The 121,896-nt window shown below is 54.2% G+C and overlaps 1 protein-coding gene across 1 annotated transcript; it reads right to left on the reverse strand.

The window, feature by feature from the left end:
• Positions 1-25,444: 25,444 nt before the first annotated feature.
• Positions 25,445-121,617, reverse strand: CACNA1E (calcium voltage-gated channel subunit alpha1 E). Its single transcript, XM_053950042.1, has 49 exons — positions 120,204-121,617; positions 119,406-119,672; positions 110,914-111,019; positions 110,353-110,492; positions 99,557-99,660; positions 98,207-98,359; positions 97,919-98,100; positions 84,764-84,867; positions 73,782-73,897; positions 72,765-72,818; positions 72,302-72,427; positions 71,854-72,063; positions 70,494-70,606; positions 70,138-70,250; positions 69,886-70,017; positions 69,505-69,577; positions 69,011-69,128; positions 68,663-68,730; positions 66,937-67,034; positions 63,866-63,922; positions 62,421-63,005; positions 62,037-62,311; positions 61,254-61,413; positions 60,594-60,723; positions 60,021-60,080; positions 59,655-59,761; positions 55,707-55,718; positions 54,253-54,349; positions 53,003-53,163; positions 52,471-52,608; positions 51,753-51,954; positions 51,392-51,556; positions 50,792-50,902; positions 49,239-49,322; positions 49,032-49,157; positions 48,789-48,854; positions 46,996-47,087; positions 46,681-46,846; positions 46,349-46,476; positions 39,357-39,453; positions 37,548-37,653; positions 36,056-36,163; positions 35,460-35,560; positions 35,084-35,190; positions 34,424-34,532; positions 32,878-33,006; positions 31,295-31,475; positions 31,019-31,209; positions 25,445-29,842 (listed from the first exon to the last, which is right to left on the reverse strand). The coding sequence occupies exons 2-49, from the start codon at positions 119,669-119,671 to the stop codon at positions 29,303-29,305; spliced, it is 6,867 nt and encodes a 2,288-aa protein (XP_053806017.1). The 5' UTR covers position 119,672; positions 120,204-121,617; the 3' UTR covers positions 25,445-29,302.
• Positions 121,618-121,896: the final 279 nt, after the last annotated feature.

Below are 121,896 nucleotides of genomic sequence, written 5' to 3' on the forward strand. Positions count from 1 at the left end.
CTCTGTGTGCATGAGGAGAGGATTCAGGCAGCATCCAGACTGAGGGGTTACCAAAGGCCTCCTGTGGCTCCAGCCTTACCTAAGGAAGAGCTTCTTCCTCCAGCTCTTCTTGCCACTTCATCATTAACAAAGCACTTAGCTGTTTAATCTCTGAACAGGGAGATTTCTTGTGCACATATAAATCAGCCTCTCTCTAGCTGGAAAGCTCAGTTTTCTGCTGGCCAACCCTGTCTGGAAGCAAAGGCTCTACCACAAGAAGGAAAAATACCTTCCCCTACTCATTCTCAGACATGGTACACGACAGTCTTTTCCCTTGCTGAAATGTTATTTCATCCCATGTTCACCAATTATGAAAATAATTTTGCTTAGACAAGAGACGAGGAAAATACAGCGTCACTCGTTCTTGTTTTTGCCACCAGAGAAGGTTCGATTTGGCCTCTTTGAAAGGTGGCTAAGGACTCATTTGTCCTGATTATTCCACTTTGGAGCTTGTGCTGCTCTCCTCCACGTCGGGAACCAGATGAACCCAGTGGTGAACATGTCAAGCTTTGAAAAGTGTCACAGGAGGAGAAGTCTTATTAGTTCATCGTGCTGACAAAGGTGCCACGCTGGATTTCCAGCCTCTCCCTTGCTGCTGTGTCTATGGTTTCTGAAGCCAAGAGGCAAAGGCTCATTAATTGACAAAAGAAGCTGGGAGATAATCTTGCGATTAAGTTATTGGAGTGGGACCTGGGTTGATTTCTCAGTCCTGGGCTGGTTGCTATGTGATATTATTCAAATCCCTGCCTGGAGACGAGCGCGGCAGGCGGTGGTGGCAGCTCCCCATAGGCTGCTGGTGCTGTGGGCAGGGGCTGCTGCTCAGCACATCCCTCATTATTCCAGCTGGAGTCACCTCTGCCGGCAGACAATGGGAGAGAACCCCCCAACTCCAAATGCACTGCACGTTCTGCAACTGGCCTTTGCTCAAAAGCTCGCTGTTTTTCCAGACTCTCCTGTGATTGACTAAATCACTCCTCTTAGTGGGTTTTTTCTCCCCCTTTTCTTCTGTTTCCTAGTGAATGTCTTTACCTTCTGTCTGTTGCAAATGTGAACAGTTTTAATTAGGTGCTGTTGAAATGTCTTTTGCAGTTTGGCATCCTGTTTGGTTTTGCTCCTCTCGTTCTCTTTGCAGTTCTGTTCCTTCCCACATTGCTTATGTTTTCTTGTTTGTGGAAGCTTTTCTCTAGATGCATAATTTAATCATGCTGCACTTCAATTTCATCTCTAATAAGCATAAATAGGGAAGAGGGCAGCTGAAGCCCATCTCCAGATGCCCCTTAAATAATCTTCTTTTCCTCCAGAGTGTCCCTCAAATGTTTCCATCTGAACCCAAGGACAAAGCTCTCAGCTCAATAGATTTGTTTTCAAATTGTATTCTTAAATGACTTGATTTTTTTCCACAACTTCAGAGACCAGACTGAGCCTACACCTTCAACTGAGGTCCAGAACAGCAGAGAAGTGTTCAAGAAACTCAACAAAGAACCAAAGCCCCAGAGGAGGTGACATTAATCCAGTTCCTCATCCCCTCTTTTTCCTGCTCTGGGGTTGAACTAGTGGATTTTGCTTTTATTCAAATTATCCTTACTGAGACAGCAGCAAATCTACAGAGTCTTCTACCAGGTAGATTTGGTTTTGGTGTCTCCCTACTCCATCCTCAGTGCCCTTATCTATGTGCATTGGGTGTCCCAAAGTAATTTTTTATATATTAACCAGATCACTGTTGATCCAGTTACATCCAGCTTATCTGGAGAAGTCAGTAATTTCAATTAAGCTGCATTATGCATTTACTTCTAGTTATGTAAGAGAAGACAGACTTTCCCTTTTATTCCTCCTGATCTGCAGCAGCAGTCCCACGAAAATCATGACAAATAGGGCTGAAGTGAAGGGCAGAGATGGGACAGCTCACCTCTAACACCAGGGCATGGTCACCTACACCTAAATCCACCTCAGAGAGGGAACTTTGACAGCCCCACACAGAACCTTTTTCAGCTGCAGCCTCTGCAATCTCTCCCACGAGCTGCTCCAGCATTTACCTTACACCCATCAGGACCAGGTTTCCTCTCACTCCTCTGTCGTGTTCAAACTGCATGCTCCTTCTCCCACCACGGGTGGTGAGCAGGATTTGTGCAAATCCTGTGTGTCCTGTTATCACACCTCCAGGAGAAGCTGTGAATACCCCGTCCCTGGAAATGTTCAAGGCCAGGCTGGATGGGACTTTGAGGGCGGGCAATGCACCCTCTGAGCAGCTCCACCCCACCAAAAAAGGATTTTTGTGAGGCAGGGATGAGCAAGATTCCATTTCTGAGGAGCTGATAAATTCCCAGCGACGTTTCTTTAACATTTCTTTTGCTGAGGTTTGACATGAGCCATCCCCTGCCATCACAATATCAGGGACAACTGCCTCGCTGCAGGGAAATCACTGAGCCAGGCGTGGGAGAAGAGAGGATTAGGTAGGAGAAGGCTTGGGGTGTGATGAATGGGATTTGCAGGCAAACCCTCACTCTGCCTCCATCCATGGGAGATAGATCTGAGCTCTTCTCTGCAGCACTTTGTCCTCCTGCTGGTTCCAGTCAAAAAGTGCAGGACCTTGCCAGCCTCTCCTCTGTGCTTTGGGGTAGGGACAAAGCCCTTTGAAGGTGCTCCGGGGTGGGATCCTGCCTTGGGAAGCACAAAGGCTTGTCCCTTCTTCCACACACGGTGGGAGCACACCAGCAGAGCTGTCCTCAGCTGACTCGGTGCTGCAGCTCCATCTCTGCATGCAGTTCAACCAGGAATTCTGGTTTAAGATATGGTTTTTTGGTTTTGTGTCATCAAATAAGGACACCCAGAAAAACAAACAAACAAACAAAAAAAAACCAAAAAAGCCCCAACACCATTCTGTAGTGTTTTCCAAAGTAAATAGCACTTCATGACCAGCTGCTCCTAGCTCAGTCCTAGGGGACACTGGTTGAATTTGATTCCCTCCCTCCCTTCCTGGAAAAACTGTAGCCCTGCACGCCAAGCTCACAGGTCTGTTCTGGGCCCATTGGTAAAAATCCAAACTGTTAACAAGTGACCTTTGCACTGCACCAGATGAAATCAGCACCCCAAAAATCAATTCCTTCTGTGCCATTTTCAGGCTCCGCCGGGCCAATTTGGAGGATTCAAAGCTTTGATCTGACTCATGGCTTGATTAATCCTTTTTAATTCCATCTCCACCCTGAGACAAGAAGGGCCAAAACACCAGCAAATGTTCTGGGCATGGGATGGCTCAGCCAGAAAAGAAAGACTTTTGAAGAAACCCTTCTCAGGACAGCTTCCTGCTCAAGTTTTCCACCCTGCATTGAAGAGACCTCCAAAATTATCCAGCATGTTGCTTACCTAGGGCAGCTCTGACACATCACAGGTTTGTTCCTTCTTAATTGAAGCAGGGGAAGTCCTGAGTAACCTGGCTCTGACAGGTACTGCTGACATTTTCTTTCTGAGAGGGGAAACCTCAAAGACACTCCTGCTGGATAAGGTCTGACTGTTTCCACATTTCCACATTTACAAAAGAAACAGGTAAAAATATCTACAGCTTTTTAAGAAGGGGGAAAAAAAGCCCTTTTTTGCCATGCAGAGTGGAAATCCTAGCTTCAGAATTAAGGCAGCTCCAATCACTAGTGACTTTTTTGAAACGCTGGCCAAACAGCTGCTGTTTGACATTTGTGTGTGCAAAGTTACTGTACAGAAAAAGGAAAGAGGGGAGACGTGTTTGGAAGCACAGTGGGAGCTGCATGCAGGGGAAAACACATGGCTCCTTCCAGCCTGGACTGCGTGTGATTTAATGCTTGCCTGGATCACAGAGATGGAGGTGTCACATCCAACATGCTTGATGGTTATTGGGAAAAACCCACTCGGGGTAAAGCAGTGGTGTGAACGCTGCCAGGGGGATCAGCCTGCTTGGGTCATCTCATGGTGGAACCCAGGGCACAGGGAATATTGCTCTGCCTGTCCTGAGAAGTCCTGACCCCCAGGAGAACGCTGCTTTTAACCTTCGTCCATGGGGAAAGCTTCCAAGATTTTGGGATGAATTGGAGCCTACGAGTGTGTGAAAGAGATAGTATTATTATCACAGGGTGAAAAACTTAGAGTTTTGGGTTTTTAGTATGGAAGTGGGAAGGAGACAAGATGGAGGATTTTAGGCATTGTCTGATCTCCTTCTTGTTCTTCATCTGCTCCATTTCCTGCAGTGTTGGTGGCACAGGGTGACTGGCTAGAAAGAACCACAATGCAGATGTTGTGTGGACAGAAAAATAATTAGTTATTGGTAGAAAGGTAGAAATAAAGTACATTCTAAGAGTTTATTGGACAAAATAGCTTTAACAGACCTTGAACCTGTGTCTTGTGACTTTTGGTGCCTTCTTTTGTATGCTAAGACGGAGATGTAGACGGCATGCAGAGAAAAAACCCCAACAAATAAACAAATAAATAAATAAACAACAAATAAACAACCTGAAGACCAAAAAAAAAAACAGGAGTCCCATCCGTCTCTCATTCCTGGCGCAGAAATTTTAGGGGTCTCGCCATCATTGAGACCCACGAGGGAGGTTCCCACAAGCTCATACTCCTCCCATCAATGCAGAAAATTCCAGGGAGAATGCTGCTTAATGTGGATGTGTTTTTGTGCTCCTCGGTGGAAGCCAGGCCTCCTCCAGCCTTTGCAAGGGGTCTGTTGAGCATCGGCATCTCTGCAGGACCGCGCTCGCTCGTGGTGGAGGAGATGCTCCAGGTCTGCCGAGGGCCGTAAGAGAGCCAGGAGCCAGAGCAGGGTGCCAGCAGCATTAAAGTAACGTCCAGGGAAGCCTGACAGCTGGAGAAGACACGGTCAGATGGATTCAGGGTGGGAGTGCAGATGAAGTGTGTGCCTCTGAGCTGCCAGGAGGGCCATGCTGCAGTGTCAGCACCCAGCTCACTCCTGCTGCCCAGGAGAATGGGAATGCTGGGCCAGCAGTACCAGCCAGCCAGAAATGCTCTGGGGAATTGTGACAGATGACTCCAGGAGGCCCTTAAAATAACACTGGAGAGGGGTGGATGAAGCTGTCAAAGCTGACCTGATGGCCCCAGCCCCTTCTCCAACACAGCCCCCGTGGCCAGCGAGATGTGCAGCTACAACACAAGGCTGAGAGGTGCTTAATTAGAATGAAGGATGGGGGGAAATCAATTGAATCTGAAACCCTTTAAATGAATGGATGGCAAAGCACAGCCTGTAGAACTGCACTGCAGAGAGAAAACAGGCACTGCTGAGCCAGCAGTGGGAGACAAGCAGGCAGGAAAGAGGGATGGGAAAGAGGGAATTCCAGGCTCTCTATCAGTCCCTGGAGTCAGGCTGCTCCAGGGATAACAGCTCTGCCCTCTGGGAGCAGGATGGCCATCCTGGCCATGGCAGCAGGGGGGTGATGTCCAGCTCTCCCCTCCTTTCACAGTTAACCCTGGCTGCCAGCAAGAAACCAGACACCACAAACTCCTCAGCTTATTCGCCTTCATCAATATTTTAATAGATCCTGTTTTTTTACTGTAAGAGACATCACTTCTTGTTAATTTGAGTGCTGGAATGGCACTGGCAGGCAGAATACCTTGGCTCCAAATGAACCCTGAGGGGCAAAGGGAAATATATTCCTAAGAGCACCAATTGGAAAGAATCTAATTCAATAATAGATTTTGTTTGGTATCACTCTGGCACCAGCAGTCATCTTCCTGTTATTTTTAGGTTCTGATGACGCCAACAGGTTTTGTTGTTGGGTTTTTTGGGATTTTTTGGTTTGGTTTTTTTTTTTTCCTTTATGCAAAAAAAATCCCCAGGAGAAAATTTCCATAGTTTAATCACACAGAATGAAATTGCAATTATTTCTAGAATTTAAGACGTGGTGCTTCTAGATCCTCAGCAAAATATGCAGAGTTTTGCTAGAGTCTAGAGAGAAGGATAAGGACTCCTTGTCTGGGTTTTGGGGAAGGAGAGAAGGATGGGATGAGGACAGACAACACATATTTACGCACCCAGAGAATAACAGGGTTTTAGATGAAGGATGTTACACAGCTCAAGAGACAGAATTTGAGTTTAGAAATACAAAACAAACATCAAAATCATCCTGTTTCATGTGACAGCCTCCTTCTTTGTGTTTTTTCTTTCCAAGGGATTAGTCATGGAAGTATTTATTTGAGATATTAGCTGCAGTAGCTACACAAACCAGCCACCAAATATTATGAATTTCTGTCCCAGTATTGTTTGTGCTTTCCAACAAGTCATGAAATTCTTGATCTGTAAAAAAAGTCGTGTTGAAGTGCTTTCCCCCATTATTTCCTTGTCTTTGTGCATCACGAAGGCCTTTTTATTCTCTTTTTTTTTTTTTTTTATGCACTAAGTGGCTTTGATAGCAGGCTGAGGATGGAAATCCAACCCCAAAGTAACCACCAGCTGCGCCCCCAGGGTGCTGCAATGGGGAAAAGGTGTCTGCTGCACCCCAAACCCCCTTCCTTTATCCCCTCTGGTAGGAGCAGCAAGCAGGGAGAGGTTCTGTGGAACATCCCCATCTCTTCCCAGGACCATGTGGCCAAAGGAAAAGCAAAGACCATCAGCTGCTCCTCTTGAAATCCCCACAGCCAGCGGTGACAAATTCCTAACCAAAGAGAAGATGATGTTCCAGGGCTGGCCAAAATGAGAGTTAACCAAACCCTTAGAAATGAGGGAATTTGGACTCAGGGACAGCAGCATCTGTATCCCTTCCCCACATTTACTGCCAGGCTTGAGGCATTTTCTGTTCTTTCTGGAGCACTTGAGATAAAGAGACATTGGTTATAAAACTGCTTGGCTATGAGGAATAGCTATAAATCCCTGTTTTCAGTGTTTTTTTCCAAGCTTAGACGTCACTTCTGAACTCCGAGTCATGTAAGAATCGCACATTTTCTAAGGTTTAATAACTGGTGAATTCTTGCTGGTTTGGGTTTTTTTTTTTTTCTTTTAATTATAATGTTATTTTTACAATTACAAAAGGTATTTGCAAAACATTTGGTTTTTTGGTTTTTTTTTTCCCCAGATAGCTTCTGGCTGCTTTCAAGCTGAAATTTGGCAGTTGGCGCACATCTCTTATTCAACAACAGACACAGATTCTGCACTTTAAAACTTGTGGTGGGTACAGACCCAAGAGATTTTTTTTCCCCCTCTTTTCTTTCAAATCTACATTAAAATCATGCATGATTTTTTTTTTTTTTGGTTGTTTTGTTTTTAAAGCAAAAGCTACCACAGAAAACCCAGGGCCTTGTGTTAACAACAGCCCATTAGCTACAGGTGGCTCTTACAGAGAGGGTTTTTATCAATCATAAAGCCACGGAAGCTGATGAATTTTACCGTGGGATGATATAATATCGGGGGACCAAATATTTTGCCTCGGATGCAAAACAGAAGTGAGGATGTGTGGCTTGCTGGATCCCCGTGGCACTTGTCCCCAGCCAGAGCCAGCTCACATCGGCTTTTCCTGGTCGCCCCTGGTTGGGGCAGGAAGGATTTGGGATTTGGACCTTCATTAGCATTGCTGGAGGGAATCCCTTGGCTGATCCTGCTCCCCCTGGCCTTTTGCATCCATCACCTATTTCCCTGGAGGGAGGCACATCAGACGAGAGGGAAAGGCACACATCTCGTTTTAACTTTGAAGTGGGGGAAATGGTGGCGGGATTTTTCCTGGAGCTTCTTCTTATTCTCCCTGCTCCCTCCTCGCCCCAAATATCTTCACAGACTTTTTAAAACCTGGTTGGTTTGAATATGCACAGGCTTTCCAAGCGTTTGCTCTGACCAGTGCCTTCGGGTAACTTTTTGAAAAACATGAGGAATTAACATTTGAAAAGGTATTCCCACACACTCTTTGAGCAGGAAATGTGGCTTCCTTCTCCACCCACTGTATCGCTAAGCAGCTTGGAGATAAATAACAGACTTTCATGGCCATTGTGGTTAAAAAACGGTCGCCCAGGCTGGGATAATCCTTCGAGCCTGTCTTTGCTGAGCAGGGAAATTGGATGGCGAGCTGCACCTAGATATCTGTGTGTTGTCACAGTCATTGCCACCCACATATCTGTGCACCCCCAGATCTCTGCTTAAAAGAGAGTGAAATGCAAGACCATAAAACAGTTTAGGCTGGAAGGGGACCTTGACTCATTCCAACCCCCTGCCATGGGGTCAGGTCACTCCTGCCCTTTCCACTAAGTCGGGTTGCTCCAAGCTCCATCCAGCTTGGCCTTGAGCACCTCCAGGGATGGGCAGCCACAGCTTCTCTGGTGCCAGTGCCTCACCACCCTCACAGTAATGTGGGTTGTTTTTTTTTTTCCTAAAATCCAATCTAAACATCCTCTCTTTCAATTTGAACCCATCCCCCTTGTCCTGTCACTAAACACTGCCCCACCTTTCCTGTAAGTTCTCCTCAGGTACTGCAGGGCTGCAATTAGCTCACCCCGAGTCCTTCTCCTTTCCAGGCTGAGCAATCCCAATTCCCTCAACCTTCATGGAGTAGGATGGAGTCCGCCACGTCCAGAAACACCTTCAAAGCACTGCTGGCCCTGCCACATCTCTATTGCTGGCACTCAGCGAGGCTGGAGGAGATGCTCTGGTTCCTTGGTGCCCGTCCTTGAGTCCAGACACACAACCATGTAAAAGCAGCTTTAAAGCAACCTCCTGGCATCCCTGGGCAGAGCAGCTTCTTTAAATCTCTGTCCCATGAAGAAGCCAGACTTGGTCCAGGACCCGAGTTTGTGCTGGTATTGACCCCCTTGCTTTGGGGTGGTGTGGGGAAGGAAACAAAGGCCTTGCAGGAGAGACATGTCCTGAGAAGCAAAGTCCAGGACAGGGTCATGAAAAAGCATCATGGTTAAAAAGCTGGCAAATATTTCAGGTGGCTTGCTGCACCAAATGGAGATAAAATTTGGAGTGCAATATCAGGAAGGCAAAGATCTCCTGAAGGGAACATTTCTATGCAGCTGCAACCAGGACACTGCAAGCAGCACCTTCACAAAAAAAAAAAAAAAAAAAAAACCAAAAAAACCAAACCAAACAAAAAAAAAAAAACCCAACCCCCCCCCCAAAAAAAAAACAACCAAAAAAAAAAAAAAAAAAAAAAAAAAAGGAGAAAACCAGTCCCAATTTGCCATCCAGGCCTCAGTGTTTCCTTGCCCATTTTTCCATGTGCACCAATCTGCCAAGCCAGATGTCCAAATGAGCTGTGTGGGCAAACAGGCACTCATATGAGCAAACATTGCCTTGACGTGTGCGCTCTGGCGGGCACGGAATCAGGCACGGCACTTGGGGAGGAGCAGGAGTGGGGCTGGGGGGAGGCTGACCGCTCTCCTGGGGCACAGAAGACCTTCCCTGACACCAACAGGCCATGACAGCCGGGCCCAGCAAGGCTCAGGAAGGTTGGCACTGCTGCAGGAGCTCCTCCCAACCAGTGTCCCCCACGGGCTGGACCATCCCACCTTGCTGGTGTGGCCGTGGGGTTTGTCAGGCTCCCCATCCGAGAGGATGTGATGACAATCACAATGACATCAAGGTTCCTACCTCATCTCACCTGTGAATTCCTGCCTTCCCCAGGCTAAGGAAGGACCCCCAGGGAAGTGCTGTACCACTCTAATGTGACACAGAACATTGGTTATCTTCTACTATCTGCGAATAAGCCATTAAAAGCAGAAGCAATGCATTTGCCACACTTTCACAAGCTATTCAGGAGCATTAGGACAAATGAGCAGGTAATTAACCAGCGTCTCAACCCCAGTAATCACATATTGTAATTCCAGCAGAATCACAAAGACCCTGTAACATTGACTCCTCTTGGAAGGAAGCAAAATTAACATTATAGTCTGGATCCCTGCTCTTAAAGCAAATTCTCATAGAAACAGCAGTGGGAAGGGAATGTTTTCCAGCTCAGTGCCCTTGGAGCACCCTGACAATCCTATAGCATCATTCCTGGCAGCTCCAGCTGAGCAGCCCCCTTGGGCAGAGCAGGTCTGGGAAGGGGTGAGAAGGATTTCCCCTGGAAGGGGTGAGAAGGATTTCCCCTCAGCTGCAGGGTGGCCACATGTGCCTGGCTTGGGATGAACACAAAGTACCTCTTGTAGGAAAGCAGGGGTGGGAGAAGGACCTCTCAAAGCACACCCTTCCATCTCTGTGGGCTGGGGAGCCCCGGGCCTGTGTCATGGTGGATTTGGCAGTGCTGCATTAGCAGTGGGACTCAGCGACCTTAGAGGTCTTTTCCAACCTAAAAGGACGAGCTCGCAGTGGGAAGAGGACACCAGTTCTCAGTCAGGGTGGAAGATCTTCATTCTGAACTCCGAGAGCCAGGTGCCACCATGGATTCCTCTTTGTGCCAGAGGCCAATTACCTCTGCCTCAGTCTGACTTGGTGGAAAGCAGAAAAAGCCTGGAACACCCTAAAACACACCCCAGGACCTGAGTATGACTGTGCTGTAGGTTTCTCTGGATTCAGTTGCCCCCACAGCCCCTGGAAAGGCCCAGGATGGCTGAATACCAAGGGTGACTCTGAGCAGACAGAGCTGACACATGCAGGTCCCTCCTGCAGCTCCCAGCACACTTCAGTGCACGGCTCTGTCTGATGCAGAGGATGCCAATCTGGCATTGAATTCCTCCTTTAAAATATTCCTCTCTCAGCTCTTGAAACAGCCCCCTACCTCCCCAGAATAAACAAACAAGTTAGGAAGCTCACGAGCCTAGGAATGGGCTGCGGGCAGGAAGCGCTGCGAGGTGACGGAGCTCCAGCGTCCCACAGCGGGCGGGGGCTCCTGCATCCCTCTGCCTCCTCCTGGTGTGACGCCTCAGGTTTTAGCTTTTATATTTTTCACATTCTGGGCTGTTTTAGTGTGTGGCTCTGGGCTTCATATGAGGGGATGGTGAGCTCTCTGCACAGAGCAGGGAGACAAAACAATTCCTTCTCCAGCTGGGGACCAAGGACAAACGATCCAAATCTCAGGCCCGAGAGCACAAACAGTGGTAGACCAAAGAGAGAAACAAAAAAGATGAGACTTCATGGGCTAAAGGTATAATTGGACAATGAACTGCAGCATGCAAATGGACCAGAACTTATAAAAGTGTGAGACCTGTGACCAGTGGTCCATTTTGTGGCCATGTTGGGTTGTGCTGCCCAAGGTGGATCCATTGAGGCCTCTTAATAAACCCCTACTTTATTCTTTAGCTCAGTTTAGTCTCTATTCTAGGGCAGCCTTCACAAGGCATTGGGTGCTTTCTGGCCCCTCCTGCTCCCCCCACAGCTCAGCTCCCTGGGGGTGGCTCTCGTGCACCCTGGGGCAATGCCACAGTGGGTCCTGTCAGGACACCGAGACACGGCTGGCACTGGGTGGCCTTCAGGAGAGCCAGGGTGAGGCTCTGGGGCTGGTGGCTCGCTGGGGACATGTCAGATGTGTGTTGTCAGCTCTGGCCAGTAATGATTTACCTCCATTCCACACCACACCCGGCTGGGACAGGAATCCTGGGAAGGTTTGGGTTAGAAAGGACTTTAAAGATCAGCGAGGCCCCACCAAAATCGAGGGAGCCAGGAAAGGGTCTGGATGATTTCAGCCTCTGTTGTAGATGTAGCCTCCACCTCCCATCAGCGAGGACAGGATGAAGGGATGCTAAGGCTGCTCCCATCTGTGCCAAGGGCTGAGGCAGCTGAATCATCTCTCCTCTCCCTGCCTAAACCTCATCTGCCCTTTATAGGTCTCTGCCCCCTCCTTCCTCGACAGCAACAAAGCAAAGTGAAAAACAGAGGCTTTATTACAAACAGTACCTGTTTCCATAGAGACTTGCTAAGAAAATTACACGAGACAAAGATGGAAATGAGCGAGGAAAACACAAGGGCTCGTCCTTGTGCATCGAAGTGATGCCTCACCTACCTGCAGAACCAGCAGCCCCCGCCCTCCTGGAGGGGGATGAGCGTGGGTGAGGGTGACAACACCCCAGCCCATCCTCACTGGCCACAGGAGCTGGTGTCCCCTGCTTCAGCAGATCTCCTGCACCCCTATGGAGATGTTCCCAGCCAGCCCCCTCCAGAGCTCAGCGGTAAACAAGAGCCTGACTGTAAAATGGCAATGAAAAAGGCAGGAACAACATCTCCTTAAGGGAGAGGATGGAAGGACAAGCTGGAAAACTGTGAGGGGTGCAGGCAGTGCAGGGCCTGCCTGTCTGGCAGGCTCAGAGTCCTACCCCACCACTGCAGTTGCTGGAAGGAACAATCCTGCTGCTCCCAACCATTTGGTAAAGCACACCAGGGGATGCAAACAGGGAATTAAATGGATAAGACACTTTTAGACCGTGATGTTTTCTTCAGGAAAGGCAAACTCCAAGAGAGCAATGCCAGGCAGAGGGGTTGGGCCTGGGGATGCTGGCACTCGGCTGGAGAGCCACTGCAAATTCCTGTGCCACAGGAGAGGTGTGTCCCTGCCAGGATGGATAAGGACCTGCACCCCTCTCCTCGAAGCAAAGATTCTGCCTCTGCACAGGCACCGTGGCAGGGTCACTTCCCACTATCCCAGGTTGCTCCAAACTCTGTCCAGCCTGCCCTTGAACACCTCCAGGGATGGGGCATCCACAGCTTCTCTGGGAAACCTGTGCCAGGGCCTCAGCACCCTCACAGGAAAGAATTTCTTCCTAATATCCAATTTAACCCTGCCCTCTCCCAGTGCAAAGCCCTTTCCTCAGTGTCCTGTCACTCCATGCCCTCATCAAAATTCCCTCTCCAGCTCTATTGGAGCCCCTTTAGGCACAGGAAGGGGCTCTAAGCTTTCCCCAGGACCTTCTCTTCTCTAGGCTGAACAACTCCAACTGTCTCAGCCTGTCTTCATAGGAGAGGTGATCCAGCCCTCTGAGCACCTTTGTGGCCCCCCAAAGATGGACTTTATTGCTATTTTTGGCTGCATGGAATCTCTCACACGTGTACAGGGCTGATCCATGGACGTAGGTCCAACTGCTTCCCAACAGTCCATCAGAGACAAGCGCCCATTTGTACAGAGCAGTGATATAAGAATGGCAAACACCTCTCTCAGCTAAAGAAGCCCATGGATTCACCAGAAGGAAATTACCACAGACTCATGAGGGACGCAGGCTTCGCCACACAGGGGCAAACAAACCTTCTCCTTGAGGAACAGCCATGACTCAGCCCCACCAGCTGGGAAAGACAACCAGATGGAGCCGGGCATTTTCCTAGCATGGGAAAACCTCACTGGGGAGAGGGCAGGAGACTGCCCCTGTTCATCCCCACCCCACGTGAGGAAAATAAGCCAAGTGTCCTGCTGCGCCCTCCTGAAGGAGCATCGGTGCTCTCCTGGCCACCCCAGAGCCCTTGGTGTCACTTTGATGCCACCTCTCTGGGCAGACAGGGTAAGCCCAGCTGCTGGTGCTACCCTCCATGCTCACTGCCCACAGAAAGAGAGGACAGTGGTGTGCCAGCCTTTACCAACAGGGCTGGGAAGTTAAAATGCCAGCAAGCTCATTTGGTGCTATCTTAGCTGGGCACGTGGGGAAATCCTGCAGCTTTTGCATTCCTGCAGAACAGGAGATGCTCTCCACCAGCAGGGCCTCCCCACTGCCTCTGCTGAGGAAAGGAGAAACTCCTCCACCCTTGGCTGTCCACAAAGCAACAGAGTGCTGGAGCATCACTACAGAGCAAGGACAGGCCACGCCACATGTGATACCTCAGGGTGACAAGGCCCACACAGGTCAGTGGTGGCATCACAGGAAGAGACCAGCAGCTCAGGCTGCTCCTTCCTGCAGGCAGCAGCTGCTGCTCCCAGGTGTGAAAAACATGTTCACACTCCTGTGAAAATTTAAAAACTCTAATAAAGGACAATAGGAGACAAGGACCAAAGGTTATTTTGGCCCGGTGCATCTTGGCACCCAGCCAAGAGCACCCTGCTATTTTGGAAACCCCCTTTATGTACCATTTCTATTGCATCAGCCTGTTACATATTCACAGACCTTATGCATAGTAAACTTTCCCCCAAACTAGTTTGCATGTTCCAAGTACTGTTTAGCATGGCTGCTCCTTGGATCTGCCTTTTTAGAGCATGCACATTTCTTGGCTGTAGTTTTGGTCCATTCTTATCACCTCCAAATTTTGGGCCTTGGTCCTCACTGCCTTCAGACGGTGAGTGCTGATGGTTTGTCGCTGTTGAGCAGGACAGGAACAGAGAACTCTAGGTGAGAAGGTAAAGAGAATGAACTGATTTATTTCAAATGTACTGCTCTATATATAGAGAACATCGTGAAGACTAATTCTATTGGTCTTAGAGTAGAAACATCTCACACCATTGGTGTGCAGTGAATGATGCACAGTGGCAGAACGTATCTATAAACAATGTGAAAAACAAGATAGATTAGAGAATTATTTACATTCTTTCCCAACTGTTTCCCAGGCTCTCGCCTGGTTAGAAAACCTTTCTCTTTCTCTCTGACTGAGCTGACAATATCCACAATGGCTGGCAGATTTGTACAGGTGTGCTCATCCTGTGTCCATTGGATGTTATCCCATCCCAGCAGGCATTTTAACACAAGCACACTGTATCAGCTATTTCACTAAGCTTAATTAGCACCAGAAATAAAAACTATATCTTTATAACAAACTTACTTTAACATCACACATATAGAACCCATTTTAATATTTGCAAAAAGCCAATACTATAATATGTATAATATGTATAATATGTATAATATGTATAATATGTATAATATGTATAATATGTAAAACACAGGGGATGAGAGCTGGGAGTCTGGGCCATTCTCTCTGTGACAGTCCTGGGCCACCTCTCCGTGACAGTCCTGGCACACAGCAGACACACAGGGACAGCTGGAAGCACAGCAGAGCGAGGGGAGGAGGAGCAGGTTTCACTGGAGAAACACAGACGTTGTGTTCGCTTGGATGCTTCAGCTGAAGTGCCCAAAGGCCAGCAGGACTCACAGCTGGATGAGCAGGCTGTCAGCAGCCACTCTGACTCACCCCACAGAGCTCCTCTTCCTGACACAGCCCTGAGAGATTCATCAGGGGCCTCCTGGGAGAGGCTCTTAGGAGACACTTCTGTGTTTGTGGCTGCTGCTGGAGAGCTTCTGAAATTCCAGAATACCTTTGCACAGGGGATCCTTGCCCTGCTGCTCTGGGAAGCTCATACAGCTGCTGGAGCCTTGTGGAGCACACCAAAGCACCTTTTCCAGCCTCAGAGCCATTGCTATGCAGCCTCTTTCACTGACAAACCTCCACACTTCCCTTCCTCTTCCAACACCCAGAGCACTGTGACACCCCAGATGTGACCAAGACACAGAGCACAGGCTGATTGCTGGGTGCACCTCCATTGTCTGTGGAGAGATTTTTAGATTCCATGACAATCCCTGCAGCCATGGGAAGTGTCTTCCTGGCCAACATGAGGCCCCAGCAGCCAGGCAGGTGTGCAAAGTGATGCCTTGTGAAGGCTGAGCTAGAACAGAGGCTGGACAGAGCTAAAGAATAAAGTAGGGATTTATTAAAGGGCCTCAATGGATCCACCTTGGGCAGCACAAGAGCCCAGCCAGGGCTACACCCAAGATAGACCCAAAATGGTCACAAAATGCACGACCGTTCACGGGGTCTGACACTTTTGTAAGTTTTGTTGGTCCATTTGTGCATTAGGGTTAATTGTCCAATTCCAGCTTTAGCCCATGCAGTCCCATCCTTCTTGTTTTTCTCTCTTCAGTCCACGTTGTTTGTGCTCTTGGGCCTGAGATTTGGATCATTTGTCCTTGGTGCCCAGCTGGAGAAGGAATTGTTTTGTCTCCCTGCTCTGTGCAGAGAGCTCACCATCCCCTAACATGAAGCCCAGACCCACACACTAAAGCAGCACAGAATGTGAAAAATATAAAAGCTCAAACCTGAGGCATCAAAAAAGCCCTGTGCCAGCAGAGCTCAATCTGCACTGGGCAGGCAAGGCAGGAGCCACTGAGAGAGCTGCCTGCAAGCATCCAAAAGCATGTTCTGCTCCCTGCACTGCTGAGAGCTCACATGATCAGGGAACTCGTGCTCGCAGCCAGGGCTGGGTTGCTCAGGACTTGGTATCCCCTCCAGGACAGTCTCCTTCTCCCATCGACAGAGCTGCTTGTGCCTCCATAAAACAGGATTTGCTTCTTCCACCCTGAGCTGACACATTTTGGGGAGCAAAGGCTGTCTCCTCCTGTGCATCCAGATGGCCTCGCCCCCAGGATCCCTGTCCCCACTGAGAGGCAGGCTGTCACTGCAGCACAAAGCACCAGCCAGCCCCAGCCTTCCGACAGCCTCAGAGCAGCACCGGGGGAGCTTTTGGTGCAAAAGTGACAGCACCTTGCAGGTGCCTTGCATCCCATCCCTGCAAGTGCTCCAGGCCACGTTGGACGGGGCTCTGAGCAACATGGTCTAGTGGAGCGTGCCCCTGCCCCTGGCAGGAGGCTTGGAACAGCATGAGCATTAAGGTCCCTTCCAACCCAAAGCAGTCTGTGATCTGTCACCGTGGCCACACGAGCAGCACAGCTCTATTAATGAAAAGCTGTTAGCTTGCAGCTCCCTCCTTTCATCCTCGTGCTCCCAGGGGCTGGTTTTGCTTAGGATGGGTCTTCATGGGTCACTGCCAGCCCTGCTGCTCTCTCCCCTCCCTTTTGATTATGCCCTCCCTCCCTTCTTACACCCATCACCCATTTGGTGGCACAGTGACATTTAATCCTGTGTCGTAGCCAGTTCCACCAGACAAGCCAAGATGAGGTTTGCACTCGCAGCCCAAAACCCACTGAAAAAATCCCCCCCCCAGCTGGTTCACCCCCCAATTCCCAAGCCACCATCACTGCTGGGATAACACCAGGAGAGTTATCGAGTCTGGCAGCTGCCCAAATTGCCCCCATAAAACAGAGATACAGCAGCTCATGGCCATTTAGTGCCTCCACTGCTGAGTGCACCACAGGACCCAGCATTCTGCCAGAGCCCTGGAAATGCAAATTAAAACATGGCTGTTCAAGGGAGGTTTTGCTCTTGCCATGCCCTAGCAGAGACGAATTTTGCAGAGCCACATTTCACGTCTGTCCTCGCACGCCACGGCGTCAGGCACAGAGGAACAGACAGGAGACAAAATTCCAGCTGCATCTCCACATAAATCCAAGTGCAGTTTTACTGCTCACCTCTCAGCTGTCCCCTCCTCCTGCCTGCCTCATTTCTCCCTCTGCCAAGGGGGGTGATGGACACAGCCGGGCTGTGACCCTGCTCAGAGGAAAACCTTTCTCTGGGGCTACAGGAGAAAAAGGTGGGGACCAAGGAGCAGGAGGGGGATGCCCAGGAGGGTCCCCCCTTGGTGACACTGGCAAAAAGGAGCTCTCTCTCCTCTCTGCAGCACATCTTGGCATTGACACCAGGCTGGGGGTGTTGGTGGCTTGGCCCACCAGCATTATTACACGGCTTCTTGGCTTTATGGCATCAGGACCGGGCAACTCCAGGTCCATTCAGTCCAGGTCCTTCACGGGAACACCTCTGCCATCCTCTGCGTGACGTGGATGCCAACACCCCGTGCCTGGGCTCAGCTTCCTGCCCTGCAGGACCCAGCCTGGGGCTCTGCATTCCTGCAAAGGAGCTTCGCTCCGGCCTTACGGAGATCCCAGCAACCTACAGGGAAACAGGAATTGCAAACACTAAAGAAGCTCCCACTGCCTAAGCCCCTGCTTTATATTCAAGCTGTCCTGACAGGCGTTTGTCAGGAACAGAGGATACAATGTTCTCTGTCTGCAGCGTGTCTCCGTATGGCAGCGCTGGCAAAATCAACCACTTCTACTCAGGGCTGTGAAATTCAGCCTGGGAGGTCTGTCTAACCCTCCTGACCTCCAATTTCCCAGTTAAAATAAGTTTTTGTTGTTGGGAGAAGAGCCAGACTCCCTCCTGGCGTTGCTGGAGCCTCTCCCCCAGGCTATGGGACAGCATTCTCCCATCTCCCCGATGCCTGCAGTGCTGCAGAGCCATCCCCCTCCATTGTGAGCCCAGAAATGGGGAAGAACATGGGGGGGGAAAAGTTTATTTCTTGGCCTGATTTCATCCAGGAGATGATTGTAGAACAGCACTTACCCACTTTTCCTTCCCGACCTGAAACCTGACCTATCCTCACAGCCTGTAATAACATCTCTGAGTTAATTCACTGGAGCTGTAGTCACTTGTGTGCCGAAACAGGGTTGAAACTGTCCCTTGGTGCAGAGCCTGGTCCGAGGGACAGGTGAGAGCCCTGGGGAAAATGGGGCAGCAGTTCAGCCCCACCAAGAGCAGCCCTGTGACTGCTCCAGCCCTCCTAAACTCCCACCAGCATGGCAAAAAAAAAAATTCTGCAGGGGGAAACTCTATGAAACACAATTAAAACATTTAGGCAGCAAATCCACAAAATCTCCTTCTCCAGCAGTTTCCTGCAGCCCTCTTGCTTGGCTGACCGAGGATGGTTCTGAGAGAGCTGGGGGTGCTCAGCCTGGGGAAAAGGAGACTCAGGGGTGACCTCAGCACTCTCTGCAGCTCCTGAAAGGTGGCTGTGGCCAGCTGGGGTTGGGCTCTTTCCCCAGGCAGCACTGACAGAACCAGAGGACACAGCCTCAAGCTGCACCAAGGGAAATACAGGTTGGATATTAGGAAGAAGTTTTTCGCAGAAAGGGTGACAAAGTTCTGGAATGGCTGCCTGGGGAGGTGTGGAGTCACCATCCCTGGGTGTGTTTAACAAAGCCTGGATGTGGCACTGGGTGCCAGGGTTTAGTTGAGTTGAAGGTCTCTTCCAACCTGGTCATGCTGTGAATTCTGTGAATTCTGTGAATTCTGTGAATTCTGTGATTCTGTGAATTCTGTGAAGGGGGAGACAGAGACAGATCTTCTGAGGGCAGCAGCTTTACAGCCAGGGGTGACAAGTCAAAAAGGCTTTTCCCCTGGGAGCTGCTGGGCTCTGCAGCACGGGAGAGGCTTTCCTGGGCACACTGCAGAGGAAAGGCAGCGCTGCTCAGAGCCCTCCCGCCGGCTGTGTTTGATCACCCACCGGGCTCTCCCAGACAGCGCCGAATGTGTCAAACACCAAATCGCTGTCGTTAGCACAGGCTGGAGGAGTCAGTGCAGGGAAGAAAAGAGGCCAAGACAAGGAGAGGGTGTTGGCACGTGTGACTGCCAATCCCATCTGCCGTAGGGCTTCCTGCCCTCCGGCGTTGGAAAAGCGGCTGGAAAGACGTCCCTCTTCCCCAACCAGCACTGGGCAAAGCAGGGATTTGCCAACATTCACCCCAAAAACGCCCTCAAGCCACAAAGAAGAGCCTGCGAGCTTTTCGGAGCATCTTCCACTGCTGAGTGATGCTGGGGACGGGGATGTCTGTCCGGGCAGAGGGGTGATCCGTGCACCACGGAGACACGTGGGGACCTCAGAGCCCCTCTTGCCAGGGCTGTGGGTGGCACAGTGGCCGTGCCCCGTGTCCTGGGGGCGATGCAGGTGTGAAAAGTGCATATGATATGGCTCTATGCAGATAGTTACTATATGTATTATGTCGTATTGATTAGTTGTGCTGTATTAACATTTTAATAGTATGGTAAATGTAGTTTTGTAGTTAAAATGAAGCTCTAGTAGTTGAAATAGAAACTATGTATGTGGGGTTTTTTTTAAGGAATGAGCTACTCGCTTCGAGGTAGCCATCACAGAACACCTAAATCTTCCAGAGACGAGGAATTGATGGTTTCCTTATCGGAAGAAGCTAATTTCTTCAGGCCTTGCTCAGACTCGAAGACGCTGTGGGGATGAAAGGAAACGACATATAACAGACAAAGTTTCTTGTTTTAAATAGAATGTATGTATAAGCATGAAGTATGTATGAATATGCAACAGTGTATTGTTTTAAGGGTGATTCCGTTGTTCACAAGGCATGCTTGTCGTGGCTTAAGTGCCCGAGAGCATCCGGACGTCCGTAATTCTTTGCTTTTTATTGTCTTGTAATTGTCCTAACTCTAAATTTTTATTACTCCAATTGTATTACTATTTTTATAACTATTTTATTAGTATTAAACTTTTAAAATTTTAAGTGATTGGCGTTTTTCACACAGGGATCCTTGCTTGTCTCCCCCGTGCCACTCTGGCTCCTGCTGCAGGAGGCAGCTGCAGCTATTCCTGCTGGGAGGTGGAAGAGGAGCCCATGCCAAGGGGCAGGGGAGGCTCGGCTCTCTCACAGCTCGCGCTGGTTCCTAACACGCTCCTGGTTGTTGGGGAGGTGAGACTTGCTGATCGAGCACAATATCACATGCTGCGGGAAGAGGGGCTCAAGCTGGGACAAGTCCTGGGGAAAACCACGGCCGTGTAAATGGGGGCCACCCTTTGATCAGTGAGAAAAAACAAAAAAAAAAACAAACAAAAACAAACAAACAAACAAACAAAACCCCACCACAAACAAACAAAAAAATGTAAAAAAAAAACCAACCCCCCCCCCCAAAAAAAGCTTGATTGCACTTCCCCACCCCGAAGTAAATTATTATAAAGGATATTTGCAGGCCCCTGTCAACACTTCAGAGGCCAAGGGAAGGGGCAGCTGGGACCCGTGGTTCTGGCTGATGGTCCTGCACACTGCATCCCTCACCCAGAGGCCCCAGAGATGCACAAGCTCCCCTTTATTTGCCCCAGTACCATAGGATTAAGCTTTGCTGGGAAATATAACCTTGGATTTATTTTCTTCTCTGCTCTTCCTCTTTTGGAAAGGAAAAAAAAAAAAAAAAAAACAAAAAAACCTGAACAACTCCTCACACCATTCATGATGGCCGTGATTCTGTAGATCTGTGAAAATCAATCCGAAGATCACATCATCTATGGCAGAGTGCTCCAGAAATTCACCGATTCGCTGGGGAACGTGTGTGGGAGGCAGAGAGAATCTGGTCTAGGCCTGGCTTTAAAAAATAACCCGTCCTTATCCCTGATCCCTCTCCCTTGCACCCCAGGCATCACTGGCACCTCTGTTGAGGTCTGGAGCTGCCCACCGGGTGTGCCACACCCATACCAGGGTCCCTGTGGCATCTCACCCGTGCACTGGGACACTGCAGGGACACCCAACTCAGCCCTGCCACGCCTCTGAGCTGAGCACAGAGCGTGGTTTGATTTTGGCCACAAATCTCCCCTGCTGGCTTTCCACCCACTCACCCAGCCCTGGCAGCATCCCACTGCCCAGTGCCAGGGACACCTGGAGAGCCCTGCTGTGGGGACAGGGAGGTACCAGCTGGGGAAGGAGAGCAATTTGCGCTTTTGGCATTCATTTAGAAGCCAGAATTGTGTTGGTCTGGGGTTATTTGTAATTATCTACACAGAAACAGCAAAGTCAAATGAACAGTGGGCTCTTTCCTGCTCAGTGGAGCTCCAGCAGGGGATGGGATTGTGAGACCAGACAAGCTCAGCCCTGCCTATTCCCGTGCTCCCTGGTGCCAAAGGATGACACAAAAGAGCTCCCAAAAACCTCCTGGGGGTCAGCCACACCAGCTGGCTCTTCTGTGCTCGGGGAGGGAATTTCCAGGGGATTCCACGGGATTTCACCTGCTCACCAGAGCCCTGCTCCCCGTGGTGTCTGGCAAACACAGCCAGTGCAGATGTGCAGCTCTACACCACTGAGCAAGGCAGATCAATGCCAGGAGATTTATTTTATTTTTAAATAATAAACTTTGGAATTGTTTATTTTTGTTTTTAAATAATAATTTTAAGTGTTTTTCATGTAAATAAATTTTTAATAGAAATAATTAAAATAATAAAAATTAAAAATTTTTATTTTTAAATAATAAATTTTTTAAATTTTTATTTTTAAATAATAATTTTAATTTAAGTATTTTTAATATAAAATTTTTTTTGAAAATAGAAATAATTAAAATAATAAAAATGATAAGTTTATATTTTTAAATAATAAACTTTTAATTTTTTAATTTTTATTTTTAAATAATAGTTTTAATTTAAATATTTTTAATATAAATAATTTTTAAAAATAGAAATAATTAAAATAATAAAAATGATAATTTTTTACTTTTAAATAATAAACTTTTATTTTTTAATTTTAAAATAATAATTTTAATATAAATATTTTTATATCATTTTTAAATATAAATGATTAAAATAATAAACATAATACATTTTTATTTTTAAATAATAAAAAAAAAATATTTCTGCCAGGAGACAAAAATAAATGAGAAGAACAAAAAATAGAGGTGCTGAACCAGGCCAGGCTGCTCCAGCCCTTGGGGGAGGACAATCCCTGTGGGGAACACAGGGCAAAGGAGTGGGGCTGTATGGGGTTTTTGTCAGCAGGGTGCTCCCCTGGGGAGGGATGCTCATCCGTGGGGGGATGCTCACCTGTGGGAGTGGGAGGAATGAGGGATTTGTCTTTACAAACTGTGGGTCTGCTGATAAATAAAGTTAGATACAGAGAGATGAAAGAAACAATGGGAAGAAGCATAAATTCCATAGGAATTCCACAGATAGACAGAAGGAAAAGGAAAAAGCAGGGGTGTGCATCAGAAGGGGGTCTTAGGTAGCAGGCAATTTCGGGAAGTCTGTACCTCTCAAATAGCTCAGCCAATGGGGAATGAGAGAGGGAAATTAGGATAAAGGAGGTGTGTCCTCTGAAAATTTGAGAGACCCCACTGGAAATGCCCATGACCTCTCCCTTTATTCGAACGAAGTTCCAGGACTCCTCTGTCTCCTTTTTGGACATGAACCTCTGGTGTTTGTGGCTGAATGCTCCTGGCAGGGGGATGCTCACCTGCGCGGGGATGCTCCTCCATGGGGGAATGCTGTCCCAAGGAACTGCCGGTGCTGGCAGCCCACGAGCCGGCAGCTCCGCGTGTGAGTAAGCACCAGCCCCTCTTCAGAGCCCACGCACATCCTTGGTGTGCTCCTAAGTGCCACCAGAGGAAGGAAAGGGAAGGAGGCGGACGGGAGCCATCCCGGCGGCTCCGATCTGAGCCATCATCAGCTGTGCCCCCAGCGGGAGCAAACCCTGCCCCCTCATCTTTGAACCGATGGATTTCAAGCACCTCGCTCGGATGGGGAAAAGGAAGAGAAAAGGTTTCATTCTTTCAAGTTCCTGCCCTCTCCTCTTGTCCTTTGCACCCCCAAGGGGCTCGGGTTTGGCTCCAGCAGCCTCATAGCCAAGTTTCCCTCGTTTTGCTGGAGGAGTGAGCAGAGTCACCACCAGATGTTTGACCAAAAGGACCAGAGCCAGGCTTCCCTTGCAGGGATGCACAATTGCAGACATCCTGCCTATAAAATAATCCAGGAATCCTTTAGAGAAGTGTCCGTGCCTGCAGAGCTACAGACACACACGGTGCCATGGGCTTTCACTTGGCTTTGCAGGAGGGAAAGCGGGGCAGAGACAGAGAGAAAAAAAATCCAGCATGATGAGGAATTCATCCTTCTTTTCCCAGGAGGGAGACCCAGGTTACGGGGTGGTGATCTGCAGCTGTCCCAGGACAGGACTGTTCATGTCCCCCGGGCCGTGCACAGCGCAGGGCTACCGGGGCTGGGGTGGCTCCCACATCCCGGGAGCCTGGGCAGCTCGGAAGGGTCCTGGAGCACGCAGGGCAAGCTGAAAGGAGCACACACAGACCAGGTTTTTGGGCTCTGGTGGCCCTGCCCCCAGTGGCTCCTCAAGGAGGAGCAGCCCCAGCACTTCTGGCAGCAGCATCTGTTTCTGGGGTACTTTTGTTCCCAATTTATCCCCAGTCTCCTGGAGCTATTATAAGCAGGTACAATCTGCATCGCCATTGTTATTCAGATGATGAACAGATAATTTTAACCTTTCTCTTCCATTTGTCAAGGGGCTTTTTTTAGCCTCTGCGCCTGCCAGGCAGAGCTCTGGCTCTCCGACAGCAAAGGCTCCCCGTTTTGCAGCACCAGTTTCCCTTGTGAGGGTGAAGCTCTGCCTCTGCATCTGCACTGCCCTGGGTGTCTTCTCTATGGCCCCAGATATTTTAGGGGATTTGGGGAAATGTGCTAGAGGTGGTCATGCACTCAAGCAGCTGCATCCACCACTCATCCTCGAATGAGCATCCGAGGAGGGGTTCCATGGAATGTCCATCAGAGACCTGCACACTCCAAAGGCTTTCAGAGCTTTTGGAGCAGCTCATACTTAAAACAGTCACTTCGAGGAATGTTAATGCAGCACTTCTGGCCCACACGGAAGGACATCCTCTCCTCAAACTGCTTCCAATAGCACTATGAAGTCCTCAGCACTGGAGGTGGCATCACCACCCTGCAGAGCTTTCCCCACAGTCAGGACTGCAGATCACTTTTTTGGCTATAAAATGGGAACTCACTTCCCAGCCTGGAAAAATGCTGGGCTGTCATTGCATTCATCGCCTCGGGAAGTGCTCTCAAAGCTGGGCCATCTCCTGGAACTCTACACTTCCCACTGAAAACTTCTTATCACTTCATGAGCCAGAGAAATGAAAAGCAGATCTGTCAGCATTTGAGAAATAAAGGGAAACTCGCACAAAGTGAAGGGCAAGATAAAACCAGTACCTACTACAGGTCATTTGGGCTTAGTCCTTGGTGGCACCACGCTTGTGAAACACACAGGGTAAAGCTCAGCTCAGGGAGGTCCAGAGAAGGCGACTGCCTTCATGCTTCCCTGAGCTTTTCTTGGCACAGGACTGGGAAAGAAGGAGAGTGTTCTTGAAAAGCCATAAACCATCCCTGTCACCCCAGCTCAGCCTGGAGGCTGCCATAGGCTGCTGCCTCACCTCTGGCTGCTGGAACTTTTCATGCTTTAAACACTCCCACAAAAAAAAAAAAAAAAAGAAGTATAAGACGTGACTTCAGCATCTTTGCTTGACAAGTCACCCACAAGCTTTGGACCAGGCAACAGCATCTGCATCCACCTGACATCTCTGAGTGCAGGCATGGATGGGTGGCCAAGCTGTTTGGATGCCCCAAGGGCATGGATCCCAGCGAGGTTTCCAAGCTCAATGTGCAGGCTGTTGCTCCCTTGCATTCCTGCTGTGACACGATGTCACCGATGTCACCGTGATACTCATGGTTTCCCCTGGCCAGTTTGCTGCAGTGCCACCATTAACAGCTCCTCAGGCTCCTGGCCCTGGCTCTCCCAGCTCCCCCAGACCCCGGCACCCCTCAGCCCCCGTGTCTGGAAGCAGCCAGGTCCGAGCCACAGCTAGCCCAGGGTATCTCAAATACCCTCCCTGCCCCTCTCCTCCACAGCCCCCTGCCCTGTCTGGGGTTGCAGAACACCCCATCCCATGTGATGGCAGTGCCAGCACAGGCTGTGTGCCTCCTCCTCCTCCCTGCCACAGGGACCTTTTCAGGGGTTCATGACATTACCCAGAGTCCCCCCAGCCCCCCCAGCACGGGGGGTGCCAATGAAACCAAGTCTGCAGTGGTTCTTTACAACAAGGTTTTATTTTTCTTTCCTTTTGACAAAAAACATTGAGGAGTTGTATATTGTTAGTGGTCAGCTCGGTTCCCCGTTTGGGTCCAAACGAGCAGGTTATGTTACAACATCCCACCCCAGAGCCTGGGGGATGAAGGCAGAGCATCTTCCACCCTCCCTCCCACGGCCCCAGGAGACACCAGCCCCACGCCTGGGGGGCTCTACCATCCGAGGCCTCCTGGGGGGGCAGGAGGATGGTGCTGGGACAGCCAGCCTGGAGGGGACAGCGGGGCTCCGTGTGCCAGGGCTGCCACACCTCCTCCCACACCCACCACAGCCCCCCCAGGAGATTTGCAGGGCTTCGAATCCAGTCCCGGCACCGAACTGGGAACCAGTTGCATGCCACCGGTGAACTCCTGTCCGCCCAGGGCATGTCCTATGCGGGCAGAGGTTGAAATACATCCCCCCCCCGTCCCCATCCTGCCTCCCGTGGCCCAGCACGGCCAGCAGCCACCGAGTGGCACAGTCCTGGTGTCCGGGAGGCTGCGGAAATGTCCAAAAATACACAGAGGAGAGATCGTACAGCAGCAGTAAAGCCGAGTCCAGCGCCTTGAAAAGCGAGGCACAGGCTGAAGTGGTGCCCTGGGGCTGGTTTGCCTCCCCCCTCGGCACAGTCCTTCCCGTGGTTCTCCTGGGGGTTGTTTTTGGTTTCAGAGACGCGCTGTGGAGGTGCCACCGTGTCCCCGCAGGTGCCTGCCTGTCCCCCCACCGCGGGAGCAGCGCTGTGGCTGCTTCAGGAGAGGCAGAAGCGGGGCGTTTTCGGACCCTTTCCGGGTAAAAAGGGGCTGTGTTTTGTTCCACACAGTTTCTGTACGTTAGTTAAACACAGGGCTGACATGCCAAAAAGCTCAGGTTCGGGCTCTGCAGCCCGGTGTGGCAGCGCGGGCACGCCCCGGGGGCTGTGCCCCATCCTGTGCCACCGCTGCGGAGCACCACCAACACCGCTCGCCGGCCCTATGCCGGGGCTGAGGAAAGAAAAGCGCCCAAAAAGCTCGAAATCCGCATGAAACGTGCCCCCGCTTGGAGAGCATCGCTGCCTCCCTCCCACCCGCCAGGCACAGACACAAAAAGCCGCCTCCTCCCCCCCTCCGCGGGCTCTTACTCAGAGCTCGGCGCATTGTCAGACACCTTTCCGCATTTAGAAGGAGGCGATACCGACACCTATATTTAGAGCAGGTAAGGCATCGCCTTCCCCGGCCCCCAGCAGCACCGCGTCCCTGGCCCCCGGTCTCAGCGATCCCACGCTGCCCGCCAGACCCGGCTCTCCCAAATTCCGCCACTGGGAGCAACGTTCCGGAAGCTTCAGGGTAAAGCCACGAACTGCTCACGGATGGCTGGAAGGGAGCAGGTGATGCCCGTGTCCCCAGCCACCGCCAGGGACCTTCCCCACGGCTGCGTGGGACATGGATTGTCCCCAAGAGCCCAGAGGGGGGGTATGCAGGATCTGAGCCAAAGGCATGGAGAGGTCTGCCTGTGGAGTTTTTGGGTGCCTGGGCAGGTGGAAGTGTCTGGTTGGGACGGCAGAGGTGCCACCCGCCATCAGGGACCGCTGGAGGCAGGAGCAGCTTTGGGCCCTGTGAGGGGCGTACAGAGGGCACTTTGGCCATGACAAGGAGGGGGGTTGGTCCATGCACGAGCCCTGGAGCAGGAAGCCTCACAGCCACTGGGATTTGCTTCTCACAAAGCAGAGCTCCCTCGGGGGAGCTCACGAAGAGATCGGGTCATGATCTGCACATGCAGGAGGAGCAGGGCACTTTGTGCATCTTTCCGTCAGGAGAAGCCACGAGCTATCCAGGACCAAAGCAAAGCCTGGCCAGGGCTGCTGCTCAGCTGGACAACAGCCCCAAAGCCCCAGGCCACAACAACCTGCAGCAAAGCAAAGCTGGGGGCAGGAGGAAGGGCAGGGTGAGTGCTGTACTGCCCTCACCTGCCCATCTCCATGTCCCATCTCCACTCACGGCCACCATGGCCGGTCCAAATGCACCGAGCATCCCCCAGCCCACAGAACAAGCCCTTCCCTGAGGCTCCAAAGGCACAGGGAGGCACAGGAGGCTGGAGCACCCTCCAGCTCCCTGGGACCAAGCTCTGGCTGGCGACAGACACAACTCATAGCAGAAACACAGCACAAGTCACCAGGGCGAGCCACCCATTGGCACGGGCCACCAGCAGCACCTCCCCAGGCTGGCAGGCACAGCACTGTACCCACAGCATGGATCGTTGAGAGCCGACAGCATATAATTAGCAGATTAATTAATGACTGGCGCTGGAAGGTGGCCCTGTGCTGCATTTTCAGGGTTTGCAGGAGGGCTGAGCCACCCTGCTCAGGACAAAGCTCCTTCCCCAGCTCTTGGACACACACCTGCTCCCACACCGGGGCCATGGGGTTTGCACAGCCAGCCCCCCATGGCAGTCCTTTCTCCAAAGGGGTGCCAGGCCCCTGGAGAGGGCACAGGCCATGGCTGCAGGGGAAACTGAGGCAGGGCTGGTGCTAAAGGCGGATGCCTCTGCCCGGAGGACAGAGTTTAAGGTACATCATGCACTCACATCTTCACTCCCCTGCAGACACGGATATCTTCTTTTCCTGGGCAAACAAGCAAAGAGGCCTCTGAGAGAGAGGTCTGCCACCACCCCCTTGGCACTGCTGGTGCCAAGTGAGCTGCGCTCCTGGGGACAGCTCTGTCCTCATGCCTTGGGCATCCCACTCCTGCAGGCACCGAGCTGCCCAAGGAGCCCTTGCCACAGCCATTTCTAACAGAGAAAATGCAATTCCCACCGCTGGAAACACCTGGCAGAGGGAGCAAGGTGACATTCCCAGTGCTCTGTACAGCAGCTCCCCAGGGGAGGCTCAGTCCTGCCCCCACCAAAGCAGGGTGCAGGCAAGCAGGAGCCCCAGGGGGCTCCCCAGCATTGTCAGGTGATTAAAACAAATCTATGTATGTGTATATCTTTATATATACAGCATATAAATATATATACACACACACCCCCCGTATATACACACACAGGCACACCTAGAGTTCTCCGTATATAAATAAATATATGTCGGCGGGACACAGGGTACATTCGGCAGCACTGAGACCCCCACCCCCAGTACAAACCAGTTTTGCCCCCTCTGGCAGCCAGAGCTGCTCAGGTCGGTCTGGGTGCATCCCAACCCCTCATCCCCTGCACCCCACGTCGCATCCTGCCCCTTTTCCAGGCAGGATGAGACCCTCGGGGAGGGAAGTTCAAAGCCACAGCAGCACAAGCCCAAGCGACAGAGCAAAGGGGGCCCCTTGCATCCCTTTGCTGGGACTCTCCTGCCATGGGGAGCAAAAAGTCCTCGGGATGAGCTTTCCCGGGGATCCCTCTTGGGGCAGGGAGCGGGGCTGCGGCCGGGGGGGGCTCTCCCTTGTCCCCCAGCACACCAACCCGGCTGGGCCGCTCTGCCACCCATCAAATGCTTCTCTGTGCAGAAAAAAAAAGTGATAGTAATAAATGAAAGTCGACAGATTTTAATTTTTTTTTTGCACAAAGACTTCTCTCTTTTTTTCGATTCTTTTCTTTGTCGTTGGTGGGTTTTTTTGTTTGTTTGTTTGTTTTTTTCCCCTCTCCTTTTTCTTCCCCCTCCGTTCCGGTCGGTTTGGGGTGGGCTTTTTTGTTTGTTTGGGTTTTTTGTTTCGTTTTGTTTTGTTTCCCCCCTGCATTTGGTTCTGGTTTTTAGTTTCATTCCCAGGCGTGGCGAAGAGCATGCATTGGAGAAGGGCAGGGCGGGACGGGGCAGCCGAGGTGGGGTCGGGTGGCGGGTTTGAGGCGGCGGGGGCAGCTTCTAGCACTTGTCATCCTCCTCGGTGTCGCTGAGCACGTCGATGCTGGCCCCGCACATGACGCCCTGCGCCGCCCCTCGCCGCCGCCGCCGGTAGTGCCCGTTGGGCATCTGCCAGCTGTGCCGCAGCGGCGGCGCCGAGCCGATGGTGTTGGAGCGGCCGAGGCTGGTGGCCACGGCCGCCTCGAAGGTGAGCGTCTCCTCCTCACCGCAGTCTGAGGCGTGCGAGTCGTCGTGCAGCGCCAGGTAGGGCTCCGAGATGTAGCGCTGCGGCGTGGACTGCCGACTCTGCTTCCCCGCCGGGGAGCTGGAAGACTCGGCCGGGCCGGCCGTGTTGGGATCCAGGGTGGAGGAGAGCAGCGGCGAGCCGCCCTCGCTCTCGTCGGCCGGAGGAGAGGTGTCCCCGGCGTGTCGCAGCATGGAGGCGTAGGACAGGAGGGGACGCGGCTTGGGGGGCACCGGCGGCAGCTGGCGGCGGCCTCGCCGGGGCGTGCTGGTGTCCGAGATGGAGGGGATGGAGCTTTCGCTCAGGGAGCCCATGCCCTGCAACGCACCGGGACACGCTGGGGAATGCAGGCAGCACCACAGCACAGCACCCCATAGCATGGCACGGCACGGCACAGCACAGCACAGGACCCCACAGCACGACAGGGCATGGCACGGCACCCCACAGCACAGCACGGCACGGCATGGCACGGCACAGCACAACTCAGCACAGCAAGCACAGCACAGATAACACAGCACAGCACAGCACGGAACGGCACAGCACAGCTCAGCACAGCACAGCACAGCACGGAACGGCACAGCACAGCACAGCATGGCACAGCATGGCACAGCACAGCACTCCACAGCACAGCACGGCACCCCACAGCACAGCATAGCACGGCACAGCACAGCACCCCACAGCACCCCACAGCACAACTCAGCATACCACACACCCTCTCCCCCCACCCTCGGCCCCCCTGGAATTCACCTCTGTCTTGAAAGGGCGATTCTGCCCCATCCCTGCCCCATGAGCTCATCGTGGACTGCGGCTTCCTCACAAAGAGAAGCACACACGGGCAGGCACTGAACTCCCTGGTGACCAGTGACAGCACCCAAGGGAACAGCGTGAAGCTGTGCCAGGGGAGGTTTAAGTTGGATATTTGGAAAAAGTGCTTCACCCAGAGGGTGGTCAGGCATTGGAAAAGGCTCCCCAAGGAAGAGGTCACTGCACCAAGACTGACAGAGCTCAAGATGCATTCAGACAATGCTCTCGGGCACATGGTGGGATTCTGAGTTGGACCTGATGACCCTTGAGTTCTGCTCCAACTCGGGACACTCTACGATTCCATGCTCTTGGTGGTCAAAAGCAAAAAGCACTCTCAAACCCGCCGTAGGAAGAGCTGATGGCTCGCCATCTGCTGCTCTCCAAGGGTGGCATCACCATGGGTGGCTTCAAGTTCACTCAAGCACCTCCAGGCTGGAACACCTTGACCTTGGCAGACAGCGGATGCCATAGCAGCAGGAGGATCAGCATGAGATCCACCCCTGTCCTCAAATACTCTGCAGGGTGCCTGAGCAGCCCCAGCCTGCTCAGCTCACAGGAGACACAGAGATGCCACCACCAGGAGATGAGACGGTTCAGAGCTCCCAGAACCAGGGCTTATCTTCCCGGTTTTGCCAAGGAACTTTTTCTGTGCTTCCCTTTACGCTTAGGAAGGGATCTCCACCACCCACCTGCCTGCTGGGTGTCTGCGACCTGCCCTCACTGGGTGACCGGGACTCGCGCCGCCGCTCCGGCGACTCCTCCTGTGCCTGGGGACTCCTCTCCTCGGAGTTGCAGCGGGAGATGTCAGGGGACAGCAGGTGTTTGCGCTCTTTGGATCGGCCCCGCTCCCTGCCCGAGCGGTGCCCCTCGGACCGGTGGCCTGCAGGACACCCACGTCAGTCCCCACCACCACCCCGTCTGCAGCAGCTCAGCTGGAGGGTTTTTTGGGGTTTTTTTGAGCTCACCCGAGTCAGCGTTGAGTCGCCGGGCGGACAGCTGGAGCGAGGAGTGGTAGCTGCGCCGGCGGGACTTGTAGGTGTTGTCGCTGCTGCGCTCCATGGAGAACTCATCCAGCCAGGAGCTGTTGGGCCGCTTGTCCCGGATGGTGGAGAACGATCTGCGCATGGAGCTGGTGTCTGTCACCACCTGCAAGCAACCCCGGCCAGCCGGGGAGAGCATTAGCACCAGGCAAGGCTGGGGGTCAGGAATGACCGGTTCACCCCCACCACGGGGACGGCCGCGCCATGGGATGGGGAAATTCGGGGTGGGGGCAGCCAGCCTGAGAACAGCTCCCCCAGATAATCTCTGCACAAATCAGGGGTGGAAGGAAAGCGGGGTTTAGCCTTGGAGCTCGTGGGCTCCCCTTCCCCAGCTGGCTGGAGCTGTGCTGCACAGGCAAAGCCAAGCCCAGGGCTGCGTGGAGAGCAGCAGCACCTCCCGCTGTGTGTGGGGACACGGAGGGCACCAGAGCATTGCCCCCCAGGCTGCCTTCCCAGCATCCCTCCCCACTAGGAAAGCAGCGTCAAGAGGAGCAATCCTGGAAAAGATTGTTGGCAGAGAGGGGTCCCCCAGTGCCCCTTGCTCTGTGTTCGTTTTTCCAGCTGCCACCACTTTTCCACATGCCTCCCTACTCTTCCTTTATTCCCACATCCCCAACCCTTTCCCCTGCACTCATTCCCTATCTCCCCGCTCATGCTGTTGTTTTATCTTCCCTTTCCTTTTCTTTCTCCCTCCCATGCTTCTCCTTCCTACCTTCTCCCCTCGTTACACCCTGTGTTTTCCCATGTTATGGAGAAAACATCACCTCCTTCCTTACTTCCTTTGCTTAGTTCTAGCAGCTCTTTGCCACTGCAGCCTCAGGCTGTTCTCCAGCTCCTCTCACCTTTCCTGCTCCCATCCCTTTCTTTGCTGCTGAATGACCAAGAAAGCCCATGAGACAAAGCTTCCCTTTGTCTTCACACCCTCACAAAGCACCGCACCAAGACTTGGTGCCTGCACCAAGGTGAGAAAGCAAACCCAGAGATTTCACAGCAACACCAAACCCCAAAAAACATCTGCATCTTGGGGGAGGCTGAGCACAGGACAGAACAAAGAGAAACCAGGCAGACAGATGAGGAGGTGAGATGTGGCCTGGGTTCCCCTGGACAGACAGAGAAGTGCACGTGCTGGGACGATGGGAAAGGACGGAGAAGGCGTTTCATCACCTGTGGTCATCTGACAGCTGGGCTGGCACTCCTCAAACCTCAGCCACTGCCCAGGGCTGCAGGAAAGGAGGGGGTGTCCCACCGTGGGGAGAACATGCGCCTCCCGGCGTGGTCCTGGACCTCCCCCATGAGCCAGGAGATGGATCCCCCAGGATGCTCTCTGCTGCCAGCGTCCCCCTTGTAGGGCAACAGCAGCTCCTACTTGTGCAGCACCCAAAGAAGGGGAGAAGCTCCGGTATCAGGGTGCTGGGGATGCCACGGGGCTCAGCACAGAGAGAAGCCCCAGCGTTATCTGGCAGGCTTTGATCAGACCCAGCACCTGTGGGGGCTCTGCTTGGTTTTACCTGGGGATCCACAGTGAGACGAGGCATGGAGGAGGCCCTCCCAGAGACAGCGTGGTCCTGAGTGTCCACGGGAAGGTAGCTGCCACGGTTAGAGGGCTGCACTCTTTGAAACTCCCTAACCTCTGGCTCCTGGAAATAAACACACAGCCAAGCTCTTGGGATGGGCTTGGAGCAGAGCAGCACGCTGCTTTGGCCCTCTTGGCAGGGGACAGCCCTGCTTGCTCAGCCAGGGGCCGAATTTAAGTTGGCCAAAACCAGGTGGTAAAACGCTAGCGCAGGTTGCCCAGAGAGGTGGTGGATTCTCCCTCCCTGGAAGTGTTCAAGGCCAAGTTGGATGGGGCTTTGAGCAACCTGGTCTGGTTGAACATGTCCCTGCCCGTGGCAGGAGGATTGGAAATAGATGAGTTTTAAAAGGTCCCTTCCAACCCAAACTATTTGATGATTCTATGAAAAACAGAGTCTAAGCCATCAGAATTCATCACACTGCCACCAAAAAATACCCTCCAGTTCACAGTCCCCAGGTGAGCCCTGATGTGGTGCTTCAAGCTTGCCTGATGGCCAGCTGCCCTTGCACCTCTACAGTGACAGTGGAAACCCTGCCTGGGTGTGGGGGCATCCTGACTGCTCAGGGTTTAACTCCTTCTTTTGCCAGGACGGGACAAATGGATAGGATTTTCAAAAAAATCAAAGCTTCCTGGCCACATCCCTGTTAAAAGAGCACACTCTGCCCATAGCACTTAAATGCTTTGGTCAATTCTCAGTTTTTAGGGGACTCTGTGGATGCTTACATTCACTCACAGTGTCGAGGAGATGGGCACAGAGCGACCCTGGAGGTCACTAGAAAGTGACTTTACGGGGGCAGGGGGAGTCTGATCTGCCACCTCCCCACGTGGCTGGGGTGGCCGAGGCAGGGGACGCCTGCCTGTGTCATACACAGGTGACACAGAGCTACAGACCCTGGGGACACGGACTGGGCTGGGGACACAACGGTGGTGCCACACTGCTCCGGGTGGTGCAGGAACGCAGACACGGAGATATATCGAGATGTGTGATATATAGAGATGTGTGATATATATAGATATGTGATATATATATATACACACACAGACAGACAGGAGGCCAGAGAGGGCTGCTCCTGCTGGACACAGTTTGACAGCTTGGCTGGGGACTGGGGACGCCACCACTGACAACAAAATGGACACGAATCTGAAAACATCAGATACCATCACTCAGCACGGGGTAACCCACTGACATGAGTGCTCAGTGGAAAAAATAGCCTGTGGAGAGAAGGATATTTTACTGCAGGACATTGGTCACGGCTCTTGCCCCAAAAGCACTTGTGTTGCCTGGCCCCACGAATCAGGGCAGGATGGCTGTGTCCCCAGTGCCAGAGGCGAGGGACAGGACATCCAGGGATATTTGTCCCCTGTTTTGGATCTGTGCGTGACCCAGCAGCTGCCATCCCTGCACTGTGCTCACTCCCCACACCTCCCCGTACCCACCAGCATCCGTGCTGGGGCTGCAGAGGAGCAGTGCATGACTTTACCAGAGACTGGTGCTCCTGGAACTGCTCCTGGGCCGGATCCATGCACGCCAGCTGGAAAATCTCCTGTGGCGAAAGCGGGCTCAGCGAGGGGAACCCGCCTCGGCTGCTCCTGCAAACACAGCCCAGCTTCAGGGAGGCCACGACCCCTGGGATCACCTCTCCTGCAGCTCAGAGCTGGGGAGCCCTGTGCCTGCCCCCCCAGGCTGCTGAGACCCCTTGTTTGAGACAAACATCAAGTTCCCTGGAGAGCTGAAGTGGTGCCCCAAGGCAGGAGAGGACACCAGTGTCCCGAGTCCTGCAGTAGCAGTGGGACATCCCAAGAGCAGTGACAGAAACCCTTAACACCTCATTCCCAGCAGCCAGGGTGCTGGAATTCCCCAGTGCACTGCTCAACAGCTCCTGGGGTCCAGCTTCACCCTGGGTGAAGAGTGCCAGGATGATCCTGCAGGAAAAGCATCCACAGACCCCTGGCCATCCCCTTTTCCCACCTCAGCTGCTGCTGGCGATGCTGACACACACCAGGTACCTGGAATCCTGCAAAAGCTTTGTGCCAGATTTCTCCCTGCTCCTAGCAGCAATTTAACCCTTTCTACAGCCCAGTGCCAGCTCCAAGAAGGAAAGAAGGGCTGCGGGAACAGAAAAGTGACAGGCAGCACTCACAGGCCCGAGAGGGTGTCCTGCTGGAGGTACGGCAGAGCCTTGGCATTGGAGATTATTTCCTGCGGCAGAGAGGACGGCTCCATGCGCTGGAACATCGGGGCATTTTTCTGCATTGAGGAAAGGAAGGAACTGAGCCTGTAGGAAACGTGGATGAACATCCAGTGCTTCCCCAGCCAAGCTCCCACCACTGGAAAGAGGACACCGTGCTCATGTTCCCTGTCAGGGACTGAGGATGATCGCAGACACGCCTTGTAGTCCCCAAACCCTGAGCTGTGCTGTTGCTTTCATCCCAGCTGGCTGCACGTTTGGGCTGGCAGGTGGTGGGAAGCAGAGAGGGTGATCTGAATGTCCCTGTCCTGCCCTGGCTGAGCCTCACCTGCTCCTCCAGCTGCTGCCGCTGCTTCTTTGCCTTGCTCTGCTTGTAGTAATCCATGATCATCATGGCTGCATATATTTTCCCAACAGTCAGGTCAGAGGCTGGGAGCATGAGAGGGAACAAAATGGGGTCACTTGTGTCATAAGAGAAGTCACCGACGTGGATCTTGGGAAGAGCCCTGCTCTGGGATACCCTGGTGACCCTCAAACTCTTCTCACCACTCCAAAAGAGAGAGTGCTGAGCACCCAGACACTCCCCATGGTGATAAAATAGACGAAGATGGCTTGAAATCATTATCATCCTAGGCCACAAAGGCACACATCCTCATCATATCATCAGGTGTGCTCAGCCTCCCTCCCTCTGCTCCAGAGAGGATTCACAGGAGCCTGTGGCTTTGGCAGGAGTAGATCCCTGCGAACTGGGTGGTTTTCCAGAGAGTTCCCAAGCAGGCAAGCAGAACAAGGCAGAACAAACCCTTTGCCCACCTCTCCCCAAGCTGGAGATGGGTCTGGCCAGTCCCCACCCCCCTTTGGGAAGAAGTTGCTGTGGGGATGAGGGGAGTTTGAAAGCAATGACAGCCCCCCCCAGAGACTCACTTTTTGGCATGGGTACCAACAGGTCAAGCATCTTCTGGGACAGGTGAGGCCAAATGGTCAGAATCTCCTTTTGAAGCTCAGAGTCCAACTGCTGCCAATCTGCACCACCTTCAACAGCAGGGAGCAAAAATGGCCCACACGCATCAAACCTTGGCACCAGGGTCCAACCAACGCCCCTTCCCCATCCTGAAGTGAGGTTCCACCTCAGCATCCATCTCTCTGGGCTGGGAGGGCCATCTTCCCTCAGCGAGCCTGGTCTCCTGCTCCCACAGGGAAACTTTCCTACCATCCCTTCCATATGTGCCTCCATCTCCCCATCCCCTGCCCTCCCACTCAAAGCTGCCACCTTCAAGCTTGCCTTGGGTCCGTCTCTGCAGCTCCAATCCTACTCCAGCCCACACACACCTGCTGCTGCCCCACTTTCTTTTTGCTGGTGAGCAGATCATGTGCCGGTGGAAGAGCAGCTCCACTTGGTAAATCCTGAAATGCTCGGCGAGGCTGTGCATGCAGAGCAGAGTTCTCTGGCCAGGGCTTTGCTGAGCTTAGGAAGGCCCTGGACCATCAGAAGCTGTCAACGTGCCCTAACGGAGCCACCCAAGCACAGGGCAATTTGGGTGAGCTGTAGAACACCCAAATCTCTGCTTTGTCTGGAGGGGTTTGAACCTATCCCTGTTGTCTGAGCACTGGGCTTTGGATGACATCTTACCCTGGGCTGGGTTTTCTCCCAGTAGCTGAGCTGTTCCTAGAGGAGGTTTTATTGAAAATGCCATGTTTCTGCAGGAAGTTTTTGATCTGATGAATCACTGCCTTTCCAGCAACAACAACAAAAGAGGTTTTCCTGCTCTGAACATTTTATCTTCCCTGAGAGACAGAGAAGTTTCTTTTCCCCACAGCCTAAGGAAGCCAAGCACGTATTTTCCATCCTTGGTTTGGCTTCTTACACGGGGAGGAAGGGCAATTCTCTCTCTCCTCCATTGCACAGTGGACATCAAGCTGTTTCTTTTCTCTGGAAACAGCTTCTGATGAAGAATTCTCTACCTCTTCCCTAAAAAGATAGATGTTTTTTTTAACAGAAAGTGGCAGAAATTTGCCTGTTCAATGTACTTGCTCCCATCCGTGTGCATCCAGGCTCTGGATACCAAATTAGCTGTGAGGAACTCAGCCCAGCCAAAGAGAAAGGGACTTTTTTTGTGAGGTGATAAGACAAGGAAGAAGGATTTTGAGCTGAGTGAGGGTAGATTGAGCTTGGATATTAGGAAGAAATTCAGAAGGTGGTGAGGCCCTGGAACAGATTGCCCAGAGAAGCAGTGGATGCCCCTACCCTGGGAGCGCTCAAGGCCAGGCTGGATGGGTGGCGGAAGGTGTCCCTGCCCATGACAGGGGGGTGTAACAGGATGATCTTTGAGGCTCTTTCCAACACAAACCCATGCTGGGATTCTACAAAAGGACGATGGGCACTCTGCAGAGTGCCCCTCTCTGCCACAGCCTTTACCTTTGGCAATTTTGATGTCCAAGGCCGTGCGGATCAAGGCCATGAGGGTGGAGGTGAAGTGGACTGTCATGTCCTCAGCCACGGGCATGTTCATCAGCACCAGTCTCTGCGCAAGAGAGAGAAGAAAACAGCGGACGGAAAACAATATCGAAAAACACATTGACCAGGCTGGAGGAAAAGAAATTAAACATTAAACAAAAGGGGAAAAAAAAAAAGAATCAAAATTAAAAAAAGAAATAAATAAAAGAAAATAAAAAGCAACAAGGAGTGTCAAAACAGCACAGCCAAAAAAGAAGGGCAAGGATCACCCCACCACCCCCCCACCTCCCCGGCTCCTTCCACCCCAGGACGCCGGCTCACTGCCTTCCAGGGCTCCTCCTGCACCCCAGGAACGGCCCCTGAGCCCCCCTCCCCACAGCACCGGGGCTGCCACAGCACCCCCTGGCACTTTTGGGAAGACACACCTGATCCGTCAGGGATGCGGGCATGTGGGATGTGCGGGAAGGGGAGATGGGCTCAGGTTTCCGTTCCCGGCTGGTTTGGCTTTCCAGCTCTCAACCCTTCCCAGCTGGGGCAGGGGAGAGGAGGGTTCCTAACCTTCAGGGACTTCAGATCAGCTGGATTCCTCTAGCATGCTACATCCTGGCACTCCCTTTTTGCGTCTTTCAGAGATGAAGTTTGCCAGCACATGCAGGGGGTCCAAATTATCCATGGGTGGGGAAGGGAAAGGAAGGGAAGGGGAGGGTGGGAAAAGTGCAGAAGGAAATAGAAAAGGGCAACCAAGGCAGGTTAGACACGCCATGCTCCTTCCCCACCCTGGCAAGGCGGGGTGCAAACCGAAGTGACCAGATCCACTTTCCAGAGAGTATATTTTGCTTTGTGAATACCTTGGGTCACCCTTCCCTGCCCATTCCTTTTCACCCAGCTTCTCACGTCCCTTTCCTGCTTTCAAGGCTCCCTTTTTCCCCCTGGAAAAGTGTGATGGTGGATGTATGCTCATGTAAACAAACACGTGAGAGCCGGAGAGAGTGGAAGCACGATTGGAAGTGTGCAGGAATCCCTTTGTGCTAGCCCTGCTAAAAGGCCAAGAAAAACCCTAATTTCCTCCTCGACAACAGATCCTCCTATAGCTCTGGGTCTTGTCCTGGCAGCTGCTGCCCTCAGAAAGCCACGAAGCTCCCACAGCACATCCTCCATGGCTTCCCATGCTCCTCATCCATGCCTACGCAGCTGGGACCTGACTGACAGCCACCACTCCGGGTAGGAGAGCTCAGAGCTGCCTTTGGAAGGCCCATGGCTTTGCCCTGCACAAGCCATCCCTGGGGTAGCCCACGCTGATGGTCCTGGCTCCTCAGGCACAGCAGGCCCGCTCCTATGGGATTTGGGATTTGTCCCCACTGCCCACCTGTTTCCCATCTCCATGCGCTTCTGCACCGGCTGGGATGAGGATGGTTCCAAGCCCCTGGGCATGAACTCCTGAGGACATCTCACTCTGCTGAGTGTGCTACAGGGCTGTTCCTCACCTCACCTCACTTCACCTCCTGCAGCCCTCCCACCTCCACAACACTGCTGATCCTGCCTCTCCTTTTCCCCTCGGAGCTGCGAGCGAGCACAGCAGCGTCACGTGTGTGGGCACTGGAGAGCAGCCAGCGTGGCCAGGGCTCTTGTGGGCACACCGGGCTCCCCAGGAGTGAGCCAAACACATGTTGGACACCCCAACAACTCCCCAGCTTCCCCGGCTCCCCACCTCCCGCAGGTGCCCCGGCTCCTGCTGGGCTCTAACCCCCAGAGAAGGAAGGGTTGATCTACCTTATAGGCCACTTTGGAAGGACATCTCTTGCCGAGGCCTAGCGGTGGTGACATAAGAGTCAGCATTTCATACATCTCAGTGTAATGGATTCGGCCACTGCTCATGGAGGGGGAAGGGGAGGGAGGGAGATGCAGAGAGAGGAGGCATTCCCAGAGAGCGGAAAAAAACGTACGAACGAAAAATAGTACAGGAAAAAACAGGAGAGAAAGAAAAGAAAAGGAAAAAAAAACAAAACAACAACAAAATAAAAAAAAACAAACGGACAAACAGGAAAAGAACAGGAAACCCGTTAATCAAGGCAAATCATACATGAGAGACTGTCCTGATGTGGATTTATAGCACTGCTCACACAGACCCAGGAATGCTGGCAGAAAGCGACTCACCCCTCTCCTCTCTGCTGCTGGCCTCAAGCGCCTGTCTTGCTACCAGCCTGGGACGACTCCTCTGCTCTGAACCCCTCTCCTAAAGCCCTCCAGCAGCCCCCACCTCGTCCCACAGGTTCCAGGGCTGTGTGCGAGTGGTATAAATCAGATACACGGCACTCGAGCCATGGGTTATTTGAGATAAGGGTGCTTTGCACCACGGTGCTCTGTGGCCTCTGGAGCGTCTTCCCTCCCGGGGGGGGTGCCTGGTAGTGCTTGGCATGGCCACCTAACCCATAGCCAAAGGCTGTGTATCCCCAGCTGGTGGGGTCTATGCAATTGGGAGGCAGCATCTTGCATAGAAGGCAGTGGGCCAGGGTCACTTGTCAAAGGAAGATGCCCAGTTGCTTCCGTCTGGCTCTGCAGATGGACCACTTTCCCACCATGCACTAGTGCAAAAGGCATGCTGAATCGGCTGGAAAAAAAAAAAAAAACCAGGAGGAAAAGTTGGGCATGCCATGCTCCCGCCCTGGCTCTCTCCCACATGCGGCTGCAAGTTCCACCAGGTTGGAGTTTAAAGAGTCTCAGCAGAGGCAGCTGTTTGGGCCTTCCAACATTGGGGTTTGTTTGTGTTTCCCACGGGAGCAGTTAAGGCAGGACCCCCCCCTCCCTGCCTTGCACTCCTCTGCTCCATGAGGAGCTGCCTGGGATTGCTGAGCAAGGAATGCCACCAAAATCGGGCCAGCCGAGGCTGCCCTCTGCCAGGCTGGGGTAGCTGGGCTGTGCCTCCCTCTCTCTGCACGTCCACATCTCCCAGGGACCCTGGGCTTGGTCACCTCTTCTTCCCCTCGTGCCAGGCCCCCAGCCTGCACTGCAAGGTTCAGGACGGTCACTGGGCTGGGGCAACCTCGTGACACCAAAGGCATCGACCCTCACTGCTGGACACGAGCCCATCTCAGCTGGGGTGCCCTGTGAGAGAGGGCACTGCCAAAAAATTAAGCATCCTCACGGGATCTTGACTTCTTCCCTAGGATGTGCTGAGAGCAGTGTGGAAAGGGGAGATGAGGTCTCCTCTTCTCAGGGTTTGGAAGCAGCCCCCTGGTCAGAAAGGCCTCTATCAAGATAAGTCCTGACATTTCAGGTGTGAACAGAACTGGTGACAAGATCTCTTTGGGGTGCAGGCACAGAAGGGGCTGGGCCAGTCATACCCAAAAGATGGTTGATAAGAACTCTGGAGAATGATGAGCAGGATGACCAAGAGGAAATATCCAGGAGTCTGCAAGCAGCACCTTGGCAGGGCTGGATGAGCACCAGCTCAGGGTGAGATGACTAAAATTTTCATGCATGAATTCAGTGCAAAAAAAGGAAGCAAGAGAGTGATCTTCCAGCCATCCTTCCTGGCAGGAGGAATTTTGGGGAACCCAGCACAAAACAGGCACTGCCCTTCAGACTGAGATCTTCCTCAAAACAAAGGAAGAATGGAGTCCATGAAAGGAAGACTTTGCCTCAGTGACCAAGAGGGATCACATGAGACCTGCACACTTTGCTGCTCCTCAGAGCAGAGATCTTGGAGCTAGAAAGCAGCACAGCTGTGCCCAGACACCATTTCCTCACGGAGTGAAGCACAGGCAGGCACATGGAATGACATCCATCTGAGCAGGATTGATGCCTTGTGCAGGCTGACCTAGAACAGAGATTAGATGGAGCTAAAAAATAAAGTAGGGATTTATTAAAGGCCTCAATGGATCCACCTTGGGCAGCACAAGAGCCCAGCCAGGGCTACACCCAAGATAGACCCAAAATGGTCAAAAAATGGACCACTGGTCACGGGGTCTCTCACATTTCTATAAGTTTTGGTCCATGTGCATATCGGAGTTCATTGTCCCATTCCAGCTCCAGCCCATGAAGTCCCACCCTTCTTGTTTTTCTCTCTCCAGCCCACATTGTTTGTGCTCTTGGGCCTGAGATTTGGATCATTTGTGCTTGGTGCCCAGCTGGAGAAGGAATTGTTTTGTCTCCCTGCTCTGTGCAGAGAGCTCAGCATCCCCTCATGTGAAGGTCAGACCCACACACTAAAGCAGCACAGAATCTGAAAATAGAAAAGCTAAAACCTGAGGCATCAGGATGACTCCCAAGAGCTGGTCCAAGCATGGGCACACCCAGGATGGGGGATCTGACCCATCTATCCGTGTCTGGACAGAGATGTGACCCACAGCTACAGCACAAGGTGGCCACCAGGGATTAAACCCTGTAAAACCACCAGGAATTAATGGCTTGACCCTGAGAGAAGCCTGGGAGTGGCAGAGGAGTAAACGTGGGAGACAGGACATGCGTCCTCCTGTGATTAGGAGATAAGTACTGTGCCACACAGGCTGTTAGGAAGGGAGCAGCAGGAGTGCTGTGAGAGTAGATTCAGAAGAGGTGAAGTCCACAGGGATATTATCTGTGGAGCATTCACCCGGCAGGCAGGGCAGGCTCATTGAACTGAAAGGTGTGCAAGCTGACTTGGCGTTTTGGGATCTGGCAAGATGCAACAACCACATGGATTTTTTTTTTTTTAATCTTTTGGGAATTGTTCCAGGGCAATAGGAACACCTGAAAATCCCATGTTCTTGAAATATCTCCTGCACAGGGAGGAGGACCGAGGCAACACAAGGCAGAGATGGGGATGGTCTCCCCCACATGACAACAGAAGCTGTTCCCAGTACTCTTTGCTTCTGCCTCTTCTTGAGTTTCTTCATCTTCACTGCTCTGCCATCCACAGTCAGCAGAAATCCTATTGCTCTGAGACTCCTTCTTCCAAGGAAGCATTACAGGTACCCCTCTGAGCCCCAGGTGATCCAGCTTAGGAGAGCAGCATCTGACATGGAGCCCTGTTGAGAAGGGCTCAGCACTCCTCCCGGAGGTGTCTTCTGCCTGCAGGGACCTGAGCAGGCGTCCTCAGCCAAGCTGCCATCTTCTGCCAGGGATGCAGCAGCAGAGAAGACTGGAAAGACTCCAAGAAGCCCTTCCTGGAACAGACAACCCCATCTGAGATTCTTGCAAGAAATCTCCTGCTCCTAAATCCATCTTCCTACACGAGGTGACCAATCATCCGGGCCTTGTGTTCTTTGTGCTGCTTTGCCTCTGGCAAAACCGTCCCCACGTCCAGCTGTGGAGGGTGACAGAGCTGTCCCAGGGGTGGCATCTGTAAGGAAAGCCTTTCTGATGTTTCCAGAAGGATGTGGTGACTACACCATGCTGCAGCAAGGAACCCTCCTCCTCTGCAGAGGCAAGAGCAAGGGCTGGGGTTGTCTGAGTTCCCTCGTGCACCTCAGAAGCCGTGAGGGATGCAGAAGGAAGAGCAGGCTCTGTGATTCATCCTTTCGTGCCATAGGCACAGACAAAGGCGTCATGGCACTTCAGAGAATGCGGCAGGAGAGGGATTTTGCTCAGCTGTCACCCCAAAATAAATTTTCTTAAAAACTCCTTCAGGTCAGAGAGACACAAGGAGGCCAAATCACTGCCCTGGACTCATGGCCAGGAGCCAGGAACTGAGCTCAAGGAAGAGGAGCTGCCAAGCTCCAGAGGTGTGCCCTGGTGTTGCCATCTCCCAGGCAGATCCAGCAAGCTTTGTGCAAGACTAGCAAGAGTCCTGCTCCTCAGAGATGTGATTGTTTGTCCTCCAAAGCGCCACACTTGAGGACAGGGCTGTTGGGTACAGCACAGCATCCCTCAGGAACAGGGGTCACCCTGGCCTCCTCATCCTCCCCCGGCCCTCACTGTCCAAAACAACAGCAAAGTCCCCAACATCCTCCAGCCTTTGCTCCCTCCTTCCCTCCTGAGGAGCAAACCCTCCCAAAAACCTCGTCCCACATGAGGTGCTTTGAGGAGTCGAGCAGGGACAGTGGCATTTGGCCTGGCGCCCCTCGGGGCTCTCTGCACCGGTGGAACTGGGGTGGGGGGCTTGCTGGGGGGGCACAATTTGTCAAAACCCACCCCAGGAGGCTCTGAGCCCCCCCCCAGCCCCACTGATGCCTCCCCCAGAGGGGAACAGCTGCTGGCTCTGGGAGGCAGTGGACCTCTTTAAACTCGAAGGAAAGCAACGTCAGGGGTCCCTGGGGAGGCGCGGTGCTAGTGGAGCGGGGGAAGGAGGGGTGGATGGTGTGTCCCGTGGCCAGGTTGTGGCGGAGGACTGGGAGGCAAACCTTGCACGCCACCCTGTAGGGGCAGTTCTCTCCTAGGCCCAGAGGAGGCGAGATCACCCGTACTAATTTGTACATATCCTTATACGAGATCCTGCCGCTGCAAAGGAAGCACAGGTGGGTTAATAGGACACTGAGAGGGTGGAGGGGAGGATGGAGAGCTTATCGGGGGGATGCTGGGGCCATCTGTGGGGCAAGACCCCCAGCAGAGCACAACTCTTCTCCTTGTGGCTCTGTCAGACCCAGAGAGGAGAAAAAGCTGTGAGCATCAGCTACCGTCTTTTCCACCATGAGAGCTGGCTCGTATCTCCTCACACTGTCCTATCTTCACCCTGGAGAAGGACAGTTTTGGTGGTGGACACCATCCCGTGAGCCTTCCTCATTGTGCCCCTGACCCCTGCGCCTGGTGGGAGAGGGCTGGGATTTTAGACACAGTGAGCCTGCAGCTTGGTGGAGTTCTAACCCAAGGAGTTGTGCCCCATCACCAGAGCCCCTGTCCTCACACAGCCAACCCTCTGAGACCCACGAGGTCCCAAGTGAGGTTGGCAGCTGAGCCACTTGTGCCTCCAAGATCTGGGGAACCTGAGACAGGGAGGGATAATGTGACCAGCTGGGGGCTGTGGCACCTGGCGCACTCCAGTCCTGTGCTCTGGCCACCAGCCCAGCTCTGCCAAGGGTGCACATTATTAGAAGCCATCCTCCCCAAACACACACCCCCATTCCTCCCACAGAAGCACATCTGCCCAGAGCCGGTGCAGCCATCCCAGGATACGGCCGTATCCTCCAGCACCACGGGAACGAGGAAGCAGCCGAGGCACAGAGCTGGCAGGAGAGGGTGCAGGATGCTGAGCTCCCCACTCCGCTCCAGCCCAGAGCCCCTGGGGAAGCGTTGGGGTGGAAGTGCTGAGGTGCAGCTGCTGCAACCTCCTGGGCATCCTCGGACAAGCTTGGAGGGAAACCACGCGGGGAGGCAAAGAGCGGCGTCACCGTCCTACCCGGCGTCTTTGCCTCTGGTTTCTTTCTCCTTGCTTCTCTCCCATCCCCTTTCCATTGCTGGCCAGAGATGAAGAACCAACCAGACCCCAACCATCTGGACAAATCCCATCCCTGCTCCCCCCTGGTGCTGGATGCTCTCCCCAGGAGAGCTCCGTGTGATGGTGCCGCTGTTGGGATGTGGTGGGAGCTGTTGGGATGTACTCACCCGTTCCTGGCCCGGCACCGGGGCCAGGGCTGCCACCACTGTCTCCCGTGTCCCCTAACCACTGGCTACAAGCGTGGCTTGCTCAGGAATCAGAGGGGCACATGGCATGGACAGGACAGCTCAGGCTTGTTTTACAGTAGCTCCCGGACACCGAGGCCACCATCGTGGGCGATGAGAGGGAATCAAGTGCCCAGCATGGAGAAACCCTTCCCAAGAGCCACCCCAGAGCGAGCAGCTGGGTGCTTCACTGCTCCACCTCCTCTCCTTTCTCTGGTTGGAGCTAATATTGGGCACAAAAAAATACCTTGGCTGGGGCTGGTCTCCTGAGGGCAGGACGTGGAGGCAAAGAGTCTCCAATAGGAGCATGTGGGGTTGCCAAGGCCAAGAGCTAAGATGGCACAGGCTCCCTGGCAGTGGTGGATCGCAGCCCCAAGGAGTCCCTGGGCTCTGGAAGGGGCCACACAAGGTACCCTTGGTGGTGCTGGGGCTGAGTGAAGGGCAAACATGTTCCCAGAGCTGCCAAGGGCATTGCTCTAGGGATGCTTGGGACCCTCCAAGGAGGAGGAGCAGTGGAGAGCAAGGCCTCTGCAGCAGCAGCAGGAGGAGCAGGGCCAAATTCTGGCCACCCAGGGTGTGTGTGGGCCCTGTGAGCCCATCCCACTGCTGGGAACAGGCTGCTGCCTCCAAACAGGAGCCCTGTTCTCCAAAGTCCTCATCAGCAAGGGCAGGAGTGCAGCAGCCAAAGCCCTCCCATCTCCAGAGGGGTGAGTGGGCTGGCCAGCACAGAACACAGCTCCCCAAACAGGCCCCAAACAAGGTCCTGTGCAGGTGGTTTGGCAGGAGCCCAGCAGATCCCCACGGGAGGGAACAAGCCCCGCTCAGCCCTGCTCTCATCAGGAGCTGCGGGGGCTGGGGAGCAAGGGATGCAGCCAGTCTCAGGGCAAAGGCTCCCAGCTGGTGCATGGGGACAGGAAAGGAGGCTGAGGGGGATCTGCCTGCTGGGCAGGGAGAGGAGGAAGAGCAGGAACGTCCAGCACTCAGGATGAACACCCCACGGCAAACTGAACATCACCCAAAGACGCCTGTGCCACCAAGCAGTACAAGAACCAGCTGCTGTGACCACGGGTGACAGCAGCACATCCCTGACATCACTGAGAACTACACTTCCACTAGGAGAACACAGAGACCCTGGTTTAGAACCAGCTCTGAGAGGTTGCTTGGGAGAGAAGGAGCTGGCTACATACCACGCTGCTCGGTCGTACTCTGCCCAGATCCGGACAAACTCATCCAGATGGTGAGGGCCCAGGATGGAGGAATCCCGTGTCAGGTATTCAAAGTTGTCCATGATGACGGCCACAAACAGGTTGAGCATCTAAATCAAAGGGGGAAAAGGCAGAGAGAAAGGAAATTGAGGGGAGAGAAGGGAAGGGAGAGAGCGGGGGAAGGTGGGGGAGAGGGAGCAGAGAAGGGAAGGGAGAGAGAAGAAAGAGTGATTGTGGGAAAGCGATGGAAGATGACCTGATGGCTGGGGTGCTGAAAAGGGGGATCCCCAGAGCCCTCAGAGGAGGCAACTCACCAGGAAGGAGCAGAAGAAGATGAAGGACACAAAGTAAACATAGGCCAGGTCAGTGCCGCAGCGCTCATTCTCGTTCTGCCCGGACGTCGCCGTCGTGTCTGGCTCGCAGCCTTTGCCCTCCAGGCAGGACAGCATGATCTCCTGCCACGCCTCTCCGGTGGCACTCCTGTTACCAACACAGCCCTGTCAGCTGCTGTCAGCAGCTCGTGGTGGCACGGGACGGAGTCAGGACGTCCCCAGGAGAAGCCTCATCACCCCCTGCCCAAATTAAACGCATCTCTGGCAGGTGGAGGAACATTTTCCATGGCTGCTCACCTGAAGAGGAGCATGAGGGAGCCCAGGAAGCTGCGGAAGTTGTTGTGCCGGTTAATGTGGCTTTCCTCATCTAGTTTGATATTGCCAAAAACCTGCAGAAGGGAGAAAAAGGGCTCAGCTCTTCAGGCAAGAGCTCATCAGCCAGGGAAGCAGCTGCCCGTTCGCATTCCCATCCTTGAGAGCACTCCAGGTTGGGTTGGACAGGGCTCTGAGCAACCTGATCTAGATGAAGATGTCCCTGCCATGGGGTTGGACAAGGTGGCCTTTAAAGTCCCTTCCAACCCAAAGCATTCTCTGACACTGTGATTGCTCGCAAAGTACCCCAGCAAACACAGGCTGGTGCACAGCCAGCGTGCCAAGGAGCTGGTGCCAGGCAGCCATCGGGGAAGGAGGCTCTCCTCTCCTTGGCAGGGATTTGCTGTGGGTGGCAAAGGCTGCAAGAGGCTCAGCTACCATGGAAACAGGAGCATGGAGGGCCTGGGATCAGCTGAGTCCAACCATTCCACATCCATCCCTCGATGCTATCTGAGCACCGCATGGCACCCAGCGACCCCAGCTACGCTGGAGGTGCGGGGACAAAGTCCCACCGTCCTGGGCCACACTCCTGGACACTCCCAGGAGCTTTTCCCTTGGTGGAGAACTGGTCTGTGATGCTGGGGTCAGGCACAGCACTGCAAAAAGGGTGGGGAAGGGCTCAGGGAGGGAGGGACAGACCCCACCATCCCCAGGTATAAGAGAGGCAACAAAGATCAAACAATGGACAATATTCTGACAACAACCCTCAGCCAAGGCTGTGGTAAGACATACCGAACATTCGTAAAGTGCCTCAGATTGGAAATATGTGCTGTTATTACTGTTAAATATTTATTCCCCTTTCCCTGAACCTAAAAATACACCAACTGCAGAGTATTTTTTCCCTGTACAGGTTTTTTGGAATGTGTAATTGTAGAATATTTTCTGCCTCCAGCTATTTTGCTCAAATAACGCCCACAGACTTTACTGCTTGGGGATTTGTTCACAATGGTGTTAAAAAAAAAAAGTTAAAAAATAAATCTAATACTACCAGCCGGCAGGGAGGGGGGCTGAGTCAGATGGCGGCTGTTTAGAAGAACACCTGGAGCCGGTGCCGAGGTGAGTAGGACAGGGTGGCAAAAATCAGCCACTGGAAGATCCTAAACAGCAGAGCTGCCAAGCAGCACAAGCCAGGGGCCTCTGTCACCCCAAAATGAGGCATTGGGTAGTGTGGCAGCTCGTCGGGCAGCTCCACATCCCCAGTGCTCGCCGTCGAGGATGCTTTGTCATATCTCCAGCGTGGGATTTAGTCACAGCAGAGGCGAGCCAGCCCTGCAGCACGTGCGGGGCTGAGGGGTTCAGCTCACGTGCCTCTTATTCACCAGCTGCAGCCCGTGAAACTGAGGCCTCCCCGTGCTCTGCACACCCCCAGCAGCTGGGAGATCACGGCAGGGCTCGAAATGTGAGTGCCCGAACAGACCGACAGCGGTGCAGCTGCAGGGACAAGATGGATGGCAGGCGCACAGCTGAGTCCCCAGGGCCACATCCCCAAGGGGACCAGTTGGGAAGGCAGTTGTGCAGCTTGACTGAACAAGCCCATGGCAGTTTCCCCCAGGGCCCTGCAGCTCCCAGAGGAGCTGTTCCACCCTCAGCACCCTCCTGGCACTGCGGCTGGGTGCAGCAATGACAGGCAGGCACAAGGCTGGCTCCTGCGTGCAACACTGGGAACACGCTGGTGTCACTGTCTGTGCCACAGGGACGCACGGACACGTCTGTCTCACCTGCATCCCAATGATGGCGTAGATGAAGAAAAGCATGGCAATCAGCAGGCAGACGTAGGGGAGTGCCTGCAAGAGAAGCAGACGAATCATCTCATTATCACAGGTCCAGCCCCAGAGGAGTACAGAACTCACAGGTGAGCTGTGCTGGTCCGTCTCTCCTACAAGGCCGTGGCAACAGCCTATATTTGGGAGCAGCACCACATCCCTGTGGCCTGGGAAGAGGCCAGGGCACATGAGACTGACCTTGAAGGACTGCACAAACGTCCAGAGCAGGATGCGGATGGTGTAACCCTGGCGGAGCAGCTTGATGAGCCGAGCAGCCCGGAAAAGCTTCAGGAAGCTCATGTTGAAGCTGCTGGTGTTCACCAGCTGGGAGGAGATGAGAGGGTCAGAGGGAGGTGGGAGCTCCCACCACCACCCCACAGCCCACTGCTCCCAGCCCTGCTTCACCTTGGTGTCCGTCAGGATGATCTCTGTAATGCTGCCGATGACCGTGATGAAGTCAAAGATGTTCCAGGTGTCCCGGAAATAATTCTGCAAAAGAAAGAGGGAGAGAGGGAACGGGGATTTGAGCTCAGGGATGGCAGGTCTGAAGGTGCTGGGCCACGGGCCAAAGCTGCTCATGGCCAGCGGTGGAGACCTCGCAGCCCATTTGTATGCAGCCACAGTCCGGAACACCATCCTGTGTCTGAGACAGTGGCAGACCTGAGCATGCCTGCAGCAAGCAGCTTTTCCTGGGAGATGATTCATGCATGCAACACACCACCCTGGCAAATGGGAGCAGGAAAAGCAGCCACAGCCTAGGTCAGGCTGCAGCAGCTCGCCACATTGACCCTCACGGCCAGGAGGCTGCTTTGCCCTCCTCTTCACAGACACCAGGACACATCTCAGCCCCTGCTATTTGTGCAGCAGTGCGGGAAATAGTAAAAGTAAGATTTTCAGAAAGCTGTAAAAGCAGGTCTTAGAAACAGAAAGAGCAGAGGAATTAGAACCATCTACAGCTGCAAAGTCTGAATGTAGAAAAAGTTACAATAGTACAGCAAGCAAGGACATGAAACAATAGCTTGAGTTTTAGGCTTGGCTAAGACAGACCTTAAGACTGCAGAAAAATATGCCTAACAAGATAGTAGAAGGTTTTACGCCTAATAATGGTGTATTGTGTATTGTTAATAGAGAGCAGAGGAGCAAGCATTGTGTGAAGCAGGTGTATGTGTGCTTTTAATGATTGGCCAGAACAATTGTCTGTAAGCTTTGGCAATATGCTACTGGCTAGAAAGTTTTTTAAATGCTCTGTAACAAAGATACCTTTGGCTGTTGTTGGCAAGATGTGAGCTTTTGCCATCTTTCTATTGTCTCAACCCTGTGATGAGGCTGATGCTGCAATAAAGCTCAAGGAACGAATCCCAGAATCCTGTCCTGTTCGTGAAAAACTCCAAACACACAGCAGCTGGCACAAGACCAAACGTGACCGTGACTGGTGCTACTGGGAGCAAGGAGGGTGGCTAGAAACCCTCCTGATAGTGGACTTTGTCTTCCATAAGCAGCAAAGAATAGCTGAAGAAACAGCAATCCGTGGTTTCAGATGCCAAATGAGCAGCTGGGAGCTCGAGGACTGTGAATCCATCAGGGAGGTCTCACTGCTGCTCAGGTACAGCCAAAGGACAGACGTGCACCAGCACGTCCTGACTTGTGGGGACAAGGGAGCACAGCCACCAGCCCATGCAGCAGCAGTGGGCTCTAACAGAGCAGCAGCACAGAACATGCATGGTCCAGGCACAGAGCATGAGGCAAGAAGTAAAGCAGCAGTGTGGCTTCTTCCACCAGCAGCATCCAGCACTGGGAAGTGCAATGAGAACCAAAGGACTCCAGCCCAAAAGCAGCTCTCAGGCCAAGATCCAAAATAAGTAACAGCAACTTCACATTATTAACGCCTTCCCTCTGTGATCTGTGCACTGCCAAAGTGCAAATTAACACCCTCATAAAGAACAGGAGCAGGCACTCACCAGGAAGCCAAAAGCGATGATCTTGAGGACGCACTCCAAGGAGAACACCATGGTGAAGGCAATGTTCAGGTACTTCAGGGCCAGCTCATAGGTGTATGGAGCAGAATAGTACTGGTGGAAACAGAGACAGCACTAGCCAGGAGGGGGTCTGCCAGCCTCATGGCTGATGACTGTCCCGGCACAAGCCTGACATGGCCTATGTTTGCTGCCCTCGCTGCCTCCAGAATTCCTTCCTTTCCTCACCCCTCCCTCGGGACAGGCCTGTGATGGTCCATGTTCCTTGCCTTGGGGGCCTCAAGAACACCTCCTCCTTACTCTCTCCACCCCTCTCCCAGGACAGATGCCACTTCTTCTAAGAAGGGAGCACAGAGGAAATCCAGATCTGCCTACAGTAGTTAAAGAGGTCTAAATAATTTGGGTAATTTCTTTTAGAAAAGGTGCTACCTCCACTTTGGCTCCTGTATTGTTTCACGTGGATGTGCCCAGAGAATTTACACACCTCAAAGCATCTCCACAACCAAAATTCCCTCTGCTCCCATCCTGATTGTTCCTATTATACTCCAAACAAAGAGGACAGCCTCCCTCTGAGCACCAGCTCACCTTCATCATGAGCACCACGGTGTTGAGCGCTATCATGGCCATGATGGTGTACTCGAAGGATGGGGACACCACAAAGTGCCACACGCGGTACTGGAAGGTGTGTCTGTTCTGGGGCATGTACCGCGTCAGGGGCTTGGCGCTGATGGCAAAGTCAATGCAGGCCCTCTGCAACAAAATAGCACCCATCAGACCCCCATGGACACCTGGGAGGTGCTGGTGGCTGCCACAATTCTTTCCTCCATGATCTGCGAAGGTAGCTGGCTCATGGGTTTCTCACCTTTTCGATAGCAAGGGAGTTCCAAGCTCCCAAATTGCTAAAAACCCCATGGAAATGTCCTTGTTCCCCCTCCCCAGACCATACCTCGTTCTTCTCCAGGCTGCACTCCTCCATCATTTTGTCTCCTTGCTCTTGGAACGTGATGATGATGAGAGCCACGAAAATGTTGACGAAGAAGAAAGGGAAGACCACAAAGTAGACGACATAAAAAATGGACATCTCCATGCGGTTGCTGCGGCTGGGCCCACGGTCCTCCTCCGTCACATCCACCGAGTGCTGCAGCACCCTGTGGGCAGAGAGGTGAAGAAAAGCAACCAGGGATACATCCAGCACTTCCAATGGGACCCAGCTCTGTCTGTCCATGCTTGTATAATGACCAGATAAAGCTCTGTCCTAATGTGCTTTCAAGGATGACACTTTTAAATGGCTACAGCTTGTTTTATGGTGCTTTGCCATGTCCCTGATGGAAAATGGATCTTCCAGTGCTCTGCATACAGAGAAAAAAATATTGCCCAAACTCACATGAGCATTTAGAGAGGTCCAGTCCTAATGTTATCCCTAATATTGACTTAAAATATATCTCTGGGCCATGCAGAAAAGGCATTTTCCATCATTCACTCCCTAAGGAAGAAGCTAACCCCAGCTTCATAGCGGGGCTAAAAGCTCTTTTGTGCTGGTGTAACTTTTTATTCTCTCCGCTCCCTGCCCAGCAGCTCCTCTCTCAGTCTCACTGGGTGCAACCTGACCACCCCAACAGGGTGACCACCCCTATTCAAGGGGACAGATGGAGCAGAATACTCACTGGGGCCACCCCTCGCCAGTGGACACGGTGAACAGGGTGAGCAGAGCCCAGATGATATTGTCGTAGTGAAACTCGTGCCGCTTCCACTCCCGGCATTTCACCTCCATCTTGTTCTTCTCGTGGTCCACGTAGTTCCCTCTGCAAGGTGGAGAGGGAGCAGTGACCTCGGGTTTTTGGGTTGCCAGAGTATGGGATGGTGGGTTTGAACGCTGGGGGCAGTGTGGGTGTGTGAGGGGGTCACCTCTCTTCCCGCAGGTAGAGATGGGGAGAAGCTGGATAACAACCACAAGGAAGGGGAGAGAGAAGGGGAAAGTAAAACAGAAGAGAGAAGGAGGAAAGAAGAGGAGCCAGTTAAGGGCTCTGCACCCCATAGAAGGATGGGCCACAGAACTGGGGACAGAGCTCAGCCCATGCTGTCCCCAGGAGCAAATCACGGCCAAGGACTTAAGAGGGATGCACAGCAGACATGACCCAGCACCCTGCCCTTGCCAGAGGGGTCAGAAGCACCAGAGCTACTCCACAGGGCACCCACATGCAGTCCTTCTGCGTGTCCTTGGAGCTGTCAGTGCAGTAGAAGAACTTCCCCTTGAAGAGCTGCACGGCAATGACGGCAAAGATGAACATGAAGAGCTTGTAGACAATGAGGATGTTGAAGACATTCTTGAGAGATGTCACAACACAGTCAAAAACAGCCTGGAAGAGAGGGAAAAGCTCACCCTGGGGAACCCACAGCCCTGGACCAAGACCAGGTTACTTGCTGGGAAAAGAAGGAAAGAGCTGGGCTTTCTCCCAGGCCAAGAGCTATTTTGTGAATGAGGTGAACACCCAGAGCACCCACAGCACATGTGTAGGCACCATGCAGCCCCTGAGACAGCACCAGGGATGGATATTTGTGTCCTCTGTGTTCTCTGCAACCACGGAAGCAGACAGGGGGACCATCCTAATGATGCAATTAGCAGCACTCAAGACTAATTAGCGAACACTTCATCATTTCACATCACCCCAAATAACAAGGCAGAGCAAATACCTCTGCCTGGCACAGCAGCACGTTCCTTAGTGCTCACAGCCCTGGCTCTCACAGCACTTCAAGTGGGGATTGTCCTTATCCCTGTTGCATGATAGAGACAGGCACTTCCAGAAAGGAACTGACACAGGCTGACTCCGTCCACTGATCAGGAAGAAAACCTGGGGTCAACCCCCATGTTTCTGGGCTGCCACCCTGGCTCTCATCAATCAGCCAAACCACTTGCAGGTGAAAAAAAAATGGCTTTCTTGTTGTCATACTCTTTTTTTGTCTCTGTACCCCATCAGCTAAGGTAGGGAAATTCATAATCCTACCTGTGATGCAGAAATAATCCCATTATTGAGATGGGAAATCCCTCTCCAGTGCAGCACTGTGACAGCACAGCACACAAAACCCCGAGCTATTTGCAACCTGCTCTGGTGGGAAAGATGAAAAACTCTGCAAAGAGATTTGAGCTCTCCAAAACCAGGGCAGCCTATTTTTCAGGAGAACATCCGGGCTTTGCTCCATTTTGTCCACTCAAGCCCCACTTTCCCTGGCAGAGGAACTACTTCTGGACACCTTGCAGTGGTCCAGGCTTGCTTTTAAAAACTACCTGCACCTCCAGACATGAAGCAGCCTGAAGGGCGTTGTGGTTGCAGATGGGGCTCCTAGAGCACCCCAAAAGCTTTGAAAACAACTTGTTTATTGCTCACAAGCAAATCACGCTCCCAGAGAAGAGGAGAAGAGGATGTAAGGCAGGAGATGGAGCTCGTTACCTTCAGCTTGGGCAGTCTCTTGATGGTTTTCAGGGGCCTCAAGACTCGCAGCACACGGAGAGACTTGATGGTCTTGATATCCCGGCCCTTGTTGGTCCTGCCACGTCGGAGGGAAGCACACACACCCAAAAATGGGACAGAGAGACAATAACCTTGTAGACCTGGGTGCCCTGGAGAACTGAACTGCCAACAACACCCCCAGCACATGCGAAGACGGGAACAGGAGGGGCACAAACACTGCTGAGCTCTTAGCCCACCTAAATGCGGCCCCTCCAACACGTGCGCTGACCGCTGGCAGAGATGGAAAACAAGGCAGTCCTCTCTTTCCCAGGATTAGCACCCTTCCAGTGACCTTACAAACCCCTCGCTGTGGGAAGCAGTGCCAGGACTGGGGCAGGCAGTGCCAGGAGGTTTGCAGGGCACAGGCTTTGCTTCCCTCCTTCGGGCACACGCTGTTTGCAAATGGGGCTTGCGCAGGGTCACCACCACTGCAAATTGTTTCCTACCCATTGCAAGAAATTCAGAATAAAATGAGAGAGGTTCGCTCAGTGGGGTCTACATTGCCAGGGAAATTGTGGGTACCTCATCCCTGGAAGTGTTCCAGGCAAAGTTAGATGGGGTCCTGAACAGCCTGGTATAGTGGAAGGTGTCCCTGACCAAGGCACAGGGCTTGGACCCTTGGAAGGGTCTCAAAGGTTTCTCCACATCAGGGCTACTCTTGCCTTCACCCCAAGTCAGCTGAGGGAGGCAGAGCTTACCAGTTGAATTCTTTAGAAAAGCCCCCTCATGACCCTCATTTTTTGCATATGATGATTATTCCCCAACCACAACACTAGTTTTTTTTATTTTTTTTTTCCTTGTCTTTTAACTAAAGACTGGATCTCAGGGTGGAGCAGCGAGGTCCTGGTGAAGGTGGCACAGCTTGGATCCACCAGGCACCCTTGAAAAATGTCAAGGAAATTACTTGCAACAACAGATGCTCCCAATTACACAGCTCCTTGGCGAGGGTTAATGCAACAGGGAGTACAATAATGGGCTTAATCATTATGAGATGTAAACAAAACCACTAATTAATAGCCCTCCCTAGGAGCACAGCCCTCACATGCATGGGAAGCAACTGTACAGACAGACCTAGGACTCACTTTGCTCCTGTTTTGCTCAGAAATAGGGCCTGCATAAGGGCCTGGAGCATCTGACTGAGGGCTGGGGTAAGGGTTTGAGGGCAGCACTCAGCTGGTGCAAGCTGTCACCAAGGACACCCCAACTGCAGTGTCTGTCACCTGCTGAGGGGGGATCCCTTCAGCCCTCAGCAGTGCCTGCACAGCAGCGTGCTGCAGTCACTGAAAATGCAGCTGAGGGTCAGCCCAGGTGTGGGACAGACTGACCTCCACCTGCACCCACCCCCCTGCACTCCCAGGAGCAGCATCCCACAAGATCTTGAGCACCATAGTTACCCCAAAGCATTCCTGTCGGCGATCCAGCCCAGCAGCCACCAAGCAGCACCAGCAGAGAGAGGGAAAAAGAAAGAGAGGAGGAAGGTAAGAAAAGTGTCAGGGGAGCTGCATGGGGACCCTGCAGCAGCTGCCCATCACCCCAGACCTCGGGAGAAAGGCACGGCGTGTAGACCATGTCATACGCTTCAGCATGGGGCACACCTCCAGGGAGGGGCTCGTCCAGAAGCCCCTCCTGCCTTCCCTGCTGGAGGTTTTGGCTGGAGGGCACGTGGTGAAAGCCCTGCTGCAAGAGGAACCTGCATGGAGTGGACAGTGGGCAACAGCAGGAAGGCACACGGTCCTCCTCAGCCAAGAGTTGTGGGGTCAGTGAGCCAAAGGAAGGGGCCTCCGAGGGAACCTATCTGCAAGCCACAATAGCTCCCACCCAAATTCTGCTAAATCACCTCCACTGAGAGCTGCATTAAGAGCCTGAGCTGCAGTGCAGGATCTCCTGCAAGCCAGCAGGACACTCAATTGGACAAGCCAAGGTGGGCTGGTTGTAACCAAGCCTCTGTCCCTGTTTGAGCCAAGTCCCTGCCACGTGCACACAGAGTGCTCAGCACTGGGGGCAAAGCCTGTAAGTAAAACATTTCCTCAACCACATAACACGAAGCCCAGCCCCTGGCTGTGTGTCAGTCCAACATGTGGGAGGTGTGCTGAAAAGGTGACAATTTAACTTTGCAGCACTTCTGTGGTGGGACCTCTGCCCTGACCTGCCTCACACCAGGTTATTTTGCAGTCCTTAGGGGTCCTTCTTTCTTCCAGACCCTGGTGCCAGTGGGCACAAGGAGATGCTGCAAGGAATGAGGCCCCTCTGCTGGGTAATTGGCCCCTGCACACCAAGGGCTCTACACTGGCCACTCAGCCTCTCCACCAACCTTTCCACCACCCCTGGACCGCTCTGCAAAACTGCTGTGAAATGCCTCCTCAGAGGGAGGCAAAGGCGAGCAGGGTCTTTAGTTGTGGTTCTGGTTATTTCAGCTAATTTAATTTGAACACTTTGGAGATGTACAGCTTTTTATTTAGACTCTGTATGGATTGATGTATTAGCTTTCCATGTGGTGAGCTAAGGATGAATGGAGACAACCTCTCTCAAGGTTTGTGGCCTCCAAGGGAGCAGTGGACAAGCCACAATGGCTCACAGAGAGACAGCTTTGTGGGTGGACACTTGGTTCTCAGTGATCTAGATGTGGCACAGACAACTTGTGGGTGATGGTGGCACTGCTGAACCAGCTCAAAAACCTCCTGCTGTGCCCACAGCCACCCAGGACCCCTGTGGGAAAACCAGAGTGCAGAGAGGAGGCAAAAGGAGCAGGAAACCTGCATGGCACATCCCAGCATTCCTACTAGGAAGTGCTGGACTCAGTCACCAGCTGCTCTCATCCAGGAAGTTGCCACAGCCACTCCATGGGCATGCTGTTCCCACCCAGCACCATGGAGGAGAGGAGAAGGAGAAGGAGAAGGAAGGAGAAGGAGAAGGAGAAGGAGAAGGAGAAGGAGAAGGAGAAGGAGAAGGAGAAGGAGAAGGAGAAGGAGAAGGAGAAGGAGAAGGAGAAGGAGAAGGAGAAGGAGAAGGAGAAGGAGAAGGAGAAGGAGAAGGAGAAGGAGGAGAACATTCCCCCTGCCCTGGTCCCACATCAAAGAGCTCACGGAGGGAGAAGAAAAGTAGACAGACTGGAACATCACCACCAGAGTTTTCCCCTGGAGATCAGGAGGGAGGGTGGGAGGGAGGGTGGCAGGGTGGGATATGGAGAGCTGGTGAATATCCTGCAGCTCCCGCAGCTTTGGCAGTGCTGGGCTGCTGAGGGGAGAGGCAGGTGTTCTTATAAATGCTTTATAATGTATGAACCCATCGGAAATCACCGTGGTGCCTTTGTTCCCTTCACTGCCGAAGCCATGAGCTCATCTCCTCCAGCAGGAGCCACGCTGGAGGCGGGGCAGACGGACAATCCTGCAGGTTCACATGATAAAAAGCCCCATCCATGGCACAAGCAGCTCAGTGTCTACCCAGCTACAGCTGCAAGAGAGAGCAGGAGACACCAGTGGTTGCTGCAGACGTGCGTGGAGATGCCAAGGCCTTCTCCACGGGAAGGGCTTCGGTGCCACGACCGATGGGGGTGCTCACCCTCGAGAATTCAGCTGCCCCGTGCCCAGAGGGAACGTCCTTCCCTCGGGAAGATGGGTGGAGGCAGGCAGGTGGCAAGCAGGGCTGGAAGGTGCCGGGCAGCTTCCCCACATGCTCGGTGCTTGGTCCTGCCAGCCTCAGGGGCCACCGCAGGAATTGTGCCACCCTTGTGGGGTGAGGGCAAGGGGACAGTGAGCATTTACTGTGCCTTGGTGAGGACAGCCCTCCACCCAGGAGCAGGCTGAGCCAACAACATGGGCTCCTTCAGCCATCAAAATTCTTGATGGACGTCGCCTTGGAAGGAAAAGGCTCCCTTGTCCTCCTCCTCAAACCACTCAGTGCATCTCCAGGCTGCTGATGCCCTTGAGCCCTGCCAGACACGCTCCCAGGGGCTGTCCTGGCAGAGCAGGGATCAGCCAGACCCTGGAGATGCTCCATCCACCCTCGAGGTGGCCTGTGTGGCCTTCCAGAGGCTCAGAGCATTGTCCCCAGGCAGCAAAGCTGCCCCAAGCCCCTTCCCCATGTCGGGGTCTGCAGTCAGCCCCCTGCCCTGCCCAGGGGCTGCTTCATCCCTGTGCTGGGCGAGCTGAATTCTCCCATGCTCTTCCCAAGGACAGAGCAGGGGCTGGAAGCACTGGGTGAGGAATGGGGGGAGTAGGGTGAGGAAGGCACAAGCAACGAGCCAGAGGGGCACAAGTGGGTGAGAACCAGGAGGAGGAGCTGCTGCCCAGTCTGGGGTGAGGTGGGAGGGATGGATTACGGGCTGTAATCCATCGAGGGACCTCGTAGGCACCCCGAGAGCCCCGCACGGTACCTGAGATGTGGACAAGGCCAAGGCTCCCGTCCATGTGGCTGCCAGGCCCTCCCCTGTCACCAGCCACTGCTGCCAGTGTCACAAAGAGAGAACAAGAGCGTGACAAAGGAGCCTGAGCCTTTCCTCTCTCTTCTCCTCTCCCTTCTCGGGCACCAATGGGGCAGCACAGCCCTGGGGACCAGGGGATGCCCCTTCCCTGTAAGCACCACCTTGGCACCACACATCCCTCCCTAAGCTTACTGCACCCCCTGCCCCAGCCAGCAGCACAGGGCACATCAGAGCAGCAGGAAACTCAGCCCTGCCCTCCATGGCACGGGCACCATGGACATCCCAGTACCCACAGGGGCCACAAGCTCAGTGCCAGAGCCCAGTCTCCAAGCAATGCTCAGTGGGGACGCTGCAGGGCAAGCACACAACCCTCTCCATGATGCCTCAGAGGATGCTGGCACAAACCCCACCGGCCTCATGCCCATTCCTGCAGGGCTCCAGAGCAATATTCCCCTCAGACCTGAGGAAAAGTCACCAGCCAGGGGTACCATTTCCAGCACAAACGTGTTCAGGGGGCAGCTCCACCTGGCAGGCTGCTGCTTCTGCTGTCTCTGTGCACCCCAAGATGCATAGCAGGTATGTAACTCCAGCTCTGGCACCTTTAGGCCATTTTCCCCCTCTCTAACAGCCCCTTCTGCTCTGTTTCAAAACCACTTGTACCACCAACTTCTTCCTAGCATCTCCAGCTTGCCTTGCCTTGCTCCCTGCCTGCTTTCTCACCAGCCTCTGAAAAACAAGGAGAAACACATCTCCAGAGCAGCCCCACAGCACTGCCAGGAGCCACACCAGAAGCAGAGCAGAAGGGTGCAGAGAAACAAAATGCAAAAGAAATCAGAGTCTGGTAGCCATGACACACAGTTTCATCCTTCTTCCACCCCAGTTCTGGGAAGGCAGGGAGCTGACAAGGACAAGGGCCACTTACGCCAAGGCAAAAGCCACCAGCGCTCCCACCACCACGATGAAATCCAGGATGTTCCAGAGGTCTCGGAAGTAGGAGCCATCCTGCAGGATCAAGCCCTGATCAATCATCTGGAAGGGAGATAGAGAGAGAAAAACAGGCAGGGAATGAGCAGCTCAGACACCAAGCTGGGGGACAGGGACACTGCAGACACACCCCAGTGTCCTGGGTGTAGGTGTGGAAGCCTTGAGGCTGATAAAGGAGATGCTGAGCACTGTGGACCAGCACTGCTGAGAACAGGACTTTAAGGTCTCCACCTGGTCAATTTTGGACCAGAACTGCAAAACTGTGCAATTTCCCAGGGATGCTGCATCCTGTCAGGGCTCTTACCTTGATCACCATCTCGAAGGTGAAGACACCAGTGAAGACGTAGTCGAAATACCTCAGCACCTGCAGACAGAGGGCACAGGTGCTCTGCAGCTGCTGCTGAGCAAACCGTGCCCACCCAGACACCCAGCTACAGCAGCTTGCCTGGCTCAGGGGTAGAATGGGGTTGGTTTGCTTGTCCCAAACACAGCCTTATCCCTAAGAGCTCAGGACAGCCCCAAACCCAGCCTGTGCAAGCAGGAGGGAAACATTCCCCATGCAAATGACGCTGCTAGCCAGGATCACGTGTCCCACACCAGCGCCTGTACCAGTATCTCCTCAGTCCAAGCCACTTTACAGCTGACCAGGCATCCTGGTATCTCCTCAGGCTCTAAACCCCATGTGTGGGAAACTGAGAGTGACTCCCACAGTTCACAACGGAAGGTGGGGGGGGGGAAGTCAGATTCCACGGCACGGTACGAGTGCCACCACCGGCTGCCCTGATCCTACAGATCCTGCCCACAGATCCTACAGGGCTAAAATCCTGCGGGAGCTCTGCCTGCACTGGTGGGGGCAGCGGGAGGGGGTTGTAATCACTTTGTTGCGGTCGGAGTTGGTGAGGACGGGATCCTCGGCGGCGAGGGCGATGCTGCTGGCAGCGATCACCAGGAGGATGCACATCTCGAAGTAGCGCAGGTTCACGATGTAGTGGCAGGCCCTCCTCACCCTGCGGGGACACAGCCCACACCCCACCTGTGAGCCCCTGGCAGGCCACAGCCACAGCCCATGTGCAAAGCCCACCCCGTATTGCCACTTTCCAGGGTGGGGAGACGGGCAGCAAAGCCTGAGGAGCAGAAGAAGGGAGCCCAAGGGGTGTTTGGGCTTGTTGATGCTTCTTCTCAGCTGTCTCAGCCCCACAGCCTGGCAGGGAGAGTCCCTAAGAAATTGGGGTGCTTATTCTTCCAGGCTGCAGGATCTGGGGAAGAGCTACAAGGCAGCAGAAAACTGCAGGCAAATATAACAAACAAGGAATAAAAATCCCAGCTTTGCAATTGGCAGCTGGGAGAGAGAGCCATGAGACATGCCACAGAGAGAGAGCAATGTGGGGCTTGGGGAACTCTGTGGAAGGCTTCGGGCTTGGGGAAGCCTGTTTGGGAGACACTCAGCTCCCTTCTCACAGGGATTCCCTGGTTTTGGTGATGTCGGGGGTCCTTCCCCTTGCAGCCCTCCCCAGCCCCAGTGTGAAAAACGTCTCACGGGTTGGTGGTGCTGAAGATGAACATGGAGCTGTGTGGCACCATGGCTTTGCCCGTCTCGCTCTTTTCCTTCTTCCGCTTCTTCTTCTCCATTCCTTCCTCATCCTCTTTGGTCTCGGCCTCCTTTAAGGGGCTGGCTTCACCATCTGTCTTGTTGCTAACTGCAGGAAAGTGAGAGCCTTTGCCCGACCTTGCACCCAGACAACACCCTGGGGTGTCCCTGCCACCTAGGCAACCCTCCTCTGAATTCCTGCTCTGAATCCCTGTGCTGTTACAGGGACAGGGACTAGGCAGGAAGAAAATATACCAGCTGCTGGGATGGAACAGATGAAATGGGTTTATCAAGGCCAGTTTTCACCTTGCTGGTTAATTAATAGCACTGTTTAAAGCAGCTCACCTTGACAGCGAGGCTGCCGCTAAGGGGTTTGAGCGACAGTGAGCTGCTGGAGGCTACAGATGTTCCAGGAAAAACAGGGAATGTGAGAGTTTTGCCCAGGCAGAGAGGAAGGGGAAATGATGGATGAGATGAAGGGGTGGTGGGAAATAGTGGATCAGATGAAGGGGTGGATGGGAAGACGTGAGAAAGGGACACAGGCCCCAGGGCATGCTGGCGCATCAGCGTTTGGGCTCCCCTGCAAAACTGGGGTGAGATCCTGCAAGGAGGAGCAAGGAGATCCCCCCAGCTGATGGATGTGCACAGGAAAAGGCATGCAAGCAGCTTTCCATCCCCACAGGGTCCCCGAGGGCTGGGAGAGGGGCTCAGGAAAGAGAGACGGGTCCTCACTCTGTACCACAGCGGAGTCGTGGACATCGATCATGATGGCGGTGCTCTCGGTGGCCTTCTCGGTGTTGGGGGTGATGGAGGAGAGGTCAGGCTCACTGTGGCTCACGGTGCGGCTGGGCTCCAGCAGTGCCTGCTCGCTCGTGTCCGGGCTGCTGCACTCCTGCTCCGTCAGGTTGCCCGTCTTCCCCTGGGAGAGCTCAGGTGCGGCGTGTGGGGGGCTCCCTTTCTTGGTGGTCCCAATCAGATCGGCATCGCCAGCAGGAACCCCGTTTGTCCTGCAGCAGGGACAGGGGAGAAAAGGAGGTGTGAGAAGATACGGGCACAGGAGAAGAAGAGAATACGAGGAGCTGTGGGGACAGAAAGATGCTCTCTGCAGGCACCAACCTGATGGACTCTCCACTCGCCTCTGGCTCCCCCGGAATCAGCGCCTCTGCTGCAGCCATGTCCCCATGCCGGTCCCCGTCCTGTGCCCCCTCGGCAGTGCTGGTCTCCTCCAGCCCCATCTCCTGGCTGGCCGAGCGGCTCCCCAAGATGCCAGCCGTGTCCTTCCCCTCCATGCGGGCTCTGCGGTGCCGGCTGCGCCGCTGGCTCTGCCTCATCCTCGCCCTGTCCTCGATGCTGCCTCCTGCCCCGTCCTGTTCTCCTGGCTCACAGTTCCCATGGCAAGACTTCTGCTGCCACACGTCCCGCTTGGCCCGTGGCGATGTCCTGTCCTCCCCACCGCCGGGGTTGGCCCCCGGGACTGGCTGCTCGGGTCCCTCGCGCTCGCCCTTGCCCTGCTCCTCAGCGCATTTCTCCAGGGTGACACCCTCCCCGGGTCTCTTCCTGCGGAAGATGCTGGCGTGGGGATTGATGAGGGGCGGCTCGTCCTTGTTGATGCCCTCCTGGCTGGACATCTGCATGTGCCGGCGCAGCTGGCTCGTGCGCTGCTCCCACACCGACATGTGGTGCCGCCGGCGACGCTCCCGCCTGCAACGGGGGACAGCGAGGGGTCACCGTCCCGGCTGCCCACACAGTCCCCTCGGTGAAGCACCCACCCTGGATTTAATCTGGGAATCCCAGGCAGAAGGAAGTGCCACTGCCAGGGTTACAGGCTGTGCTAGGGCTTCCTCAGTGGTGCTGGCGGGGACTGGAAATGGGGCTGGGAGTGTGCTTGTGCCCCTTCAGAAAGCATCAGGCTGATGGATGACCGGCCCCAGCAGCCTCGCCGCTGCCCTGAAACTTTCAGGCAGTACGTCCAGTTTCTGGGAGCAGCCAGCATCCTGCCTTGCCCTATCCCAGACAGGCAGAGACCACCTTCCTCTTGTGTGACTGCCTGGGGACACCTTAAATACAGGCCAAGCCCTCTTGCTGCATCCAGGGACCTCTCCTCGCCTCTCTCCCAGCACATCCCGGGTAGAAAGCCTGCCCTGAGCCTTGAGGAGCAGCGATTTTGACTGTCTGAGGGCAAGGAGCTGCTTCTGGGCTACGCCACGAAACCTTTGTAGCGTTGTAAAACAACACCCTGGAGAAGACAAGACGTGCCCTTCCCGACACCCCCGCGGCACAGAGAAACACCCAGGAGCACACACGGGCACGGGCACTGCGCACACCCCACCGCACACCCACGTGTGCCGTGCGGCACCGCGCACGGGGGGACCCGCACACACCGAGGGGAGCGCGGGGGCACACGGATACAGCGCACACACACACACACACACACAATGAATCCCCACTCCCGTCCCTGCCGGCCAGGCCGGAGGAGAGCGGGGTGTGCCCTGGCCCCGCGGACGGACGCACAGACAGCACAGGAGCCACAGACGGACACGCGCCCCCCGCCGCCCACATACAGGTGGCTGCTGCGTGGCTCCCACATCGACATGTGGTGTCTCCTCCGCCTGTCTCTTCTGCGGAGGAAAAACAAACGGGTTCAATCCCCTCCTTCCACTCGTGTGGGCAGCGCAGAGAGCTGTCCCCCCTCCCTGGGCAGGGCTCATCCTGGCCCTGTGCATCCACAGCGAGCCCCCACGGGCACGCTGGTCACAGGCTGCCCTCGCTCATGCTGGCACTCTGTTCCCTGGGAGCTTTCCCCACATCGTGCACAGGGAGAGCAGCGCAGGCTCCGGTCCTTCAGAGCCTCCAAGATATCCTTGGATACTTAACCGCTGTCTCAAACTGCTCGAAATTCACTTCTCCCAAGAAACACGTGGCAATTGGAAAGAGGAAGGAATGCATCAGGCCAGCCCTGAGCTGCTCAGAGCCACCGCCATGAGCTCACGCTGGCCTGGGAGCACAGAGGGGAACGTGAACTTCCCCAGCAAACACAAGGCACAAGGCCAGGCTGAGATGCTGCAGAGCTGCTGTCACCTGAGCAGCCCCCACACAGAGCAAGTTAACAGGGCTGGCAGGGTGAGATTCCAGGTTTTAACCTTTGCCTCTACATAGAAAAGATTCGGATACACACAGCTCCAAGAACGCTGCCCTGAGAGTGTGCAATCATAGAAACACAGAACATCCTGAGTTCGAAGGGACCCACAAAGATCACTGAATCCAGCTCCCGGCCCTGCACAGCACAATGCCAAGAATCCCCACCATGTGCCTGAGAGCACTGTACAAATGCTTCTTGAGCTCTGGCAGGCTCGCTGTCATGACCACTTCCCAACAGTTTGAAGGCATTCCCCCTTGTCCTATCACTTGTCAAAACACCACCTTGTCAGAAGTCCCTCTTCAAGCTCTCTCAAGGTGCTCCAAGGTCTCCAGGCTTAACAACCTCAATCCTCCCAGCCCCAGCTCACGGGAGAGGTGCTCCACTCATGCTGGTGATTATGGTCTCCATGGATCCCCGTGCATGGGAAGGGCCCAGTGCCACGCTCGAGGCAGGGCTGGAGCTGCCAGCACCCACAGCATTCCCACAGCGAGCTGCCGAGCCACCAGGCGCATCCACGCGGCGCGTCCGGCACCAGTGCATGCAGGCGCATTGTTTGACACGTGCCAGCACCCGCACGCGCCCACCTGGCAGCCCTGAGCCATCTGCACCCAGGTGTACAAACACAGCGCTCCCACGGGCACCGGGGCTGCCCACGCCATCCCTGGCCTCATGGGAACACCCGTCCATCCCCACACTGCCGGCAGGAACGCCCGTGCCAACCTGCAGGCGCCAGGTACCCGCGTGGAAATTGGAGCCACCTGTGTGCAAAGGCAGAGCCCTGCTCTGAGCTCCCTTCTGTGCCAGCTCTGCTCTGCCTTGGCCACCACTGTGTTGTCCCCACTGTCTTCCACAAGCTCAGCACCACCAAAAGCACACCAGACCTGAGGCTGAGTATACCATCAAGCCTAACCCGTGGCATCTACTGCCTGGCCCTGACCCTAATCCATCCTGGTGAGTGGGAGGAGCCGGAAAAAAGCCCCATGAATATCAATACCTCCCCTTTCAATGCCAGCCACCAGAACAACAAGGAAAGGTTGAAAAAATCTGTTTTCCCAACCAGCTCTGTCTGGCAATGACTAGAGAGCTCTGTCAGGGATGTGCAGTGTGGGCAAATCCTTTACTGCCCTAATATATTCCATCTCCCCCTCTTCCTCTCTCCTATCTGTCCATTCTCAGTCTCTCCCTAGCTCTTTATTCCCTCACTTTATCCAACACATTCCCACTGGTATCCAGAAACAGAGCCAACATACAGACTCCACCACCTCTCCCCTAAACCCCCCTTGTACCTGGGTAGACAGATTTACTATGAACACCCCATCAGCCCCAATCCAGGGTAAAATCTGTGGCTGCTGGGGGATCAGGCAGGCCTTACAAGCACACCCTGTTCCTGCTGGCCCTAAAACCATGCAGGATGGGGGACCACAGCATCCCACCACTGCCAAACCAGGGAGGGGGCCGTTCCCAAGGCTGCCTCTGATCCCCCCCAGATCAGCACTCGCCTGAAGACAGCAGTTTCTCTCAGCAAATCTGCAAGAGATTCTGCCGTGTACAAGCTTGGCTGGGTTTCAAAGCATAACAAAACCTAAAATTCCCTGGGAAGGGATTCTATTAAAAAAAAAAAAAAAAAGAAGGAAAGAAAAAAGAAGAGGGGAAAAAAATAAAATAATCCCTTCAGCTGTACTGAAATGTACTGTTTTGGGAAACAAATCAAAACGCCTCATTCCAGTGTTGACTTTGAAAGTTTTATGTGATTTAGACCATATGACATCGCAAAATAAAGAGAAAAAAAAGGCAGCTAGGAAGGGAAAAACAGAAATTTCTCCTGCTGAAATGCAGAGACAAGGCTTCTTAACACCATGCTGGAGGTTTATGTGGTTTGGGGCTTTTTTTTCTCACCCCAATCAAATTTTTGAACAATCAAACATGGTTTCACAAACCCGCTCCATCTTTCCTAACTGCATCCGCTCCCAAGGAAGGAGCCCGAGGGAGATTTGTGACACCACTGCTCCCTTCTCCCCCAGCCCTGGCTGCTCTCCTGCAGCTCTGCCATGAAGAAACACTCCCCAGGAACAAATATCACCCCTCCTCAAGAATAACTTGAGATACTTTCCTCCTCCCTAGCCTCCTACCATCAGCCCTAAGCGCTTGAGCTCTATATTTGGGGCAGAAAGCCTCTTTTAGCATATTTTTGCCATGCCCAAGCACTGAGGCTGCAGCTTGGTGTAGAGGTTGGCAATTTCAGGAGCTCCCTGGAGAGCTGTTCCCCATGCTGTCACCTCTCTAAAAGCACTGCTGCTCATGGGGAGCACACTCCTAGACCTCCATCCGTCTTCAGGAAGATGCCCAGACAGGGAGTCACCCCATGTGGGGACCCCTTTTTTCTTGTTGGCAGCCCCCCCAACCAGCCAGGCCAGGCTCTGCTGCAGCTCTGTGCCCTTCTAAGCCTGCCTGGGCTCGGGAGGGTCACCAGGGTGGTGTTGGGGAGTCACTCACTCGATAGCAGGCATGTTTGGGGCAGACATGGGGCTGACTTCTTTGGCTTTCTGAAGGGCGTGCTTCTGGTTAAAGGCCTCCTCTTCCTCCTGCTCGTCCTGCAGAGAAAAGAGGGCATTGCTCAGTGGGGTCTCAGGGCTCTGAGGGAAAGCTCAGCCACTGGAAGAAGTGAGAGATGTGCAGGGCAACCCCTGATGCCAAGGCTTGAGGGATTGAGGGGGACCTGTGCTTCTGACGCCTTGGAGTGACAACCTAGAACAGAGGCTAGACAAGGTTAAGAGAATAACGTGGGGTTTTATTAAAGGATAATAGACACACCTTCAATAGGCACACTTTGGGCAGTCAAAGCTTCCCACAGGGGCTACACCCAATATGGACAATGGTTGTGAGTTTTTCATACCATTATAAGTTTGGTCCCCATATCAGGGGTTAATCCTCCAATTACAGCTTCAGGTGATGAAGTAATGTACCCCCAGTTTGCTCCCTCACAATTCACTTTTTGTTCATACTTTTCAGGGCCTGAGGCTGTAGGGTGTCCTTGAGTTTCAGGCCCAGAGGGATTGTTGTGTGTGACCAAAATGTGAAGACAGTAGCTAACACTTTATATGGAATTTAGAGTTGTGCAGTACTGCAGTACAGGATTTGAAAAATATAAATTTTTTAAGGCATCGCTTCAAGAGACACTTTGTCTCCCTTGTGCTGTGGGTATGCAGGCTCCCCACTACACCAGATCTTCCCCAAGGCATCGGTGCTGCTTGAATAAGTGAGCCCAGCCCACTCCAGGCAAGAGCTGGGCTGAGCATGGTGGGACAACCCCAGACAGCACAGACCAGCTCAGCCCCCCCTTCTTCACAGCCACAGGGGCCAGACAGGCATCCCCCAAACCGAGTGGGAGGTAAGGCATCCATGAATGACCCCGGCAGAGACCGGATTGCTTTAATGAGTATGGTTGTGTCTCCGGAGCAAAGAATGTCATTAGGAGTCATTAGCGAGCATTCAGCCTTTTCAAAAACTCAGCGCTCTCTTAATTGATGCTGCCGATACCCGTGGGGCTCTCCCATCCCTCGCACCCCAGCGGCAGCCGGCAGCCCCTGGAAGTGCCATCTGCACCCTCCCCCCGTGGGAGGACCCCTGCACACAGCCCTCAGGCAAACCAGCACCGTGCCCCGTTTCAGGTCAGATTTACACCGGCGTGGAAGCCTCCCAGTGAGCCCCAGGGACGTGAGTAATAGCCCTGGCTCCACAAAAATCTGGGCACCGCAGGATCACTGGTCTGCTCCAAAGAGTGGACACGACTCTTGCAGCTCTCTCCTACTCACCATTATCCAGATCGTGCCCCAACTATTTTGCGTTCCCCAAATATTCCCCAGCATGGTCTTAAAAGCAGCTGAGCACCAGCCTAAATTGCATCCTAAATCACATCTGCTGCCCACATCTATGGGCAAATGGGGAATAAATATTGACACCACTGGAAAATGCTTCCCACTCCACATCTCCAGAGTGCTCGGGCAGAAAACAGTCCCCACATCAGGTCCCACCCAACAGATGAGGGTTATCTCCATCTGTCTGGTGGCAAACGGGACTGGGGAGTTTAAATGGAGAAATAATTAAAGTGTGGGTGTTCCTGGAAAGACCAGCAGGTTTAAGTGTTTTCCTAAATCAAAGCCTAAATGGCTTTGCCCCAGTTCTCTCCACGGGAGAAGGAAAAGGAGCAGCAGGAACGTACCTTGGTGAGCTCCTGAGCGTTGGCCAGGTTGTCCACGGCAATGGCCAAGAATACGTTCAGCAGAGTATCTGAGAGCAGCTAAGGATGCACAAGCCGTGTGTTAAGGACATGTGTATCTGCAGCTCCCAAGGAGCCCAGCCAAAGGCACAAACTCCTCACCCATCCCACAGAAACAGCCCTCAGTGCCCCTCCCCACAGCTCCTGCTCTGCCTTTGGGACACCCAGCGCTGCCACACGTGTGTGGTGGGTGTCCCTCAGCTGGGAGGGGAAGAAGGGGAGGGGGATGCCCCCAGAGAGGGTGAGGAGATGGGGTTGTCAGCACTGAAAGCACAGCAGCCTGGTGGATACAGTTTCCAAACAGGGTGAGGACAATGAAGTAGATGGAGGACCACATCCCTGAGCGCACGCCTCCCTGGGAGCGGATGCCATTGTACATCACCTCATTCCAGTCCTCGCCTGTCAGGATCTGCGGGGACACACGGCAGCAGCTCTGTCACCTGCACCTGCCCATCACCTGCACATCTGTGCCACCAACGCGTGGGCGCCATCCACAGAGACCCCCTGCAGTGGATAACCCAGCTCTGCAGCACCTGAGGGAGATCCCACTGCACACTGATGAGGATTTAAAGCCTCCTCAGAAGAGTTTTGAAACTCTTCATCTTCTCTAACAGAGGTGGAAGAGTTTCCATCTCTTTCCGTCCACTTTGTTGTAGAGGAGAGGGAGGAAGCAACAGCTGATAGAGGGGAACCTGTTTGGTGTAAAGAGCCCCTCCCAGCCATGGGGGAGAAACCAGGTGGTGCCAAGTCCCTTTGCTTGAGTCTCCTGGCAGCCCAGCTCCTACCTGAAACACCGTCATGATGGCTGCAGGGAAGGTATCAAAGTTGGCCGAGGGAGTCCCATCCATGAAGTTAAACCTGGAAAGGGAACCACGTGGGTGAAACACCAAGGTCACCAAACCCCCGACTGCTGTGCTATCAGTTCCCTTGTGTTGAGGAGGACCTTTCCCCACTCTAGAAAAGGTCTCCTCAGCATATGGTGCCAGAAGCCAGAACGTCTCCTGGCTAGAAGAACCAGCACAGCTCAAAGGCAGCCCTCAAGCAGGGATTTTTGTGTGGGAGGAGACAGAGGGGGAAGGTACAGTCTTGCTGGGCTCCCGAAGAGGGTGTCATCACTTGGCTTTAACGCTAGGAAACTCCTGTTCCTCAGCCTTGAAATGACATACCTGCCTCCAAACAGCTGCATTCCCAGCAGGGCAAAGACTACAATGAAGAGGAAGAGGAGGAAGAGCAGACTGATAATAGATTTCATGGAGCTCATCAGCGAGACCACCAAATTCCTCAGGGATGCCCAGTACCTAGAAAACAGAGATATTGCTGGAACACTGACAGTGATGCTGGAGAGCAGCAGTGACTGGATCTGGGCTGCAGCCACAGTCTGAGACGGAGGGCAGCAGGCACTGATGGTGGGTACGCACTTGGTTATTTTAAATATCCTCAGGAGACGAAGAGCTCGTAGGACACTGATCCCAAAAGAGGTTCCTGGCCTGAATATAGCCCAAACCACTTCGAAGATGCTTCCCACTGTGACCTGAGAAGCAGACACAGCCACAAGTCAAAGACAGGCTCAGGATGGGCTGCTGCAGGGAATCTTAACGTCCCTGAAGATGAGGCACCCACCACCCAGACCAGGAGCTGGTGTCACAGGCTGTCCTGGCAGAAAGTGCTCCCTGCCCACTGTGAGGGCCATCCTGATCTCCCCCTTGGTGCCTTGCATTGCAGACCCCTGCCAAGCATCTCCCCCCACACCCACAGCATCCCTGGGGCTGCTCACCCCACAGTCGAAGCAGTTGAAGGAAGAATGGAAGTAAAGGCGTGGCCCCATCCCATACATCTTCAAGGACATCTCCAGAAGGAAGAGCCCAAGAAACAGGAACTCTGCATAGTCTGGAAGACAAAACCCAAGTGTGCTTGAGGTGCTGAGCTGTGTGGAGCATGCTGCATGCACCCACCTGTTGAGCATCCGGCAGACCACAGAGATGGGACAAGTCAAGGACCACGCTGCATCCCCAAACTCTCAGAGCTTGGGATGAGGGAATTTGATCTGTGAGGAGCTAAACTGTATGCAACAGAGCATCAGACCCACGAGTTAATCACACAGGGAAGATGCACCAGTGTCCCAGGGGACTGAGAGGACCAGACACGGCCAGCACGGAGCAGAGCAGCTCTTTGGCATTACAAAGCCTACGAAGGCATCAACCACACGACACTGTAGAGGAATATTATCAACCTGGATTAAAATCATTGCATGGCCGGAATCTGGGCAGGGAAACAGAGCTGAACAGCCAAGAGCCAGTGAAAAGCCTTTCCAGCTATTTCATGAACATTTAGCAGGCAAGAGCCTGGCTCTTCACCTTTCCCAGAAGATGCTTCTCACCACGACCAGCTGCCACACCACACTGCGGCGGGCTGGGAGCCCAGCAGTCCTGAGCCTACTGCTGCAGATTTGGGTAGTGCTGGGGCTTGACAGGTGACACATTTTCAAGGTGAGGAAGAATAACACATCCAAGAAAGCAGCACCGTCCCCACTGCAGCAGCTGAGGAGTGACACATGGGGCTGACCACGCTGCTCTGCAGTAGCCCACGCTGCAGTGCTTCCGAGACCTCACCTTCTGTCCTGGCCCATGCTGGGCTCAGGGAGGCTCCATAACTGGGAACCTCCAAGGCTGGGATTCCCTCACCATGCTCTGCACAAGGATTTTAACCAGGATGTTCTGCCATGATCAATCCCATCCCTACAAATTTACACCTTTCCAGCAATGGCTTGTGCACATTCAAAGGTGGTTCTCCAGCAAGCTTTCCATCACCACTGTTCACAATTTTGGGATAAACTCCACTGAGACTGGCAGTGTTTCTCTCTCATGGCAAACACAATCGGACCTGAAGGACACGGAGCCAGCACAACTCCTCCGTGTTTGCTCACAAGGCTGAGACAGCCCTCAGTGGCCATGGGGCCAAGGGCAAAGCTGAATTAAACATCTCTACACGGTCGTTTGTTATCAACAGTGGATGGAGCTGAGGTTATTCCCCACCCAGCTCCACACCAGCATGACTGTGGTGGGCCTCATCCCTATGTGCCTTGAGGCAAGTAGTGAGGGTGTGCTGCAACACTCTCCCACCTACACCAAACTCACAGAGGAAGTGGGTGAGCCAGGCTGGCTGGTTGTGATGGACGATGGCCACGCACGCAGTGTTGAGAGCCACCAGGCTCAGGACGATCCAGTAGAAGACCTGGGATTTGACCATGTGGCGGACGGAGATGCGCAGGAGCCGCTCCTTGTGCCGTAAGTAGGAGGCACCGTCCACCCTGGCACCTTTGAGGCCAGAGTGACTCGAGGGGTTACCTAAAGGGAAAAGAAGGGGGACAAGGAGTTGGATGCTCCAGCCTCCCCTGCAATATGAGACAGGACAGATTGCTCTTATGGGGCACAACTCATCCGGAGAAATTTTATGTGGCAGCAGGAGGTTTGCTGCTAAACTAGCAGAGATGTCTGGATTGTGACACTCTCCATGTGGGTGGGTCTCTGGGAAACCAACCAGCTGACACAGGTTTGGGGTAAGCAAGCCGCAGACTGCACTGACCCAAGGTTGGATGAAGAGGTCTCCTCTGCGCCAGCCTCCGCTCGCCCACGGAGGAGATGTCGACACAGTGCTCGTCACCCGACATGGCATCCGTGCGGTTCCGCTTGATGGTGGCTCGCCTGAGAACTGGGAAGGCAAGAGGAACAAGTGTTGGAGTCTCAGTGGCCCAACTCTGCCAGTAGCCAGCCCGCTGGATCAGGACCTGGTAATCAGTACTCGGGTCTGGTAGCAGGACGAAGAGACCCAAGTGATCCTAGTCCACAGCTATCCCTTGTGTGGGATCAGACACCTGCCAGCCTCCACGCTCTCTCAGCAGTTATGGTGCCAATCCACCTCCCCTCACCCCTCTCTTGGACTCCAGACCCCACTGGGGCTTCCCCATCACAGCTGGAGGGTCTGAGCCTCCAGCTCTAGGCAGGCAGAAAGAAAGGCAGGCAGATTTTAAGGGCATTGCTGGTCTTACCTTCTAAGGCTGAGGTCCCCGAATTTTTGTTCTCTTCAGCCAACATGACTTCCTCTACGCAAAACACACAGTTCAGCATCAGGAGACAAGGCACTGTCATATGTCACTGCCTGCTACTTAAGAACCTCCCCCAGCCCAGGGGCTGGCTCTGCAAACTCTTACCAACTGCTGGTTAAGGGCCCAAAAGCAAATTCTGGAGGGTGACAAGTGGCTGCTACCAAACATCGCATCAGAAAGAAGAATTACTTGTGATCAGCCCTTCTCCCTCCACTGTCATTAAGCTCATGAAGGAAGCTTAACATTATGGGCAGGTCTGGGGCTCAAACAACCCAGTCCAGGGCTAAAACTGAGGTCTGGTGCTCAGCACTCATTTGAAGACACCCATCTTTTACAAACAAGTCTGAATGCTGGATGAAAGTGTAAATCTTCCCTTCCCAGAGCTGAATGCACTGGCCTCATTCCTAGGAGGAGCAAGCAAGGACATGGGCTGTGGCAGTTTGGGAACCAACACCCACGGGCTGTCATGCCTGGTGTCAGGAGGAAGCCTGGAACCTCCACCACCCCCAGCCCAGGTCCAGGAGTCCCGAGGTAGGAACCAGTAAGTTCATCCCCTCCAGATGGCTCCAGGAGATGGCTCCTCTCCCTGTTGACTGCTCTTCTTTCCCACTGCCCACCACTGCAGGGGACTCCATCAAATGTCGGGAGAGAGGAAACCATGGCAGAGCACAGCTGACAGCCGTGTTGCTCACAGCCTCCCTGGAGATGTAACGTGCTTCGTGCACAGAATGTGACAATTTCATGCCACAGAACATGAGGACTCACTGGAGGTTGGTGAAGTCCTTGCTTGCAGCCTGGTGGGACCATCCCACCAAGCTCACCCATGCACTCAACATCACCACGTGAGCACCTTGGACACTTCAGGGCTCAAGGATTCCTTTCTATCCTCACCACCCCACACGACCAGCAGTCTTTGGTGCCCGTTGTCCCCCCGGATGTCCCCTGGCCACCATCCTTTACCCGCTTTGTCTATCCACGCCCGGTAGCCGTTGAGCTCCCGCTCGATCTGCTGCTGGCGCCGCAGCTTCATGAAGGCTCGGCGGTTCTCCACGCGCTCTCTCTCTTTGGCAAACTCCCTGGGGAAGGGCAGAAGGGAGGGCTGAGAGCAGGGCCAAGGGGCAGCAGGATGCCCAGGGGGCTGGGGAACCACAGCACAAAAAGCAGGGACCAAGGTGGTTGTTGGGGACGTGCATGGCTATCCCCAGCCAAAGTGTGACCAGAGGATGGGTAGAATGATCAGGGAGGAGAAAAGCAGGACTGGATGGATGTGAGCAAACACCCTGCTTGATCGCTCAGTCCTGCACGTTCCAGCTGGGAGCTGCTGCTCCTCAGGAAGGATGATCCCAGTGCCACCCAACTCCAGAGCCAGCTCAGCTTCTGTGTGTCCCTTCAGGGAATAAAAACTGGGCGCTGTGAGGAGGCACTGAGGGGATGGAGGAGGGAAGGTCCTGTCCCTTGCCTTCACCTCCTCCTCTGAATCCTTTTCCTTTCCAGCCTCTCCTTGGAGTATTTTCCCAGAATGTGAGACATGCCTGTCCTCCTCTGGATCTCAGGGTCTCGCAGGAGCTGTCCAGGTGTCATGACCAGCACAGAGTCATGCCCCACCCCCAAGTTCCTGCATCTACAGATGCATCTCCCAGCCCACGCCCTCAGCCCCTTCCCGGTCCCAGGATGCTCTGAGGGAAGCGTGATTACAAAGAGCAAATGGCACTGTTCTCTCTGTGAGAGGAACATCTCTCTCCCCAGAGACCAGCAGCAATCTCAGGCCTCGGAAAAATAAAAACTATTCCAAAGAACAGAAAGAGCTGGTCTGTCTGCTGCAGGGAGCGTTCAAGTGCATTACCCCAGCTGAGCTATTACACCCTGATGCTGTGTGGGCTTTTGCATGTGTGTGTGTGTGTGTGTGAGTGTGTTTGTGTGGAAAGCCCGGAATGTTCCCTGCATCTCTTGTTTAAGATCCCCAGACAATTCAAGCGCTTTTAATTCCACCCCAGGAAGGTGAAGTTTCCTGCCGCTCTGGCATTAAGTGTCAAATGACTCCCCCTCCAGCACTGGCTTTCAGACTGAAATGAGACTTTCTTCCTGGGGCAGGGAAGCGGGGCGGGGAAACAAAAGGCAAGGAAGAGAAAAGTGAAGGGAAGGAGGGTGGGAGGAGATGGGGGAGAAGGAAGGACCTCCCCAGCCAAGAGTGAAATGCTCTCTCAGCTTTGGGCATGCCATGCCAAAGCACCTCCTTGCTCTAGCTGGAGGAAAGGCAGGAGCATTTTAGCTGTGCAATCACTCCTACTACCCTTTGTTTGGAAATTTGGGATGTCAAGGAATGAGAAAATGCTGTTTGGAGTCAGAGTTGGAGGGGGAGTTTCCTGTCCTCTGGTCCTCCCACAGCTCTGCCCCACCAGCCATAATTCCACAGCAGCCTTGGCAGCGCTTTTCCCAGACCCCACAGATACCAAATCCTAGAATGATTTGGGTTGGAAGGGGCCTTAAAGAACATCTCATTCCTTGCCATGGACAGGGACACCTTCCACTACCCCAGGCTGCTGAGAATCCCATCCAGCCTAGCCGTGATCACTTCCAAGGATGGGGAAGCCACAACTACTCTGGGCACCCTGTGCCAGGGCCCCACCACACTCACAGGCAAGAGTTTGTCCCTAATATCTAATCCAACCCTGCTCTCTGTGAGTGGGTAGCCATTCCCCCTCGTCTTATAACTACATGGCCTTGTCCAAAGTCCCTCTCCAGCTCTCTTGGAGCCTCTTTAGGCCCTGGAAGGGGCTCTAAGGTCTCCCCAGAGTCTTCTCCACTCCAGGCTGAACAACCCCAGCTCCCTCAGCTTGTGGGCAACTGGGAGAACTTGGGAAGCTCCTCCTGATTTGTATCAGCTGGGAACCTGGCCACTCTCTGCTGCCTCCTGCTTGCCTATCCCTCCGTCCTCCAGCTCCCTTTGCTGCATGGCAAGAGAAACCATCATCATGTGCCCACAAGTGGAAGCCACCCAGAAGGACCAGCTGAGCCTCAAGCCACCTCTTCCTGCAGAGGGGAATGGGGGCATTGAAAAAGGTGCTCATCAAGCAACACTTCCCCCCTTTTCCTGAGCCAGCCCTTTGGCTCATGGAGCACTGATTTACAGGAGGCTGGTGCCACATGCACTCAGGGACAAGGACCGTGCAGCTGCGGCAGCGTCCCCGAGGGAGCCGCTTCCCACTCACTTGATCCCTAATGGAGCTTAATTGCTTTTGTCCATTAGAAGGAGGAAGGGGTGGCAGAAAGGGGAGGGGGGGGGGGGGAAAAAGTTAATCTCAACTTAATGAATTATTACATTTCAGAGAGACGCGTTCCCAAGCAGGGCAGCAGCGGGGGCTGGTGACATCTGAGAGTGGGTAGGCGATGCTGACAGATCAAGGATTGCTCAGAGCTGATTTGCAGCAGCGGGTAGAGATAATACTGTGTGTGAGTGAGAACAGGGCCAGCCACGGTGACTGACAACCGCTTGGGAAGGCTCCAAGTCACAGGCAGGGCAGCCTGGCATCGCCCAGAGAGCAGGTGCTGTCTCCCATCAAAGGGCTCTGCTCCTGCTCTCTTGGGGTTACATCACCAGGGATGGCCAAACTCTGCCCTGCAAAGAGCCCAGGGAGGTGCTGCCCCATGGAGTTCCTGCAAGGGGGCTCAGAGCACCCCAGCAGATTGCACAGTCTCCACCTGCAACACCTCTGCTTGTCCGCCCAGGTCTTCTGGCCCCAAATCCCGATGGCTCCAGCTCGAAAACATCCACCCTGGCAGCCAAGATCTGTGATGCCAACCTCGTGTCACTGCAGCCCCTCTCTGCCCAGCCTCGTGAAGCCAAGGACACTCAGAGAGCTCTAGAGGCAATTGCTGAAGGCTCTAGTGGGGTTTGGGGATAAATATGCCATCTGTCCTCCTGTTCCCACGGGCACCATTCCCCCACACCCCATGCCCAGCCCGCTGGGGCCAGGGGAGCACAGAAGCTTTGCTCCTCCTCTGCCTGTAAATTCTCCTCCACAGCCTTGGCATTTTCCTCACATGGCCTGAGAGCATCTCTGCTCCTGGCAGGAGACCCTTGGGGACACCACCATGCTCAGCCACATTCCTCTCCAGGCCCCACAGTCACCCTCACACCAGGAAAGACATGGTTTTAGTCCAGCGTTATCTGCTCTAAGGACTGGAAAGCCCAGGTCTGGTTTCAGTGGGAGAACCACTCCTCGTGGAAGCATCCAGCTTGAAAATGGGTCCCCTCTTAAAAAAAAAACAAAACACAAGGAAACAGGAAAAAACCCCAAACAATCAATTACAAGAAAACCAAGAACCAAAAACAAGTTAAGAGAAAAGAGTATCACAGCCATTGCAATCCATTTTTTTTCTATTTTTTAGGCCATTCTTGAGTTCAAAGCAGGTAAATGGTGCTGGTCACATCAATGTTGTGGCCTCCATGCTTGAAACAACAAACCATCTATCTTCAAACCCATCAATTCATCACCTCTTGCCTCTATTAAAGATGCTTCCAGCAAACCAGTTATCAAATCAGCCTTAAAACAACTTGAGGCAGGAGAAAGGATAAGATGGAAATCAGAGAAATACTGGACTACACAGTGAGGATTTGGCAGCAGCACCCCTCTGCTATGAAAAAACCCAAATATAATGGGATGCATAACAAGAGAGACCATCTGTAGGACATCAGGTAACACTACTGCTCTCCTCAGGTCTTGGCTTATGGCTCCCTTTCAGGTTGGAGCACCACAATCTGAGGAAAAACTGCCTCCGAGACTCCAGGAGGGTGTCAGAGGTGATTATGGGACAGAACTGACAACAAACGGTGTGGCAAACACAGCTGAGACAGTTGTAAAGCGGGGGGATCAGATGGTATTTACCCAAGAGGTGTACAGGAACTGAAGTGAGAGTGTTGAACTGACTGTGCAGTCTGTAACCTGGAGCCTCAGCTTAAACAGACGGTGACAGCAGAACTGGCGCTGCAGACTGGGATTATTGCACTGAACCCATGGCAGAGGCAGCAGCAGGGTGTCCAAAAGGTACCAAAACCTCTGCAGGGGTTAGGTGCCTGCTTTGAGGGAGACCACAAGTTTTTCAGTGCGGGTAACTGCTTGATTTAAGCTCACCTGAACTTGGCCAGAGTCAAAAACTGAATGGAGCTCTGAACAACCTGGTCTAGTTGAAGATGCCCCTGCTCATTGCAGAGGGTTAGACCAGATGGCCTTTAAAGGTTCCTTCCAACCCAAACCATTCTGTGATGCCTTAACAAAGCTGTGCTGTCTCAAGAAAGTCTTCTCTGAAGCGCTAAGTGGTGAAGAGAAAGGACACAAAAGGAAAGGCAAACAGCAACACCCCGTTCCTTGTACTGCCTGTCCATCAGCTTTGATCACCCCTGTGCACTTGGGCAGGAGCTCTGTGTCACCACGGTGTGACAAAGCTGCAGTGGGAGGGCACAGCTGACGCTGCTGAGGAGAGCACATTTATAGAGCACTGGCAGTCACACGAGCCGGGGAAGGCAGAGCTGACAAGCTGTTGGTGACATGGAACAGTAAAACGGGAAGGAGCTGGGAGATACCAGCCCTGAGGTGACCCATTACATCACTGTCCCAGTTAAGAAGGGGCTGATGCTGACGGGCACCGTCTACCTTGTGGAAAACTTGTGGTTGTCCACCTGGATTTCTCCAAGGCCAAGTGTGCTGATGCCAAACTGAGTGGGGAAGTGGACACTTCAGAAGGGAGAAGCAATCCTGCAGGAAGACCTGAGCAGGCTGGAAGGGTGGGCTAATGAGAACCTTATGAAGAGAAGCTGTGGCTGCCCCATCCCTGGAAATGTTCAAGGCTGGATGGGGCTTGCAACAACCTGGTCTAGGGGAAGTGTCCCTCTCCATGGCAGGAGGGCTGGAAAGAGATGATCTTTACAAGGTCCATTCCAACCCAGGCCATTCTCTGATTCAAATGTAAGGTCCTGGACATGGGAAAACAAAACCCAGGAGGGCAGCACAGGCTGGGATCTACCCAGCTGAGGAGCAGCTCTGTGGAAAGGGACCTGCAGGTCCAGGGGATGAGTTCAGTACGAGTGAGCAGTGTGCTGCTGCAGCAAAGAAAGCCAGCAGGGTTCTGGGCTGTATCAACCACGGCAGAGAAGAGATCCACAAACATTTAGCTGTAGACTCTCAATTTCATCATTTTTTCCAAGGATAACACCACCAAGTTTTGCATCGCTGTCCCACTGCCCAGAGAGCTCTGTCTGCAATTCTGCACCAAAGGCAGCAATAGCACGCTCAGCCCACGCTGCAAAGGAGCTGCAGAAGGGTGGCAGAGGGTCTGGCAGCCCCAGCAGCAAGGAGCAGAGATGGGAGCCCAAGACTGTGTTTCACTCTTATCAGGCAGGGCTGGCATAAGCAGCGCAGCTTCAATGCTTCAAGAGCCCCGGGCTTTGTTCACAATCACTCCCACTGGCTCATGCAGTGTTGGGAAAATGTCACTCCTCCCTTTCCCTCCTATGCTCCAGTTTTTATCCCCTCTGTAAGCAGAGAACATCTTTATAGTCTCCTTTTGCAGGCGACAGCAATCCGCAGATGAAAGGTGTGTGGTCAATACTGCAGGTGAGATGTAGTATGGAAAGAAAACCCCACACTGATTTTCAACCTTTCATCACATTAACTTCCCAGGAGCTTCCAGCGCTCCACTCGACACCTTCTTCACCCAACAGCAGTGCCCAGCACCTCCTTGCCAGGGTGGAGCTGCTCCTGGAGAAACTGGGCATCTCCAAAGCCATCCACTGGCTCAAATCACTGGAGCCACGCGATTGCTGCCATCAACCAGGACAGAAATTACCATAATCTGGAACAAACAACTCCGAAAGCAGTCTGTAAGCAAGCACTATCTGCTGAGTGCCTTGTTGAGAGGATCAAAACGGAGCCTTTTCACCCACAGCCCGCGGACCACAGGCAGTCCACGGAGCAGATTTGCCAGGAGGCAGGAATAAGAGCAATTTTGAAGCAGCGGAGACATGCTGGCAAATAATTTGCCAGGAGAAATCAAAGGGGAAAAGTCAGCGAGTCATCTTTTTGTTGTGGATTTTTTTTTTCCCTTCTCACCCAGCTGCCTGTAAGAGGAGTCATTATTCCCTGTAACAGCAGAGGATCCGGCACAGCAGCCGCGCACGCCTCTTGTCAGGCAGCTTGTGTGCATGGGGCTTGGAGCCCTTGGCAGAAAGGTGGCCCAGCAGAGCACGGCAGAGAGGCATGAATATGGATGCCCACCTGCCTGCTGAGTAGAGATGGAGGTGCCCCAGACTCCTCTGCCTGGCCTGTGCTCAAAGACCACGGCGATGACAAAGAGCTTCCCGAGAACAAAGTGACAGCATGGACGTTGCTCATGGTGGTGCTGGGGGGCCTGGGAGGGGCATCACTGCCCCCTCCTTGTGACACCCACTCCTCCCTTCAAAAGGGAGCCACAGTGTTCCCAAGCACAACAAGTGCACACATCTCACACCTCATCCGAGCCACGCCCTGGGATCCTACAACCATTCCAGGAAAAAGCCAACGTGATGCTTCCAAGCTTTCATACTTCCAACTCCGTATTTCTTGGGAGTAGAATCACAGAGTCGTTCAGGTTGGAAAAGCTGAAGATCCTCAAATCCAACTGTTAACACAACAGCACCGTGTTCACCACTATAGAATGTCCCTAAATGTCACATCCATGTTTTTTGAACACTTCCAGGGATGGTGATTCCACTAGTTTCCTGGGCAGCCTGGTCCAATGCCTGACCATTCTTACGGCAAAGAATTTTGTTTGTTGACGTTTTGCTGGGAATTTATGGTCTCCTTACAAGCTTTCCTGCATTTCCTGCATGCCCCCCACTTCTCCCTCCACAAATCTTTGAGGCATTTATCCTCTTCCCAATGTTTTTGGCTTCAAAACACCAGATCCCGCTTAACCGTGTGGGGCCCAGATTTTTGTGTGGAGCTGGCAAAAAGAACCCTCTTTTCACTGAAAATGTACACTTGTTCCCTCAACACCCTTATTATTAATTGCTACAAAACTTAATTTTATTCATCGTTTGTTATGCATCCAAATTGGATGGGGAAAAAAAATTCAAATTAACTGAAGTGAAAAGATTTCAGAAGATGGTACAGAAGGCTCCTGAAGGAACTGAAGAAAACTCTCTGGAGACTGGGAATGCACTGCTAACCCAACCTGAAAGAAAGATCTTAAGACAAAGAAATCTTGCCAATTTGATCCTTTAATTATAACATTAGTCGTTTCTTTCAAAGGCTTAGTGGAAGAGCTGGGGGTGGGGGGCAGAATAGACTTAAAGGGAGAAAAGACTTAACATCACCAGGATGAGTGGAAGCAATTAGGAGGATTTAAATTACTCTCTTGTTTGGTACAAGGCAGATATATTTCATTTTTCTTGCCATCGTGCTCGACTTCTTGCTCTGCCATTAGAGGTCTTCTCCTTGGCTGGCCTGAGGGCCCAGTCTTCCCAGGTCAGGCAGCATCTCCTTCCACTCTGCACCCACTCTGCTATTTCTGCAGGCCAGGAATACCAGCGACCATAACAGCTCTGACACCCTGGAAAGGGGCTGGATGTACAAGACTGGATATGGGGATGGAGTCTCCCAGCTCTCAGCAGAAGGACGATGCTGCAATGAATGGAGGAGGGTGATTGCAAACCAAATTTTTTCTGCAGAGGCTGTGAAAAGGGAGGTGGGAAAGAGTCAAAATGCAGCCTGTTTGGTACTGAAGCTCTGTGTGAGTCCTCAGGCTGTGGCCACTGCTGGGGTGGCACTACTGCCACTGGCACATGACACCAGCAGCAGGGACAGGGCAGCGTGGCTCTCGTCAGGTCTCTGCTGCTCCGGAGACAGAGCCCAAACACACGCATTCAAATTGTTTTATGTGAGAAACAGCTGAGGAAAAAAAAAAAAAACAAACCCAAACCTCAACAATTTCACAAAAAAATGGAGAGCAGATCTTTGCAGATCTCCAGCACATGCAATTCCTCAGGCCACAAGGCAGCCTCAGGTAGAAAACGGCGTTTCAGTGGATGCTCCATCCTCAACGTGCTCCATCCTCACTCGCTCCCACTGACTCTCTTCTGCCAGGATTGTCTCAGTAGCTCGTGTAGCTTTAAAAGCTGAGCAGTCACATCTCCTTGGGCTCTGTACCTGCTCCCAAAGAGGAACGGGGCCAATTTTTTTTATCTTTTCCTGCTTTCAGTCAGAATTAATTGATCCGTAATTGTACCCATAGAGGGGGGAAGTTAATAGACACGGTAATAAATGCCAAAGCCACAGCAGAACTGGCTCTCCAAGACCCTGCCTGGAGGAGCTCCATCTCCTCTTAACAGAGTCTGCATGCGATTCCAGTGCGTGCCTGTTCGTATTTAGGGAGAAAAACTGAGGAGCTTGCTATGATGAAAATCATTTCTTTTCCTCTCCCACATACTTTGTGCTTAAGGAGCAGATGGATCCAGGCTGTTTACATCACAGAGGTCATGCCTCAGCTTAACAGTTGGGGAACTGACTGTTGGGAGAGATGCTCATCGCAACCAGGAGACTGCTAAATCTGGGCTCCGGCAAACTTCTGCTGGTGGCAAGTGAAACACACAAATGTCCTCCTGCAGCCTCTTCTCACTGGGGACCCACCCCAGCTGTTGGGTTGTTTCACCAAAGGGAGCCTCTGCTGAGATGAGGCGAGGGCAGAGGCAGCTCAGCAGCAGCTCCTGAGCGTGAACCTTGAGGAGAATGCTGGAAATCCCGAGTGGACCTCGTTATCCACCAATGCAGATGGTGCAGTTTGCAAGCTATGTGGGGCCAGGTTTCTGCCAGGAGGCCATGATTTCAGCTGAGCACGGCCTGGCTTCCCCAAAAGCACTGGTGTAACTGCCAGGGAAAGAATTCCTCCAGTGGAGGTGTTTCCATGGCACTCATTCCCAAAGTGACCATCTCTTCTCAGTTCGGCACGGCCACGCGACAAGTGGGGATATCTGGCCAGGCCCTGCCTGCTCATTCAGCTCAGAGCTGGACAATGGGAAGGTCACACCTCCCACCCCCCAGCAGAGCCAAGTACTCTCTCCCAGCACAAGAGGATTGCTAAAAACAAGAAGAGCTCAGCAAACAGAGCAAGGAGCAAGGCCCTTCCTGCTGCTCTCAAGGACACACATTATTTGTGTGCACAAGTACCCTCTCCTGCCCCTAGCTCCTACTCCTCCACGGCTCCAGCAGCACCTTTGGATGATTCACCCAGCCAAGGTGCTTCATCCACTGAGCCACAGAGGATGTGGCCGTGCCCAGGCAGGGGGACACGCACAGTGGCCATGCCGTGGAGTGGCAGAGCCCAGCTGGCCACCTGAGCTCACCTCACTCAGCCCTCCAGGGAGCTGAGCAGTCCTGCTTTACTCTGGATATCTGCCACGCCACAAGAGCATCTCTGTTGCCAATTAGGCCACCCACCCATTTGCATCCTTCCCCAGTACAAACCCTATTAGCAATAAACAAACAGTGGAAATGCCAGCCGGTGCCTGGGAAGAGTCCTAGACAAGAGCATCCAACTCAGCGGGCATGGGAACAGCTGCCTCGGGCAGCCCTGGTGCAGGGAACACCAAGGTGGGCCAGGGCACGGCCAGGCATTCCACCAGCCCCGCTGTGGTCCTCTGGCCAGTGTGTGGCTTGTGTCCCCAGGCTGCTTTCAGCATCACCCCAGCACCAAAAGCCTCTGTGTCCACACAACACACTACACTGACACAATTTAACGTTGTAATAACGTTGTTCCCAGCTTCCTAATTTTCCTTCTCCAGGCTTTTGTAGGAAAGCTCTTGCTTGACATTGAGACCCAGCTGGACTTTGCCCAAATGCCCAAGCTGGATGTGGCATAAGAAGTAAAAATTCCACCCAAGGCTGCTTGGATAGCTTCATCCCCCATAAGAATTCCCTCTCTGCAAGGCAAAGTGAAGCCCTTCCTGCCCCTGACCCAGTCAGACCCCAGAATGAGAGCTGGGAAAATTCAGCCCAATAACAGACCCCAACCTGCCACTCTAGAAACTGCTGAAATCATCACCATCACACTTGGACTTCCAGGGACACTCAGGAAAGGGACAGAGATGACCAAGGCCATTCTCCACCCTGACCCTTGCACCTAAGGGCTTTCCATCTGGCCAAACCAGTGCTACAACAACTTTTGCATTTTGTCATGATGTGTAATTAGCTAAAAAACTACCTGCTTCAGTCAGAACAGAGGAGCCCACATCTTCCCCAGTGCAGGAGAGGGCACGCTCTCACTGTTCACCAGCCCCTGCCAGCAGCTGAGGATGTGCTGGTGCAACCACAGTTCATTGTCATGGAGACAAGAAGAGTTTTTGTCTCCAAACCCAGCTTAATGGCTTGGATTAAAACTGCCTTCCCCTCGGGAAGTGCAGGACAGGGACAGTTGCTTTGTCCCTACTTCCTTCTCTTCTGGGCTCATCCACGTGCACCCCAAGCATCCCTATCCTCCCCAGCCTGCACCCCACCAGTGCAGAGCACATCCTCCTGGTCACAGCACAGAGGTGCTCTGTATCACTCCCCAAACCCATCCCAACCCACGCACACCCCCCCACAAACAGCCTGGACTCAAACACATTTTCACAGACCCCCCTCCACCATGTCTCTCCCCTCTTGGAGGAGCCAAGCAGCCCGAAGATCTCCAGTGACCATTGCTCACAAGGGAACCAAAAGCAGGAGATCTTCAGCAAGGTGAAATGACAGTAATAATAAATATCTTCAAGGCTGTCCTTTTCCCAGCTCCCCAGGCTGAGAAAGAGCCATGCACAGACAGGGAGCAATCCCTTGCTGTGGGGCAGGCAGGTGTGGAGGGGATGGAGGGACACAGCCTTAGGTCCCAGAAATGTGTGACAGGCGCAGCCCGGAGGGAATGACCACTCTGCTTACCCTGACAGCACTCCCAGGACAAGGTTGAGGACAAAGAAGGATCCAATGATGATGAGGGGGATGAAGTACAGCCAGTTCCAGGTGGCTCCTAAGGCATCATTGGTCTGGAGGGGAAAGAAAAAAAACACATGTGACATCACCTCCAACACCAGCAAGGGAGCAGAGGGAGGGTGTGTTAACTTCAGTGCTCCAGGCTCCTCAGGGTGGCGTGGCCATGCCTGCCAAGCCTTGGTGGGCACCCCTCCCCACCACAAGAGCCCTGGCACCCCTCAGCACCAGCCACAGTCTCCACTCTCCAGCCCTTATCATGCAGGACCGCTCTCCTCCGCCCCTCCAACCATCCCTGCAGAGACTGTGAGAGATGGGTGTAGCTGGAGATGCAGGGTCCTGCAGCCCAAAACTGGGGTGCTGAGGGCGAGGGGTCACCCTGAGCATGTTTTCCCCAGCATTTTGGCTCAGGGCTCCCATGCACATCCACTAGGATGGGGCAAAGCAGCCCCACGGCATTTACAGGGTGCCTTAGGACCAGGCAAGGCGGCATCTAAAGAAGAGGCAGCCAGAGTTTGTCCCTTCATGCATGGTGGGAAACCTCCAAACAGGCATTTTGCTGCTGGTATCATCACTAACACCTTGCAGACACCCTCCCACCACAGGCACGTTCCCCCAAAGCCACAGAGCTGAGATCAGACTGGAGCTCTGCGCGCAGGGCACAGCCCGACAGCTGCAAAGGCTCCTGATGAGCCCTGCTCAATACCTCCAGACATTAATTCACCAGAGGTTTTAATAAAAGTGCCCCTCTGTCCCTCCCAGGCCCCATTTGTCCTCTGGTGTCAGGCACGGTGCGCATGACGCCGGGCTGAGGGTGATGCGGCAGAACGTGACTGTCTGGGGGAGGTGGTATCAATCTTCTTGCAATGAAAGACTCTTTCTCTTTTCTCTCTCTTCCCCCCCTCTCCCCGTACTAATTAAGCCCTCATCTTCATCTGAGTCATTGGCACCACATCTCCTGGTCGGCCAAGAGCTGAGGCGAGGCTCTGCGACGGGAGAAATGCGACTCTGAGGAGCAAAAAAAGTCACCATGTGTGCTGGAGTCTTCCTCCAGTGGGAACTTCAGCTGGGTGTCCCCACCACCCTGACACCGAGCCCAGGGCAGGAAGGGTGACACCAGCACAGCCCAGCACAGGCACTGACCACAGCACTGGGACAGGCGATGTGGGCAAGTGTGTGACAAGGAGCACCTGGCACGCGGCAGCCGTAAGGGCTCTGAAAGCATCTGGAAGGACTCACTGCTCTCCTCCTTTGGCCCTAGGGAAACCACACATGTCCTCTCAAGACCCTGCTCTTTCAAGAGCCCCAGTTCACCACCAGCCCCTTTCTTTTAGGGCCACAGGAGAAGCAAGCACGGGGAGGAAGGAACGATGCACAGGAATTCCCGACAGCCAGCGTTCACCACAGCCCTCCAGAGACACCCAGGCCACCGTGCTCTGCTCTGGCAGCACCATCTCCCATAGCATCACTCTTCAAGGCATCGTGCAAGCCTCAGCCCAAGCTTGGCAGGGCTTCAGCTCCCTGCCAAGATGCCACTGGGTACCTGCCACTCATGTCAGTATTGCTTGCCTTTGAAACTGGCTCCTGCCCAAAAAACACAGGCTTTCCCCGAGGTCTTTGTCACAGGGAATACAAAATAGAGGAGCTTCTTTCCTACAGAAGACCAAGACATCTTCCCACAGGACTGGGCTATCACCATCCCTTCTTTAGCCATCTCAGCAGGAGAGAGGGGGAAATGGGCAGCTTTCCTAGGGTTATCAGTGCCCAGACCACCTCTTCCCTCTCAGTTTTTCAGGCACAGCAAAGCTGGTGGCACTGGGGACCTGCAGCAGGGACAGCTGAGGCAGGGGCTTGGCAGGACTCCGATGGCATGGGCTACCTGTGATCCCAACCTCTGTGCATTTGAGTGCCTGGCTCCCCTGGGGGTGGAGGCAAAGGGGGTTGGAGAGATTTTTAAGGGGATTTGGAAGGTCACAGCATCACTTGCACCCAGCAGCTGCAGGAGGGGCAGAGGAGGAGATGGGGAGCTGTGGCCATGGACCCCCATACTCAAGGACACAGCACTGGCCACAGTGAGCTCAGGGATGGTCCCAACCACCCAGGCTGCCACCAGCAGCCCCAGGAGCAGCACTGCCACCAGCAGCCACACGGGTCCCCCTGGCTGGTGCCAGCTTTCCTGGTATCCCCCAGCCCCAACATGAAATTTCTCAGGGGACATCCCAATGCTCCCTACAAAGCCAGGAACTGGTGATGCCCAGTCTGGATGCACTGGCTCCAGACCATCATCTGGTACTTGCTCAGCCACTCAGACTGCCAAAAACTCACTATCCCCACTGGAAGCCTCCTCAAGCAGATGCTCCAATGACTGCTGTAATTTCCAGCCTAAATTTATTTGCGGTCATTTTCTACACCACTCCGTTATTTTGCCAGCAGTGGCCTTTGGCTGAAATAGCTCTTTTCCTTCCTCTTTCCATCCCAATCTATTTCCAGACAGCAATCACAGTCATCTCCAGCCTCTGCTTTGCTGGCCAAAGCAAGGTTCTTCTAGTTCTCTCTTGCCCAACTGGCTCTCCTACCCTGTTTTATCCAGTAGCCCCTTCCCTGATCCAGTCCAGGCTCAGTTCATCCTTCCTGGACAGAGGACACCTGAGTGAGCAATTTGATAGGTCACACTCCATCCCTGTGTGATGCCACAGAGACTTCACCACCTCACCTGCATCCCACCATCCTCTCTCCTCCTTTGTGCCACCCCTGCCCTGCAGCCACCTCGTGGTCACCCCAATGTCACCTGTTCACCCTCTCCTCCTCCATGTCACTGCTTCCCAGCCAACAAGACCTGAGCTCCAAGGAGAGATCTTTGCTGCTCCTTAACAAGAGCTTGGCTTTCCATTTCTCACTGCATCCAACATCTCAAATGCCTCCCAGCCCAGGACGGCAGCCTCTGTCCCTCCAGCTCTGGGAAGCCAGCGGATGCTGGAGGCAGGAAAGCCCACAACGCATCCCCAAGGACTCCATGAGTCAATGACATCCCCTTTGTCCCCTCAACACCATCCCAGCACTGCTCACTTCCCTGCCAGCCTCACAGAGCCCCTCATCAGGGTGGTATTTCTTGTTTGGACTCAGATGTTTGTTAGTTCTTATCTCTGTTGTAGTCTCACAAACTCTGAGTTCTACAGCACTTCACTCTAACAAACTAAAAATGGAGCCCTGTCTCTCTCTTACAAGGCTTTTTAAGGATAAACTGTCCAATTAAGAAATGACACCTGAACTATTTTTACTTTTAACCCAATAACCAATCACCTGTGCCCGCAATGCAGACTTTTTTATCCAATTACACAAAACCACCCAAACCCATGGAGAAGAAGGTGAAGAAGGACCAGCCTCTGCCCTAAAACCTCCATCTTGCTTTATACATATTACTATATTCTAAAACCTCAAACTCTAGGTTTTCCACCATGTGATATTACACACTTCTATTCAAACTACACATCTATAATCTCAGTTCTATCATTCCATTATGGAAGCTTTCTCCATGGCCTCAGGTCAAATGCAGTGTTCTTTTGGGGTGCCTGTCAGCACAGAAAGTCTGAAATTCCCACTAACCAGGGTTCCAACACATCCCCTTCCCCTCTTTCCCCTCACCATTACCACTCTCCTACAGCAAACTCTTTACTACAAGGAGCAACTCTAGGATGTTTCCAGGCCTGCCATGCGGGGTTAGCCCGGCGTGACCTACCTTTGACAAACCCATGACTCACTTTCCTCTCCTGCCTCCCGAATCTGTTCCGAAATGGCATGCAATCGAGGTCAGCCTCACAGTCCTATTCCTGCCTGCCTTACTTTTCCTCCCCTCCTCCCCCCGCTTTTAAATATAGGCATCGCATTCGCTATTCTCCAGTCAGATGGTGCCTCCCCCAACTCGATGGAGCTGTTAAAAATACTTGTTACCAGACCTGCCATTTCATGTGCCAGCTCCCTCTGAGCTCGGGGGGAAGCCATCCCAAGCACCCAGGCTGGTGGGCACGGTGCTCTCAGCGTTGGGCTTCCATGGTTTCCACGTTGGCCATGCCCTCGTTGCCGGTATCGCGCCTCTTGTTGCTTTGTGTTGGCCAAAAGCGGGGCTGAAATGTCCGTCCGTGCCCAAATCTCTCCAGATGTCGTTTCACTGGGCCTTGCTTCCATCTGCAGAGGTGGGGAGCCGCTCACTGCTCCTCCAGGAGGTCTGTGTCAACACAACTTTGCTACGGCCCTCCTAGCACTTCCCAGCTTTTTTGGCACCAAGATGTCGTCGTTTTGACTGAGCCGCCTCTTTTCCCATTCCTTTGGGGCATCATTTGTTCTTGATATCCCTCTGTAGGCAGTAGTTCATCATCTTGGTCCACTGTGCCTTCCCACAGGGTTTTGCTCCCCTTTGTTGAAGGTACCAGGAGGTTGTTGTTTGCAGAATTCAGGGTAGACGCAAGAATTTTAATCCCTGAATTACACCAACTCCTTTAATGAAGAAATTCCAAGTTCCTGCCTTGCTCCCTGCACAGCTGAGCAGGTCCCATCACTCACCCAAGCGCTTTGGGACAGGCTTTTTATATTCCTTTGGGAAACGCAGGAGCTGCTTGGTGCCAAATCTTTGCTGCTTCTTCCCTTCCCTTTGAGAGGCCTCCTTCTTGTTATGCACCCCCCCCCCACCCCCTAAAACTCCTCTGTGGCCACCAGACCAAGAACCACCACGCTCACATCTTGACATGACCCATCCTGCTGCCAGGAAAGCCCTCTGAGCCTATAAATTACACCACCATGGCGTGGGAGCAGGACCCTCCTGCAGGGAACAGCCCCCAGCAGCTCCTGCTTCTTGGTCCCCAAGCACAAGGTTATTCTTTAGGCAGCTCTTGGGGTGCTTGTTTGGTTTTTTTGAGTTTTTCTTTTTTTTCCCCCCAAAAGGGCAGGAAAAGGCGCGGGAAGCTGCAAAAGCAGGTCTCACTCGGGGGGCCAGAAATCTAAAGAAATCTAAATATATCCTGAAGTTGAATGCACAGCACAAGCTCACAGCCCACACGTCCCCTCCCTCAGGCTGCGGCGCATGGGAACCTTCAGGATTTCTTTGCTATAGGGGAAGGGAGGGGGGAAAACCTCAATAAACCCCTCAAACTCAGTCTCTCCTGGCTAAAAATAAACAGAGAGCAGGTTCAGTCTTGTGCGGGGAGCCTTCATGGCCACTCCATTGCTCCATCCCTCACTGGGGAGGGGAACTGGGGACCTGTGGGCACCCAAAGCTTTCAGGGAGCAGCAGGATGCGGATTTCATTCACACAGAGGTTGAGGGATGATGGGAAAAGCCATGGATCTCAAGGATCTTTGCCCTGGGAGCTGTGCCTGCCTTCCCCAGCACTTCTCGGGTGCTTGCAGAGCAGGACAGCGGGTGCAAAACCACCACAGCTTCCATGATTTGCGCTCCAAATCCTTGGCTTGGCAGCTTCCGATGGTCTTTGCCCAGTGGTGACACCCATCGTGCCCCTGCCACGGCTGATGGTGCTCCCCAGCATCACCTCCCCAGCCCCTGACCTGCTCCTCCCTGCAAACCACAGCTGCATCCAGCTGAGGATCACACACAGGCGAGCAGCCACAGCCTCACAGCCCAGCAAAAGGGGGAGAAAATTCATTATAAAAATACCCCGCAGCAAATTCCCTGGCCTAAGCAGCTCCCTGCAGACCCTGACACCCGCTGCTGCACAGTAACAGATCTCCTTGTTCCCTTTAATAGCAGTAATTGAATCTCCTGCATGCAGGGCCATGCTTCACTCCCTGCCTGGGATCCATCAGTGACCCTGGCACTGGACAAGATCTGAATGGAAATGCTTTGCTTTCCCAAATCAGGTTAATGAGGAAATGGGTGCGTTTCCTCTGCAAGGCCAGAACTGGCCCAGGGTGGGACACATCCTGCCATGGCCAGGTGTCAGGGTCTCCAGGCAGGGTGGGCACCTCCTGCCCCATTGCCTTCCTCCAGCACTGCCCTTTGCTGGCCCTGGGAAGCTCTGGGGTGCCAGGGACAGGCAGGAATAATGCCAGAGCAGGACACAAAGCTCAGCATAATCTTCTCTCTGAGTGCGTGCAGGGAGGGAGGGAGTGGGGAAACAGGAAAAGGACACGATGCATTTCATTTTTCTGTTTCCTAAATGGAATGCAAAAAATGCGCTGCTAGAAGCATTGCTAAAAATCAAGCATTTTCAAAATATTTGAAATAGGCACTGAGACCAATTTCGGTGCTGTTCTCCTCCAACCCACCAAGAAATTGCACCCAGCTACCCCAGCATCGATGCACAAACCCTGTCCTCATGCATGCCTCCTGCTCTGTCTCTCCCCACAGTCATCCTTCACTGTGATCCCTCCAATTTTACTCCCAACCTTTCACTTTCCCCCTTCCCAGACCCCTCCTGCGCTTTCCCCAGCACCCCCTAACCAGTCCTCAGGCAGGATGAATTTTCCCTGATGGAGCATTTGCAAAGCTTCACGGCTCTCTCCAGTGCAGACCGATGTGCCAGCGCCGCTGCCTCTCCGGCTGGACCCAGACCCTGTGTGCTGCAGCAGGGCCTGGCTTTCACAGGATTAACTTTGGGGCTGTTTTCTCATGGGGCCTGGATCCCTGCTTTGTTTTGGGCATGCTGCAAGCCCAGAGAGGATCTTGGGCCCCATGATATTATTTTCATCATTGTATGACGTTCCTACATGGAGGAACATCCCCAGCTTCAGCTGTGCTGCTCTGGGGCAACAGAACCCTGCACAACCTCACTCACAGACCCCAACAGCCCCATAACCCAACCCTGAAGCACAGGAGCACATCCACCAAGAGGTCTGGAACCAGCTTTCCAACACCTCACCAACACCAGCCCCAAGCCTGCTAGTGGAATTACAAGTCCTGGGCTTAACAAAGATGAACAAGGCAGCACTGAGACCCCCTGCCACCTCCCACCCTTGAGCCTGGAGCTGCTGGGTGATGCCAGAGCACCCGTGGCACCCCCAGCAGCCCCCCTCAGCTCCTCCAGTGCTTCCAGCAGACCGCCTTGGAGTGAGACTTCCCCATGCGGGCAGGGAGGAGGGTGTGGGCAGGCAGCTTTTGATAGAACATGCCTGGAAGATGGGATCCAGCAGACACAGTTTGTTTCTTGCTGTGTCATTTCATCGCGCACACACACACACACACACAGAGGGAAAAAGGGGAAGAAGGGAAAAAAAAAAAAAAAAAAAAAAAAAAGGCAGGAACATTTGGCAAGCTGGTGAGGTTCTGGCTTTGCTGAGTGTGGAGAAAGAAAGTGCTCTGTTTTTCGAAAGGGAGGAGAGGGGAGAGCAGGCTGGCTGCCACACACGTGCCTGGCAGCACCCACGGCTGGCAGCACGGGCACCAACTGGAGCCATTTGGGGGAAAACAGCTCATTTTTTGAGCTCCAAAGGGTTTGAACCTTCCGGGTGGAACCTGCAGTCTCCTTTCTGAATCTGCTCTAACACACTCAGCCGCGTTAAAAGCAGCATTTCGGAGGAGGGAGGAGGAAAAGGCTCTGTCCCGCGGTGTCACAAGCGCTGGGGACTTTTTGGCAGCCTCCATTCCCGCAGCCTGAGCCCATCCCGCCGTGCCCGCACGGCCGGGATCCGCCAGGAATAGCTGCAGAGGCATCGCGGGCTGTGCTCGCTGCCGAGCCGCTCGGAGCTCTGGGTGCTGATTAAATTTTCATACCTCCCCGCCAGGATATTCTGTGTGCGTTGTGCTTTCATTTCAAACACACGAGAAGGGACTCCTGTTCCCCTCACAAGCATGCCGGCTGGGGACCCTGGTGCCATCCCAGAGCACAGAAGGCTAAAAAAGCCAGGTGGTTTCCCTCTTTTTGCCATCCCTCCCACCTCTCCTTCCTCCTCCTGCTTCTCCTCTTCCCAAGTTCCTTGCTGGGAGCCACCGTTATGCATCACACTCCCAGCTTCCTGCTGTACCGCGCTCCTCCAGCCCATCACTGCAGTGTCAGGGCTGGTTTTGGGATCTTTGCACCACCAGCAGAGTTCCCACAACCCTTGGTGCACTGCAGCCACTGCTGCAGCTCTTGCCCTGAGACTCCAGGAGACAGACACCAGAGTCCAGAGGATCTGCAGCAGCTCCTGGAGGTATTGGGGCTCAGGGAGGTTTCCCAGCTCATCTCAGGTCTGAGCAAACCCCCCACAAAGTGGAAAATCCTCTCTGGTCAAGTCAATTTTGCTGGTCAAGGCCATTTTTCTGCCTCTATGGAAAGCCAGGTCACTCTCCAAAAGATTGAGGAGGAACCCACCCAGAGCTGCACCATGCTCAGGTCTTACTCAGACTGCTCACACAGAGGTGCTTCAGGCAGGGCAGCTGAGTGCTGAGCACCACAAGGGACGGCTGTGAAACCCCAGGAATCGATGCCAACATGCAATGAGCAATTTTGTACTCACACACATGTTAAAAACAACTGTTCTGCAACAGATTCCTCCTCTGACCCCCTCCAAGGATGACTGGGGCAAATGAGGATGGGGCAGGAAGAGGAAGAGCCAAGCCTTGCTTACATCTCTGACCCATGTGCTCTGGCATGACCAGCGATACCAACACACCTCCCTTCCCCAGCATCCCAAATCAGGCTGACCTGAGCAGCCCCTGTTTCACAAAGGATGGATGTGCCACTGCATTTCAAAGGCAGCCTACAGCAGAAGACCTGCAGTACTTTAATCCTAAGGAAGATGAGGACAAACATTTCAGCAGGGCCTGTTGTCACAGGACAAGGGAGAGTGGTTTCCGTCTGAAAAAGGGTTGATTTAAATTAGATATAAGGAAGAATTTTTTTTCCAAGGAGGGTGGTCTCACATTGGCACAGGTTGCCCAGAGAGGTGGTGGATGCCCCATCCCTGGAAGTGTTCAATGCCAGGTTGGATGGGGCTCTGAAAAACCTGGACTAGGGGATGGTGTCCCTGCCCGTGGCAGAGGGGTTGGCCTGGATGATCTTTAAAAGGCCCCTTCCAACCCAAACCATTCTGTGATCCTGTGGTCTCGAGTTTGGTGCTTCACACACAAAACCAGTCCGAGCCAACCTGTGCAAACCAGCCCTGCCCCCGGCAGCACGAAATGACTTCTGCACACGGTGAGATTCACCAAAACCCTCCTGCACCCCACGCCTAGAGGAGATCCCAGAGACTGAGGGGATCCTCCCCTCCTGGCCCCAGCACCTCCAGCATGCTGGAAGCACGTGGAGGTTGAGTCACACATGCTGCAAACCCCCATCCTTGCAGCAGCTCCTGTTTTCCAGCCACTCCTGCAGCGTGCCCGCACGCACAGCTCACACTTGGCACCCAACCCACGTCCCTGCAGCCTCTTGGCTCTCTGCTGCAGCTGCCCAGCTCTGCATGGGGCTGCAAGACCCAGACCCACCTCCCCCCGAGGCCATGGACACAGCTCTGCCTGCCACCACTGCATTTTGGGAGGTGTTTTTGGAAGCCACCAGCAGCTTGGTGTTCTTTCCCCCAGCAAACGCTCCCCTCCTGCTGCAGAAGCACCCAGAAGGCTCTCAGCACTCAGCCCTGGCATCTCCTAAGGCTCCCTGTGCTGTTTGACGCCCCTGCTCCCCTGTGGTCCCAATCCCTCCTATGAGGAGAGGATGAGGAGTTCAGCCTGACAGCCAGATCCACGCAGGGAAACACGCAGCAGGCTCAGAGCCTGTGAGCAGTGCCAGCAGGAATCACAGCAGAGTTTGGGCTGGGAAAGCCCTCTAAGGTCACCCAGTCCAACCATTAAGCCAGCACTGCCAAGGCCACCGCTCAACCACGTCCCTAAGTGCCACATCTGCACATCTTTTAAATCCCTCCAGCAACGGTGACTCCAGCACTTCCTGGGCAGCCTGTGCCAGGGCCTGACAACCCTTTTGGAGAAGTTTGTCCTAACATCCAATCTGGACCTCACCTGGTGCAACTTGAGGGCAGTTATTCTCACCCTGGTGCCTGGGAGAAGAGACCAAACCCCATCTGGTCACAACCTCCTGTCAGGGAGTTGTAGGGAAGTGAGAAAGTCCCCCCTGAGCCTCTTTTTCTCCATGGTGAGCCCTCCCAGCTTCCTCAGGAAATAAAGATTTCAAACTCCTTGCCCCTTTGCCTCCTGGGATTGTAGAAACCCGGCTGAGCATCTGAAGCCACCAGCATCACCTGTGCCCCACTCCTGGGGAGCGCCTCAGCAGCCCTGCCATCCCCCCAAGCCCCAGCAGCACTGTTTGATGGCAAAATGCAGCCCTGCCCCACGCCAGCAGAGGCAGAGAAGCAGGACAGTGAGTCTTTACACTTCCCTCTGGTCCCTACAGAAATCAGGCTTGGTCTGGAGCCAGCCCAGGGAAGGGGCATCTGCTCCAGGAGAAGAAGGAAACCAAAATACTTCTTAGCCCGTTATAGACCACAGGGGCAATCTCAAAGCCAAACTCCCCTCCAAAGGAAATCAAAGTCCTCCAGGCTCCCAGGGACAGGAGCTGGAAAAGCAACAACACCCCATAATTAATTTATTTCAACCCATACGGTGATTTCTACTTCACGAAGGCAAAGCTGACATGAAGAAAGCAAAAAAAGCAAGCACAGGGATTAAATAACCCATGTGGAAATTAGCTTGTTGTAATGCTTCCTGCAAATTCCAGGAGCCACACTTGTACACCTGGTAGAATGGTGGAAAAACAGATCTTAAAATCATGATAACAGTCACAGGGGAATTCTGTAGTAAGCAATTTCTTTGAGAGGTTGCTAAAGTGGTTTTCCTGCCATCTCCCTCTCCCCTGCAGAGTTAATCCACAAGGACACAGCCCCCCATCACTTTATCCCAGTGGGAAAGTGGAGTCCCCCCAAACCTGGGGCATGGCCTGGGCAAGGCCCACGCTGGTTAGCAGCAGGAGCCTGCTCTGGCTTGCTGCCCCAAGTGATGAAGATGATGGCAGAGCACCCCTGTGGTTTCCCAGCCCTCCTCCTACATCCCCCAGGGACTGCATCCCTCATCTTCCTATTAAAAAAAAGAACAAAAAAAGACAAAAATCAGTTTTTCTGTCTCCAAGCAGCAAAAGGACCTGAGCAGCCACAACCTTTGCAGCTTGAGGCCCTCAGAGAGTCCCTGGGCAGGACGGGAGGTTTCAGCCCAGCAGTGCTGGGAACACCAGCTCTGGCCACCCCCCGAGGTGAATCAGCAGCATTTAATGACACCAAGGCCACAAACTCTCATTCAGTTAAAAGCCAAGGAAGGTCCCTGCTCCTTTCCATAACTGGACAGTTACAGCTGGTTCTTTGCAGAGGAACAGGGAAGGGAGGCACCTTCTTTGTGCTCCTGGCCATCAGGAACGTGGTGACAGAGCATGGCAGTGACATTGCTGACAGAGCACCTCTGCCCAGCTCTGCTAATTGGGCTGGGAAGACGATTTGGATCCCCACAGGGGTCCCAGAGAGCCCCCAGTTTAGCAGCTAGGGTAGTAAATAGGGGTTCCTGTAGGGTAGGCACAGCTTTCAGAGCTCCCAGCTCCTGGGTTTTCAGACCCAAGTGATGAATCAGCAAATACCAGACACTGAAGGCATCAGCTCCAGCCTTCCCAGCAAGGACACCCTGAGCAGCAGGAGACCAGGCTCACTCAAACAAACCCCTGAGGTCCACCAGACCATAAACTGCCCATCTGTTCCCCATGCCCTCACACCCCACCAGCAGGACTCCAGCACGGGCAGGACTCCAGCACGGGCAGTGCTGCTGCTGATTGCTGCAGGCTCCAAATGCTGGGAAGGAGGGGGGACACGGGGAGCACTGATGGAAGCAGGTTTTGCAGGGAGACAGTTATTAACACACGAGCAAGGCTCAGGGCAGGTGGCTGGCACCAGCCCCAGGCATGCAGAGGCTACATGTGCACTGTACCATGTGTACATGTACCATGTACACTGGCAAACCACCTTCCCTGATACACTCAATTATACCTGGGCAACAGGTGCTGTGGGTTAAGTCTCTAATCCCACCGACACACCAGAAACAGACACAAAATTGAAGTTTTTTTGGTCTCAACTCTCAGGTGGTTCAATCCTGCTTAATTCCCCCATTGACACAGCAGGATCCTGACACTGCCTTCTCCGTCAGGAAGAGGAAAACCAAATCCTCGTGGAAAGGTCAAGCCTTTGCAATGAACTCTCCCCTTTCTACTCCAGCCTAGGTTTCACAATCCATCTGTCCACACACGCCATCCTGCACCCCCAGAGGGACCCTGTGGCAGACTCAGCAAGAAAGGGGGCCCCAGTGCTGACAGCCTGGGGTTTAAAAACAGCCTTCCCCCCGATGCCAGAAGCAGTTTCCCCACCACATGCCATCCAATTTGCCTCCTGCAGAGCAATGCCACTCTGCAAATCCCCGGGCGTTATGGGAACCAGGGTATAAAAACATTCCCGGTGCGGTGACGCCAAAATTGATGCTGAAATTAGGCTGGGAACAGAACAGGCACGGTTGCTTCTAGCCCACAAACTCAAACATGCTTATATGGCCAGTCGCCCACGGAGATATGGCACTCTGGGATTGCCTGGAGCTTTTTATCCAGCTTTGCCCTCAAGTTGCTCTCTGGGCACTCCAAGGCCTTGGGCATCAGCAGCTTCCAGCAGCTGCAAACCACAAGAACTCAGCCCAGCCACTCCCTGCTCCACCAGCACAAAGACCCCAGCTCCCTGCTGGATGCTGAAATGCTGTCCCTGCTCCAGAGAAGGGGTCTGAGCCCAGCTCTGAGACTTGCCCGGGCCACCAGACATCCACTGCTCGCTCTGCGATGCCCAGAAAACGTGTCCACTCCCACAGAGCTGCCCTGGGGAGCACAGGAGGAGCAGGCGAGGAAGGATGCCTCCCCAGGCACAGCCTTCAAGCGGGAGGATCACTGCAGGACATGCCCACGAGGAGGTTTTGCTCTCTGAAGCGAGTCAGAGATAGTGACTAGGCCCTTAGAGCTCCCTTTGCCTGGAGGCATGGAATGCACGCGAATTCTGGAAAGATTAACCCCATTTCCATCATGAAGGAAACTCTGGATCTTCTGAGCTTGCAGCACACAGAAAGAGCCTCCAGCTCCCCACCCAGAGCAGCACTACTCACATTGTACAGGACTGTGGTCCACCCTTCCATGGTGATGCACTGGAAGACGGTCAGCACAGCAAAGAGGATGTTGTCGAACTGCGTGATCCCGTCGTTGGGACCGATCCACTCCCGGCACTCGTAGCCTGGGGGGCAACCCTGCACCCCGCAGGGATGGGGAGGGTCCAGCTCCTCCAGTTCACCTGCAGCACACAGCAGAGAGCCAAAGGAGGCAGAGGTAAGGGACAGCTCATCCCAGCTCTTTTCCACTCGTGGGAGGTGGGGAGGGTGCCCAGCCCTTGCCCCCACCTGAATTGTTTGTGTAGCAGGCTCGGTGCAGCTTCCCGCTGTAGAACTCCAGGCCGATGATGGCAAACATGAGGATAGCAAAAAAGAGCAGCAGGCCAATCTGCAGGAGAGGCACCATGGCCTTCATGATGGATTTCAGGACAATTTGCAAGCCTGGGAGAGGAGAGGAGAGAAAAGGCACAGCTCAGAGCGGCACTGCTAACCCCCGTCCAGGGACACACCCATCCCAACTCCGGCAGGAGGGAGACGGGGAGCAGAGAGGATGGACAGCCAACAGAGAGATGCAAAAGGCCAGCACAGCCTGCAGGATCCCTCTGGGCAGGAGGATCCTGAAGGAAAGCACCACTGCAGGGGAGGGAAAGCCAAGCTACAGAGGAACCTCCAGCAGAGGTTGTTTCTGGCCCCCACTCCAATGTCCTGCCTGAACTTGCCCCACCTGGACTTGGTGGGACACGGCTTGTGCATCTCTGTCCTCCTTGTTGCCCCAGGGCACGGATCCAGCCCTGCCAGTGCCCAGGGCAGGAGGGACAGGAGGACTGGTGCCAGCTGCAGCCTAGTTTCTTTATTTATCCCTGTGCCAACAGATGAAATCTTGCAACAAAAAGAAAAAAAAAAAAAAAAAAAAATCAAGAAATCTCCCCTGAACAAGCCCCAGTCCTGAAAGGATCCACCTACCACCTTCTGGCCAGGGAAGAGGAGCTGCCAGCAGGCTCTGCCAAGCACAGAGCGGGCTGGGCAGGGGACAGTGCCACCCGGGGACACCAAGTGCTGCCACCTTTGAGTTCTTGCTAGATGGAAAGGTGGGATTGATGCCTCAGGGTTTAGCTTTTCTATTTTTCACATTCTGTGCTGCTTTAGTGTGTGGGGTCTGGGCTTCACATGAGGGGATGGTGAGCTCTCTGCACAGAGCAGGGAGACAAAACAATTCCTTCTCTAGCTGGGGACAAAGGACAAATGATCCAAATCTCAGGCCCAAGAGCACAAACAACATGGACTGGAGAGAGAATAACAAGAAGGGTGGGACTGCATGGGCTAAAGCTGGAACTGGACAATGAACTCCAATATGCAAATGGAGCAGAACTTACAAAAGTGTCAGACCCCGTGACTGGCTGTCCGTTTTGTGACCATTTTGGTTCATCTTTGGTGCATCCCGGGCTGGGCTCTTGTGCTGCCCGAGGTGGATCTATTGAAGCCCTTTAATAAATCCCTACTTTAGCTCTGTCCAGCCTCTGTTCTAGCTCAGCCTTCACAAGGCATCAGGGTAAGGTGGCACAAGGACCCCTCTTCCCCCAGGGACATCAGGGACAGATGCAGACACCGTGGGAGGAAGATCAGGAGCATCCAACTTACTGGGAATGCCCGAGACGAGCTTCAGAGGCCTGAGCACGCGCACGGCCCGCAGCGTCCGCAGGTCCACGTGGGTGTTGAAGTGTGTCCCGGCCGTGGCGAGGATGCTGTGGGCACACAGGGACAGAGCAGAGTTAGCCCAGGGAAAGCCCTTGGCCACATCAGTGCCATGTTGTCACACCAGGCAGAGGGAAAGCCACGAGCCTGAGATTAAGAGTGCCACGCTCTCCCGAGTGAGCTGGTCGGGTTACAGCCCACCAAAGGCACTTTCTGAGTTTGTCATCTCTTGGGAGCAGCAAGAGGTTTTATTGTTTAATATTGTTCTTTTTTTTTTTTTTTTTGTGCTTGTGCCTGTTAAATAAACAGATTTTTCCTACTTTTCTCCAAGTAAATCTTTTCCCGATCCAGCTGGGGAAGTCATGAGGCTTCTCAAGCCATGTCCCTGGGCAGGTACAGAGATTAACTCCTCCCAAAGGTCAGCAAGCCTCCTTTGATGCTCACACCAAAATTCATGGGCAGCTATGACCAGACAAAGCCACTCAGGGGCCCCCCAGCCCCAGCAGCCCCCCATCAGCGCCCCCCACACCCCAGGATGGCTGAGGATAGCCCCACATCACCCATGGATCCCATCTGAGGTCTCAAGGATGGTGCAGGATCTCTCCCAGGAAGGTGGCACAGTGGCCAGGAGCAGCACTCAGGGAGGTGAGTCCCTCCCCTCCGTGCTCCTGTGGCAGCACCTCCAGCCATCAGCTGCCCTGGCTTTTTCCACACATGGAGCTTCCGCAGAGTCCCAGCTCTGGGATTGCTGAGAAGGAGCCGAGAACCTCGCACACATTCCAAAATCTACAGTAATGAAAGTTTGATGACCTTGGAAGGCAACCAGCAGGCACAGGAAGGACTCCAGAGGTTTTCTTTTAAAACACAAAGATTTTTTTTTTTCAAGCCCATCTCTGGAAAACAAATTGGGGCAGGAGGGAGCTGGTGCACACTGAGTCCAGCAGTGGGAACATTCAGGGGCCCCTGCACCTGCTCTGGGAACAGGGATGCTGCATCTCAGGGATGCTGGCAGAATCTTCTCCCATCCAGGTTTGGTCCCCAGGTGCTGGGTGAGGAGCAGAGAAGTTGCAGTAGAGCAGCAGGGGGTGGGAGAGGAGGGGATGGGGAGGAGAACGGGACAGAGGGAGGCAGCAACCTCAGGGTTGTTTGCAGCAATCCAAAAACTGAGGGAAATTGGGTCATTGTTCCACTAATTCATCTAATTACAGGCCAGAGCAGCTCTCTGGCGTGCTGAGCAATTAGCACTCTTTCTCTCACCCTCTCCCTGAGGTACAGCAGGTACCGACCTGTCCCTCCAGAAAGGCGGCTGGGTTTCCTAGGATACCCTGGCAGCTCTCACATCTGCAAACCGGGTTGTTTCAGCTCCTTTTCCCAGTCTCCTCTTCCTCCCTGGCCCCAGCAGCAGCTGGGATGCATGGCCCACAACCCCCTGTGTATCACACTGCTTAGCCCTGATATTTACAGGGATCTTTCACCCTTGCTGGCACTTTCCCTTTCCACACCCAGTCTCTGTGCCCCAGCCCGTGCCCAGCCCCTGCTGCCCACAGGACTGACAGGAGAGCACAAAAGGGACTTAATTAAGTCAGGAGCAGCCAGAGACTGGGGAGAACTGTGCTGTTAAATTGGTTGTAAGATCAAAAACAATAAATATGATAAAGTACGGCCCCTCGGCAGCGCGAGGGAGGCAGAAGAGCCCCGCTACTTCCCACCCTGCCAGCGAGAGCAGGGTACCCCAGCGCTCCCCAAAACGCCAGCACGGGGGGCGCACTGTGCCAACACCACGCTGGAAACCCTCCTTCAGCTTTTGCTCCTCATGTCCCAGCCTCTGGAGTGCCAGCAGCCTCCCAAAGGGGCAGGAACAGCCCCAGCGCTGGCTCCAGCCAGGACGGAGCAGCTCCGGGGATGCTCCTGGGCAGGATGCCGGCTCCAGCCCAGCCCAGCCGGAAAGGTCCCGCAGCAGAGCAGCACTGGGACGGGCGGTTCCCTCCTCTCACCGCGGATCCCAGCGAGCCGTGGTCCCACACGGACGGAGGTGGAGCTCTGGCAGGCTCACCACTCCTCCCGTCCCCGGGGCAGGAGCAGCACCCGGCTGCAAAGTCCTCGGCTAACCCAGATTTGTTTGAAGGGCTCCGGAGCCGCCGCGCTGAGCCTCCAGGCAAGGCTCGGGCGATTTCAGGGCACTCCTTCCCTGCGCTCTAAATTAGCTGCTAAGAATGGGACTCCTCTGTGGCAAGGTGACATGCTCCTTGTCCTCTCCGGGGGACAGGGGACATCACGAGCTCTTCGGGAAGGAGGTTTGGACAGATCACCAGAGCGAGGCGGTGGCACTCAGAGCTGTCACCCGAGCAGTGACAAAAAGCTGACCCGCTGCTATGACACAGGTGCCTGCACATCCTCCTGCAGGCGGTGAGAGCAGAGGCAGCGGGAGCGCACAGCAGCTGCTCCTCGCCAACCCAGAGCCTCTGGGCACGGGCTGAGCAGCCCCACATCACCCTTAGAGCTAATAAAGCGGCTGGGAAAAGCGAACCAAGCTTCCAGGCACGCCAGCCTGGCTGCCGGCTGCTTTTCCCAAGCCCTTCTGTGGCTGGAAGTTACACACAGTCCCCTCTCCTGGATAACCGGGCACAGACAGCACGGTCACATCACTGCTAATCATAAATCCAATGCTCCAAACACACCTTGCTGCTTTGGAATTCAGTATATCTCACCTGTCAATTGCTTATTAACCCTCTAATCATGCCTTTTATTAATAATTTTATTTTTAAACCCTATCAGCCAGAACTTTCAGTTTCTGAATTAAGGTTTCTCACAGCTCCTGAGATGGGACCCGGGCTGTGACAGACCTTTGTGCTGCCACAGGGCAGCAGCTCCAGTATCTGTAGAACAATTTAAACCCTTTTCGATCATTTACAATATCCACGTCTGATGTGCTAATAATTATTCTTTATTTTTAGGCAAGGACCCAAACTAAAATTACATCTCACCATCCAAGTTATTTGAAAAAAGCTGCCAGATTTAGGCTATAAAAATCCCAATGATCTCATGCTTTTCATCATATGTACTGGAGGAAAAAAAGAAGGGGAAAAAAAAAAAGTGAAGGCGTTTTTATAGGTCACCCAGGCAAAGGGGTTAGTTTTACTTCAGAGGAAAGGGGGAAGAGAGACTTCAGGTGGAAAAAAGAGCAGAGAAGAGCTTTTGGAAGGATGCAAATGAGAGAGGAGGCAGGATGGGAAATATATGCTAATCCCCCAAAGTATAATTGAATAGTGAGCAATCACCAGCAGACAAAAACACTCTTTCAGGAGAGGAAAAAAATAATAATCCATTGCTTTGTGTTTGCAACCAGGATGATTATTTGATTTTATTTATTTGGAGGCTCCGGGGAGGAGGGCGAGCTCCCGCTGGGGCCACCACACCTGCGGGCTTAGGGGCTCGGCAGAGCTGGGCTCTGCCCCCGGCGCGGCTCCAGCTCGCAGCAGCTGAGCGGAGCACACGCCCTCGCCTCCAGCTGAAGACCTGCACCTTTAGATCTCTTCCCCCAGGGGTCAAAAGAAGGAAAAAAAGCCCAAGAGTAATCTCATTTTAAAGGATTCCTGCTCTTTGGGACCGTGCAGAATAAAGCACGAGTGATGTTCGACGACGCTGCCCACGCAAAGTCAACACTGAATTCGGGCACTATCCCACTCTACAGCAGCCATCGTGGCCCCTGTGCCTGTGCACTGCTGGGCTCCCATCACCATCATCATCCCATCCCATCCCATCCCATCCCATCCCATCCCATCCCATCCGCAGCTCTCAGCCCTAAGGAACAGCACACACAGCTCAGGCCACGCTGCAAAGAGCTTCACATCAGAGACTCCAAGCAAAGGCTGAACCCCAAATTATCAGATTGACCCTCGACTCACCCCCCCTGACCCCAAACTGAGCCCCTCTCAAGCATTCCCCTGGGGGAGCACTGCTGAAGCTCACACAGACAAACTGTCCCAGCAAAGGGTGTGCTGGGAGGAGGGAGGCACAGGCTGAGACAGACTGATCTCAGCCCAAAATCTGGGGCAGGCAAGGTGCTGGCTGGCATGCAAATTAATATTTATAATTAAGTGGAAACGTCCCTGAAGGCTTGCACTGCCACCTGACTCTACGAGGGAGACGACTTCATAATTAATACGCTGGTCAAACGGCTCACAGAAAGTGAGTTACCTGATGAACTCACCCCATTCCTGCCCTCTTTGGGGGTGAATCAACGGGGTGAATCCATCCCTGCCCTCTCTGCGGGCAGCATCCCTCGTAGCAGGACATCCTCATGGTTCTTGGGTGCCAGCCTGGCTCGAGGCAGGGCCAGAGGGGTCAGGTCACCCAGTCTGAGGATGCCACAGCAGAGCACAGCCTTGGGGACACCAAGGGACAGGGACACCAGGGCCGAGTCCCGCCCTTGGCACAGTTCAGAGCAACGTCAAAGCCTCCACCACCTCCACTTGCTCTTTCTAGGTTTCGGGGCTGTGACCCAGGTGGATTGAGCTGCTGCACAGCTCCTGCTCCTGCCCCTCCCAGCAGCTTGGAGAGGTCTGGATGGGCACAAGTGGCTCCCTGAGCGGTGTGATGAGGCTGAAGGACAAAATCTGCCTTTACCAGCTTTTGATCTGGGGGCTGAGATGATCCCCCAAGGCCACCCCTTCCCAGAGAAGCCCCCAGGATTTGGGGCATGACTGTCCTGGATCCTGTGAGCTGGCCAAACCCCACGTCTCCCTCCTTCCTCCATCCCCACAGTGCCTCTCAGCAGATACAGCGTTTGGCAGGATGAGAGGATGCTGATAAAACTGCGTTTGCACCCACAGGACCTGGTGCAAACCTGAAGCCACTGACAGCAGACAGAGAGCCGGCCCCACAGGAGGAACGGAGAACAGGCGAGGGCTGACCCCAGCAGGGCCTGCCTGAGCTCGTGCCAAAGGAGGGGAAGGGCTCACCTGTGTGAGCCCATCTTCTCACCGAGGATGAGGAGGGAACAGCCCACTGCCCCTTTCCTCAGGCCATGCCCTCCTCCCCACCTCCCAGAGCAAGGCACGTGGCAGTGCAAAGAAGGCTCTACCCCCAGAGGACAGTGAGAGCATCCCCCTGGCCAGGAGCTCTGCCAGGGAGTCGGGGTGCAGCAGGAGCCCCTGGGGAGTGCAGGGGTGCCTGGCAGGGGAAGCAGTGCCCCCAGGGACCAGCAGCCACGTGGGAGGGACTGACTCACTCTGCGGCTTCAGGAAACCAACGGGGCGGGAAGGATGGAGCCGGGATCGCGTGAGCAGCACGCGGGCTGGATCCTGCGCTGGGAGAAGGATCTCCCCCAGAGCCAGAGCCACAGCTCTGCCTGCCCAGTGATGCCTCAGGGTTTAGCTTTTCTGTTTTTCTGATTCTGTGCTGCTTTAGTGTGTGGGTCTGAGCTTCATATGAGGGGATGGTGAGCTCTCTGCACAGAGCAGGGAGACAAAACAATTCCTTCTCCAGCTGGGCACCAAGGACAAATGATCCAAATAACATAAACAACAGTGGACTGAAGAGAGGAAAATAAGAAGGGTGGGACTTCATGGGCTAAAGCTGTAATTAAACCACTAACTCCAATATGCAAATGGACCAATACTTATAAAAGTGTCAGACCCCGTGACCAGTTGTCCATTTTGTGGCCATTTTGAGTTGTGCTGCCCAAGGTGGATCTGTGGAAGTCTCCTAATAAATTTATCCTTTAACTCCATCTAGTCTCTGTTCCAGGTCAGCCTTCACAAGGCATCACAGACATCTCCACCCCCCATCTCCAGCAAGGGGAAGCCTTTTCCCTCCTCACCAGCCTGTCCCCTGACCCAACCAGGGAAGCAGTGCTGCCCTTTGTGCGAGGTGCTGGTCCCAGGGCCATGGCATATGGCACATGAATCATTCGCCAAGCTGGAAAATTAATTATTCATCCAAACAAAAGACCAAACATTTTACTAATTGTTCTGAAAGGAAAGAGCTGTGAAAGGGGGCAGGCATCAGGTTCGATACTGCCAACATTCATGAAAGGAAAAGAAGGAAAGAGGGCGAAAAAAGTCTTCTCTGGTGTGATCAAAGTATTGTTGGGCTTTTGGACCTGGGGTTGTCTCCTTGCTGGTTTATCCCGATAGCACAGCACTCCCTGCAGCGGCTCAGGCTCCAGCAGGACAACCACGTCAGGATGCTGCACTTGTGCTCTGATTCCACACTTGTTCTCCAAACCTCTTATCCACTCCCCCAAGCTTCCTTGCCTGGGTGTGCCCTGTGCTCCCTGGGTTAGGTAAATGCAGGTGTGGGCACGGTGGGAAGAGCCTGTTCCCAGCCCAGGTGTGCTCTCACACCTGCGTGGTGTGCCAGACACCTGGTGGTGTCTGACACCTGGTGCTGGTGGGGCCAGCACCCAAAACCACTAGGGTATGCAGCACATCAATATTCCCTGATGCAGCTGCTGCCAGCGCCTGTTCAAGGATCTCCTTTCCATCCCTGGAACTCTAAAACTGAAAAGAGCATCCAAACATGCAGAACTGGGGTTGTGCAAGGTGCACTAAATACCTGAGGGCAAAACATCCCTGCCTCCCCCACGGGGGAGCTCAGGGGGAACTGTGAAGAGGGAACTTTCCAGGACAGTCATCTCAAAATCCAGGCAGCATCAAAACCGGCAAAAAAGCCAAGCTGCCCTCCTCATCCCTGGGCTCACCTTGCAACCCTGCAGCACAGCAGGGAACACCTTCCTTGGAATGATTCCATCCTGCTTCCCACCAGCCACAGCAGGAAATCAGGGCACAAGCATGCACAGGATTTCCCTGGGAGGTCAGAGCGAGAGACCAGGCTCGCAGCTGCTGCTTGGCTTTGCAGGAAGAGGACAATGGATTTTGGGACAGGACTAGGAGAGCCAGGCTTTCCTGCTCTGGCTTTGCTAAGGGCATGGTAGGCAGCGCCAGCAATCCTTCACTCCCGCTTTCCCTTGGCCACGCTCCACCCCACAAAACCCTTTAATGAAAACCACCGTGCCCAAGGGCTTCACAAAAGGCACCCAGGTGTAGAGGGTTATTAAACCCTCCCAAAAACCCTGACGGCAGTGCTTCCTTTTAGTGACCCTGGTGTTTTTATCCAGCCTTTACAGTGGCTGCTTCGCCAGCTCCTGAGCAGAACAACTTCACAAGGGCCTTTTGATTCCCGTTTGGATTTTTTTTTTCCCCATTGTGAGCAGTGCTCCCCCACCCCTTCACCTCTCATGTGTTATTCTATTACTGCTATTAAAAAAAAAAAAAAAAAAAAAGCCAAAGGGGCTTTGATAATGCTCAGGCACCGGAGTGTGTGAAGCACACACCCACCTGGATATTTGCAGAGGGAGTTTAACCCTTCCTGTTCCATCAAACAGCGTGTAGGACAAAGCAGGCAGCTGCAGGTGCTCTATCCCTAAAGGCATTCAGGGAGCTCATGCTCCAGTTGCTCGTGGCTGAAGCTCACTTTCTCAGAACCACCGAGTAAGAGGTCACCAACCTTCCCCCGCCCTTTCTGACCATTTCTGAGCCATTTTCCCTTCTGGTCCAGGTCACACTGCATCAAGCAGGTCCCAAATCCAGCCTCAGCACCCAGCTGGCTCTGGTTCTCACAGAGACAAGATGAGCATCCCCAAACCCCAGGGGAAACATAGATGTTCCCCTCACTGGTTCTGCCTCAGAACGAATAAAAGTATTTTATGCACCCTTTCATATAAAATTATTTTTAGCTGGGGGGGGGGGACGGACAGGCTGTTTTTTCATGCAGCAATGATGATTTGGAAACCACAGGTTACAAAAAAAGCAGGTTTACAAATGTGACTATTAGTTCCCCAGTAGAAGCTTTAGCATCAGGGAGTTTTAGGTGGGTGTTGATTTCCACTGAGATTAAAAAAAAAAAAAATTGATTTATTGACAGAAGAAGTTGAACTCTAGTCAGTGCCATCCACTCCTGCACAAGGTCCCAGGAGGCCACTCATGGGAGAAATCCCTCATTAGGCTTATGTACAGCAGGGAGAGGGTGAAGGAAGTCCCACTGCTCACAGAAATCCCAGCATGGTGTCTGTGACCAGGATGCCACCTGCACTAAGGGCCTCTCCCATCAGATACACGGCAAAAGGTAAGTCCAGAAAGGAGCAGTAACACCCTGTGTCACAACCGGGGGGACGAGGGTGAGTGTGACACTGGCTCCCTCTGGGTCCTTCAGGGAAGGATCCTGGGATGGGTCCTGCTCACGTGGGTATTTTCTCTGGCTCATCATGGGATGCACCAGCATCCAAACCCACTGAGGCAAGCGCTACCCTGCACTTCCGACCGCAACATCCCCTCCACCACAGCCACAACCTTTCAGTAAGCCACAACAACATCCCCACGGCCACCAAATCTCCCAGATCTCTGTCCAGACACTTTTGCATTCGCCAAGCAGAAAGTCTGAGCCCGCAAAGGCGATCCCAAAGCTCTGCCGCCCGCCTTACGCAACACAGAACAAGCCGCCAAGTGCAAACCTTCTCCCACAAGCTGTTTGCAAGTCATTTGCCAGCCAAGGATTATTTGCTGCAGGAATTTGCCAATAATTCAGCGGATTAAACAGGCAAGAGTTTCCTGCATGGGAGGCGCAGCCATGGCACCCGGAAACAGCAGCTTTGGCAGCACCGCGGGGCAAAGGCAAGAGCTGAACAGCACGGAGGAGCTCGTGGCCTGGTGCAGCTGATCCCAGTGACCCCAAAACCAGTCCAGGGTGAAAATCCACGGGTTGCCTCCTCCACCCACCATATGATAGAATTTGCCCTAACAGGTCGGTGAAGCCGGCACTGCTGGGGCAAAGCCAGCAGGTGAAGGGGCACTCCTGGGGTTCCACTCTGCTGGAGCAAACACCAGGATCCCAGGGTGGGTGTAATGGTGGGGAAGCAGACACTGGAGAGCTGCAGCCCTTGACTAGCAGTCCTGGGGTGGGGGGACACGGGCACCTCCTGTCGGGGTGGGCAGCACAGTGCTCGCAGCCCTTCATGGACAGTTGGTTCCCTGGCACGGGGCCCGGCTCAGCCCGGCACCGAGAGGAGCTGGTGAGGCTTCTGCCAGTGAGTAATTGCTGAGCGCTGACTCAGCACCAGCTCAGTTACAGCAGCGAGCCCAGAGCCGTGGGGAGGGCAGGAAGAGGGCCCTGGTGAGCCCCTCCTCCCAGCCCAGTGCTGCCCCTTGGCCCATGCCTCAAAGGATGCCCAAGTCAGGATGCAGGAGATGGGCATTTCCCACCACCCCCCAGCTGATTCTCGCACACTCAGCCCAGCAAGGCCAAGAGCCCCTCTTGTTGCTACCAACGTGTGTGCCATGCTGTCCCCAGAGGTGTGAGCACCTGTCCCCAGGGATGTGAGCACCTTTGCCCAGCCTAGGAGCCACAGAACCCTCTCCATGAGTCAACTCTGCAGATGTGGGAGAGCAGCAGCCTCCCATGCAAGGGCTGCACCTCCCACAGGCTGCCTGTTTGCTGCCCGTCACAAGCATCACCCACCACCAGCACACCCTCCGTTCCCAGGTGACCTGGTCCCACTCCCCAGCAAGGCCATCCAGGTCCCCAGTGGACCAAGGCAGTCAAAATGTCCCCAGCCGTGCTGTCCTCGAGCCTCCTCTGGTGCACAGTCCCAACCTGCACCTCTCCACCAGGGACAAGCAGCCCCCAGCACCACACCCCAGCAGAAGCGGGCTCTGCATTCCCCCTCCTCCTCCAAACACCCAGCCAGGTGTCACATCCCACATGGTGCCACCAGCCTGCAAGCCAAGAGTCAGGACTGTGCAGCAGGAAGCTCTGTAGGCATCCTGCCTGGCCACCATGCCTCAGTTTCCCAGCCTGCCCTGCAGCTGCTCTGTGCCCAGCAAAGCTCAGGGAGCACTCAGACCCTCATTGGACCCTCAGGCTCCATCTGTTTGTACACATCAAGCCAGCTCCTCTGAGCGTGACATTTCCATCAGCGGGCAAAAAGAAATACCCACAATCCAGGCACCACCTGCCCTGCACACAGAGAGGGGCCCAGGGGGTTGCCCTGGGTGGGCTTCTGCTCAAGCTGACTTCCAGTGTTGGCTAACACAAGCCCAAATGCCCCTGCCTGTTTCTGTGTCACCAGGACAGCCCAGCACACTGCAAGCAGGACTCAAATCTGGGCCACGTCCCTGGCAGGTGACACCACCAGTGACACAAGCAGCACACATGAAGCTCTGTGTGCTACCACCCCCAGCACCCCTGCTGCATGCTGGGATGATGAGCAGCATCACCTGGGAATGTGACCCTACCCAGGCCTCATTCCCAAACCTCCAGCACCAGGGCAAGCCTGGAAAGTGCTTGGGAAGGCAAGAGGAGAAGAGATTTTCCCCCTCCCCGCATAGGGTTTGACCAGAATCTCTCCCAGATCACATCCAGTTGCTTATCAGGTCATGCCACCACCTTGTCCTCACCTTGCCGTGTATTCAGGTGGGTGACAGGCCACCAGGTGAGGAAAGCTAGACATGGTGGCCTCAGAGCCAGCCCTTCTGCCCCTACAAGGAGCCTTATCCCACCATCAGTGTCCACAGCAAAGCACCTCCAGCACAGGCAACCATCCTCCCCTCCCTCATCAGGACAACGAAACACCACTGACAGCAGCAAACCAGGCACCTTCCCCATGTCCTGGAGCTCGTGCCCTCGCCAGGATGAGCCCCCAAGCCCAACCAAGCCCACCAGTGGCCCCACAGCACCCGACTCACCCGCTGAGGACCACGATGAAGTCCATGACGTTCCAGCCGTTGCGCAGGTACGAGCCCTTGTGGAAAACGAACCCCAGTGCCACGATCTTAATCCCAGCCTCGAAGCAGAAAATCCCAATGAAGTAGGGCTCTGTCTTCTCCTGCCAGAGTGAAATCAGTGACCAAGTGAGAGGGGGAGACTGAGCAAACACAGCATCAGGCATTTCACATTGACACAACTCGTGTCCCATCCCACCTCCCCATGACCCACCATCTCCTCTGGGAGCTTTCCCAGCCCTTTCTCAGCCAGCAGCAACCTCAGAAATAAACAGAGGGTGGCTTTGACACACTCAGATTGCCCAGTCCTTCCCTACCCCTTTTTAAGGGGCTTAAACCTTCCTGAACCCTTTCCACAGAGAAGGAATATGTTACAGCAGCCCCAGGAAGGCTGGAAGAGCTAGTCCCAGAGGAAACCTCCTGTCTGGCCACCCCAAAATCAGTAGAAATTGCCTGGTAGGATTGGGTGGCTGCCCTTGGCTTAGCCCCCAGCCCAGCAGAGAGGGATAGACACGGGGTACTCACTAATCTCCGTGACATGGGCGTCTTGTCATCCTCGGGGAGGTGCTGCTCCAGGGCCAGCACGATGCAGTTGGCAATGATGGTCGCCAGGATCATGTACTCGAAGGGAGTGGAGGGAAGTTAAGGAGCAGCGAAGAGCTGGGTGACACCTCCAACCCTCCAGCCCACCCTTGGCTTCACCTGCTCGGCCACTGTGGCTGTTTTCCCCACGGGAACATCCACACACAAAGTCCACCTCGGTGTTGTTCAGAAATGAGGGGAGAGAGCTCCCCAAGGCCTTCCTCCCTGTAGACCTGCTGGGCCTCATCACCTCCTCCCCAAGCTCACTGGACATCTTTGCTGGGATGAAAACTCCCATGGGAGAGATGCTCCTTGTGCAAGAGCCCAGAAGGTGGACACAAGGTTTGAAGCGGGACAACCAGGCTGGGCTTTGCCTGCAAGAAGGTTTGGCATGGTCCTTGGCAGGATCAGGCAGGCTCTCCCTGGCACGGCACACTGCTGGCCAGGGCTAGCATGTCCCTCTTTTCCTTCTCTTTTCCATCACCCATGGAAAATGGTGATCAGCAGGAGATGGGGCTCAGAAAGGGGAGGTGTCACAAGGTTATCAGCAGCCCTTGTCCTAAAAGCAGCAGCCCTTGTCCATGGGAGGAAGCGCCTGCACAGCCTGAGGAGGATGGAGCTTCCCTTGCAAATCCTGGGGATCTAACATGGATCACTCCACCGTGTGCCCTTGCCAAGCACCCTATGGGCAGCAGGATGAGCCCAGGTGGCACTGGGAGCTGCAGAGCACTTGGCTGAACATTCGCAGCTCTGGGCACTGGTGGCACCTGGGGTTGAGCTTCAGTTCAGCCAGGGTGGAAACTCCCTGTGGAGATATCCCAGCTCAGCCACACCCCAGCAAGACCCCAAGGGGCAGCAGCACCTTGTCAACAGGATCTGGTTGGACCTTTATGAGCAATCCTAAATCCTACACACACGTCTAGGTCTTACACAACCCTTCTCCAGGAGCCACCCCGAGCCAGGAGAAGTGGCAGCAGAGGAAGGAAAGGGCAGGTTGATGCCCAGGAAAGCACCCCAAACTCAGCCTCCTCCTGCCTTTTGATTCATGGGATTGAGGCAGGGACACGGAGCTCTCTCCTGCCTGGCCCAGGGCCGAGCTCTGAAAACAAAGCACTTCCAAATGACAGGATGGCCATATCTTTCCAACTTCTCATCCATCTTTCCCAATTCTTCACAATAAAAGCCCCGTTGTCCTCAGTAACTGAATGTGGAGCGATAGAGCAGCGGACAGCACACCCCTGATTCTGCTCCCTCCTTGCCAAAACAGCTCTATTACTGTCACCACTGGCACCAGCAGCCACCCAGGGAGAGGACTGCCACCTTCCCTTGTGGAAAGGGGATGTGATCCCACCTGGGATGGATTTGCCCATGAAGGAATCATCCACACTCCCACCATCCCAAGCTGGCTAAGCCTTTCCCCACCGCACCAGGCTTCTCCACACACAACACCCTCAGGCTGACATGTTTCAGGCAAGGAGGTGCCCATTAGCTCTGGGAAAAGGGGTGATTCTCTTTTCCAACCTCATCTTTTGGCCACTAACTACAGAGAAATGCCTTCAACCAGTGGCCCCAACCCCCAGGCAAGAGAAGACACCTCAGTGCCAACCATGAGCATGGGAAAAGGGAAAGCATGAAGTGACCCCAGCCCAGGGACGCTGGGCACGCTGGCAAGGTAGGAGCACGGATGGGCACAGAAACAGGTCCCCAGAGAGATGGCCAGGAGAGGCAGCCAGGGAGAGCCCGTGGGAGCTGGATTGTATTTAACTCCATAGGAAGAAGAGCCAGGGAAGATACATCCAAGGCATTTAAAGAGCCACTCAGTGAAATTAATGGTTGCTACGTTAGAGGCAAACCCAAAGAGAGAGGCTGCAGAGCTCCCTGCTGCTGGCTCAGACCTCGCTGCCAGGCAGGCACGGAGCAGGAGCAGCTCCCTGTGCTTGGGGAGGGGGTCCAGACTCCAAAAGTTTTCCTCTGAGGGCTCAACACAAGTGAATATTTCCCTGCATGGCTCCGGCAAAGTCCTCTCCCGGCATCCCACCCGAGGCCAAGCGCTCCAGCCGACCGCAGCGCTTGGCCCTGCGCCACCAGCCTATTTGGGATCTTTTTGTATCATTTTCCTGAAAGTCTGCGAGCAATTAGCACCGGCTTAAGAGACAAACAGCGTGATAGTGGGGCGGGGCAGCAGCTCCCCAGGCACCAGGCACATTTGCCTAGATGAGAAGTGTGGGAACGGCGCGGAGCATCCGTCCGTCTGTCCGCCCTGGCGCGGCTCAGCCCACCCAGCATCCCGCACTGCTCCCTGCCACAGCCACTGTTCCCGTGGGAGAGACACCCAGGTGGGGAAAACCCCACTGCAGCAGCATCGGAGCCCTGCTCAGAAGGGCCTGGGGGGCTCAGGACCACCTGGCCCCAACATCTGGTTCAAAGCACGAGGACAATGCACATCTGTCACACCCCTGCACAGGACCACGTTCCTGCTGCACCTCCAGCAAGTGGGTGAACAGATATCATCAAGTTAAGGAACGGTTTGAGTTGGAAGGGACCTTAAAGACCATCTCGTTCCAACCTGTCATGGACAGGCATGCCTCCCACTAGGCCAGGGTGCTCAGAGCCCCATCCAGCCTGGCCGAGCCTAAAAGGGCAATTGCTCCCCAAAGTACTGGCCTAAGCATGAGGTCACTGCCAAAAGTGATTCCCCAAACCCCACTGGCCCAGTTTCTCCGGGAGTTGAGCCTGGGTTATCACATCCAGAGCTGTGTGAGACATCAACCCCATGGAAACCAGCCCCCATAGCTCCAGCTGTGCCAGGTTCTGAGTTCCAAGAGGAAAAGAACCTCCCACGGGACAGCAGGAACATCTGGCTGGACTGAGGGATATTTTATCTCCACTCTTTACTTCTGCCAAGCAAGCATCCTCCCAGTCGGGGCCACCGGACAACCCTCTATCAGTGCTTTGTTTTCTCCCACATCAGATGAATAATTACAAAACCTCTCAGCCACCCAAAATGCAGAGTAGCCCTCGCCTCCCTCCAGGCCAAGTAATGAAAGCCCATCTCCCTCCAGCCTTCCCCTCCTCCTCCTCCTCCATCTGGCTTCTCCTGGAGGATCATTAGGGAGCCGATAAAAATAGGTTTTCTTATTGATTTATCTCCTTTACCCAATGCTCTCTCCCCTGCACCGTTGACTTGTTTCCTTAGCAACTGGGCCGATCCCTGTGCACGCCACACCTGCAGCTCCACGCTTCCCTCATGGTGCCTTTGAAGCGGGGACAGTGACCCCAGGCCATGGGGGCACCCCCCAGGCCACCTGGAGCAGGCACTGTGGGCCAACCCCATGCCTGGGGCTGGAGCTCTTTGGCGGGTCTGTCAGGAAGATCTTCCTGCTGTGACCTTCCTCTTCACCTTCCTCACTAGCCAGAAGCCCAAACCAGCCTACCCAGAGCATCCACCTGACTGGGGCAGGGAGTGAGCCCAGCTCCAGTCCCTGGAGATGGGTTTATGGTGCTGGCTTTATGGGTTTGTGGTGCTGATGGGACATTGACACAATCTCCACAGGAGGCTGGGTAAATCCTTCCCCATATGCAGGCAGGGACAGGAGCTATGGAGACATCCCCTCCATCCCACCTCTTCCCAGTCCCTTCTCTCCACTCCTGGGTAGGCAGGTGGGGAAGGAGCAGAGGAGCCAGAGGAGTGAGGCCTTGGGGAATCCTACCTTCCAGTGCCACCAAAAGAGCAGGAGCAGCTTAATCCCTGTCCACACCTGCATCATCCGGGTTCCAACATCTAGAAAGTCGTGTCTCTATTTCCCACCTCTCCCCACACCTCCCTGGGGACCTGCTGCTCCGAGGGGCATGCCCTGCTCCTCAGATGTCAATGAGAAAAAGCCTCAGTTCCTTCACCTGTGGACTTCATCTTGCCGGTCCCAATCCCAGCACTGCTGCCTGTCCCACACAGACATGGCACGGCAAGGCCAAAGATCCACATCTTCAGCATCCACCCTTAGGATGCCCCAATCCTCCTCCTCTCAGCTCCACGCCCCAGCAGGAAAGAGTGCACCTTCTCTCCAAGGCTGTTTTCACAGAATCATGGGATGGTTTGTGTTTGAAGGGACATTAAAGTCATCTGGTTCCAACCCCTTGCCACGGGCAGGGACACCTTCCACTAAACCAGGTTGCTCAGAGCCCCATCCCATCAGACCTTGAACAATTCCAGGGAGTCCACAGTCTCTCTGGGCAAGTGAGGTTTTTGGTGTCCAAGAAAAAAACGGAAGTGCCAAGTAGGGCAAAGTCTGTGAGTGGCCCTAATTCAACTCTGGGATTCCCCATCCCCACAGTTCCTCCCTGGCTTGTCCCTGAGGACACAAGGGATTTCCCTCCACTGCTAAGACTATCCACAGAGTTGTGGCCCCTCTTGTCTCCATCCCTGTGTCCTGCCACCTAGCGCTCCCAGCCCATCCATGCTGGGGGGGGATTGACAGAAAGCAACATCCAGACCTCAAATCCTCCCACCTGGAACCCGAGCCAGCTGCTGTGTGCCTGCTACGCGGAGGCTCAGGAGAGTGAACACGGGCTTGGGTTGTGCTTGTGTCCTGGAGTGCCCAGCCTGCCTCAATCCCACTGCACGGACACAGGAGCCCACCCTCCCTCTCCGCAGTCACAGCTGTTGCTGCTTTGATGGCTCCAAAGTGCAGTGGTTTGGTTCCCATCGAGGGTTAAAGCGAAGGCAGTGACAGCCAGGAGTCCAGCGGGGCAGAGCTGCCCACACTGCTGCCGCTCCCGTAGGGATGCAGGATGCAGGATGTGGGATGCCTGCCTGCCACGTGCAAACAGCTCCATGGAGAAGCGTCTCTTTCTCCCCCACCTCACCCTGGAAATCAAATCTCTCTCCTCTCCTCCTCCTTTTTTTTTTTTTTTTTTTTTTTTTTTTTTAACAAAAAAGGACCACATCATGTGATTTTCCTGCCTTAACATCAGTTTTTTAACTTTGGTTGCCACAGCAACAGGATGCAACTTGGCATCACCATGACAACAGCTGCCTCTGTTTAAATTCACCATCTGACAGGCAGCCTCGCTCTCCCCGGCTGTCAAAAAGATGGACCTGCCATTACACCTACTCGCCCCTCCCAAAAAAAAGCCTTCTAAAATCTGATGAATGGAGGGCACAGAAAACAGGCTGGGAGCAGGAGGAGGGGGAAATGTTCTTGGGGAGGGCAAGGATGGTGCTGCCCAAGGATGGCACAACATGGCGCAGGCTCTTCCCTTGGGAAGGCGAGACCTGCCGGAATTTTGGCCCAGGAAAAGCCAAGGTGCAGCAGGAGGTGCTTGGCCAGGTGGGGTGTGACATCACCAGGGTCCCCAAGGGGCACTGCCCATGCAGCATCAGGTCACAGGGAGAGTCATGGTGAGCAAAATGGCTCAGCCACTCACAGGTGTGCTTCCCATGGAGCAAAATCCCCCTGACTGTTGGGATGGGGCTCTGAGGGCACTCCAGCTGCTCTAGGCCAGCCCAACACCAGATTTGGTCCTCAAAGGGGACGAGATAGGTGAAATCCCTCACCACGGGGAATATGGACATCCTCTTTCCCTGCCACACCAGGGCAAGGTGCAGTGGACAGCCTGCAGCCAGATGCTGTCCTTGGGGACATAGCCACAGCCACACAATGTCATCTGGCCTTCCTGGGGTGGGAGAGGGATCTTATCCAGGCCAAATGTGATTAAGCGGATGAGGAACGGAGCAGATATAGATGAGCTGCAGCCCATCTCGTATCCTAACTGAATTGGAGCTTTACAGGCAGCCAAACAAATGAAATCAGGGTAAAAGGCCTGGCCATCAGCAGGAGGAGAACAGGCAAGAGGACAAAGCTGCGTTTCCCAAGGAGAAGAGAAGGAGATGTTCCCTAGAGCCAAAACAGCAGCTGCCCCGTGGTTTGGGCAGGAGCAGTTTTAAAAGAGCAGCTCCAATGGAGGCAACGCACCGGGCTTTCCAGCGAGGAACTCGGCAAAAGGCTTGCCTCCCATGGAGCTGCATCCCAATCCCAGTTGCTCGTATTTCTCCTCCTTCTCCTCCATGCATCATCCCTATTTACACTGGGAAGCCAAACTGCAGAGGCTGCTGGTTATAATTACACAGTTACCCAGCAGATATCCAGGCCTGAATCACCAGATATTTTTAGCCCTATTACCTAGTCAACCAGAGCTGGATGAAGAAGAGCCTCCACTCCGCCCTGTGCTCCTCTCCAGCCCCTTTGGCTTTCCTCGGTGCTGTGCCCACCCTGACCCACAGAACCAGGACTGGCCCTCCCAAGGCCAGCAGCTCCTACTGACCATAGCCAACATCCAATGCTCTCCTCCCCAAAATTCCCCCGCCCAGGAGCGATGCCATGGGCTCCAGGCCAGGCAGCTGAGGTGCTCACATGGTTTTCCTGGCACTACCAAAAGGCACCAGCTGCCTGTGCCAGGCTACAACTACAAGGATGGGAACAGCCGGCTGGGCCAACCTAACCAAACTCATCACGAAAAGGCCTTGCCCATTCCCAAGCCCTCAAAACTCCAGTGGTGCAGAGAACCATCCAGGGTGGATGCGTTTTTCTGGGAAGGAGATGGCAGCGGGGAGGGGGATAGGCAGGAACACTGAGCTCCCGCGTCTGGAGCACGCCTGTTCCCAGCACTCACATGGGAATATGTCACTTACTTCTGGAAAAAAAAAAAAAAAAAAAAAACACAAAATGAGCCCATCTCCCTCATGCATTGCAAATTCTAGGGGAGAATAATGCTGGGGAGTTCTGCTCATGTGGTGGTGGTGGAGCTCCAGTCTCTAGGAGACAGCAGCTGCCTGGAGATGAGACATCACGCCGGCACGGGACCCCAGCCCACGCCGGGAGTGCCGGGCCAGTGGCAGCACCCCAGCTCCTTCTGGCTCCCAACAAAAGCCGGAGGGGTGAGAGCCCTCCCACACCACGCTGGAAAAGCACATGAATAATTTGGCATATTGTGAAAAAGCAGGCAGCCGGCCTGGCCGCTGCCCTGCAGGGCTCTGCGCTGAGCCGCCACGGCCCCGAGCTCGCCACCGCACCGGCGCTTCTGCAGCCACCCACCCCGTGGGCGCTGCCAGGAGGGGCAGATTCGGGGATGCCAAGGGGAATTCAGCCCCTCCAAGCTGGCCCTTCATGCCCAGGTCACCCCCTCGAGCCTGGAGATGCCACAGCTCCCCGGGCAGGACCGGTTCCTGCTCAGCAGAGGCTTGACCTGGCGTGTCGGAGCTGCAAAGGGACAATTCCCCTGCCATGCTCTGCAGGGCGGGTGACCTGTCCTGCATCCCTGGGCCTCACCAGAGGCTTTCCCCCGAGGTACCTGTTGCACCAAACCGAGGCATTGCACGCCTGGCACCAGGGAAAACTCTCCCGTGCCCACCAGAGGAGCCAAGAACTCCACCAACAAGTTGCAGGGAGAGAAAGCGGCAGCAGCAGGAGCTGCATGGAATCACTGCTGCAGAACACGGCACGGGGAGGCTCCTACGGCCACAGCGTGGCCATGCTGAAGTTTTCAGGCTCAGATCCTCCCTGGGGGCAAAGCCCTGGAGGTGTCTGGGGGGCAGCAGGCAGCGAGCCCAGGCTGGTGTGGGGCTGAGAGCTGTGGTGCTGGGCAGCAGCCAGAGCACCCAGGGGCACCCACAGGGAGGGTGGGAGGAGAGAGAGGTGCGTGGGGAAGTATGAAAGGGTGGAGAAACAGGGGAAGGAGTGGGAGAGATCTGCACCCTCCACCCTGCACTAGGAGAGGGGTCCCTGGGATAAAATCGTGGCTCCCCGTGCCAGCCTCCCCAAAAAAGGCCGTGGGGCAGAGCCAGAGGTTTCCAGCATCCTTCCCTCTGCCGCAGGGAGGGGGCAGCCAGTTCCCAGAGCCACCATGGGGGGCCGGGGGCTGCAGGGCGAGGACGGCTGTGCCCCTGCCAGGCACGATCTGCAGCAAAGAGGGCACACACAGGAGGGACAGAGCCACCACCCAGCAGGGACTGGAGGTTCATGGGGCTCCCAGGTGGCTCAGGGTGGGGTGGGGTGACAAAACTCCGCAAGACATCGAAGGCACAGAGAAAAGGCCACTACCTCCCACCTCCCCAGGCACACACTCAGAGCATCCCAAAGCACGCAGGGAGCAGAGCACCCGTCCCTGTTAGCGTGGGGAGCTAATAAATCCAAGCCTCAGGAGGGGCTGGGAGGACTCCCGAGGGGGGAGAAAGGGCTCAGCTCCTGTCAGGAGCAGGCAAGGAGCCGAGGACAGGAGGGGAAGCAGCAACAGGGCGAGGAGAGCATCCCCAGGGGCCGGGGCACCCCTCTCCGCACACCTTACCTGCCCGATAGTGCCACACGCACGTGTCCTGGGCAGCCACCGAGGCAAATCCGGGCCGCAAAGGTGGGGGCTCTCAGGGGCTGCAGAAAGGATATGGCCAGTCGATGAGCTTCTTGGCGTATTTCCTGACTATGTTCTCTTCCCCGAAGAGGAAGAGCGATCTGTTGACGGTGAAGCAGTTCTGCCGGACGGGGATGGGGTTGTACAGAGCCATAGTCCGGGCTCTCTGCGCTTTGGTTTGCTTGAAGGCTCCCGGGCTCCCTCCCGCAGGGGCAGGAGCTCCTTGCCGGCTCCGGTTCTGGTCGGAGCCCCCATCTCCGGAGCCCAGCCTGCCGGCCACTGCCTCCCCAAAGCGAGCCATCCTGGAAGAAAACACACAGGTGAGCCAAAGCAGCAGCACCGAGGCGGCGGGGGGGGGGGGGGGGGGGGGGTGGGGAGGGTGGGAAAGAAGAGGGAGGGGGTTGCGGGGCGCAGTCCCAACCACAGCCCCCTCCTCCTCTCCGGGTGATGCTCAGCTCCGTCTCTCCTCCATCCCTTCGGGGGAGCGGGGACCCGCGTGGAGGAGAAGGCGGCAGCGTGCGGCACCGGCACGGCACGGGGGGCAGCCGAGAACGGCCCCCCCCAGAACGGCCAGCCGGGCAGCGGGGCGGGCAGCGAGCCCTCCTCCTCCGTGCCCGGCGGAGGCCGCAGCCGCTCAGTCCCTAAGCACCTTCCCCCACGAAGCAAGGGGTTAAACCCAGCCACATCCTCCCCACCGCCCTGCTTGCGAGCCCAAACCAGCGCCTTTTAACCCCCCAGCCCCGCCGCAAGGCGAGCAGAGAGCTCGGGAAGGGCAGGGAGCCGAGTCCTTGCAGCCACCCCCCGGCAAAGGAAGACACAATTCGGAACAGCACCCAGCGCAGCAGCCGCGGCCGGGGGAACAGGTTGCAGCGTGGTCCAGCCTAGTTGGAGCCAAGTGTCCAACTCCTTCCTCCCGACTCCATCTTCAGCATCCTGCGGGAGCCCGGCCGCCCGTCTGCCGGCTCGCAGGGGCAGCGGGCAGGGGCGGAGGGCTGAGCCCCCGGGCGGGCACCGGCGGTGGGCAGGGATGCCCAGCCCTTCGCTGCCAGGGCAGGAGCACGCAAGGCGGCGTCGGCTTCCCGCAGGAGCCGGGCCACAAAATTAAAGGCTGCCGCGCCTCTGCAGCTCGGGGACAGCTCGCTTTAATGAAGTCAGTGGCAACACAGGCGCACACCAGCGCGCACACACGCGCAACACGCCCGGCTCGCTCCCTCGCTCCATCCAGCGCGTTCTTTTGGCAAGCACGGGAGCTGCCGCAAAGGAAAATCAGAGGCGAGGGGTGGGTCTGAAGGGAACAAAGGCAATGGGGGAGCCCCCACCCTGCCAGAAGCGCGCACACACTCCCCCCCCGCCTTCCCCCGCCCTGGCTGCAGAGGGCTTTCCAGCACACGGGCGCTCCTAGGTGAGTGGCTAAACTGGGGAGCAGGGGAGCGGGCTCCCCGCCCTGCATCTCCCCCACCCCACCTCAGCCCGCGCCGAGCATCTCTCCCTGGCCACACGCATCATCCTCCCCCCATCCCTGGGACACTTCGAGGATCCCGGCTCCCCGCCGGAGCCGCCCGATGCCAGCGGGTGCCCGGGGAGTGCCCTCCTGCTCACTCGCATGCAGATGAGCCTCCACACCTCGGTATTTTCCTCCTTTTGACACACGATGTTGTCTGGTAGAAACAGCGGCTCATCCAAGAGGTGTAAACAAGCCGGGCTGGATGTGCTCCTGCAGGAGCTTCCGTGGGGCTGGGGGGTGTCTCTGACCCTGCTCCCCCCTCCAGGCACCTCACGAAAGGGCAGGGGAGTGGGGACACTGCTGATGCTTCAGTCACGTGTGTACCAAGGTCACCCAGGGCTCCCTGGGCTGGGCTGTACCCCCGTGGGGCACCCACCCACCTTTGGAGAACCCACCCTGCCCTCCTGGCACACACAGGGTACCCCCAGACCCCCAGGGATGTCCCCGAGTCCTCTTGGCACAGCAGGGCACAGCACACAACATGCCCTGAGAGCTGTTCACACGCAGGGTCCCCCACCCCTCCCACTGAACCCTGAGGCCACAGAGCTCCCCCGGGCCTGTGACACTGCTGCCTGCATTTCCCACAGCCGTGGCTCCAGCCAGCAGCACAAGACATCCAGCGTCCCTGTCATGCTCTTCCCTCGTCCACCCCACCAACCACCTGCTCTGCAAGCACAGTGGCTGCTGCCCTGTCCCTCACACCTGCTGTGCGGCAGCCAGGACTGCTTGAGGCATCTCAATTGTTATAAATAAATAAATAAAGCTCCCAATCACATAAATCATTAACTCATTTGGGCAAGGGCTTCTCCTTCCATGCAGCCTGGCAACACCTGACCAGGGACTCCACAGGCACTACAGTGGCAGAAGGGCACAGGGCTCATTTTTTGACCCAGGCTCTCCTGGGTGCACTGCCAGGAGCCCTTGGGCTGGCTGGGTGAGAAAGAGGAAGGCCCAGATCCTCCTCAGCAAGATAACAGAGGAATGTTTGCCAAAAGGGTTGTGGGATCACTGCCCCAACCTCA

Source organism: Vidua chalybeata, chromosome 9 (genome assembly GCF_026979565.1).
Source record: "Vidua chalybeata isolate OUT-0048 chromosome 9, bVidCha1 merged haplotype, whole genome shotgun sequence".
NCBI classification, from domain to species: Eukaryota; Metazoa; Chordata; class Aves; order Passeriformes; family Viduidae; genus Vidua; species Vidua chalybeata.

Excerpts from the sequence above, each read along its gene's own strand:
- CACNA1E (XM_053950042.1), bottom strand. The coding sequence starts at position 119,671 with ATGGCTCGCTTTGGGGAGGCAGTGGCCGGCAGGCTGGGCTCCGGAGAT. Across the intron at positions 99,661-110,352 it reads TTCATCGTGGTCCTCAGCGG|CATCCTCGCCACGGCCGGGA; the intron begins GTGAGTCGGGTG and ends GTGTGCCCACAG. Across the intron at positions 33,007-34,423 it reads TCCAGGAGCACCAGTCTCTG|GAGCCAGAGGTTAGGGAGTT; the intron begins GTAAAGTCATGC and ends GTTTATTTCCAG.